Genomic DNA, 144179 nt, shown 5'->3' on the forward strand with positions numbered 1-144179 from the left:
TTAGAAAAGTATCCGACCTTATTATTTTTTTTCAAAACCATATGGATTTGAATCACGTGTGATTTACATCAGACATGCTTTGAACCCTCGTGGGCATGCGAGAGTTTTTTCACGCCTGTCGGTTACGTCATTCGCCTGTGGGCAGTCTTTGAGTGAGGAGTCGCCCACCCTCTTGTCGATTTTTTCATTGTTTAGGAATGGTCAGAGACTGCTGCTTTGTTTGATCAAAATTTTTTCAAAACTGTAAGGCACAACTGACGTGGACACCATTCGATAAATTCAGCTGGTTTTCGGTAAAAATTTTACGGCTGATGAGAGATTTTGGTCTGTAAGTGTCGCCGTAAGGACGGCCCACGGTGCCTGACGGCGATCTGCGCTTCGAGGCGGCAGCGTCTCGCCGTTTCAAGTTGAAAACTTCCACATGTTCAGGCTCTGTTGACCCAGTAAGTCGTCAGAGAACAGAGAACTTTCAGAAGAAGTCGGCATGAGGAGTTTATTCGGACATTCCATTGTTACGGACATTTTGTAATGAAAGAACGTGCGGGCCAGAGTCGCATGTCAGGCTGGACCCGACCGCGGGGGGTCGCGGTAGGAAAAACACCTCCGTTGGAAACCTTAACGGGCAAGTTGGAACATGCCCAAGCTGTTAAACAATTTCTCAGTTACCCACTTGTTGAAAAGCCCATCAAAGCCTCCTGAATTTTACAAATGGTTTTCAACACGGAGGTTTTTCCTGTCGCGGCGCACACAGATTGCAAGTCGTCACGGAAACGACTCTGCGAATTTGCGCGCACGTCTTCATTACAAAATGTCCTTAAACAGTGGAATGTCTGCATAAAGTCCTCATGCTGGCCTCTTCTGAATCTTCTCTGTTCCATCACGACGTCCTGGTGAATTAAGCCTTAAATTAGGATGTTTTCAGGTGGAAACAGGCCGACGACGGCGCCGGAAGCGCTGCACAATGTCCCGCTGCGTGGGAAGTCCTTACAGCGACAGAAACACCCATAATCTCTCATCAGCCATTAAACTTTTCACCGAAAACCAGCTAAATTTCTCGAAAGTTGTCCACTCGGATATTCCTCACAGGTCCAGAAAAAAATTTGATAAAGCAACGCGCGCCGTCTCCAGCAGCGTGTGAAACAAAGGAATTCAGCCGAGAGAACGGGACCACATCTCACTCAAGACCTGCCCACAGGGAAGGAAATGACGTCACCGACAGCGCGTGAAAAAACTCACGCATGCGCACGAGGGTTCAAGCATGATTGGTGTAATCGCACGTCATTCAATCACTATAGTTAAAAAAAAATAAAGGGTCGGTTTCTTATCTAATAGACCTCGTACATGCACCCTGTACCACACATTATGTAATAACTCAACAAAATGTAATACAGTGCCCTCCAACCAGTATTGGAACACTTGGTATTTGTCAGAAAATAAGACTGGATGAATACATGAACATTTCCAAGTCACTGAATATGTCTTGGATTTATTTACATCAATTATGAAAAAATACAAACAATATGGCACTCTATGGTAAATCTGTATGGAGTAGGTAGTTCTCAAAAACTGAGTGACTGTGCAAGAATGAGAATGTTAAATGGTAAATGGACTGCATTTATATAGCGCTTTTCCTTTTTTCGCATCAGACGCTCAAAGCACTTTACAATTATGCCTCACATTCACCCCGAGTCAGGGTGCTGCCATACAAGACGCTCACTACACACCGGGAGCAACTAGGGAATTAAAGGCCTTGCCCATGGGCCCATAGTGATTTTCCAGTCAGGCGTGGATTTGAACCCATGATCTTCTGGACTCAAGCCCAACACACCAGAAGACTGAGGAAAGCCACCAAGACACCCAGAAAGAAGTTACAGGCTTCTGTGGCTGTGACTGGAGAAATTGTGCACAGTGCATGTTTTGCATTTTGTATTCCCAGTTACACAGCTTCATGATGAAGTAATATAGAGAGGGATTTTCTTATAATAACCCGGTTGCGCACGGCCATGTAAACACCCGCAAAAACCCAAATATGCTCATATTCCGGTTTTTAAAAACCCGAATATGACCCTGGGTTACTCCTTTTCTAACCCGAATATCAGGTCATATAAACACGCATCGGGATATCTCCATAGAAAGGAACATTATTTTGTGTTCTGCGCATGTCCTATCCGCAAGGAATCTTGGTTTTTCTGAGGACGGCAACTACTTGTATGCGGCACGCGCAGCCCACTGGACACCACAGAAGCAGAGGTAAACAACTATGGCGAAATCCAGATGTGGCAGCACAGCACTACACTTTCGGAGCGAGGAGGAAACCGAATACTTCATTAGTATCATGAAAGACATGAAATATAATGTTTTTATTGACGGTAGAAAGAGGAAGAAAAAACGGAAATTACCCATATTTGCGTCATGACATTCTCCGTGCGTCTGGATGTTGTCCATGCATCGCTGTTTAGATGGGGATATTCCAAATGATACCAGTGACCATGTATACAGGAGTAACTCTGTCTGCTTAAGCATGTAAACAGGTTATTCCTAATGATTCAGAAACCGGAATATTGACCTTAACCTGAATATTAACGGCATGTAAACGTAGTCAGTGTTGAGGACCTGAGCACATCAAGAAGACCAAGAGACTGTCTGCATTTTACTAAGCTGCAGCAGATGAATACTAAGCATATCTTGATTAATTTCAACTGTATTATGTAGTCTACAGAGGCCACTTTGCAAAACTTGTGTTGCTGTCTAAATACTTATGTACTTCAAAAATTCTGCTTATATGACAGTTCATTGACACTTCATCGGATCAGATCATCAGATTAGAGTGAGAACAGAACTTGGAAAAAAAAAAGCTTGTAAATATGGTGCTCCTTTCACATGGAATAATGTGCAGACTGAACTGAAATGGTCAGAACTGATCTCTCTGGGGAGTTTAAGTTGATTATGAGGGATCAAGAGGAAAACTACTGGTCAATGTGACTGCTTTTAAATGTTTTATGATGGCATTTTAGAAACTGTACCTGCTGTATCCTGTGGTGGCTGGATGTTGTGTTTATTTTATTTATTGGAAGTGTGTGTACGTGTGTACGTATATGTGTATACACACACACACACCACGCACGCACACACACACACACACACACACACACATATATGTATATATATAAAACGCAACAACATGAGCAGCATGTTCACCACTCTTGGCAAAAGGCTTTGCCATGTCAGTAGAATAGAATAGATCCGGGCAGCATTCCTAAAGACCTACCCCACGGTGAGCTGGCAGAGAGTACTCGTTTGGCTGGTTGACCGCGCCTGTTCTTCAAGGATGTCTGCAAGAATGATCTGAAAATATGCAGCATCAATGTCAACACGTGGGAGTGGTGTGCAGAGGACTGTGCAGCCTGGTACCTTGCTGCTAGAACAGGTGCACAGAGGGCTGAGCAGGAGTGGAACCAAGGTGTTGCTGAGCAACAACCTAGGAGAAAGGAGCGACAGCGGCAGCCTCAGCAGGCATCACAGTACATGTGCAACAAATGCAGCAGAGATTGTCACTCGTGCATTGGACTGATAAGTCATTTTGCAGGTGCAGATAGAAACAAAAGACAAAAATTTTGTATATTTGTATTGTCAACTGTGCTGGTAGCATGGCACAAACAGAGGGTCACCCCTTTGAGTCTGGTCTGTTATAGTTTGCACCATGTGTCATGCTGAGTTATCATGTTACAGGGTAACATATGTCACATGTCATAGAATCCAATGGACGTTGACCTTATTTGACCTTTACTTTGGAGACCAAGCATTCAACACAGTCAAAACTATTCCATTTATTAATCCTACTAGCACAACCAATAATTTGCCCCACTTTTTACCAAAATTGGAGCAACTTTAACTTTTGACCCCTGTACAAGCTGAAATTGACCTTTGTCACCATTCTTGCTGTTTTTACCACATAACTCCATAACATTCAGTCACAGATAGTCCAAACTATACCTTTTAGGAATCTTCGTGATCAGACAAATAATGTGGTATAGTTTTCAATGTCATTGGAGCATTTGTAAATTTTGACCCCTGTGTAATTTATTTAGTTGGCCAACGTGCTTTTACAAAAGAGCAATGTCTAAGGAGTATTTGCACCAAATTTGGTGCTTGTTTCATCATTTGAAAGATTCCTCTGTAAATATTCTGTTATCTGTTTCACTATTACAGCCAAGTTCCCAGCTGACACCTTGAACAGATGTACTGGGAAGGAATAACAGACACATGCATCACCTTAATTACTGGTGAGTCTCACAACCATACAGTAAGACAGGAGGCACGGGGACCAGACAGACCTTTCTTCTGTTGTAAAAGGCATCGCCAAACACCTCTGTCCAGTGAAGACCTCGATAAGTCAGATTACATGGATCCTGAGGATGTGTCAGTTGTGATACTATAAAGCCATATCCCACATTTTCCTGAGCATGAACAACTAGTTTTATCAAGCTGCTTCAAACTTAATGCTATGGTGACTGGGGGCACCAAGGGGGAGGTCACTGGGGTCCTTAGGATGAAAGGTTGATAGCACACACGCACAACACACACACCACACACACACACACACACACACACCACACACACACACCACACCACACACACACACACACACACACACACACACACACATAATGAATGAATGAAAAATGAATGAAAACTGTTTATTTTGAACATTTGATACAACAACAAATACAAGATAGATCAGTGAAAACAACAACAAAAAAGTTCCTACTGTGTACCCAACATGTCCGAAAAGGGGTAGGGTGAAGCATCAGCTTATTTATCCCTACCCCTTCTTCCCCACAACCAGTAATACCCTTTGCCACATATACACATAGATTCCTACACACCTAAACCGATATATATATATATATATTATATATATACAAACATAAATATACACCTACACATACCTACTTACATACAAATACTATATATTTACAAGCCGAAGCAAAAAACAAAAACACCCTAACCCTCATTACCCTTCCTCCTCCCTATACCTAGAAAAAAACATATTTTTGTACCACTGTTTGAACTGGTTCATGCTTGGACATTGCTTGAGCCCCACTCCCAATCTGTTCCACATCCTCACCCCACAGACAGAAATACAGAAACCTTTTAATGTTCGTGCCACTGATGCTTTAAATTAAATTTCCCCCTCAGACTGCAATCCCCTGATCTGTTAAAAAACATTTTTAATATTTGCTGGAAGTAAATTGTTTATTGCTTTATACACGATTTGTACTGTTTGAAAATGAACCAAGTCTGTGAATTTTAAGATTTTGGATTGTAAAAATAGTGGATTTGTATGATCTCTATAGCCATTATGAATGATTCTTATAGCTCTTTTCTGCATTACTGATAGTGATTGTGTTGTACCTTTATAAGTATTACCCCATACCTCTGCACAGTACTGTAAATATGGTAAAACCAGTGAGCAGTAAAGAATGCGGAGTGATTGTGGTCCAGAATGTTTCAATATGTTTCATACATACAGTGAGGAAAATAAGTATTTGAACACCCTGCGGTTTTGCAAGTTCTCCCACTTAGAAATCATGGAGGGGTTTGAAATTTTCATCTTAGGTGCATGTCCACTGTGAGAGACATAATCTAAAAAAAAAAAAAAAAAATCCGCAAGTCACAATGTATGATTTTTTTTAAATAATTTATTTGTATGTTACTGCTGCAAATAAGTATTTGAACACCTGTGAAAATCATTGTTAATACATTTTTTATTGATTGCTTTGACACAGTAGTCGACTCAAAATCCACATTTCTCAAAACAGTTAACGCAGAGGCCTAAACAGTGGCACCAATGGTCAAAATGACACATTTTGCTTGCAAAAGGCTCTAACTCTGCTAAAACATTTAAACTATGGACCAAAAGCAAATTTTGCCCTCAAACAACACAACTTGCACACAAGTGCATAAGCGCTTCCAATCAGTCATTAGACAAGGGGCATCAAAATACAAAATGCAGCACTCAATGTGAATCAGTGCTGCATTACTGGTCATTGAGCTACAGTAATGACTGAGCAGCTTACATGTCAGTGCCATTTGTAGTCAAATTTGCCTTCTTGCAAAAAAAGTGATCCAGATATGCTGTGATGAAAACTTTATTGATTGCAGTATCATTCTTGTTTTTCTTATTTAGACCGTGGCTAACAAATGAAATATCCCAACAGAAACCACGTATAGAATATGAAAGAAAAAATAAAATCCGTCACTGTGTAAGACATTAGGAAAATAAAATAATAATTCTGTACAATAAAGAAAAAAAATCTCTACTAGTCTATTCTCTCTTGATGAATAGGCCACATGGCCTCATCTACATCACACTCAATATTTTCCCTTGCGATGCACCTAGGGAAGAATCTTCTAGCATGCCTTAATCCTTGGCATGCCTCTGCATCTATGTCTTGGGCAGCAGCGGTCATTGCATCGAGCAAGGGCATCTGCTCATAGGGGCGGTGGTCGTATACCTTCCATCTCCATGCACTGAAGAATTCCTCTATAGGATTTAAAAATGGAGAGTATGGAGGAAGGAATTGCATCATCATCCTCGGGTGCCCCACAAACCACTCATTCACCACACGAGAGTGGTGGAATGCCACATTGTCCCAGATGATTACAAACAGTGGCATGCCAGGCCTCAACAGCCCTCTTTCCTGAGGCGGGATGAGCCTGTCATGCAGGGTGTCCAAGAATGCAATGAGGCGCTCACTATTGTAGGGGCCAACAGCTGGAATATGGCTGAGGACGATCATTAGAAATAGCAGCACACATAGTAATGTTGGCGCCCCTCTGCCCTGGAACTGTAATAGTGGCCCTATGCCCAATGAGGTTCCTCCCACGCGCCTCACTTTACAGAGGTTGAAGCCGGCTTCATCGACATAGATGAAAATATGATGTGCCCCCTCAGCTTCAAGCTCCATGATACGCTGAAGAAAAAAAAAGCAAAATTACAATTACATACAGTAAAGGTAACTCCAGTTGACAGTAACTGCATGATATGCCAAGGCACAACAGTATAGTACTGTAATGTGTCCTTACCTCCACATATTGGCATCTGGCCTCCTTCACAGCATCAGAGTTCCTCTGGAAGGGAACTCTGTAGAGCTGTTTCATAGCCATGTTGTTCCTACTGAGGACACGGGCAATTGTTGTCTCACTCACAGTATTTACATTTCGAAATACCCCCTGATCTGCAATCACTGCTGCCCTGATTTCACGCAGCCTAATGGCATTATTTGCCAGAACCATGTTCACAATGGCTGCCTCCTGCTCAGCATTCAAAAGTCTGCGTCTACCACCACCGACCGGTAGCCTTTCGATTCTATAAAGAATACATGACATGGAATAAAATTACATGACATACTGTATATCACTACAGATATATCTGTATATACTGTATGAGCAACATTACCTGTTCTCCAGTCGAAAAACTCTGACAATGGATGCAACCGTGTTTCTATTGAGAACAGGTTGGACTCTTTGTCCAGCCTCTCTATGTGAAAGACCATGATTTACCACATGATCAATCACAGTTGCCCGAATTTCATCTGTGACTTGAGCCCTTCCAGCTACACCCCCACCTCGCACACGGACTCCTCTTCCTCGGACTCGTCTTCCCCCGAGCCCTCTACCTCTCACTCTCATGTGCCTTAGACCATCCATGCTTGCAAGTTACAACACACAACGTGGCACCTTTTGAACCTGCAGACTGATTGCAAATTGAAAAGTTGTGTGAAGCAGTGTCAAACAGGTGCTCCAGTGATTTCATGCCGGTCAAGAGGTTTCTAAGAGATGGGAATATATGGTTTCTGTTTGGTTACCACAGCTAAAGCAATGGAGTTTGGACTGCTTGAATGACATCTGCGTTAACTGATTTGCAAAAGGGTGGGGGAATTGTGTCAAACCAATGACAATGGGTTAACTCATTTGCAAGAGGTGTTTTTTGCTCTGCTGAGAGAGTGATGATGAGGACTGAAGGTTACCAGTTTCTTCAAACAGGTTAAAGCAATCAATAAAAACTGTTTGTACAGTAGCCTTTGTTTGGAGTTACAGAGGTCAAACGTTTCCTGTAAGTTTTCACCAGGTTTGCCACACTGCAGCAGGGATTTTGGTCCAGTCCTCGATACAGATCTTCTCCAAATCTTTCAGGTTTGGAGTTTCAGCTCCCTCCAAGATTTTCTATTGGGTTCAGGTCTGGAGACTGGCCAGGCCACTCCAGGACTTTGAAATGCTTCTTACAGAGCCCCTCCTTAGTTGCCCTGGTTGTGTGTTTGGGGTCATTGTCATGCTGGAAGACCCAGCCATGACCCATCTTCAATGCTCTTACTGAGGGAAGGAGGTTGTTTGCCAAAATCTCACAATACATGACCCCATCCATCCTCCCTTCAATACAGTGCAGTTGTCCTGTAAATATACAGTTTAGGCTACCATAGGCTTTCATTTCCCAACATTTTTACACCCCAGATGTAGGTCTCAAAATCCAAAGGGATACTGATTACACTGCTCTTGATCGCTAATGACATGCGGTCCAAAAGATGAGTGTGCACCTGATGGTCTTCTGTTTCAGTCCCATCTTGATATCCATTTTTATAAAACAGATTAATACAAGTGAAGCTGCACAAAGCTCGCGCTTATGGTAGACAAAGGCAGAAACTGGAAATGGCACAAAACAATCCGGAAATAGCACAAAAAAATCTGCCCATAGGGGAAAAGGCCATAAAGTAGACAACACTGTCATAAAAAGCCACAAACCGATGGCAGACGAAGCCACAAATCGGCAATGGCACAAAAAACTCTGCCCATTCGGGGTTTTCACATATCCCATAATCCCTTGCGCTCCAGAGAGTCACTGCAGTCAAAATAACAGAGAATCCACACGATGACAATTGTAAATGAATATTATACTGCAAAAATGTCATTTTTATGCTTTTCATCACCTTAATAAGAGACTGCTGCATGATACCCTGAAAACGTGCTAAAACAATTATAACAAAAAATCCGTGTCTGCTATGTTTAATCTGCATGGAATTTAATAAGCGCAAACCGAATTTCAGACATATTATATATATATATTAGTCTGGAACAAAGAGGTCAAACAGTGTTGTAAATAACAGTAATCGAGACGTTAAAGAGCAAACTTCACTTTCCCCCAGAACGACATGATCAGGACGCGAGCGTCGCTCACAGCAGCTCCCACTGAAAATAACAGAGAGATAGCCTGTGATTCTCACATTTACATAAAACAAACGCAATAACAACGTCTAAAAACTCAAAGAATATATTCACAAGAGTTTTAGGCACAATATAAAATAGTTTTATGTTGCGATGTTAATTGTGTTGTCCGTGTGCAGCGGTTAAAGTGCAGAGTGATCAGAGCGTATCAATGCAGTTCTCAATGTTACTGAGATCTCGCAGCGCAGCGAACTCTCCAAGGTTTTGCGGGATTTGAAACGTGAAAAGCCTCAGTGGTAGACGAAGCCACAAACCGGACAACACTGTCGTAAAAAGCCACAAACCGATAGTAGGTTCTGCAAGTTATTCAATTTTAAATTATTGTTTGATGACATACACACAGACAGTGAAGAGTTTCGCTCATTCATGTCAGCGACATCAAACATACGAGGTCTGTTAGAAAAGTATCCGACCTTATTATTTTTTTCAAAAACCATATGGATTTGAATCACGTGTGATTACATCAGACATGCTTGAACCCTCGTGGGCATGTGAGAGTTTTTTCACGCCTGTCGGTTACGTCATTCGCCTGTGGGCAGTCTTTGAGTGAGGAGTGGCCCACCCTCTCGCGGATTTTTTCATTGTTTAGGAATGGCTCAGAGACTGCTGCTTTGTTTGATAAAAATGTTTTCAAAACTGTAAGGCACAACTGAGTGGACACCATTCGATAAATTCAGATGGTTTTCGGGAAAAATTTTAACGGCTGATGACCAGTGTTGCCACAGTTACTTTGAAAAAGTAATCCAATTACTGATTACTCCTTGAAAAAGTAACTTAGTTACTTTACTGATTACTCAATTGTAAAAGTAACTAAGTTAGATTACTAGTTACTTTTTTAGTTACTTTTCCCAGCTGCCGACAACAACCCTCTGCCACCTCAACATGACAATGATACCTGTTTTGCCAAAACTTACTTTATAGTCACCCTTTCTTGACTTCAATGAAAACAAATACTTGTTTTATAAAAGTAAAATAAAGACCTCTTTCTTGACCTCATATTTAACTGTTGACAGCACTGTAACAGTAAAACTTGCAATTTCAAACCTACATTGTTTATAAATGTAACTATTAAATTCTAACATTTTTCTAACATTTAAATTCTCTAAACATTTACTTGTCGAAATTTATTATTTTAAGCAGTATTAGTAGTTGTAGTACAAAACGGCTTCAAAACTGGACCTTTAATCTAGGGGTGTTGTGGGGGAGGGGGCACATCCTTGCCCCACGCCCCCATTCCATCTGGATTCGCCCGCTTTGGCGTTTGAGCACAAAGAATGGATAACATTTATTATGCAGAAAACAGGACCAGATTTACAGGTAAGAAAGTTTTATTGCGTTTTCACATCATGTGGTCCTCAGAAAGAGAGTTTAGGTGCATTTGAGTGGAAAATAGTGTTAGTTGTTGACGTCGTGGAGGATCAGCTGTTTTTAACGAGACGATACGGAGCAGCTCAGCTCAGAATTCTAAATAAAGGAGGGAAAAAAGTATAAAAATGTCTTTGTAAAGCTCAGTGCAGGTGTGCTGATCACCGCGCTTTAAGAGGTGAGGACGAGTCGAGCAGCTGCAAAAAAACGCGGATGAAAAGCTCACAGCTCGCTTAAAGTGGGACGTTCAGTCGAACCCCGACCTCCTGCCCACAGACCAAGTTTAATGCTGTTATCGACCCACAATGAAAAATAATAGTAACGCACAGTGACTTGGAGAAGTAACTTTAATATGATTACTGATTTGGAAAGATTAACGCGTTAGATTACTCGTTACTAAGAAAAGTGGTCAGATTAGAGTAACGCGTTACCGGCATCACTGCTGATGAGAGATTTTGGTCTGTAAGTGTTGCCGTAAGGATGGCCCACAGCGCCTGACGGCGATCTGAGCTTCGAGGCAGCAGCGTCTCGCCATTTCAAGTTGAAAACTTCCACATTTCAGGCTCTGTTGACCCAGGAAATCATCAGAGAACAGAGAACTTTCAGAAGAAGTCGGCATGAGGAGTTTATTCGGACATTCCATTGTTAACGGACATTTTATAAAGAAAGAACGTGCGGGCAGAGTCGCATGTCGGGCCGGACCCGACCGCGGGGGCTCGCGACAGGAAAAACACCTCCGTTGGAAACCTTAACGGGCAAGTTGAAACATGCCCAAGCTGTTAATTTCTCAGTTACTCACTTGTTGAAAGCCATCAAAAGCCGCCTGAATTTTACAAATGGTTTTCAACACGGAGGTGTTTTTCCTGTCGCGGCGCACACAGATTCGCCGAGTCGTACAAAATGTCCTTAAACAGTGGAATGTCCGTATAAAGTCCTCATGCCGGCCTCTTCTGAATCTTCTTTGTTCTCTCACGACATCCTGGGTGAATTAAGCCTTACATTAGGATGTTTTCAGCTTGAAACAGGCCGACGACGGCGCCTGGAAGCGCTGCGCGACGTCCCGCTCCGTGGGAAGTCCTTACACCGATAGAAACACCCAATAATCTGTCATCAGCTGTTAAACTTTTCACCGAAAACCATCTTAATTTCTCGAATAGTGTCCACTCGGATATTCCTCACAGGTCCAGAAAAAATTTTGATAAAGCAACGCGCGCCGTCTCGAGCAGCGTGTGACACAAAGGAATTCAGCCGAGAGGGCGGGACCACATCTCACTCAAGGCCTGCCCAAAGGGAAATGACGTCACTGACGCGTGAAAAAACTCACGCATGCGCACGAGGGTTCAAGCATGATTGGTGTAATCGCACGTCAATCAAATCCATATAGTTAACAAAAAAAATAAAAGTGTCGGTTTTTTATCCTCCTTTTTTATCCTATGTGTGAAATACTAAGTGCTCCAATACTTTTGGAGAGCACTGTATCCTAACCTTATGAGTGCAAAATGAGTGTGGTATTATTACTGTTTTGCTTAAGAATGTTTCATTTTCACTGTTGCTGCACTTTGTGTGAAATGCTGAAGAGCTTCGCTCGTCATGTCCGCGACATATACATATTATATAATTTAACATATAAACGAGGCTTACCATGACAATGCAGACTAACGACGGCTCAGTCGGCTTCACAACTACACTGGCTAAGTCGAAGACACCAGCAACATGTGGACAACTGAAAAATACAGATAATAACAGACGGACTGTATGTGAAGAACCAAAAAAGCATTAATAAAGCTGTCTTTCTGCAGCTAACTAGCTAACATTGTGGTTTCAGGAGAACATAAACCAACATAAGTTTTAAAGTAAACAAAAGAAACATACTATAATATTTAACCACACAAAGCGACTGAAACACGGTAAATATATGTATAGGTATGAACATATCTGTACAAAATGACAAGTTTACCTCACATACTACAGTTTAACCCAAAATTTAACACCAATTCGTTTTCCTTCTTCTTCTATTAACTTTTGAGGTGGTTGGCAAACCAACGGAAGGAATATTACTGCCACCTACTGGACTGAAAGGCGGATCAGAACATTGAAAAGAAAAAGAAAGAAAGAAAAGAGACTAAAATCAGTGTCCGTCTTGTTCCCAGCAGGCGCTTTGTGTCACACATGGCGATCTCTCGCCACCTCGAGGACATCATCAAAAATACGTCACCGAAAAACCGTTTTCTCCCTTTTTTTTCCTGTAGACCTACTGATAACGAAAAACAAGATATTTTAATAAAAATCTTGTATTATTCGCAATTTTTTATACACGTCGACTGTATAATTAAGACAATTTTTTTTACAGTTTATTTCTTTAATTTGGAAAATGGGACTAGTGGCTTAGTTTAACACTAGTAAAACAACAACAACAACAACAAAATAATAATAATAAATAATAATAAAATGTGAGATTTTTTTTCTATTTTATTGAAGAAAATAATCAATTGTTAAGTCAATAACCTTTTTTAATTTTGTAGGTGTTCTGCTGGTACATGACAACACAAAAACAGACACAGATGATCACTCAATAATAAATTATTAAAAGTAATCTAATTAAATACATCCTTCAACCTTGACCGCCCTGACTTTGACTTTTGAAAAAAAAAATCATTTGACCTCTTTTGACCCTTGGTAAATTTGACTTCTGGGCAATCCCATAACCCACATGCATTGGCTGGATGCGGTGAAGCATGGAATCACTGTTGGGAAAATGTAGTGACACGGACCCACAACAGGGGGTGTAAATGAACGGACAATGAAAGAGTCGAATATGAACACTTTACTGTCGTGAATGAGCACAACCACAATACAGGACGGTGGGAGGCCTGTGACGAAATCCAGGCCGATGTGGGACCAGGGGTGATGAGGCACAGGAAGCAGCTGGAGCAGTCCTTGGGACCTCCTGTGGTCTGCCTTACCCCTGGCATAGGTGGTGCAGGCCTGGATGTACTCCCGGACGTCGGCCTCCATAGACGCCCACCAGAAGCGCTGCCGGACAACCTCCATGGTCCTTCGCACCCCTGGATGACAGGAGAGCTTGGAACCGTGACAGAAGTCTAGGACCGCAGCCCTGGCCTCTGGTGGGATGTACAACTTGTCCTTCGGACCTGTCCCCGGGCTCTGTGTCAGGGCCTCCCGGACGGTCTTCTCCACGTCCAAGGTGAGGGTGGCCACGATAGCGGACTCCGGGATGATAGGTTCCGGTGGATCCGACAGCACAGTTTTGACTTCGTCTTCGTGTACCCGGGACAAGGCATCCGATCTCTGGTTCTTGGTCCCGGGACGGTAGGTGATCCGGAAGTCAAAACGTCCGAAGAACAGTGACCAGCGGGCTTGCCTGGGGTTCAGCCGCTTGGCGGTCCTGATATACTCCAGGTTCCGATGGTCGGTGAAAACCGTGAACGGCACAGACGCTCCCTCCAACAGGTGTCTCCACTCCTCAAGAGCCTCTTTCACCGCAAGGAGTTCTCGATTGCCGACGTCATAGTTCCGTTCGGCCGGGGTCAACCTGCGAGAAAAGTAGGCACACGGGTGAAGAACCTTATCGGTCTCTCCGCTCTGGGATAGCACGGCTCCTATCCCTGAGTCAGAGGCGTCCACTTCAACCACAAACTGGCGGCTAGGGTCGGGCTGCACCAGAACTGGTGCAGTCGAGAACCGTCGTTTCAACTCCTTGAACGCGGCTTCGCACCGATCTGACCAGGTGAAGGGGACTTTTGGAGAGGTCAGGGCTGTCAGCAGGCTAACTACCTGACTGTAGCCCTTAATGAACCTCCTGTAGAAATTTGCAAAGCCGAGGAACTGTTGCAACTTCCTACAGCTTGTTGGTTGGGGCCAATCTCTCACCGCCGCAACCTTGGCTGGATCAGGGGCGATGGAGTTGGAGGAGATGATAAACCTGAGGAAGGACAAAGAAGCGCGGTGGAACTCGCACTTCTCGCCCTTCACAAACAGCCGGTTCTCCAACAACCGCTGCAGGACCTGAGGTACATGCTGGACATGAGTCTCAGGGTCCGGGGAAAAGATGAGTATATCGTCCAGATATACGAAGACAAATCGGTGCAGGAAGTCCTGCAAGACGTCATTTACCAAAGCTTGGAACGTCGCGGGGGCGTTAGTGAGGCCGAACGGCATGACCAGGTACTCGAAGTGACCTAATGGGGTGTTAAATGCCGTCTTCCATTCGTCTCCCTTCCGGACCCGAACCAGGTGATGCACATTCCTAAGATCCAACTTTGTAAAGATTTTGGCTCCATGCAGGGGGGTGAACAGGTAATCTAACAAAGGCAACGGGTATCGGTTGCGAACGGTAATCTCATTCAGCCCCCTGTAATCAATGCATGGACGGAGTCCGCCATCTTTCTTGCCCACAAAAAAGAAACCTGCACCCATTGGGGAGGTGGAATTCCGGATCAGCCCAGCAGCTAATGAGTCCCGGATGTAGGTCTCCATTGATCGCGCTCAGGTCGTGAGAGGTTGTACAGCCTGCTGGACGGAAACTCCACGCCTGGAATCAAATCAATGGCACAATCGTACGGACGGTGCGGGGGAAGGGTGAGTGCCAGATCCTTGCTGAAGACGACAGCAAGATCGTGGTACTCAACCGACACCGCTGTCAGATTGGGAGGGACTTTGACCTCCTCCTTAGCATGTAAACCGGGAGGAACCGAGGATCCTAAACACACCCGATGGCAGGTTTCGCTCCACTGAACCACCACCCCAGACGGCCAATCAATCCGGGGATTGTGCTTCAGCATCCACGGGAAGCCCAAAATCACACGGGAGGTAGAAGGAGTCACAAAAACTTGACCTCCTCCCGATGATTTCCAGACACCACCAGAGTTACTGGTTGTGTCTTGTGCGTGATTAAAGGGAGAAGGGTGCCATCTAGTGCCCGCACCTGCAATGGCGAAGGGAGTGCCACCAGAGGGAGCCCTACCTCCCTAGCCCATCTGCTGTCTAGCAGATTCCCTTCTGACCCCGTGTCCACCAGTGCTGGGGCTTGAAGGGTTAAATCCCCGCTCAGGATTGTAACTGGGAGTCGTGTGGCAATATGTGTGTGTCCCACGTGAATGTTATGACCCCCCTTAGCCCAGTCTCTAAGGGCGAGTGTTGTAGTTTTGGCCGTTTGGGGCAGTTTTTCTGTATGTGCTCTTTTGAGCTGCAGAGAAAACACTCCCTGCGGACCAGCCTCCTCATTCTGTCATCTGTTCTCATTTTGGCCCTGTGCGTTTCCCTAGCAACGTCAGCAGGGGGAGCTGTTGCCCCACGGAGCGCTGCGGTTGTGGAGCGTGGGGAGGGCGGAACCCTTTCGGAACCGGAAGGGAGAGGGACGGCGCGTACCCGGCCACGTCCTTCGTCTCGCTCCCGACGGCGTTCCTCCAACCAATTGTCCAACCATATAACGAGATCAATAAGCCCATCTAAATCCTGTGGTTCTTCCTTCGCTACCAGGTACTCCTTCAGGACCGATGACAGTCCGTTTATGAAGGCGGCGCGGAGCGCAACGTCATTCCAGCCGGACCTCGCAGCCGCGATGCGGAAGTCGACTGCATATTCGGCTGCGCTCCGGCGCCCCTGTCTCATTGACAGCAGCATTGTTGAAGCAGTCTCTCCTCTGTTAGGGTGATCAAAAACTGTTCTGAACTCCCTCACAAACCCAGTATAAGTGGTAAGGAGCCATGAATTTTACTCCCAAAGTGCCGTAGCCCAAGCGCGTGCACCACAAAGCAAGTTAATTACATAAGCCACCTTACTGGCATCAGACGCGTACATTACGGGACGTTGTGCAAAGACGAGCGAACACTGCATAAGAAAGTCCGCGCACATCTCCGCACAACCTCTGTACGGCTCTGGGGGACTTATGTATGCTTCAGGGGATGGTGGGGGGGTTCGTTGAACGACCAGTGGAACGTTTATATCCTGCACCGGGTCAGCAGGAGGAGGAGCCGCAGCAGCGCCCTAAGCGCGCGCTTCCACCTGTGCGGTGAGAGCCTCCATCCTGCGATTAAGGATGACGTTTTGCTCGGTCATCAGATCCAACCAAGCGGTAAAGGCGGTGAGGATTTGCTGCAACTCACCAATCACGCCTCCTGCAGACACCTGTGCACCCTGCTCTTCCATTGGCTGTTCAACAGATGGGTGACGCCCCTCGGGATCCATGACGTTGGCCGAGATATCCTGTTGGGAAAGTGTAGTGACACGGACCCACAACAGGGGGCGTAAATGAACGGACAATGAAAGAGTCGAATATGAACACTTTACTTCCGTGAATGAGCACAACCACAATACAGAGGAATGTAAAATTTTGCAAACAGTCAATCACAAAGGTGACGTGTGGGCAGGCTCGAGGATAGAAGACGTCTGTCCTGAGAAGAACCGGAACCACACGATTTCCTCCGCCACCGAACCTGGAGAATACTGGAGCCACCAAGTCCTGAGTCCCCAGGTGGCCACCGTCCGAATGTGGGATCTGGTACTGCTGGCGAGGAGCAGAGACAATCAGATGTGGGTGTGTGAACACCCAGTAACAACAAATGTGGAGATTCCACCTCCACCTCAAATCCAGAAAACTGGTACGTGTTTGGCGTGGGGAGTGAAGACGTCAGCTCTCCAGTATCACAAACTCAGCTTCCAGCTGCGAGTACTCACAGAACTAACTGCAAACGACACCGAAGCAAACACTGTCTGAAAAGACAAAAAACAACGGCTGAGAAAGTTACCTTCACAGGTCGAAGATATCTCGGCAATGAGGTGGAGATGATGTCCGGGTTTTATGGAGTAGCATGATGAAGTGTTGATGGGTGACAGCTGTCATGAGATGATGAGTGACAGCTGTCACCCCCAGCTGTGTCTGTGGCAGCAGCGCCCTCTCGTGCCTGAAGCCCGCACTCCAGGCAGGGCGCCATCTGGTGGTGGTGGGCCAGCAGTACCTTCTCTTCAGGAGGCCCACACAACAATCACTGCATACTTTTTTTTATGAGTTGCCTAAATAATATTGAAACATATCACCATTTACATTGGATAGTAATGAATGTTTAGCAAACGTGCTGACTCACGTGACCATGTTTCATCACTAGCTTAATTTAGCTGGAAATGGCACACAGATAACTTGTTCAGGAATTAACATGTTTCAGAGAGCTTAGCACACGTTTACAGAGTTTTTTGTCGAGCTACATGATTACAAAGGCTAGTATGACCTGATTCAAGGTGGTTGACAGGTTAGCTGGTGCTTTTTAAAGCTATGACTCATGAAATAAGCACAAATAATATAGCTGTTTTTGACTATGTCTGTCGACCACCAGATGGCACTATTTCACCTTGAATTAAACCATTTCAAATAGCGTTTTTCATTTATCTGGGGAGATATCCAAGTGTTCATTTCATCAACATAAGATGAAAATTTCAGACCCCTCATGATTTCTAAGTGGGAGAACTTGCAAAATCGCAGGGTGTTCAAATACTTATTTTCCTCACTGTATAAATTCCTTCAAAAACATCATGGGTGTCTTGATGGCTTCCCTCACTGGTCATCCAGCTTTATAGAAATGCCTACTCCACACAGATTTACCATACAGTACTTGTTGTAGTTCTTCATGCATAATGTATGTTTGTATGTACAAAACATATTGAGTGACTTGGAAATATTTATGTATCCATCCCTCAGTTGTCTAACGAAAACTGATTATAAAAGTTGTGTTACACTTAAAGGTGTCCTTACTTATATGCACATCATTGTTTTGGCTTTCATATTTTTATTTAAGTCATGCTGGAAGGATTCATTTTCACTGTGAGAAATTCTAAAGGTGTGCTGTTAATTCATTAAAAGAATTTTCTTTGATACCACAAAAATATTATTTATTAGCCTTTCAATTTTTCAATTTCAATTTATTTTCATTTATATAACACCAAATTACAACAAAGTTGCCTCAAGGCACTTCACACATTAAGATCTAACCTTACCAACCCCAACAGCAAACACAGGTGACAGTGGTAAGGAAAAACTCCCTTTGAGGAAGAAACCTCAAGCAGACCAGATTCAAAGGGGTGACCCTCGCTTGGGCCATGCTACTGACACACAAATACAAAAAATTCACAAATAATATACAGGAAATGTAGCCAGTGCGCAGGACAGAGGGTTTCAGAAACAGACACCATACCCATCTCTGGATGGAGCTGCACGATTAAAAAATAGAGAAAAAAAAGAATTAGGCATCAGAAAGACAACAAATACAGTATAATCTGTCAGCATTAAGCAACAAGAAGACAAAATAAATACTAAGGTGATCACTGCCGGTCACTAGCCCTAAGCTTCACTTCTTTTTTTTTTCCCCTGTCTGCATATATAATAATGGTGCCACACTGGCAGAACCATTTATGAACATTAATACGCATATATGCAGTTTATTCTTGCAAGACAGAAGGTATGTAGTGCATGAGTGAATGTGGTGTGTGTGTGACCCCATCCACCCTTCCCGATCAGCCTACAACATCCTACTCAAAGCCAACTGACAGCTTCTATCAGAAAGGGCCGACCACCAAAACAACACAAAGACAGACAAGAACGAGAGACAAGTGGTGAAGACAATAACTGTGACGTGAGACACCGAGGAGACGGGGCCCCAACCATACGACATACCATGACAAACAATCACACATGAACAAACAGTTACAGCAACAGTCTGTTGTCTAATTAGTGAGCATCCATACCCTAATCCAGAACACCGTAGTGTTAATCCTCTTAAGAGCACCCAAAAACCGAATTGTGGTGACGGCCACAAACACGTGACCATCCACACAGAGACCCAGATCACAGCTAAATATCCGATCACTACTGTGGCTGGTGTGTTGGGCCAAGACAAGAGTACAGAACCTTACCATATGACATGGACCACTCCGGCACGTCAGAAGCCACGCGACCGGCCTTGATGACGACGGAAGTGGGTCCAGGACGCAGGGCCCCGGGGGAACCAAGAGAAAAGGGGCAGCGGAAGGGCACAGGAGCCAGGAAAGGCAGACCCCAGAGCCCGGAGGAGTCCCGGAGGCCAGGGAGGAGCAAACCAACAGGGGGGACAGGGGGACAGGGAGCCCCAGATGGACGGGCCACCCCGCCCAGAGGTCCAGAGCACAGCAAACCAACAGGGGAGTGGCCTGACGGCGCCGGAACGCACCCCCGACAACCCCCCCCCCCACGGGGTCACAGGGAGCCGCCCCAAACCCGAGGAAAGCACACAGGGCGCGGGCATGGGCCCACCAATAGGGGGAGCCCCAGAACCACGCCACCCGGGCCACGGCCCCCAAGGGCAGGAGCGAGAGCGGCGGCAAGGACGGTGAGCAAAGGAGCCACCGCAACCAAATCCAAAGCACAAGGTAGGGACCACCGAGCCACACGACGGCGGGGCCCAGCCCCCAGACAAGAGGCGAGGCCCGACCCCGGGGCCAGGAAGATCACAAGGCCCCCCAACAACCAGGCCCCCCAGCGCAGCCAGCAGTGCTCCCCAAGCCCACCCACCCCCTAACCTACCCCCCACCCCGGATCCCACCCCAGCCACCAAAGCCCATGACCAGGAGACCGCCCGATCGAGACCCATCCCGCGGAGACCATGACCCCCATCCCCCAGCAGCTGCCAGCCCCCCAGTGCCAACACCCACCCCCACACACCCACAGCGCACAGCTGCGCCACAGACTGCCCTGCAAACCCATCCCCAACACCCTACAGCAAATCATGTGAACCCTACAATGTGCTATTTAAATCAAATCAAAATCAAATCAATTTTAGATCAGTCACTAATGATTAAATGCAGAGTGGTGCATACAGAGCAAAAAGAGAAAGAAATACTCAGTGCATCATGGGAACCCCCCAGCAGTCTAAGTCTATAGCAGCATAATTAAGGGATGGTTCAGGGTCACCTGATCCAGGCCTAACTATAAGCTTTAGCAAAACGGAAAGTTTTAAGCCTAATCTTAAAAGTAGAGAGGGTGTCTGTCTCCCTGATCCGAATTGGGAGCTGGTTCCAGAGGAGAGGAGCCTGAAAGCTGAAGGCTCTGCCTGAAAGCTGAAGTAAGCCTGCAGTCTGAGAGCGAAGCGCTCTATTGGGGTGATATGGTACTATGAGGTCCCTAAGATAAGATGGGACCTGATTATTCAAAACCTTATAAGTAAGAAGAAGAATTTTAAATTCTATTCTAGAATTAACAAGAAGCCAATGAAGAGAGGCCAATATGGGTGAGATATGCTCTCTCCTTCTAGTCCCTGTCAGTACTCTAGCTGCAGCATTTTGAATTAACTGAAGGCTTTTCAGGAAACTTTTAGGACAACCTTGTTGTGGGGCCGCTGAAGAGGAGGTACTGCTGGCCCACCACCACCAGAGGGCGCCCTGCCTGGAGTGCGGGCTCCAGGCACCAGAGGGCGCTGCCGCCTAACAGGAGCAGCCAGGGTGACAGCTGACGCTCATCATCCTTGACAGCTGTCACCACTCAACAGGATCAGCATTGGTATATCAGCCAGACGACATCTCCACCTCTTTGCCGAGATATCGTTCTACCTTGAAGGTAACGTACCTCAGCTGGTTGTGAGATAATAACCCTTTGTTGCTTGAGCGTTTTTGTGAACTCTTTATTCGACGAGAGGAGGGTGGTTTTCCACCGTACATATTGCTGGGTGCACACGCACCCACTTCTAACTGTGTTTGCTCCTCGCCAGCAGTACCAGATCCGACACGCGGAGGCAGTGGCCACCTGGGAGTTCGGGACTTGGCGGCTCCAGTATTCCCGGGGTTCGGTGGCGGAGGAAATCGTGTGGTTCCGGTTCGACTTCGGACTGATGTCTCCTATCTTCGAGCCTGCCCCCATGACATCTTGTATTTGAACTCACTATTGTAATCTGTTGTTGTTGTTGTGCATTTTCACAACAGTAAAGTGTTGTATTTGGCTTTATCCATTGTCCGTTCATTTGCCGCCCCCTGTTGTGGTCCGTGCTCCTACACTTCCCCCAACAGACCTGATAATAATGAATTACAATAGTCCAGCCTGGAGGAAATAAATGCTATGGAATTAGTTTTTTCAGCATCACTCTGAGACAAGACCTTTCTAATTTTAGAGATATTGCGCAAATGCAAAAAAGCAGTCCTACATATTTGTTTAATATGCGCATTGAATGACATATCCTGATCAAAAATGACTCCAAGATTTCTCACAGTATTACTAGAGGTCAGGGTAATGCCATCCAGAGTAAGGATCTGGTTAGACACCATGTACTAAGATTTGTGGGGCCAAGTACAATAACTTCAGTTTTATCTAAGTTTAAAAGCAGGAAATTAGAGGTCATCCTTGTCTTTATGTCTGTAAGACAATCCTGCAGTTTAGCTAATTGGTGTGTGTCCTCTGGCTTCATGGATACATAAACCTGGGTATCATCTGCGTAACAATGAAAGTTTAAGCAATGCCGTCTAATAATACTGCCTAAGGGAAACATGTAGAAAGTGCATAAAATTGGTCCTAGCACAGAACCTTGTGGAACTCCATAATTAACCTTAGTCTGTGAAGAAGATTCCCCATTTACATGAACAAATTGTAATCTATTAGATAATGTGATTCAAACCACCGCAAGCGCAGTGCCTTTAATACCTATGGCATGCTCTAATCTCTGTAATAAATTTTATGGTCAACAGTATCAAAGCAGCACTGAGGTCTAACAGAACAAGCACAGAGATGAGTCCACTGTCTGAGGCCATAAGAGGATCATTTGTAACCTTCACTAATGCTGTTTCTGTACTATGATGAATTCTAAAACCTGACTGAAACTCTTCAAATAGACCATTCCTCTGCAGATGATCAGTTAGCTGTTTTACAACTACCCTTTCAAGAATTTTTGAGAGAAAAGGAAAGTTGGAGATTGGCCTATAATTATCTAAGATAGCTGGGTCAGTGATGGCTTTGTTAAGTATGGTTTAATTACTAGCCGAAAAGCTTAAAAGCCTGTGGTACAATAGCCAACTAATAAAGATAGATTGATCATATTTAAGATCGAAGCATTAATGAATGGTAGGGCTTCCTTGAGCAGCCTGGTAGGAATGGGGTCTAATAGACATGTTGATGGTTTGGAGGAAGTGACTAATGAAGATAACTCAGACAGAACAATCGGAGAGAAAGAGTCTACCAAATAACCGCATCACTGAAAGCAGCCAAAGATAACGATACGTCTTTGGGATGGTTATGGAGTCATTTTTTCTCTAATAGTTAAATTTTATTAGCAAAGAAAGTCTGAAGTCATTACTAGTTAAAGTTAAAGGAATACTCAGCTCAATAGAGCTCTGACTCTTTGTCAGCCTGCTACAGTGCTGAAAAGAAACCCTGAGGTTGTTCTTATTTTCTTCAATTAGTGATGAGTAGTAAGATGTCCTAGCTTTACGGAGGGCTTTTTTTTTTATAGAGCAACAGACTCTTTTTCCAGGGCTAAGTGAAGATCTTCTAAATTAGTGAGACGCCATTTCCTCTCCACTTACGGGTTATCTGCTTTAAGCTGCAAGTTTGTGAGTTATACCACGGAGTCAGGCACTTCTGATTCAAAGCTCTCTTTTTCAGAGGAGCTACAGCATCCCAAAGTTGTCTTCAATGAGGATGTAAAACTATGACGAGATACTCTATCTCACTTACAGAGTTTAGGTAGCACTCTGCACTGTGTTGGTATATGGCATTAGAGAACATAAAGAGGAAGCATATCCTTAAACCTAGTTACAGCGCTTTCTGAAAGACTTCTAGTGTATGAAACTTATTCCCCTGCTGGTAGTCCAATCGAGTAAATGTAATGTTATTAAGAATGATCAGACAGAAGGGAGTTTTCAGGGAATACTGTTCAGTCTTCTATTTCCAGACCATAAGTCAGAAAAAGTGGTGGTGGTACTCATTTACATTTTGAGCAAAGCCAATTGAGGTCCTAATAATAGATTAAAATGCAGTGTTGAGGCTGTCATTCTCAGCATCTGTGTGGATGTTAAAATCGCCCACTATATTATCTTATCTGAGCTAAGCACTAAGTCAGACAAAAGGTCTGAAAATTCACAGAGAAACTCACAGTAACGACCAGGTGGACGATAGATAAGAACAAATAAAAACTGGTTTTTGGGACTTCCAATTTGGATGGACAAGACTAAGAGTCAAGCTTTCAAAAATTAATTAAAGCTCTGTCTGGGTTTTGGATTAATTAATAAGCTGGAATGGAAGATTGCTGCTAATCCTCCTCCTCGACCCGTGCTTCGAGCTTTCTGACAGTTATTGTGACTCGGGGGTGTTGACTCATTTAAACTAACATATTCATCCTGCTGTAACCAGGTTTCTGTAAGGCAGAATAAATCAATTATTGATCAATTATTATATCATTTACTAACAGGGACTTAGAAGAGAGAGACCTAATGTTTAATAGACCACATTTAACTGTTTTAGTCTGTGGTGCAGTTGAAGGTGCTATATTATTGTTTCTTTTTGAATTTTTATGCTTAAATAGATTTTACTGGTTATTGGTGGTCTGCGAGCAGGCACCGTCTCTACTGGGATGAGGTAATGAGGGGATGGCAGGGGGAGAGAAGCTGCAGAGAGGTGTGTAAGACTACAACTCTGCTTCCTGGTCCCAACCCTGGATAGTCACGGTTTACACAGTTTATATTTACAACCCAATATGATGTGCGTGCAGGTGCTAACCTGGTGAAGTGCATTAAAAGGCTGTGACACGTGAGGCCCAACCCCAAGCAGCAGGCGGAGGGAGACGCACGGCAAGGGGAGGAGGCCACCTACACCGGCCCCACTGGGCCCCCAGTGCAACCCCAGATCCGGCGGAGGTGCCAGGGGAACCATGGGACGGGGGGAGGCGGGAGGAGTAGGAGGCCGGAGGAGTACCGGAGGCCAGGTGAGGAGCAAACCAACAGGGGGGACAGGGGGCCAGGGAGCCCCAGATGGACAGGGCCACCCCACCCAGAGGTCCCTGAACCAGGGAAGGTGCAGGAAGAGACCCCGGAGCGACAGGGGCAAGCCGAGGAGCAAAGGTGAGACAGGCGGGCCCCACAACCCAGAGAGAGAGGCCGGGGCACGGGGGGCCACACACACCCGAGCCCCGGGGAGAGGCACCACCCCCCACTCAGGCACGTGACCCCAACCCATCAACGGTAGAGCAGACAGACCCAACTGAAAAGGAACAATGGCCGCCAAACAATCTCCCACCGACACCTCACACCGACAATAGGACCAGAAGCCCCACGGCACGGCACCACCGGCGGGCTGGCCAGCCGGCCAAACCCCCCCAGGCACAGAGGCGCACCCACACCCCGCAAGGGAGGAGCCGAAAGGAGCACGGGACAGCACCCAACCCAACCCCCCCGGAAGCCCGCGGCGCCAACCGGCTGAACCAGGAAGCAAACTCCCCCAGCCCCACCCCCAACCCCAAATCCCCCATCAAGTCCAGGACCCAACATCCGGACACCAAACCATCCACACACGGCTTCACTAAAAGACCCAGACTTGAGATTAAATTTAGGCCGTGGCCTGCTCTGCTTCCTAATAAAATTAATTTAAAACAGTAAAAAGCACAGCAAAATACTATGCCAGTATGCTAGCCATACGAAAGGGAAAATAACTGTGTCTTAAGTTTGGACTTGAAAGTCTCTACAGAATCTGACTGTTTTATTGATGCAGTGAAATGTCAGGCGTGGCACAAACCGGGTGGACACAAATGCAAACTCTCACAGCGAATGCAGTTACAATTAGTGTTAATAGTATAAACAAGCACAGATTTGGTACACGTGTGGTCCAGCAGCGACATGAACGTACAGACAGGCGAGAGACTGAGGCTAGGTCCAATAAACAGGCTGAGGTCAAAATACATGGCGTGATGGCATTCAGAGGGATAGGCAAAAATGTGGTCGTGGACAGAACAAGGTCAAATACTGGCAGGCTGATCACAAGGTAAAACAAGACAAGGTGTGAGGACTGGAAAGTGAAATACATTCAACAATCTGGTGGGGGACTGTGAGACTGTGGGGGTTTAAATAGTGGCAGGCTAATCAGGGCGTGGAATGAGGAACAGGTGTGCAGAAGGTTCTAGAAGAGGTGTGGCTGGGGCAAGATAAACAAATGACAGAAAAAACCAACAGTGACAAACATGACGTGCTCAAGACAAACAATGATAGATGTGAACAACACAAAGGGAGCAACCAAGGAAATAAAGTGACCAGCCTGAAAAGAAAGATAAGCAAATAAAGACTATGATCCAAAACCAAAGCAGAACAGATTGCTGTGTGGGCCGCTGAAGAGGAGGTACTGCTGGCCCACCACCACCAGAGGGCGCCCTGCCTGGAGTGCGGGCTCCAGGCACCAGAGGGCGCCGCCGCCCCACAGGAGCAGCCTCGGTAACAGCTGTCACCCATCACCTGAGACAGCTGACGGCAATCATCAGTGGGGTATATCAGCAGGACGGCATCTCCACCTCATCGCCGAGATATCGTTTCTACCGGAGAGGTAACATATCGAAGCAAACAGAGTACATATTGTTTGACTGAGCTAGTGTATTGGATTACTGTTCCAACGAGAGGTGGAGGTACCTTTCCTGCCGTTCGGAGTTCTGGGTGCAAACGCGCCCCCATCTAACTGTTCTTTGTTCCTCGCCAGCAGTACCAGGTCCGACACGCGGAGGCAGTGGCCACCTGGGAGTTCGGGACTTGGCGGCTCCAGTATTCCCGGGGTCCTGTGGCGGAGGAAGCCGTGTGGTTCCGGTCTTACCTTGGAGAGGCGTCTCCTATCTTCGAGCCTGCCCACACGACACTTTTGTGAATTGACTGTTGTCCATTTCTGTAATTGGTTGTGTTCGTTGTGCACATTCACAACAGTAAAGCGTTGTTATTTTGGCTTACTCCATTGTCCGTTCATTTGCGCCCCCTGTTGTGGGTCCGTGTTCCTACACTTTCCCAACACAGATACTGACTCAAGTATAAAAGTAAATGCAATAACAGATAATGAGATGGAAAGTAAACTACAAGTCAAACAGAAAATAAATGGCAGAACACAAAACCAGTGACTAAAGAATACGGATGATGTAAATGAAGGACTACACAAAATAAATGATAAACAGAGAATGCAAAAAAAATAACTAAAGAAACATAACCCAATACTAAACACAAAGTAAATGAAGCAAAACCAGAGACTACAAAATCATCAACAGAAAACCAAACCAGAGACAAAAGCATAATACAAGAAATGAGATCAACAGAATCAAAGTAAGACTGAAGTGACTAAGAGACCAAGAGTGAAACATAAAAGGCAACACAATAAATGAAAAGAATATGGTAAAACAGCTACTAAGACAAAACTACACAGAAGACCACAAATAAAAGAAAGATTAACAGAAACAAAAGTGATAACATGAGCATGACAAGACATGAATAAAAAACACTGAAGACTCAGAACACGGACGGCAATGTGAATCCAGACTTAAGACAGATGGCCCAAAAGGGCTGGATCATGACAGGAGATCATTCCACAGAACTGGGGCACAATACGAGAAAGCTCTGTGACCCCCAGACTTTTTATTCATCCTAGTTGGTCCAAGTTGGTTATCAAAGTTGGGTTTTCAACAGGACTAGCCCAAGTCCACCTCCAACCAGCTGGGCCCCACGTGGAGCCCACGTACAAAACTGCATTGGCCCCATTTGGGCCGCTCATGTGGAACCCACACATGGGGCCAATGTGGATGTGTTTGCTGGACTGAATTCTTTTATTAAACTCTGATGTCATAAAAATTTAAAAGCGCACTACAAAAGCTCAAGACCTGTGCTGATCTGGCTGCATCTGCTGTGGTAACCATGAACAAAATAAAAGCTGAAAGGACGACAACAACTGTAACACCTCAAGGGTGTCAAAATCTTTTCATGACAGCTCAAACTAATCAGCTTTTTATCCAACTGTAAAAGTCATTTGCTTTCATTACTGAATTTACTTAATTAGACAACACACCAATTTTTTAAAATATATTTATTTTTGAAAATTAATATTTTCAAAGTTGATCTTTTCATATGCATACAAACAAAGTCTCAAAAACTTTATTTACAGAGAATTTGTAGGATTCTTGGGACTTTTGCAGTGTTCTGTCAAGTTGTTTGTTGCTGTTTCCAGCATAGCTATGTCATGACTGTAAACAGAAACGAGCAAGTCAAGATCATATGACTGATGTTTAGTATGTTCAAAACAAAATAAGGATGACAGGTAGATTCCACAGATCTGGCTGCTCTGATGTGTACATTCAACAGTGTGTGTTCTGCATCACTATACTGTTTACATCAAAGGATGGAACTTTACTTTATAGTTTGTACCAAAGTTAATAGCATGAAGTGGAAATGCATTAAAATCTTACAGTTCCTTGAACAGTAACAGTGATCAAAGAATTCATGAGAATGTGGCTCAGCGTGTATAAATGTCATCCTTACTGAAAGCTATTAGGTTATTTCCTCTTAATCATTTAATGAGAATCACACAGTAACTTCCTCTTAACATGGGGTCACATCTCACTGCAAAACAACAATAGATGTACTGTTACAATCAAGCCACACAGTTCTGAAAGGAAGACTCGTGCTATAAAACATGTTGTGAATGTACCAAAGAGGTTGCTATTCATTTATATATATATATATATATATATATATATATATATTTCCAGTTGATTTGTCTTGGTTGCATTATATTGTTAATAATTTTTAATGTTTGTGTAACTTCATGCACCATTTGTTCAAAAAATAAATTCTAAACGTGCAGTCTTTTTGAACGTGTGCTAATTTTAAATGAACACATGATCAAAAATACGAGGTCTATTAGAAAAGTATCCGACCTTATTATTTTTTTCAAAAACCATATGGATTTGAATCACGTGTGATTACATCAGACATGCTTGAACCCTCGTGGGCATGCGAGAGTTTTTTTCACGCCTGTCGGTTACGTCATTCGCCTGTGGGCAGTCTTTGAGTGAGGAGTCGCCCACCCTCTTGTCGATTTTTTCATTGTTTAGGAATGGCTCAGAGACTGCTGCTTTGTTTGATCAAAATTTTTTCAAAACTGTAAGGCACAACTGAGTGGACACCATTCGATAAATTCAGCTGGTTTTCGGTAAAAATTTTAACGGCTGATGAGAGATTTTGGTCTGTAAGTGTCGCCGTAAGGACGGCCCACGGTGCCTGACGGCGATCTGCGCTTCGAGGCGGCAGCGTCTCGCCGTTTCAAGTTGAAAACTTCCACATTTCAGGCTCTGTTGACCCAGTAAGTCGTCAGAGAACAGAGAACTTTCAGAAGAAGTCGGCATGAGGAGTTTATTCGGACATTCCATTGTTAACGGACATTTTGTAATGAAAGAACGTGCGGGCAGAGTCGCATGTCAGGCTGGACCCGACCGCGGGGGGTCGCGGTAGGAAAAACACCTCCGTTGGAAACCTTAACGGGCAAGTTGGAACATGCCCAAGCTGTTAAACAATTTCTCAGTTACCCACTTGTTGAAAGCCATCAAAAGCCGCCTGAATTTTACAAATGGTTTTCAACACGGAGGTGTTTTTCCTGTCGCGGCGCACACAGATTTGCCAAGTCGTCACGGAAACGACTCTGCGAATTTGCGCGCACGTCTTTCATTACAAAATGTCCTTAAACAGTGGAATGTCTGCATAAAGTCCTCATGCTGGCCTCTTCTGAATCTTCTCTGTTCTCTCACGACGTCCTGGGTGAATTAAGCCTTAAATTAGGATGTTTTCAGGTCGAAACAGGCCGACGACGGCGCCTGGAAGCGCTGCACAATGTCCCGCTGCGTGGGAAGTCCTTACAGCGACAGAAACACCCCATAATCTCTCATCAGCCATTAAACTTTTCACCGAAAACCAGCTAAATTTCTCGAATAGTGTCCACTCGGATATTCCTCACAGGTCCAGAAAAAAATTTGATAAAGCAACGCGCGCCGTCTCCAGCAGCGTGTGAAACAAAGGAATTCAGCCGAGAGAACGGGACCACATCTCACTCAAGACCTGCCCACAGGGAAATGACGTCACCGACACGCGTGAAAAAACTCACGCATGCGCACGAGGGTTCAAGCATGATTGGTGTAATCGCACGTCATTCAAATCCATATAGTTAAAAAAAAATAAAAGGGTCGGTTTCTTATCTAATAGACCTCGTACATGCACCCTGTAACAACACATTATGTAATAACTCAACAAAATGTAATACAGTGCCCTCCAACAGTATTGGAACACTTGGTATTTGTCAGAAAATAAGACTGGATGAATACATGAACATTTCCAAGTCACTGAATATGTCTTGGATTTTATTTACATCAATTATGAAAAAATACAAACAATATGGCACTCTATGGTAAATCTGTATGGAGTAGGTAGTTCTCAAAAACTGAGTGACTGTGCAAGAATGAGAAATGTTAAATGGTAAATGGACTGCATTTATATAGCGCTTTTCCTTTTTGCATCAGACGCTCAAAGCACTTTACAATTATGCCTCACATTCACCCCGATGTCAGGGTGCTGCCATACAAGACGCTCACTACACACCGGGAGCAATAGGGAATTAAAGGCCTTGCCCATGGGCCCATAGTGATTTTCCAGTCAGGCGGGGATTTGAACCCATGATCTTCTGGACTCAAGCCCAACACACCAGAAGACTGAGGAAAGCCACCAAGACACCCAGAAGAAGTTACAGGCTTCTGTGGCTGTGACTGGAGAAATTGTGCACAGTGCATGTTTTGCATTTTGTATTCCCAGTTACACAGCTTCATGATGAAGTAATATAGAGGAGGATTTTCTTATAATAACCCGGTTGCGCACGGCCATGTAAACACCCGCAAAAACCCAAATATGCTCATATTCCGGTTTTTAAAAACCCGAATATGACCCCTGGGTTACTCCTTTTCTAACCCGAATATCAGGTCATATAAACACGCATCGGGATATCTCCATAGAAAGGAACATTATTTTGTGTTCTGCGCATGTCCTATCCGCAAGGAATCTTGGTTTTTCTGAGGACGGCAACTACTTGTATGCGGCACGCGCAGCCCACTGGACACCACAGAAGCAGAGGTAAACAACTATGGCGAAATCCAGATGTGGCAGCACAGCACTACACTTTCGGAGCGAGGAGGAAACCGAATACTTCATTAGTATCATGAAAGACATGAATATAATGTTTTTTATTGACGGTAGAAAGAGGAAGAAAAAACGGAAATTACCCATATTTGCGTCATGACATTCTCCGTGCGTCTGGATGTTGTCCATGCATCGCTGTTTAGATGGGGATATTCCAAATGATACCAGTGACCATGTATACAGGAGTAACTCTGTCTGCTTAAGCATGTAAACAGGTTATTCCTAATGATTCAGAAACCGGAATATTGACCTTAACCTGAATATTAACGGCATGTAAACGTAGTCAGTGTTGAGGACCTGAGCACATCAAGAAGACCAAGAGACTGTCTGCATTTTACTAAGCTGCAGCAGATGAATACTAAGCATATCTTGATTAATTTCAACTGTATTATGTAGTCTACAGAGGCCACTTTGCAAAACTTGTGTTGCTGTCTAAATACTTATGTACTTCAAAATAATTCTGCTTATATGACAGTTCATTGACACTTCATCGGATCAGATCATCAGATTAGAGTGAGAACAGAACTTGGAAAAAAAAAAGCTTGTAAATATGGTGCTCCTTTCACATGGAATAATGTGCAGACTGAACTGAAATGGTCAGAACTGATCTCTCTGGGGGAGTTTAAGTTGATTATGAGGGATCAAGAGGAAAACTCTACTGGTCAATGTGACTGCTTTTAAATGTTTTATGATGGCATTTTAGAAACTGTACCTGCTGTATCCTGTGGTGGCTGGATGTTGTGATTTTATTTTATTTATTGGAATGTGTGTGTACGTGTGTACGTATATGTGTATACACACACACACACACACGCACGCACACACACACACACACACACACACACACATATATATGTATATATATAAAACGCAACAACATGAGCAGCATGTTCACCACTCTTGGCAAAAGGCTTTGCCATGTCAGTAGAATAGAATAGATCCGGGCAGCATTCCTAAAGACCTACCCCACGGTGAGCTGGCAGAGAGTACTCGTTTGGCTGGTTGACCGCGCCTGTTCTTCAAGGATGTCTGCAAGAATGATCTGAAAATATGCAGCATCAATGTCAACACGTGGGAGTGGTGTGCAGAGGACTGTGCAGCCTGGTACCTTGCTGCTAGAACAGGTGCACAGAGGGCTGAGCAGGAGTGGAACCAAGGTGTTGCTGAGCAACAACCTAGGAGAAAGGAGCGACAGCGGCAGCCTCAGCAGGCATCACAGTACATGTGCAACAAATGCAGCAGAGATTGTCACTCGTGCATTGGACTGATAAGTCATTTTTGCAGGTGCAGATAGAAACAAAAGACAAAAATTTCCTGTATATTTGTATTGTCAACTGTGCTGGTAGCATGGCACAAACAGAGGGTCACCCCTTTGAGTCTGGTCTGTTATAGTTTGCACCATGTGTCATGCTGAGTTATCATGTTACAGGGTAACATATGTCACATGTCATAGAATCCAATGGACGTTGACCTTATTTGACCTTTACTTTGGAGACCAAGCATTCAACACAGTCAAAACTATTCCATTTATTAATCCTACTAGCACAACCAATAATTTGCCCCACTTTTTACCAAAATTGGAGCAACTTTAACTTTTGACCCCTGTACAAGCTGAAATTGACCTTTGTCACCATTCTTGCTGTTTTTACCACATAACTCCATAACATTCAGTCACAGATAGTCCAAACTATACCTTTTAGGAATCTTCGTGATCAGACAAATAATGTGGTATAGTTTTCAATGTCATTGGAGCATTTGTAAATTTTGACCCCTGTGTAATTTATTTAGTTGGCCAACGTGCTTTTACAAAAGAGCAATGTCTAAGGAGTATTTGCACCAAATTTGGTGCTTGTTTCATCATTTGAAAGATTCCTCTGTAAATATTCTGTTATCTGTTTCACTATTACAGCCAAGTTCCCAGCTGACACCTTGAACAGATGTACTGGGAAGGAATAACAGACACATGCATCACCTTAATTACTGGTGAGTCTCACAACCATACAGTAAGACAGGAGGCACGGGGACCAGACAGACCTTTCTTCTGTTGTAAAGGCATCGCCAAACACCTCTGTCCAGTGAAGACCTCGATAAGTCAGATTACATGGATCCTGAGGATGTGTCAGTTGTGATACTATAAAGCCATATCCCACATTTTCCTGAGCATGAACAACTAGTTTTATCAAGCTGCTTCAAACTTAATGCTATGGTGACTGGGGGCACCAAGGGGGAGGTCACTGGGGTCCTTAGGATGAAAGGTTGATAGCACACACGCGCGAACACACACACACACACACACACACACACACACACACACACACACACACACACACACACACACACACACACACACACACACACACACACACACATAATGAATGAATGAAAAATGAATGAAAACTGTTTATTTTGAACATTTGATACAACAACAAATACAAGATAGATCAGTGAAAACAACAACAAAAAAGTTCCTACTGTGTACCCAACATGTCCGAAAAGGGGTAGGGTGAAGCATCAGCTTATTTATCCCTACCCCTTCTTCCCCACAACCAGTAATACCCTTTGCCACATATACACATAGATTCCTACACACCTAAACCGATATATATATATATATATATATATATATATATACAAACATAAATATACACCTACACATACCTACTTACATACAAAATACTATATATTTACAAGCCGAAGCAAAAAACAAAAACACCCTAACCCTCATTACCCTTCCTCCTCCCTATACCTAGAAAAAAACATATTTTTGTACCACTGTTTGAACTGGTTCATGCTTGGACATTGCTTGAGCCCCACTCCCAATCTGTTCCACATCCTCACCCCACAGACAGAAATACAGAAACCTTTAATGTTGTTCGTGCCACTGATGCTTTAAATTAAATTTCCCCCTCAGACTGCAATCCCCTGATCTGTTAAAAAACATATTTTTAATATTTGCTGGAAGTAAATTGTTTATTGCTTTATACACGATTTGTACTGTTTGAAAATGAACCAAGTCTGTGAATTTTAAGATTTTGGATTGTAAAAATAGTGGATTTGTATGATCTCTATAGCCAGTATTATGAATGATTCTTATAGCTCTTTTCTGCATTACTGATAGTGATTGTGTTGTACCTTTATAAGTATTACCCCATACCTCTGCACAGTACTGTAAATATGGTAAAACCAGTGAGCAGTAAAGAATGCGGAGTGAATTGTGGTCCAGAATGTTTCAATATGTTTCATACATACAGTGAGGAAAATAAGTATTTGAACACCCTGCGGTTTTGCAAGTTCTCCCACTTAGAAATCATGGAGGGGTTTGAAATTTTCATCTTAGGTGCATGTCCACTGTGAGAGACATAATCTAAAAAAAAAAAAAAAATCCGCAAGTCACAATGTATGATTTTTTTTAAATAATTTATTTGTATGTTACTGCTGCAAATAAGTATTTGAACACCTGTGAAAATCAGTGTTAATACATTTTTTATTGATTGCTTTGACACAGTAGTCGACTCAAAATCCACATTTCTCAAAACAGTTAACGCAGAGGCCTAAACAGTGGCACCAATGGTCAAAATGACACATTTTGCTTGCAAAAGGCTCTAACTCTGCTAAAACATTTAAACTATGGACCAAAAGCAAATTTTGCCCTCAAACAACACAACTTGCACACAAGTGCATAAGCGCTTCCAATCAGTCATTAGACAAGGGGCATCAAAATACAAAATGCAGCACTCAATGTGAATCAGTGCTGCATTACTGGTCATTGAGCTACAGTAATGACTGAGCAGCTTACATGTCAGTGCCATTTGTAGTCAAATTTGCCTTCTTGCAAAAAAAGTGATCCAGATATGCTGTGATGAAAACTTTATTGATTGCAGTATCCATTCATGTTTTTCTTATTTAGACCGTGGCTAACAAATGAAATATCCCAACAGAAACCACGTATAGAATATGAAAGAAAAAATAAAATCCGTCACTGTGTAAGACATTAGGAAAATAAAAATAATAATTCTGTACAATAAAGAAAAAAAAATCTCTACTAGTCTATTCTCTCTTGATGAATAGGCCACATGGCCTCATCTACATCACACTCAATATTTTCCCTTTCGATGCACCTAGGGAAGAATCTTCTAGCATGCCTTATAAATCCTTGGCATGCCTCTGCATCTATGTCTTGGGCAGCAGCGGTCATTGCATCGAGCAAGGGCATCTGCTCATAGGGGCGGTGGTCGTATACCTTCCATCTCCATGCACTGAAGAATTCCTCTATAGGATTTAAAAATGGAGAGTATGGAGGAAGGAATTGCATCATCATCCTCGGGTGCCCCACAAACCACTCATTCACCACACGAGAGTGGTGGAATGCCACATTGTCCGAGATGATTACAAACAGTGGCATGCCAGGCCTCAACAGCCCTCTTTCCTGAGGCGGGATGAGCCTGTCATGCAGGGTGTCCAAGAATGCAATGAGGCGCTCACTATTGTAGGGGCCAACAGCTGGAATATGGCTGAGGACGCCATCATTAGAAATAGCAGCACACATAGTAATGTTGGCGCCCCTCTGCCCTGGAACTGTAATAGTGGCCCTATGCCCAATGAGGTTCCTCCCACAGCGCCTCACTTTATAGAGGTTGAAGCCGGCTTCATCGACATAGATGAAAATATGATGTGCCCCCTCAGCTTCAAGCTCCATGATACGCTGAAGAAAAGAAAAAGCAAAATTACAATTACATACAGTAAAGGTAACTCCAGTTGACAGTAACTGCATGATATGCCAAGGCACAACAGTATAGTACTGTAATGTGTCCTTACCTCCACATATTGGCATCTGGCCTCCTTCACAGCATCAGAGTTCCTCTGGAAGGGAACTCTGTAGAGCTGTTTCATAGCCATGTTGTTCCTAATGAGGACACGGGCAATTGTTGTCTCACTCACAGTATTTACATTTCGAAATACCCCCTGATCTGCAATCACTGCTGCCCTGATTTCACGCAGCCTAATGGCATTATTTGCCAGAACCATGTTCACAATGGCTGCCTCCTGCTCAGCATTCAAAAGTCTGCGTCTACCACCACCGACCGGTAGCCTTTCGATTCTATAAAGAATACATGACATGGAATAAAATTACATGACATACTGTATATCACTACAGATATATCTGTATATACTGTATGAGCAACATTACCTGTTCTCCAGTTGAAAAACTCTGACAATGGATGCAACCGTGTTTCTATTGAGAACAGGTTGGACTCTTTGTCCAGCCTCTCTATGTGAAAGACCATGATTTACCACATGATCAATCACAGTTGCCCGAATTTCATCTGTGACTTGAGCCCTTCCAGCTACACCCCCACCTCGCACACGGACTCCTCTTCCTCGGACTCGTCTTCCCCCGAGCCCTCTACCTCTCACTCTCATGTGCCTTAGACCATCCATGCTTGCAAGTTACAACACACAACGTGGCACCTTTTGAACCTGCAGACTAATTGCAAATTGAAAAGTTGTGTGAAGCAGTGTCAAACAGGTGCTCCAGTGATTTCATGCCGGTCAAGAGGTTTCTAAGAGATGGGAATATATGGTTTCTGTTTGGTTACCACAGCTAAAGCAATGGAGTTTGGACTGCTTGAATGACATCTGCGTTAAATGATTTGCAAAAGGGTGGGGGAATTGTGTCAAACCAATGACAATGGGTTAACTCATTTGCAAGAGGTGTTTTTTGCTCTGCTGAGAGAGTGATGATGAGGACTGAAAGGTTACCAGTTTCTTCAAACAGGTTAAAGCAATCAATAAAAACTGTATTTTGTACAGTAGCCTTTGTTTGGAGTTACAGAGGTCAAACGTTTCCTGTAAGTTTTCACCAGGTTTGCACACACTGCAGCAGGGATTTTGGTCCAGTCCTCGATACAGATCTTCTCCAAATCTTTCAGGTTTGGAGTTTCAGCTCCCTCCAAAGATTTTCTATTGGGTTCAGGTCTGGAGACTGGCCAGGCCACTCCAGGACTTTGAAATGCTTCTTACAGAGCCCCTCCTTAGTTGCCCTGGTTGTGTGTTTGGGGTCATTGTCATGCTGGAAGACCCAGCCATGACCCATCTTCAATGCTCTTACTGAGGGAAGGAGGTTGTTTGCCAAAATCTCACAATACATGACCCCATCCATCCTCCCTTCAATACAGTGCAGTTGTCCTGTCCCCTTTGCAGAAGAGCACCCCCAGAGTATGATGTTTCCACCCCCATGCTTCACGGTTGGGATGGTTTTCTTGGGGTTGTTCTCATCCTATAAACATGGTAAGTGGAGTTGATTCCAAAAAGCTCTATTCTGGTCTCATCTGACCACATGACCTTCTCCCATGCCTCCTCTGGATCATCCAGATGGTCACTGGTGAACTTCAAACGGGCCTGGACATGTGCTGCCTTGAGCAGGGGGACCTTGCTGCCCTGCAGGATTTTAAACCATGACAGCATCATGTGTTACTAACGTAATCTTTGTGACTGTGGTCCCAGCTCTCTTCAGGTCATTGACCAGGTCCTCCTGTGTAGTTCTGAGCTTTCTCAGAATCATCCTTACCCCACAAAGTGAGATGTTGCATGGAATCCAAGACCGAGGGAGATTGACAGTCATCTTGTGTTTCTTCCACTTTCTAATAAATAATCATAACACTTGTTGTCTTCTACCAAGCTGCTTGCCTGTAGTCCTGTAGTCCATCCCAGCCTTGTGCAGGTCCACAGTTTTGTCCCTGGTGTCCTTAGACAGCTCTTTGGTCTTGGCTATGGTGGACAGGTTGGAGTGTGATTGACTGAGTGTGTGAACCGGTGTCTTTTATACAGGTAACAAGTTCAAACAGGTGCAATTAATAGAGGTAAAGAGTGCAGAATAAGAGGGCTTCTTAAAGAAAAATTAACAAGTCTGTGTGAGCCAGAATTCCTGCTGGTTGGTCAAATACTTATTTGCAGCAGTAACATACAAATACATTATTAAAAAAAATAATACATTGTGATTTCCGGATTTTTTTTTTTTTTTTTTTTTAAGATTATGTCTCTCACAGTGGACATGCAGCTAAGATGAAAATTTCAGACCCTTTCATGATTTGTAAGTGGGAGAACTTGCAAAATCGCAGGCTGTTCAAATACTTATTTTCCTCACTGTATATATATATATATATATATATATATATATATATATATATATATACGAGGGCTGTCCGTAAAGTATAGGTCCTTTTTATTTTTTTCAAAAACTATATGGATTTCATTCATATGTTTTTACGTCAGACATGCTTGAACCCTCGTGCGCATGCGTGAGTTTTTCCACGCCTGTCGGTGACGTCATTCGCCTGTGAGCACTCCTTGTGGGAGGAGTCGTCCAGCCCCTCGTCGGAATTCCTTTGTCTGAGAAGTGGCTGAGAGACTGGCGCTTTGTTTGATCAAAATTTTTTCTAAACCTGTGAGACACATCGAAGTGGACATGGTTCGAAAAATTAAGCTGGTTTTCAGTGAAAATTTTAACAGCTGATGAGACATTTGGAGGTGATTCTGTCGCTTTAAGGACTTTTCACGGTGTGAGACGTCGCTCAGCGCTCTCAGGCAGCGTCATCAGCCTGTTTCAAGCTTAAAACCTCCACATTTCAGGCTCTATTGATCCAGGACGTCGTGAGAGAACAGAGACGTTTCAGAAGAAGTCGGTTTCAGCATTTTATCCGGATATTCCACTGTTAAAGGAGATTTTTTTAATGAAAGACGTGCGGACGGGTCCGCGCGTCGGGACGCAGCCGACGCGGCGCGGCGGCACAGGAAAAACACCTCCGTGTTGATAACCATTTGTTAAAATCCAGTTGGCTTTTGATGGCTTTCAGTGGAGTGAGTATATGAGAAATTGTTTATCAGCTGGAGATGTTCCAACTTGTCCTTAAGGCTTCCAACAGAGGTGTTTTTCCTGTGGCGGAGCGTCGCGGCTGCTGTGAGCCGACGCTGCAATCCGCCCGCACGTCTTTCATTAAAAAAATCTCCTTTAACAGTGGAATATCCGGATAAATGCTGAAACCGACTTCTTCTGAAACGTCTCTGTTCTCTCACGACGTCCTGGATCAATAGAGCCTGAAATGTGGAGGTTTTAAGCTTGAAACAGGCTGATGACGCTGCCTGAGAGCGCTGTGCGACGTCTCGCACCGTGGGAAGTCCTTAAAGCGACAGAATCACCTCAAAATCTCTCATCAGCTGTTAAAATTTTCACTGAAAACCAGCTTAATTTTTCGAACCATGTCCACTTCGATGTGTCTCACAGGTTTAGAAAAAATTTTGATCAAACAAAGCGCCAGTCTCTCAGAACTTCTCAGACAAAGGAATTCCGACGAGGGGCTGGACGACTCCTCCCACAAGGAGTGCTCACAGGCGAATGACGTCACCGACAGGCGTGGAAAAACTCACGCATGCGCACGAGGGTTCAAGCATGTCTGACGTAAAAACATATGAATGAAATCCATATAGTTTTTGAAAAATAAAAAGGACCTATACTTTATGGACAGCCCTCGTGTATATATATATATATATATATATATATATATATATATATATATATATATATATATACAGGCATGCCCATTTAGTGGTAGGTGTGGTCTTTACTTCAAACAGTGTGGTACAATGGCATTACATTATTCAAGACTTAGTCATATTTGAAGCCCATTTCCTAGCAGTCTTATGAATTCTGATGAATGCTTTCTTCATGGTGAAAATCCGTTCCAAAGAAGAGTCATAATACGACAATGCAACACCATCTGCACATTTCCTGCAGATAAAATGTTTGGAATTCTGTTCTGTGTGTCTTAGGTTTGTGATCACATCAGTTCAGAATGATGGGGTTAGTCCCCTGTTATGTATGCCTTTCCCTCTTCGTCTTTCTTTCTTTTTTGAAAGAAAGAAAAAAGAAATTATGATTGAAATTATGATGAAAAAGAAATTATTTCAAATTATGACCAATTATCAAAGTCAAACTTTATGACTAAAGGTAATATTTTAAGTGAAGTGAAACAGAATAAATTAAATTGAATTAAAATAACTTCATCTTGTCCTACACTTAGACTACAGTCTTACTTAAGACCCGTTTCATTGCATTTGTGTTTGCTTTGTTTTTTTGATGTAGAATAGCCTCTCTCTCTCTCTCTCACACACACACACACACACACACACACACACACACACACACACACACACACACACACACACACACACACACACACACACACACACACACACACACACACGCACACACACACACACACACACACGGTCAGCCTTATATATTAGATCACAACTCGCTCACTGGAGTCCTTTTTTTTCACAGTTCACATGGTACTCTGGTCAGGTAGCAAGCATCACACTTTACTTACTACGTAGTAGCGGCTGGCTAGGGTGCACTTTAATTATAATCCAAACGGGCCAGCGCATGCTGCGTGCAAGTTAAGCCACGTTTTCTGCCACAGATTGCTGCCTCTCATGTGAATGAGGTTAGTGTACATATGATTACACACAGTGACAGCAGCTTGTGGGAAGTGTATGGAAATTCAGCTTCACACCTCAGTTACCCTAGAGATTACTAGCAGACACTGAACTTCTTCATTGTGGGAATTCCCTGCCACCCTCATGTCTCTTTTACACACGTCATATTATATATATATATATATATATATATATATATATATATATATATATATATATATATATATATATATAGGCCACATATTGACAAAGATGTTCACACACACACCTGTGGTCATTTTAAAGTTCCCAGTCCACCTAACCTGCAGACATTTGGAAGTGGGAGGAAGCCGGAGCACGCAGAGGGAACCCACATAAACATGGGGAGAACACGCAAACTCCACACAGAAAGGCCCCTGTGGGAATTGATCCCATAGACTTCTTAATGCAGAGAACTTTTGTTTCACTTTCGTTTGTTGACTCACTGAGTTTAAAAGGAGAGCTCAGAGTCAGAACTGAAAGTATGAGCACAACATGGATCAGGTTTGGCTGCTCCTGTGGTTTTTGCTGTCTGAAGGTAAGAGGCACTGCTGTGATCACGTCATTTAAAGTTACAGATTAATTTGGTGTTTGTCTCACTTTTTGGGTTACTTCAGGCTGATAAGGTTTATTCCAGGTTCCTGTATCAGCTTTAGTCCAACCTTTAGGACATTGGTATTTTTTGTGAAAATAAACAGAGCTGCGTATCATTTTTGCCTGAAACTTAAAGTGTAAAAACAGTGCTACAGTCACGTAGCCGGAGAGTCTATAATTCGAATGTGCAGTTCTCAGCACTGACATCTGTTTACTGACAGTTTCAGGATCAGAGATCATTGCTCGTGGCGACCAAACAGCTGGTTTTGGTGATGACGTGCATTATATGTGTGTACTGCCAAACCCTACAGGTGTGTGAACACATTATCTACACACTGGAACAGATCAGCAATTTAATGTTTTATTTTGTTGTGCTTTCCATTCTGTTCAATAAGAGTTTAATCGTGAGAAAAATGGGGGGGGGGGGGTTAAACCTGTTTATTTATACCAAGACAGATAGAGAAATAAATAAAATTACAATAGAGGTGTATGTAAAAGTTTGGCACCCCTGATGATTTCCATGACTTTCCTTTATACAATACAACTATTTAAATTAACAAGTGGTAAATTTTTACAAATTTCAAGAAGCACAACTGGCCATTTCTTAAAAACTATGCTTTCCACTGGTATTTAAAACATAAAAAAAAAAAGAATTAAAATGCAATTCAAATGGAAACTGAAATTAGCAGAAGTTGCAGGGTGAAATGAGTTCTTATCTATTTTCAAAACTATGAGATAGTCTACAGTGGCTGCTTTCATTCAGTTTCACATCAACAAAAATGAAACAAAACAGAAACATAACCCTCCCCATGGCAGCATTTAAGACAAATAATGAGGAACTTAGGTGTGGTGACCAAGTGGTTAATGCACTTGGTTTCAGTGCGGTAGGTTCCCGGTTCGAATCCCACCCCTACCACATTTCTTCATGTAATGTGGAGTTGCGTCAGGAAGGGCATCCGGCGTAAAATTTGTGCCAATTCAACATGCAGACCCACCTTGGATTTGCTGTGGCGACCCAGAGTACAAAACAAGGGAGCAGCCGAAGGGACTTACTTTTTATCCTATCCAGAATGGAATTTTTTCCACAAATGTCCTAGTGGGTTGCTGGGTCTGCGTAGGATTAATGGAGTCATTCAGTTAGGCAGTGTGGGTCTACAAAGTTCCCATCAGTAACTCTATAAAAACTTTGACTTATTCAGCTTTGGATAATGATTTTTTTATTTTTTTTTGGTCAAGCAATTTTGCTTATCAAGGATTCTACTGGCCACTAGAGGCCACTGTTGCTTGTATTACATTCTATAAAACTGTGTATATACACCAGCCATTAAAATATCAGCTCCCCCCAACACACACACACACACACACACACACACACACACACACACACACACACACACACACACACACACACACACACACACACACACACACACACACACACACACACACACACACCTTTTCTAGCTCCATCCGTTCATTGCCTCATTAATGTGTTGATGCACAGATCAGCCCATGTGGGCATTAACTTCCATGAACCTTTGGGTGTTATCTTTGCTAGGTGTTCTGCAGGTGACATGGCAGAGACTGTTTAATGACGCCACCATCGAGAACTTAGCAGCCTACAGCACACGGTTTGGACAACAAGTAAACAACCCTTACCAAAATAAAGTGATCTTCACAGAAGCATCATTGAACTCAACATCCATCACTGTGAAGAACGTGACATGGGCAGACGAAAGCTGTTACGTTTGTTCTTTCAACGTATATCCTGATGGCTCGAAAAAGAAGCACATTTGTCTCCAGGTGCAAGGTGATTCACAGAAAATTCGGATTTATGGATTTAAATGATTGTTATCAACAGTACCAGGGAGCACTGGTGGGCACAGTTAACCACAACGTTATCTTTGATAACCACTCATCGGCTAACTGAAAAGTTAAATGTAATAGCAACTATTAACCGTTGTGTTGAGGAGTAGATCCATCATACATGTCATAAAATATATTGCAATATGAGGATGATGTGAGCAAGTGGCGCTATGTTTAGATCCGTTAGCATAACATACAGCCAATATTCACAATTAAACGGAATAAAGAGTTTAACAATGAGAAACTTGTCTGCGGTATTCTAATAAACCTGTCAGACCACAATGGTCCACGTGATTTGCTATCAACTTGAAATGCGATTTAAAATAGCATAGATGTTTATTGTCATTGCAGTACCGCAATGAAATTCTGGTGCCACTTTCCAAACAGTTATACATAAAAAAAAATAACAACACAACAGGAACTTTAGAAAACAACGAACAGCTTTACAGGATGGCAAGAGATTTATAGAATACCCCCCCCCCCCCCCACACACACACAAAAATGCTGAATAAATTATTAAGGTGCTTAATGCTTAGTGAGGTAGGATAGTTTTAGATATGTAAACAGACTGTATTATTCCTTGCACATGTTGATATCCGTTACTGAATGTTTGTGTTTGTGGGCGGGGGATGGGGTGGGGTGATGGTGGCTACAGCTCTGGGGAAAAAGCTGTTCCTTAACCTATTAGTCTGTCTCCTTAGTGGTACCTCTTCCTTGATGGCAGAGGGGCAAACAGGGAATGTCCCGGGTGGCTGTTATCCTTGCAGATGGCCTGTGCTTTCCTCTGCAAGTGCTCAACATACACAGAGTCTAAGTCCGGGAGCTCAGCACCTACAGTCCTCTGTGCTGTCTTCACCACCTGGGACAGATCTTGTCTGTCTTCTGCCGTGCAGCTGCTGTACCACACTGTGAAGCCCTGGCAGAGAATGCTCTTGATGGTGCTTCTCCTCCTGTATATACAACCCCAATTCCAATGAAGTTGGGACATTGTGTAAAATGTAAATAAAAACAGAATACAATGATTTGCAAATCCTCTTCAACCTATATCTTTTGAATACACCACAAAGACAAGATATCTAATGTTCAAACTGATAAACTTTATTGTTTTTGTGCAAATATTTGCTCATTTTGAAATGGATGCCTGCAACACATTTCAAAAAAGCTGGGACAGTGGTATGTTTACCACTGTGTTACATCACCTTTCCTTCTAACAACACTCAATAAGCGTTTGGGAACTGAGGACACTAATTATTGAAGCTTTGTAGGTGGAATTCTGGCCAAGTGGTTAATGCGCTTGGTTTCAGTTCGGAAGGTTCTGGGTTCAAATCCCACCCCTGCCACATTTCTCCATGTAATGTGGAGTTGCGTCAGGAAGGGCATCCGGCGTAAAACCTGTGCCAAATCAACATGCAGATCCACCTTGGATTTGCTGTGGCGACCCAGAGTGCAAACAAGGGAGCAGCCGAAGGGACTTACTGTAGGTGGAATTCTTTCCCATTCTTGCGTGACTGTAGCGAGCCAAGCTATTTCCTCTTTCTTTTTTCTTCTTCTTTTTTTTTTGGTTCTGTTTATTTAATGGTAGTTTTTCACCAACAAAACAGCATGAAAAGAGGGGAAATGAAAATGTAAGAATCAACTTCTACACTAAATTTTTATTTCAGTTTTTGTATGCACAAAATAAAATCAAATAGTACAACATTTTCCAACTTATTTTACCATCAAAACAAAAATGTCACTGTTTTAAATTTAGTGATTGTTTATTTCTTGTTGAGAGTCCCACGTTTATTTTTCTGATTTCAAACCATACACACAGTATGCTGACCATCGAGTACACAGACATTTTAATTCTAGGTTCCACATTGTTCTGATTCCTCGATGTTGGTTGTGAAGGAAACAGACCATTTTTATTCACTCCTGAATTATGGATGATGCGAAAGTAAAAGTATTTTGTATTTTATGAGCAGAGTGAACTCGCTCAGCTGATTTCAATACAGTGCAATGACTTCATTGCGCAATGCTGGGGCGCTATAGGACCAAATGTCTGGTGTCATTACAGTTCTATGATGTCAAAGTTAATCACAGAATTGTGATTAAAAAGTCACACTTGTCAGTCAAATGCCATCTTTCACTTTTCCACAAAGGTATATCCAGCATAAAAACAGATGTGCAGAAGGTTCTCGGCTCTAGAAATGAAGACGGTGTGAAAGCTGTGTTGAGCTGCTCTGCTTCAGGCAAACCGGCCCCAACTATTAAGTGGAACTTTCCACCTCACACCTCTTCAGACGGACTGCAGACCATCACAGTACAGAACAAAGACCATGTGTTTACCAGCACCAGTAATGTCACTGTGCATGTGTCCTCAAACTGGTACGGACATGTCGAGTGTCTCATCAACAGCGGAATGAGGGGACAGAAACAGCAGCGGCTCATCCTGCCCTGGCATGAAGATAACAACAAAGAGGGTATGTACGGCGGATGTGTTTACCATCAAAACACATAATTAGGCTCACCTCAGGTTCCTCCAGTGAGTTGAAGTCTTTTTTAAAAAAGGCTTCCAATAGGTGGCGCATGATGTCATTGTTGGACAACCAATCTTCTGGCTTCAATTCCACCCCGGTCAACTTTATTGTTCCACATTGATTGCAGATTCATGTGGTTCTACTCTCCAAGAACACACCACAGATGATTCCAGAAAAGTACTTCTATGTGGCACTGATAAAGCAGTGTGCGGCAGGAAATAAAATGGATGTTCCGTTGTTTTCAAAGAAAGGCACACTGCGAGAGCAGCACCTGCACACTGGGACAGTAAATGGACTGCATTCATATAATGCTTTCATGGTCAAGGCACCTCATATTCACCCATTCACTCACCACCAATGTGCTGCAATGCAAGGGGCTCAACTACACACCGGGAGCAACCTCTTGGACCTTGCCCAAGAACCCTTAGTGATTTTTCCAGTCTGATGGGGATTTAAACCACAGATACTCTTTTTACAGGCCCACCGCTTTAACCACTTGACCGTTAAAAATATTAAGCTTTTTCCATTTGCCACAACAAATCAAATTATTGACTTACCAGTATGTTGTTGATGGATGCCAGATTCAACAATGTCAATTGGATGATACCTTTCCATACAGGTGGTTATAGTCACTCCATTCCTGCAGTGAGTGAGGGACAAGCAGTGGGTCACTACCAAGAGACTGTATATATATATATATATATATATATAACAGACAAACCCTCTGCGACATTACCCATAGAATTTCTGAAAAGAAGTTTGAGGATGGGTGCCTCGAGATGTCGCCAGCTTGACAGTGTCTGACTCTTCCTAACTTTTGGCCAACTCATAAACACTTAAAGGAGTAGCAAGACTGACTTGACCTGGGTGGAATGAATGAAGCCTGAAGATCACCACCTATCTCTAAGTTACCAAGGTAAGGCCAACAAGCTAGGAAACTGAGGTATCCTGGCTTGTTGGCCTTGCCTTGGTAACCTAGAGATAGGTGGTAATCTTCAAGTTTGGGTTTGGGTGATTGATTACATATATTTTTGAGTACTGAGCAGTGGCTCTAATAGCAGGTGGTATTAAAAAGTATGATTGGCATATTGCCTTAATAATCATGACACCATCGATTCAGCTAACCTTTACCTGGCTCTCAATAGTGGTACATACCAATTAAATAATACTAAAATTTAATTCACAATATATATATATATATATATATATATATATATATATATATATATATATATATATATATATATATATATATATATATATATATATATAATATTTGACCCCCTGTCAGTTTTGCAGGTTTTCCCACCTACAAAGAATGGAGAGGTCTGTAATTTTTATTGTAGGTACACTTCAACTGTGAGAGACAGAATCTTAAAAAAAAAACAAATCCAGAGAATCACATTGTATGATTTTTATAATAATTAATTTGCATTTTATTGCATAAAATAAGTATTTGACCCCCTACGGACCAGCAAGAATTCTGTCTCACACAGACCTGTTAATTTTTCTTTAAGAAGCCCTCTTATTCTGAACTCTTTACCTGTATTAATTGCACCTGTTTGAACTTGTTACCTGTATAAAAGACACCTGTCCACCATAGCCAAGACCAAAGAGCTGTCTAAGGACACCAGGGACAAAACTGTAGACCTGCACAAGGCTGCGATGGACTACAGGACAACAGGCAAGCAGCTTGGTAGAAGACAACAACTGTTATGATTATTTATTAGAAAGTGGAAGAAACACAAGATGACTGTCAATCTCCCTCGGTCTGGGATTCCATGCAACATCTCACTTTGTGGGGTAAGGATGATTCTGAGAAAGCTCAGAACTACACAGGAGGACCTGGTCAATGACCTGAAGAGAGCTGGGACCACAGTCACAAAGATTACATTAGTAACACATGATGCTGTCAGGGATTAAAATCCTGCAGGGCAGCAAGGTCCCCCTGCTCAAGGCAGCACATGTCCAGGCCCGTTTGAAGTTCACCAGTGACCATCTGGATGATCTAGAGGAAGCATGGGACTTACGCATAGCCAGGGGTGGGCCTGGATGGGCTGGGCCCGCCCACTTGTCAGCCAGGTCCGGTCCATCCAATGAGAAGGCTGAGTCGACACTCGACAGTCACCTGTTGTTGCCTAATGAGGCAACAACAGTACGGTATTGCATTAGCACTGAGCGACAATTAATAAATTTTGTCAAAATAATCTGGTTCATCTTCTGTGATTTTTATTAATTCATTTTCAGAGTATCAATTTTGGGTGGCATAATGCTTACGCTACATCTTGAAACGCCAATCAGATTGTAATTGCGTGACAATGTGCCCCTCCCCTTCTTCAACATCTCTCAAAGCGTCGGACATTTTGTGGTACACCATGTAGGCTAGTGTTAGCGGAAAGTCAAGAAATATGTCTAAGCAGTGTAAGCAAAGAAGTTTGTTGAATTTTGTTGTTCGTGGGCGTCAGCATGAATTGGAGAATGACCCATCTTGTTCTTCTCAATCGGAGGTGGCAAACTGTGATACCGACAACGTTTCGGAATCGTCCTCACCCTCAGCAGCGCTCCAGTCTACAGCAATACCACCTTAGCAATAGCGGGCCCTCATCATGCCAATAACAACATGCACTGTTGAACGGCTGTTTTCTACTGTTAATCGGATAAAAACGTCCACCAGAACATCCATGTTGACTCACAGACTGAATGCACTCTCCCTGCTTTCCCTTGAAAGAGAACTGACCGAATCGTTGGACTATGATGACGTGATAAGAGAGTTCAACAAAAAAAACCCCGTCGTCTCCTGCTGTAGCATTAAAAGGATTCATCAAATGTAAGTGTGAGACCATTAATTACTTTTTTCTTCTAAATAGGCCTAATTGTTAATATTATATTGCAACTGCCACGAATCATGTTGGTGTCCATTCTGATGGTTTTTAATTTGGCCGTTGAGCCATGGTTTCCATTGTTTATCAATTTCATAATTTGGCCGCCGAGCCAACCTGTTTTCATGTTGCGGATATATTTTGAATTTTTATTTTAAAGGACTTTACATGACTAAGCGTTGTGTTGCTGCTTGCACTGCCCATGGGGTGCTTGTGTCTGACACTTTGCGTCTGTGTAACTGTGCACACAGCATTTGTGCAGTTGGCTGAAATGTGTGCATCATTAAACTTGGAATTCATTTTTGAAACAATGCCTTATTTAAATACCTATTGACGTTTTGGGTTTAGGCCGAGCAACGTAGGGTACCAGACTTGCACTGAATGTGTGTGTGTGTGTGTGTGCGTGTGTGTGTGCATGTGTGTGTGTGTGTGTGGCGCTGCACTGCAGCTTGCATTATCCATGAAGAGTACTTGTGTCTGACATGTCGTGTCTGTGTGCTCACTTTGACAGTGCTGTAGGCTAAGTGATAACGTTGCTTGCGGCATACTTTTTCAAACGGTGTATTATAATACCTACACCTTACCTACAACCCCAAAGGTTGGGCCTGTCTGATTTTTTTCTGGGCCCACCCGTTTTATGATTTCTGCCTACGCCCCTGGCATGGGAGAAGGTCATGTGGTCAGATGAGACCAAAATAGAGCTTTTTGGAATCAACTCCACTTACCATGTTTAAAGGATGAGAACAACCCCAAGAAAACCATCCCAACCGTGAAGCATGGGGGTGGAAACATCATACTCTGGGGGTGCTCTTCTGCAAATGGGACAGGACGACTGCACCATATTGAAGGGAGAATGGATGGGGTCTTGTATTGCGAGATTTTGGCAAACAACCTCCTTCCCTCAGTAAGAGCATTGAAGATGGGTCATGGCTGGGTCTTCCAGCATGATAGTGACCCCAAACACACAGCCAGGGCAACTAAGGAGGGGCTCCGTAAGAAGCATTTCAAGGTCCTGGAGTGGCCTGGCCAGTCTCCAGACCTGAACTCAATAGAAAATCTTTGGAGGGAGCTGAAACTCCAAACCTGAAAGATTTGGAGAAGATCTGTATGGAGGAGTGGACCAAAATCCCTGCTGCAGTGTGTGAAAACTTGGTCAAGGACTACAGGAAACATCTGACCTCTGACAAATGTTTCTGTACTAGTTGTTAAGCTCTGTTTTTCTAGGATGTCAAATACTTATTTTATGCAATAAAATGCAAATTAATTATTTCAAAATGATACAGTGTGATTCTTCTGGATTTTTTTTTTTTTCAGACCTCTCCATTCTTTGTAGGTGGGAAAACCTGCAAAACTGACAGGGGGTCAAATACTTATTTTCCCCACTGTGTGTGTGTGTGTGTATATATATATATATATATATATATATATATATATATATATATATATATATATATATATATATATAATGAGGCAACAACAGTACGGTATTGCATTAGCACTGAGCGACAATTAATAAATTTTGTCAAAATAATCTGGTTCATCTTCTGTGATTTTTATTAATTCATTTTCAGAGTATCAATTTTGGGTGGCATAATGCTTACGCTACATCTTGAAACGCCAATCAGATTGTAATTGCGTGACAATGTGCCCCTCCCCTTCTTCAACGTCTCTCAAAGCGTCGGACATTTTGTGGTACACCATGTAGGCTAGTGTTAGCGGAAAGTCAAGAAATATGTCTAAGCAGTGTAAGCAAAGAAGTTTGTTGAATTTTGTTGTTCGTGGGCGTCAGCATGAATTGGAGAATGACCCATCTTGTTCTTCTCAATCGGAGGTGGCAAACTGTGATACCGACAACGTTTCGGAATCGTCCTCACCCTCAGCAGCGCTCCAGTCTACAGCAATACCACCTTAGCAATAGCGGGCCCTCATCATGCCAATAACAACATGCACTGTTGAACGGCTGTTTTCTACTGTTAATCGGATAAAAACGTCCACCAGAACATCCATGTTGACTCACAGACTGAATGCACTCTCCCTGCTTTCCCTTGAAAGAGAACTGACCGAATCGTTGGACTATGATGACGTGATAAGAGAGTTCAACAAAAAAAACACACACACACAAACAGTACTGTGCAAATATTTTGGCATGAAAGCATAAAAAATTATGGAAACCTGATAAATATTCATAAATGAATGAAATGTGTGATGAATTTCAACTTTAATAATGTTCAAAATCAAAACTGGGTTCTATATATGTAAGTTTTAAAACTATTTTGAGAAAAAAAATGCAACTTAAAGTATGAGTAATTGTGTTTTACAATTATTTTAATAATGCATGATCATTTGCAACTGTGTTTGTGTGTTCATTCTAGTGGCCAGTACACTTATAAAGAAATAATAATAATAATAATAATAATAATAATAATAATTATTATTATTATTATTATTATTATTATTATTATTATGAGATAGATAGATAGATAGATTGATTGACTGATTCCATAATAATAATAATGTCCCTCAGAGATCATTCAGGCCATCAGACTGTAGTTTTGAAATGGGTACAGGAGCAGGAGACTTCCTCGTCTTTGTATTAGTACTGGAATTGTTTCTGCTGACTCAGTTTTCAGGAACAGACTCACGGAGGAAGTAAGTTTCATGTTGAGCAAAGAAGAAACCCTGAGCTTTGTCGAGAAGTTATGTCATCATTCAGCAATTTGAAAATGTTATTCACTTTATTTTTTTTTGTTTTGTTTTTACAGGAACAATACCTTCTGCACTTGTGTTCACAGTTATTGCTGTTGGGATTATATGCATTATCATCATTACTGCTGTTCTTGTGAGGAAAAAATGGTGAGATCTTATTTTGTTCACAATTTGAGATCATACTAAAAATAAACGTAACTAGAGTGTTGCCCGTGGGGAGCCACAGACTCTAGATTGATTAGTGTTTATAAAATAGATAGCTGACGTATTTGTGGTAAGGCTGGTAATAAATTAAGCAAAGCTTGTATAATGAGTTGCAATGGTGTGTGAGTCCAGAATGTTTTGACAACTTCAGACCTCAATAAGCTTTAGACGAAGAACTCAGCCCTTTTTTTTTCCTGTTAATTATGTAATTTTTAATGCTAGTTCATTGTCTTAATGTATTTATAAATTGTTTAGGTTAATGTTGTAATATACACACTATTATTATTATTATTATTATTTTACGAGCATTTCTACTTCTATTTTGTCATTTGATTTTTTAAATGGACCACAATGGAAATATGTATTTTCAATTTTTGTGTTATCCATGAATTTTCAACTTATTTACAATTATATTATGACCTTACACTGAACTAAAAATCACTCGCCACACTCAGGCTTTTAATATAAAGATGACTTCCTGCTGGAATGACGTGAGTCCAGAAAGTAGTTGGCAACATCCATTTTTCCATTTTCGCAGCATTCATCCTTGACCCAAAATGCATAGGCATACCAAATGACAAATGTCAGCTCTCCCCGGTTTCTCTGTGATTGAAGTTGCGCACATGCACTCACGGACGTGCTTTTAATTTGACAAACAAAGGCAGTGGCAGACATTAAAAACACTGCATATTTCATGCAGGGTCCCAACATGAAGCTTATAAGTCACTCATGGTAACAGCAACATGAGACTTAACTAAACTGAGTAATCCAACTGAGCTACAAAAACACAATAAATCAATAACACTAACAACACTGTTAACATTGTTGGGAAAGTGAATGCACGGACCCATGTTGGGGGGCGTAAATGAGCGGTCAATAGGAATTCCAATAAATAATTTATCATGCAAAAGTGCAAACAGAAGACGAATATGCTGAGTCCAATTAATAACAAAATGGTGACACGTGGGCAGGCCCGAGGGTAGGAGACGCCTATCCAGAGAAGAGCCGGAACCCACGAAGGTCCGCCGCCAGCCAGAGGCCTGCAATTCACCAGAGCCGCCAAGTCCTGGTCCCCCTGGTGGCCACCGCTCGAGGCTGTCAGACTGGTACTGCTGGCAGGAGCAAAAACAGGTTAAGGTGGGTGTGTGTACACCCAGCAAACAGTCAGCAACTCACAGTTATCCTCTTGGAGGAATAAATCCAGATACTCCCAGAGTGCAGAGGAAAAACTGGAGGATGTGCAGTGTCAAAGGTTATACTCAGTAAGTCAGAAGTGAGGAGTGGAGACGCCAACTCCTCCAATTTTCACAAACTTGGCTACAATCTGCAAGTATAAGTCACAACTGCAAAGACTTCAGTAACAATGAATGTGCGTACAGCACAAAACGGCTGAGTAGGTTTACCTGTGTGGTAAGCTGATAACTCGGCAGAGTTATGGTGTCCTTCCCAGGCTTTTATGGTGAAGATGATGATGATGGAAAACAGCTGACAGCCTAACGCACCTGGTAAAATCAAAAAGCCAGTGCGCCCTCCAGAGCCCAAAAGATGCCAGCATGGCAGGGTGCCATCTGGTGGTGGGCCAGCAGTACCTCCTCTTCAGCGGCCCACATAACAAACATAACCACAATAACAATTAAAACCTCAAAACCCCAAACTCCCATGGTGCACTGAAGCACAATATCCATTGTTTACTGGTTAGCAAAAATTGCTAATTTCTCCAAAAATATCTGTCCTATCATTTTTCCATATTTGCAGCTTTCAACTTTGACCCAAAATACATAAGCATACAAAAAGGCAAATGTCAGCTCTCACTGGTTTTTGTGTGATCGAAGCCATAGGGCCCCTTCACACATGGTGCGAAGTTTGGATGAAGTGCACATGACGCAGGAATTGTGTGCAAACCGTGTACTTTCATCCCTGTCGCCAACGCCTCGTACACCTGTTGCTACAACTATTTGCGCACACAAGCACTTGAAAGACAAAGTTTGCACTGTGCGAACCCATCGCACCCTCTCACAGCAGATGTCGGCCAAAATCCAGGTGACACGCAGGAACACCTAACACTGCTCGCATGGCACTTAGAAAACGTGTGGCCGGTCGCACTATTGGCAAGACAACAGACTACAGACGACCACTGTCGAACTGGGAGTAAAATTTGTCTAAGTTCCACACGAGATGTGGCGTGCCATCAGTTCCCAAACAACACGTGTGTGTGTGTGTGTCCCGCTCCCCCCAACACGTGCATGCATGTGGTTCGCTCACCCCCCCTCCCCTGCAGGTGAGGCGCATCTCATCTGATCACAGAGGGAGACCTTGGTCTGTGCGCTGAACGGATGGGGGCGTGGCAATTATTGACATCACTGGACCTGGACATTAGAGCTGCAGAACATGCACCGTGTGTTGACAGACACGCACGTGTGTGTGTGTGCTTGCTGTACTCACATCGGAAACATAAAAGCATATATTGCTTGTGACAGGCTGGAGAGCGCGCACACTGGCAGGTCCAGCTGGACTGGAGCATCAGTTTATGTCGCATCTGTCTGACAGGACAGTGAGCGGGGCACCGCAGGACCACATGACAGGCCAACAGTACGACACCTACGCCACTTTCAGTCACATATCAGCAGAAATACACCATAGCAAATGTTGTTTGGTCAGTTATCACAGCGCTTTTTTTCTTTTTTTGAGAAAATATATTTCTTTGCTTGTTCATTAGAGACATTTCACACCCCTTTTACAAGACAGTGATTGTGGTGCAGTGGTAGAGTTGACTTCTGGTAATTAGGGTGTGTGGGTTTAAATCCCGTTAATGTTGTGTTGTTTTTTTTTTTTATATCAGGGTTATTTAACCACAAAGTTCTGTATTGTGCCCCCCTTTACCTATTATTTATGGCCGACCCTGTTCGCACGGCGGCTGTGTCCATAACTCTCATTTCACTATTCGTACGGCAAGATGCTGGTGGCAAAACGTGGAACTACTCGTATAAACAAGCATACTGCATTCTTTAATATTTGTCCGATTTTGATGATTTTTTTTTAATTTTGAAGCTGAAGATGTCTTCTGTACAGTACACTAATCGATTTCATCATACATACAACAAAAAGAGCGTGGCGCAGTGTCAAAGCAGAAATGTCTCACACTTCTTGCCGGGCGAATACTAGAATGAGCGTTATGGACACGGCCGCCGAAAAATGGCGCAAATTTGCTGTGTCAGCGCCTTCATAGTTCCCGACTTCGCCACCAGAGTCTTGCCGTGCGAATAGTGACATGAGAGTTATGGACACGTCCGCCGTGTGAATAGCCAGTTCCATTATTTATATCAACCCAGTGATATTCAGTAATTATACATCTGGGTTTTATTTCATTTTCCTCCAAATCAGCACCGCGATGTGGTGCAGCTCATCCCATGGAACACAATGCGAGCAGCTGCAGCAGTGTGAGCTGCTGTTCCTGCTCGACAGACACCGTCGCATGCATGAAACGTCTGAGCGATGTTTCGTGGTGCGCTAATTTCGAACTGTTTCATGCTGTTTCGCCATTTTCATCCACGTCATCCACACTGCACACTATGTGTGAAGGGGCCAATACGCATGCACACACACACGCACACAGAGGTCACTTAGCTATTATAATATAGATTGATGATTGACTGATTGATTACCTCAAATTTATGTTAATCTGTAACATCCATTATTTTGAGTACAGCCAATGTTTTCATTTTTATAGTGTAGATGTACAATTGTACTTATTGGTGACAGCAGTGTTTCTCTGTACCGCAGTAACAATAAACAATGTTTCCTTTTTTGCAGGTTTCAGAAAAACAGATCAGTTGTTTGACGCTTCTGAGCAGCGCTCTGACATCCACGTTTAACCATACCCACGGTGGCTGTATGTTTTTATGACTTGTATCTTTATACCAGTGAGTTAAGCTAAAAGGATCCTGTGCAAAAATCTTATGCAACTGTAGCAAGGTGAAGTCCAGACTGAGAATATGTTCCTGCTAACTTGCCTAGCAGGAACATATTTTCAGTCTGGACAAAGATAGGTCCTTCGGTCACAAACGCTTGTGACCGGAGGACCTATCATTGTGGCCAGGGTGGCGGTGGGATTTTTGTGACCAGGTGACTTATGTTTGTGGCCCAGATGACGATTGGATTCGAACACCAGACTCCTTGAACTGAAGACCAAAACTCTACCAAGTCAGCCAAAGCGGAATTCCCTGCTAGCCAAACTAGCAGGAAGATATTTTCAATCTGGACTTAACCTTGCTACACAACATTTTAGATAAAGCAAAAATGCTGCTAGAAAATGTAGATCTTCTGAATATAAATTAATTTAGAGTGCTGAGAATTAAAGACTAAGCTCATCACATTTGTCTGTCTGTATGTGGCCCTGCGATAGACTGGCGTCCTGTCCAGGGTGTACCCCGCCTCTCACCCTATGACTGCTGGAATAGGCTCCAGCCCCACCCCCCGTGTCCCTTGAGTGGAGTAAGTGGGTATAGAAAATGAATGCATGAACAGCGCTGTTAATTTGTGTAATATTTCAGTTTAATATAACAGATATAAATCTTTGTAACATTCTACTTTTCCTAAAAGTAATGTTTGTAATTTTCCTTTTTGACCTTTCATTGATACCCCAAAAGACTTTTGCACAGTACTCAGACTTGTCCTTTGAGATTTCATTTGGATAGTATTTTTTTTTAGCACTTTATGCTTCTTCTATAGTTTTAAATATTGTTGCACATAAAGAAATATATATAGGAAATATGAAATGCATGAATAATATTATTTGTGGTTTTATCAAGGTATAATGAACAGCTGGTTGCATAAATCAGCAGGTTATTATGTAGTGTTCTTTTAGTTTGTGCTTGTGCAAAGAATTGATATTTTAATGGATACACACCGATAAAAAGAGAATTGTGAGACCATTTTAAAAAATGTGTCAGCTGTTTATTTGTACAAACTTGTTGAAAGGGAACTCTGACCCTCCTATTTTTAGATGTTTCAGGGTTAAATTTTTTTCATTTGGGACTAAAAATTTAACTGGTTCCATATTGATTTAGAATGCAAGCACCATCTTAGGCAAACCAGCTCCACAATGTTAGTGTATGGGGCAAGCTAAAAACACTCAGAGTAAACTGGTCTGGTCATCATGAACAGGTGAACATGTCATTCGAAGTGTCTGGGAGCAGGGAGAGGATCTCTATGGAGATAAACATGCACGGCCGAGTATATAGTTAGCTGCTTACCTTAGCCTCCAGTTAATTCAGCAACAGTGTTCCCAACAGAGTTATTGCAAGTCATTTGCCAGTGAGAGGCTAAGGTAAGCGGCTAACTGTATAATCAATCAGTCATTTTCAAAAGTTATTTATTTATTTATATTAATGAAGTAAACATGTACATCTGTATGATCCTCTCTGTGCTACCAGACATGTCTAATGACACTCTGTGACAAGAAACAATCTTTACTCTGAGTGTTTTTAGCTTGCCCATACAAACCACCAGAGGCATCATCAGATGCAGGAGCAAGGCTGCCAGCATCATGACAGACCCCTCCCACCCAGCACATGGACTGTTGGCTCTCTCCCCTCAGGTATCAGGCTGTGCAGTATCAGAACTAGGACCACCAGGCTGAAGAACAGCTTCTTCCCTGATGCTTTTCGGCTCATAAACTTTGACAGGATACCTGCTCACTGCAATATCTGTCCTGTCTCTCAAGACCTGTGCACTTGACACTTTATATCTTACTGCACCTTATGTGTGCATGTGTGCAATTTCATCTTTTTGCTGCTATCAGGTTTAAATGTCAGTATGCGTATGTGTGGAGGGGCGGATACAGGGTTCATGAAAAGGTGTGGGTGTATGGGGGATGCATGCGCCCTGGGTTTTTTGGTCTATGAAAAGGGGGTGTGCACCCCCCCATGCCCCACCTCCCCTTTCCAGCTCTTGATTGCCTTAGAATATCTGATAGAGTTAATTGTCTGGGACTGGAACAGGGAGAGTTAGAAAACATGCAGAGCAGGTCATCTCCAGGAACAAGGGTTGGTGACCCCTGCAGCAAGGTTAGCAAGGTTGTTCACCTTTTTTAGCCCAAGCCAGTTCAAATGTTTTCTGTTTCTGTTCCATGACATCCTTGTCATAGCATCACATTCAAGATTATATGAGTTCAAATGAATAAAAAAACAGGTTATCTTTTCTTCGTGACTGCATTTTGTTTAGTTTTTTAAGCAGGGACGAGTGGATGTGTCTGCATGCTTTTTTTTTTTTTCTTTTCCTTTTGGGACCTCAGTACTTTTGTTCCTTCTCGTGTATCACATGTTTTTGGAATGACAATTAAAATCCTTGAACAACATTATGTTGCTGGTTACCCTGACAGTGGTAGCATTCTAAATTAATATTGCATGGATTAAATTCATTTTTGTTCAAAGTGAAAAGACGACTCTCCCACCTCAAAACATTGAAATAAAGAACTTAATTTGAAAAATAGTGGAGTTTCCCTTAAACTTAATTTCGACAAACAATTTGTGTTACCAATTCAAGCAGCTTCTTTAGGTTGTTTTTTTTTTGGGGGGGGGGGGCAGCAGCAGAAGGAGAGATTTCTTTTTCTTGCTCTTGGATGGAACTCAAAAATGTGAGCGGAGGTGTTGATGAAGCATAGAGACTTGGAGCTCCTTGAAAATGTCAAATTGAGCAGTAGGAGGAGCACGCTTCAGCGTAATGATGGCCACATGAGGCCTCATGAAGTATTTGCTGTGTTTTTTTAAGGGTTCAAAGCAATTTGCACTTCAGTTTGCTTTACTTTAAAACATACTGCCATGTAGTGGGCTCAGATAAAAACAGTGAATGTTCATGAGGCCCACAGGTCTAGAAAGGAGATCATAAGAAGAGCCAATGTGAAAGCACCATCAGTTCTGATAATGAATGTTATATGTAGTCTACACTGTTCAGTGTTACAGAAATGTGCATGATCCATGACATGTTCACTGGTGACTTGTCCAGGCTGTAACCCACCTTTCACCCAGTGAACCCTAACAGAATCAGATGACCACTTTATCCCAATATGGGGCTATCTGCATACAAAGATCATAGATAAGTATATCTTTGATTTTGCACTTTTACAGTATATATATTTTTTTGTTTGTTTGTTTGTTTTTTTGCATTTTTGCACATTACTGTTTGTCTGTGCTTAATCACTATTGTGCTATGCTTTATCTTTAATTTATAAATGTAAATTATTTATCATAAAGTGAAAGCTGTATTTTCGTTTCATGATACAGATGCTAAATTAAAGTTCAAACTACACCTTATAACGCGTGTTTTTGTTTTCCCTTCATTTGTGCTTGTCTGCACATATTCATTGTATTGAAATGCTGGTATATTTGTGTGTTGTGCAAAATAACTCCTGTAACCTCTGTAATAAAATGAACTGCAATAAAAACTGTTAAAATAAAACAATGTTATCCAGCAGATGAGACATGCATTGTTAAAATCATTACATAACTGTGATACGCTTTACAAATAGGCTAAAAAATATTAGTAAAATGTTTTTCAATTGATTCATCAAGATTTAAACAAACAAACAAAAAACTTAATTCTAGAATTTCAGTTTGCCAGAAGGCACATGGGAGATCTGGACTTGATCGGTTTTCGTGTCCCACTCCAACATGATGTGGTATAACTCCTGATGCACGCTACAGAAGTTACAAAATGCACATTTTTCCTTAATCTTAAAATAACTACAGTTTGAAATCAAGTCAACATTATAGTTGACGTGGTGTAATACGCATATTGTTTGACAAATGGACGAAGTGCATTAAGGGAAAAAAAAATTAACCATGGTGTATGTACATTTATGGAAACTGTATGGATCAGATGATGGTGGTGAGGGCTTATTTTAGGGCGCAGGCTTTAAAACCTCTGAAATAAACGTTACAGATTTTCAAAGATCAACAGCGCCACCCTGAGGGAGGCTACTGCATACAGTACTCCCGTTTTCTTTTATTTTCTTTCCTTTCTTTCTTTTTTTTTTTTTTTTTTTTTGCTGTTGTGCTTCAATTTAGCTTAATTCTGCTTTATTTTTCACATCCTAACTGTACAATACTGACCGCTGTTGCTCATTTTGATCCAAACCATATTTATTATAAATAAAACTATGTGCTTTATGCATGTCACGTTGCCTAAAACACTCATATTGCAATTCAAGTGAAATTATTCTTTTCTTACAGCTGTAAGAAAAGAATAATGTATATCAATATAATAATATATGTATTATGTAATGTATATTAATATAATAATAATGTATATTATTTGCCTTCAGTGACAGTGGCTGTCACGCTTTTTGCACAGCAAATGTTTTTCTCAAACAAACAAAAAAACACAACACTTGGGCTAAAAATGTATTTAAATTTATTTATAAATATAATTTTACAATCATGGACAAAAAATGAGCACAGTTGCAAATTAAACAATTCCTCCAAAGGAGGAGGAGGGAAACAGCGAATCAGAAGCACTCAGTGCAAAGAGCTCTCCAGCCAATGAAATGGAGTAACTCAATGTTGATTACTGTCCTCCTTTTCCAGCCTTGGAGGCGGGAACCAGGCAGGGTGATGGGATAGTGGAGAACCCGTAATTAAGACCTTTGCCCCCCCCATGGTCTGGTGCATTGCTCAGACCAAAGGATACTGTAACATAGTTCATGCAGGAACCGAACTGTCTTCCTTAAGCCCCTTTACAAAGGACGGCGGCAGTTCTGTGTCTGTTGCGTGGTTTTAAAATGCAGAGATGATGCAAAACTGCTTCAGTGGCCCTTGTGTGCGTTGGTGTCTCGCGTGCCGTTTGTGTGCTACAGATGATGTCATATTTCCACAGAAATCTGCCACATCTTTGACATATAGATCTGTTACGGTTCGGACGAGTGTGGAGGATGAACCCAAAAGCAGGGAGCAGAAATGGACGTTAGAAAATGGATTTATTTTACAATGAATAATATACAGCAGAGGAATGATATGCAGGGGCATAGTCTAGCCGGGTGGAGATGGGCTTGCGCGGCGGTGGAACCAGGGGATCTGCAGTTCCGTCAACTTCAGTTCAGATGTGGAGGATTCGGAGCCAGGTGGCCGTCACAAGCTGTCGACAAGGCTGTGGAAGAGACACAGATGGGTGAGTGCTGAGCCAGTCACTTCAAGAAGTGGTTCACACAGTCAATCAGTGATAACTTATCACAGCTGGTCCAGATAAGCAGGCAGACAGAATGATTCAGTTCAGTTTCTTCTAGTAGTTCTTTATCAGGAAACATTCACAGTTCAGTTTGTCTGATATTCCAAGCAGAGTTCAGTGTGCAGAAGCACATATGAGCAAAAGGAGAGCAAACACTTAACTTGGCAGATGTGGAGGGTGGCGGAACAACACCGCAACAGGCGGCAGATGAGTCTTGGTAGCAACAGGTTGCGTCAGAGATAAGCTGCGGCTCCTTCAGGCTAGTGTGTGGAAACACCGAGAAAGAAAAATATACAAGCATGAGCAAAATAACCAGTCTTACCATGGAAGGTTTGCAGAGTTTCTGGCGACGATGGAATGAGGAGCCGGGGTTCATATGCTGATGCTGATAAGATTTGAATCAGGTGTGTCGATCAGCCTGCGGTGCAGGAGGGGGAGAGAGGAGCAGCAGCAGGACATAGATCCTTGTCATTTGATATTATGTAAATTTATAAACAATGGAAAAGGGACTTGTAGTCTGTGATGTCGAGCAGTGATTTGTGTACTTCCAAAAAAAAAAAGACTTTGTGTATTTCCTCACTCCAGTGAAAAATTACATCAGAAATTTGTCCAGCTTTTTATACTAACTTCATCCTCTTCATCCTAACAGCTCTTCATGCCTCCAGAGGGCTTATAGTCGGGTGTCAGAGGTCCAAAAATGGACCTGCGTGGTAACCGGCTGGAATAGGTTGATTCTGATACAGAATTTCCTCAGCTTTTCAGTAATGATATTTTTGTTGTTCTATCTGGAGGCTATCTTTGTGAAACAAATCATTACCTTGGCAACCAAAATGCCGAAATAAAACAAATTTGTGAAATATAGTAATTTCAATATCTCCGTGCCTCCTCCTCTCCTAACTGTGTCATCGCTTGGATGAATGTAGTCTTTACCGTTAGCTTTTCAAATGATGTCTTCTTGCCCTTTCCCACAAATCCTTCAACCTGGTCACAACCTGTGAAGGTATGATAGCAGATGAGGGCTCGGCAGACTGGCCTACCTGCTTTCTCCACCACTTCTTTCACATTGATGTATCTTAGTTTGGAGGGCTGCCTAGTTTAAAGAAGAAACCAAGCATTTATTTCTTCAGCATCAGCTAGGCACAACACAAATACGTCTGTGTCTCTGGATCACACAGTGACAGCAGATGAGGTGTTGGCAGCATGTCTAGTATGCAGCAGGAGCTTCATGTCTGCTTCTTCCTGGGGAGAACACAGTTCTGGGATGACCTCAGTAGCAATGACTCCACTTTCCACAGATATCTTTGCACAGGTGCTCTTGTGGCTTAGGTAGATCTCCATCTTGGCAAGTCTTCCCTCAAACTCTGGACTTGTCCAGTGAAAGAACAAGAAATTAAAAATTTCCCTCTTGTTCCTTCCATCAGTTACGATGCTTGACCATTGGTTCTTCAGTAAATTCTGTGACGGATGACTTACGCTTACCCTTAATGAGCCATTTTGTGCCCTGCTTGACCTGATGTCACTCGTGATTGACTTTCTGGGATAAGTATCACAAACAAAATCAATATGGCAGTTGGAAGGAGTGCCAGCTGTTATGATATTGAACAGCATACGACTCAGATCTCCATAGGTGTCTGGAATTGTAGCGATTGAATGCAGAATGGCAGATCCATCATGTAACTGGGCAGCATTGTGCACTGGATCAACATCTTGCTCAAGCAATGGGTACAGCTGACTCTTGTCAATATGAACAAGGCTTCCATCACTTCATGTGAAACCTCTTGGTAAGGCACCAAGTTCGTATCTCATGATCTCTTCAAGGTCAAGTTTGCGGTTCATGCCGATAACTAGCAGAGGAGACAGAATAGACAGATCAGATGTCAAAGGCAGTTTCTCTTGGCTGATCTTGACCTGGACACTTCCCTGTTTCCATGGTCATTTTTTTGCAATTCAGTGGCATCCACGTCACAATTTTGTTCTCATTTTTTGGGGGAAGGTTGCCATGATAAACTGCCATTTGTATTTTATGATAATATCCATGACTGACAAAGTAACACAAGAGACATCACCCACCTTCTTGATCCGAAAGGTCAATTTTGTGACAAAACGTTCCATATGCAAATGAAGTTGACCTCTGACCTCAACCCACATAGTTCCATTGTGACGGCCACACTTGGTAACATATATTTCAAAGCAAAAATCATGCCCATCGGATCAATAGGCACAGACATATTGAAATTACCATATTTCACAAATTTGTTTTATTTCGGCATTTTGGTTGACAAGGTAATGATTTTTTTTTCACCGAGATAGCCTCCAGATAGAACAACAAAAATATCATTACTGAAAAGCTGAGGAAATTCTATATCAGAATCAATCTAGTCCAGCCGGTTACCACTCAGGTCCATTTTTGGACCTCTGACACCCGACTATTATGGCATTGTGGATTTTGTGTGTGTATATGTGTGTGTGTGTGTGTGTGTGTGTGTGTGTGTTAAGCCTTAGTCCCACCGAATAAGAAGCCATGAATAATGAGCCACGCATGGGTGTGTCAGAAATTATTTGAAGAATGATCCACGTTTTAATCTATCACCCATCCGCTCTTGTTGTGTGTTTCCGGACAGCTCTGCGCTCCTTCTCGTGGCTTCACTGGTGTTATTTGTTCCACGGCTTTAAACACACAGCCACTTTGACACCGTGAGCCAACTTTTAACTTTGTGTTTGTCCGTTATCGATTGCAAAATCACTCTTTTGTGAGCTGGTGTTTTGCGTAAATGCTTGTCTTGGGTGCCAGTCAGTGCACCTCATCGGATCCATTAACAAGATGTTAAATCTATCATAAACATACTTTTACAGCTGCTTATAAAAAGGAATGAACATGCAACTGTTTTACCAGGCTATTAAAACATTACAAATAGTTAAGATGTTCCAAAATATGTTCCTCATGGAGTAGGAGAGGGGGGAAAAAGGGTGCAGATGAAACAGTCTTCTGTGATTCCAGAAGCAATTATAGGTGTTTTCAACATCCAAACTGACAGAAAATGATTAATCCGCTACAAAATAATTATTTTATATACAGCATCCGGTGCAGAAAACAGGTGGAACTGTGCATGCAAGAGGGCTGAGCCCTTCCAAAAATAGCCTCTCAAGTCCTGTAGCTGCCAGGAGCTCAGATAAATGGGCTTTGAGCAGCCTCGTGCTCACCACAAAAATGCCTCTAAAATCCTCGTTTGTCCTCGTAGTACCTTGTACACAAACTGTGCCACGTTGTTGTTGCTAAATTTTGAACATCTTGAAATTAGTGACACGCTCAGAGATGAGCCTTGTTAACTGAATAGTCTGCCTCTCAAAGCCACTTTTCTTGTTGGGAAAGTGTAGGAACACGGACCCACAACAGGGGGCGCAAATGAACGGACAATGGAGGAAGTCAAATAACAACACTTTACTGTTGTGAATAAGTCAATTCACAAAATGTGTCACGTGGGCAGGCTCGAAGATAAGAGACGTCTGTCCAAAGCAGAACCGGAACCACACGATTTCCTCCGCCACCGAACCCCGGGAATACTGGAGCCGCCAAGTCCCGAACTCCCAGGTGGCCACTGCCTCCGCGTGTCGGATCTGGTACTGCTGGCGAGGAACAAAAACAGTTAAATGTGGGTGCGTTTGCACCCAGCAACCCGTATGCCGGGAAAACCACCTCCACCTCTCGTCGGAAGAATGTCTGCTATTTAACGCACAAAAGTAACAAAGTGTTAATGTCAAAAAGACAACACAGTCGGCTGAGCACTTTACCTCCTAGGTAGAGCGATATCTCGGCAAAGAGGTGGAGATGTCGTCTTGCTGATATACCACTGCTGATCAGATGATTGGTGACAGCTGTCGTAGGCGATAAGTGACAGCTGTCACCCCGGCTGCTCCTGTGAGGCGGCAGCGCCCTCTGGTGCCTGGAGCCCGCACTCCAGACAGGGCGCCCTCTGGTGGTGGTGGGCCAGCAGTACCTCCTCTTCAGCGGCCCACACAACATTTTTCCCACGATTGCTGAATACCTCCACTCGTAGCAAAAAAAACCCCCAAAAACAAAACAAAATAACAAAAAAACATGCTGCGTGGCTCATTATTCTTCCTTCATCATATGGTGGGACCAGGGCTTTAGAAGAATTAGCATTGTCAATTAGCTCGTTCAAATTGTCATCTGTCAGCGAAACAAATGTTGCATATTTAGCTAAATGCCGCCCCCACTAGTGCGGCCGAGGTTCGCAGAGTACAATGGTACAAAACATATGGAACCAAATTGCACGATAAATGTAACCAAATTTGCACACTAAATGCAATGCAACACAAATGGGATAAATAATCCCTGTCAGGTGACCTACAAAGCACCAATCAAATGACAAGGATCCACTCAGCCGTTATATAATGTTACATGTCCAAGGGTCTTAGGCACGTGTCAGTTAATTAGCAATATCATTCTCAACCTTTTGACACTGACCCTACAGATACATGTAAACAGCCTGCCTTTTGGTGTCTCCCAGTGTCTTCTGGCGTATAGTCATACCCCTCCGGTGTATGAATTCTTAATATGCATGCCATAGAGACTTGAAATTTACTTTAAATGCACATTTGCAATATTTACTACCAGTTTTGTTGCTCCATCACTAACAATGCCACCAAAAAAACAAAAAAAAAACAAAAAAAACACACCTGTGATGGTGCTAAAGAATGAAAGCAGGTGATGGAAGTTGTAATGTGGGGTAACGACCGCAACTGAAATAGATATTTGTTTGGTGAATCAAATAACTCTTTTGGAAATTGTAATAATTTGCACACATACAAAACAAATTATATTTTTCTCTCTTCAAAATTCCAAAACACTAGAACCCCCCCCCCCCCCCCCCCCCCAAAAAAAAACCTCACTGGATGAATTCACTGGAATTTTCAGCAGCTGTACTATTCCAGTACTATTCCAAACTATTTTATGAAATAATGAAATTATATTTTATGGTTGACTTTGTTTGACTTTGGACTGTGTATATTTTTTATATCCTCCCAATATTCCACTGACTTTAGTTTATTCATTGAGCTTTTTTTGTGAATGTGTGGCCCTGAGAAAACAGCCTGGCAGCTCAGCTGCTGGTACTTTTGAATAAACAGCCGGGTTTACCACAGAAAATTTGTTTTAAGATGATTTCAATGTTTTGTAGCCACATCAACCTGAAGATTTGTTGTCTTGACACTGTAAGTATGAGAACAGCCACAGTCCAACATGACCACAGGAGGGCGCTCTCTCTCTCTCTCTCTCTCTCTCTCTCTCTCTCTCTCTCTCTCTCTCTCTCTCTCTCTCTCTCTCTCTCTCTCTGTCAGATCAGTCCAGACAGCACACTGATCTGATGTGTGAGCTGTGGATTACTCTGCTCCTGGTTGTTTTCATATTTAACACAGGCTGACTGACCTCTCATACTGGGAGCACACTACTTTTACTGGACACTAAACAGGTAAGTTAGGTGTCTTTTGTCATTCTAAAAAAACTTAAATTAGACACAAGATGTGAGTTAAACTGATTAACTTAAAATGTTTGCTACATGCAGAGTTTTGATAACTTCTCCAAACATTAAGGCCCTTCAGCTGCTCCGTTGTTGTATTCACTCAGAGACCCCACAGCAGATCCAAGGTGGATCTGCATGTTGATTTGGCACAAGTTTTACACCGGATGGCCTTCCAGACACAACTCCACATTACATGGAGAAATGTGGCAGGGATGGGGTTTGAACCAGCAACCTTCTGCACTGTAACCAAGCACACTAACCACTTTCTCCCCACCTCCGCGTCCTCACAACTTCTTTATACCAAACTATTTTTTTTTTCAATTTAATAAAAAAAAGCATGACAGTTGTAAAGACCAAAATGTCATATTCTTAAATAAATAAGTAAATAAAACACAAAAAAGAAGAAACCGGTTTCTGCAGGTTTACTGCTCAGTTCATAACAAAATAAATGTTAATGATCAGTCTGTAACTGAATAATTGTTTAAAAAGTGATTAAATAAAGTCCATTTCTTTAATTGCATGAAACAGCCACATGAAAAGAATATATTTTTATCAAGTAAAAGCACTGAGTACACTTGTTTGGAATGACAATTTTTTTTTTTTTCATGTAAATAATGAGTGTACAGGGAAAATGATTAAATTCATCTAATTACTGGATAATTAATTACTCAGTTTTTGTATTTCACTTGCTCTTTACAGCACCATTTTTTAAATTCAAATGCATTCTAATCTCCCCATTTGTAACATGTATTTTTGTTACTTTCATCTCTCATATGGTATAAGTTCTAACATAGTACTGTGCATAATTCAACCAACTGTGATGGTACATTTTGTAGTGTGCTCCTGATAATAATAATAATAATAATAATAATAATAATATTTCACATATTAAAAAAAAGTTAACATACTCATTTAGGTAAAAAAAAAAATCTGCAACTTTACACCATTTTACTTGTCACACCCACCGAGTAAACCTTTAATGTATATTGAATTATTGGGAAAGTAAACATGATTTACACAGATTTCATTCAGAGTCCATCTATCTATTTATATATTCCTTTTAATTTGAATCAATTGTGACCTCAGTCTCATCTGGGTTACAAGATCAAAGCAATCAGTGATCAGGATCTAAGCTCAGGAATTAGGATCAGAAGTCAGGATCAAAGATGAATTCAGGACCAAAGATTAGTGTTAAAGTTTAGTATTAAGGGGCCAGTCATCAGGATCAAAGAGGTTCCATAAGTAACAAAGATCAGAATCACATGATAACAATTAGAATCAATAGTGAGTGTCAAGGATCCCATGGTTGTTTATCCATATGTGTACTTTGATCCATATTCAGGTCATATTCTGATCTCGTGGACAAAACTGTATTTTTGGATAGGAGGGGTTCACGAGAGTGGACTAAAGATTGGAATTTGGCTTGGGGCTTTACATTAACTCTCATCTTGGCAGAGATATGAAGTCTCTGAATGCCCATTTAGTTTAGATATGTAAACTGTATCAGTATCGAGCAGGTCAGAGTAAAAAAAAAAAAATCCTGTGTGACCATCCCTGAAGGAGACTCATGAGGAAAATCACCAAGACACCATTACAACTGTGAAGGAGTTATAAATATAATGGAATATAAGTCAATCATAGAAAAAATTGTTTCAAAAGAAATCTCCATTATTTCTTATCAAATCAAATCAAATCAATTTCATTTATATAGCGCCAAATCACAACAAACAGTTGCCCCAAGGCGCTTCATATTGCAAGGCAAAGCCATACAATAATTACAGAAAAACCCCAACTGTAAAAACGACCCCCTGTGAGCAAGCACTTGGCGACAGTGGGAAGGAAAAACTCCCTTTTAACAGGAAGAAACCTCCAGCAGAACCAGGCTCAGGGAGGGGCAGTCTTCTGCTGGGACTGGTTGGGGCTGAGGGAGAGAACCAGGAAAAAGACATGTTGTGGAGGGGAGCAGAGATCAATCACTAATGATTAAATGCAGAGTGGTGCATACAGAGCAAAAAGAGAAAGAAACACTCAGTGCATCATGGGAACTTCCCAGCAGTCTAAGTCTATAGCGACATAACTAAGGGATGGTTCAGGGTCACATGATCCAGCCCTAACTATAAGCTTTAGCAAAAAGGAAAGTTTTAAGCCTAATCTTAAAAGTAGAGAGGGTGTCTGTCTCCCTGATCCGAATTGGGAGCTGGTTCCACAGGAGAGGAGCCTGAAAGCTGAAGGCTCTGCCTCCCATTCTACTCTTACAAACCCTAGGAACTACAAGTAAGCCTGCAGTCTGAGAGTGAAGCGCTCTATTGGGGTGATATGGTACTATGAGGTCCCTAAGATAAGATGGGACCTGATTATTCAAAACCTTATAAGTAAGAAGAAGAATTTTAAATTCTATTCTAGAATTAACAGGAAGCCAATGAAGAGAGGCCAATATGGGTGAGATATGCTCTCTCCTTCTAGTCCCTGTCAGTATTCTAGCTGCAGCATTTGAATTAACTGAAGGCTTTTCAGGGAACTTTTAGGACAACCTGATAATAATGAATTACAATAGTCCAGCCTAGAGGAAATAAATGCATGAATTAGTTTTTCAGCATCACTCTAAGACAAGACCTTTCTAATTTTAGAGATATTGCGCAAATGCAAAAAAGCAGTCCTACATATTTGTTTAATATGCGCACTGAATGACATATCCTGATCAAAAATGACTCCAAGATTTCTCACAGTATTACTAGAGATCAGGATAATGCCATCCAGAGTAAGGATCTGGTTAGACACCATGTTTCTAAGATTTGTGGGGCCAAGTACAATAACTTCAGTTTTATCTGAGTTTAAAAGCAGGAAATTAGAGGTCATCCATGTCTTTATGTCTGTAAGACAATCCTGCAGTTTAGCTAATTGGTGTGTGTCCTCTGGCTTCATGGATAGATAAAGCTGAGTATCATCTGCGTAACAATGAAAATCTAAGCAATGCTGTCTAATAATACTGCCTAAGGGAAGCATGTATAAAGTGAATAAAATTGGTCCTAGCACAGAACCTTGTGGAACTCCATAATTAACCTTAGTCTGTGAAGAAGATTCCCCATTTACATGAACAAATTGTAATCTATTAGATAAATATGATTCAAACCACCGCAGCGCAGTGCCTTTAATACCTATGGCATGCTCTAATCTCTGTAATAAAATTTTATGGTCAACAGTATCAAAAGCAGCACTGAGGTCTAACAGAACAAGCACAGAGATGAGTCCACTGTCTGAGGCCATAAGAAGATCATTTGTAACCTTAACTAATGCTGTTTCTGTACTATGATGAATTCTAAACCCTGACTGAAACTCTTCAAATAGACCATTCCTCTGCAGATGATCAGTTAGCTGTTTTACAACTACCCTTTCAAGAATTTTTGAGCAAAAAGGAAGGTTGGAGATTGGCCTATAATTAGCTAAGATAGCTGGGTCAAGTGATGGCTTTTTAAGTAATGGTTTAATTACTGCCACCTTAAAAGCCTGTGGTACATAGCCAACTAATAAAGACAGATTGATCATATTTAAGATCGAAGCATTAATTAATGGTAGGGCTTCCTTGAGCAGCCTGGTAGGAATGGGGTCTAATAGACATGTTGATGGTTTGGAGGAAGTAACTAATGAAAATAACTCAGACAGAACAATCGGAGAGAAAGAGTCTAACCAAATACCGGCATCACTGAAAGCAGCCAAAGAGAACGATATGTCTTTGGGGTGGTTATGAGTAATTTTTTCTCTAATAGTTAAAATTTTATTAGCAAAGAAAGTCATGAAGTCATTACTAGTTAAAGTTAAAGGAATACTCGGCTCAATAGAGCTCTGACTCTTTGTCAGCCTGGCTACAGTGCTGAAAAGAAACCTGGGGTTGTTCTTATTTTCTTCAATTAGTGATGAGTAGTAAGATGTCCTAGCTTTACGGAGGGCTTTTTTATAGAGCAACAGACTCTTTTTCCAGGCTAAGTGAAGATCTAAATTAGTGAGACGCCATTTCCTCTCCAACTTACGGGTTATCTGCTTTAAGCTGCGAGTTTGTGAGTTATACCACGGAGTCAGGCACTTCTGATTTAAGGCTCTCTTTTTCAGAGGAGCTACAGCATCCAAAGTTGTCCTCAATGAGGATATAAAACTATTGATGAGATAATCTATCTCACTCACAGAGTTTAGGTAGCTACTCTGCACTGTGTTGTTATATGGCATTGGAGAACATAAAGAAGGAATCAAATCCTTAAACCTAGTTACAGCGCTTTCTGAAAGACTTCTACTGTAATGAAACTTATTCCCCACTACTGGGTAGTCCATCAGAGTAAATGTAAATGTTATTAAGAAATGATCAGACAGAAGGGGGTTTTCAGGGAATACTGTTAAGTCTTCAATTTCCATACCATAAGTCAGAACAAGATCTAAGGTATGATTAAAGTGGTGGGTGGACTCATTTACATTTTGAGCAAAGCCAATCGAGTCTAACAATAGATTAAATGCAGTGTTGAGGCTGTCATTCTCAGCATCTGTGTGGATGTTAAAATTGCCCACTATAATTATCTTATCTGAGCTAAGCACTAAGTCAGACAAAAGGTCCAAAAATTCACAGAGAAACTCACAGTAACGACCAGGAGGACGATAGATAACAACAAATAAAACTGGTTTTTGGTACTTCCAATTTGGATGGACAAGACTAAGAGACAAGCTTTCAAATGAATTAAAGCTCTGTCTGGGTTTTTGATTAATTAATAAGCTGGAGTGGAAGATTGCTGCTAATCCTCCGCCTCAGCCCATGCTACGAGCATTCTGGCAGTTAGTGTGACTCGGGAGTGTTGACTCATTTAAACTAACATATTCATCCTGCTGTAACCAGGTTTCTGTAAGGCAGAATAAATCAATATGTTGATCCATTATTATATCATTTACTAACAAAGACTTAGAAGAGAGAGATCTAATGTTTAATAGACCACATTTAACTGTTTTAGTCTGTGGTGCAGTTGAAGGTGCTATATTATTTTTTCTTTTTGAATTTTTATGCTTAAATAGATTTTTACTGGTTGTTGGTGGTCTGAGAGCAGGCACCGTCTCTACGGGGATGGGGTAATGAGGGGATGGCAGGGGGAGAGAAGCTGCAGAGAGGTGTGTAAGACTACAACTCTGCTTCCTGGTCCCAACCCTGGATAGTCACGGTTTGGAGGATTTAAGAAAATTGGCCAGATTTCTAGAAATGAGAGCTGCTCCATCCAAAGTGGGATGGATGCCGTCTCTCCTAACAAGACCAGGTTTTCCCCAGAAGCTTTGCCAATTATCTATGAAGCCCACGTCATTTTTTGGACACCACTCAGACAGCCAGCAATTCAAGGAGAACATGCGGCTAAACATGTCACTCCCGGTTCGATTGGGGATGGGCCCAGAGAAAACTACAGAGTCCGACATTGTTTTTGCAAAGTTACACACCGATTCAATATTAATTTTAGTGACCTCCGATTGGCGTAACCGGGTGTCATTACTGCCGACGTGAATTACAATCTTACCAAATTTACGCTTAACCTTAGCCAGCAGTTTCAAATTTCCTTCAATGTCGCCTGCTCTGGCCCCCGGAAGACAATTAACTATGGTTGCTGGTGTCGCTAACTTCACATTTCTCAAAACAGAGTCGCCAATAACCAGTTTGATCCTCGGCGGGTGTGTCGCCGAGTGGGGAAAAACGGTTAGAGATGTGAACGGGTTGGCGGTGTACACGGGGCTTCTGTTTAGGACTACGCTTCCTCCTCACAGTCACCCAGTCGGCCTGCTTTCCCGGCTGCTCGGGATCTGCCGGGAGGGAACTAACGGCGGCTAAGCTACCTTGGTCCGCACCGACTACAGGGGCCTGGCTAGCTGTAGGATTTTCCAAGGTGCGGAGCCGAGTCTCCAATTCGCCCAGCCTGGCCTCCAAAGCTACGAATAAGCTACACTTATTACAAGTACCATTACTGCTAAAGGAGGCCGAGGAATAACTAAACATTTCACACCCAGAGCAGAAGAGTGCGGGAGAGACAGGAGAAGCCGCCATGCTAAACCGGCTAAGAGCTAGTAGCTGCGCTAAGCTAGCGGATTCCTAAAAACACGCAGTGAATAATGTGTAAATAATTTAGAGGTGATTCAGCAGAGGGAGTGCTTTAGTTAAGGTACGTGAAGATTACACTGTGAAACAAATCGTTATCTAGTTAACTAGATCAATCTAACTGCGCAGATTAAACAGCTAACAGATACAGCAAAACACCGCTGTGCTCCGGAACAGGAAGTGATACAATACCGCAGTGAGAGCCAACCACCAGCCAACCACTTATAATTTTTATTATTGATTTCGAACATATTATCGAGCCACCCAGTAATGTTATGTTGGCCAGAGAGTATTTTTTTCTCATCTTATTATAAAATTACCCTTATAGAAATATGAGATGTCACCAGATTGACACTGGTCTTTTTAATATAAACATCTCTGTGTTTACCTTTGAGCATTACTTGATAAAGAAGTTATGGTCTGCACACAGTGAGCGCATGTGGTTCGACATCAGCAGCTTTTTTTTGTAGTACAGAAGTTGCCCAACAGGAGCAAGGCAGCATGTTTGGATCCAGATGGTTGGCATTGTAAAAAAGCAAATAAGAGCCATGAAGGTGTGAGGTCTGGAGCTGGTGGGTCTGCTGGCTGATGGTTCCTCTTTCTCAGTATGACCACTTGACTCACTCTCTTCAAATCACTATTTATGTTTGATCCCTGCTGTTTGCACCTTTTATATTCAGGATATGAAAAACAGATTACAGAGGCATCAATCTGCTGCTTTCCTTCAGGTAGTACAGTGGCCAAGCACTTTGGGCACTTGTTTCCAAAGCTGAAGGTTCCTGATTCAAAGCCACTAGTCCCATTGAACATGTAAAGTTGAGTTGTAAGAAGGGATCCAGTGTTAAACTTCCAAATCCGATCTGGATTGTGGTGAATCTCTATATTAAAAGCGAAGTCAAGTCTGTGTACGTGTATTCATGCGTGCTGCGTGATTGGATTTAGTAAGTTCAGTGTAAGTACATATATAACTGTAAATACATTAAAAATACATGGATGACACAAGTAAGTGAAAACACTTATTTCTACTGTGGTTCATTTAAAAAATCAAATGACAAAATAGTAGTAAAAAGAAAATGAAATGATAATCATACTGATAATACTACTAGTACTAATAATAATAATAGTGTGTATATGATAATAAGAAGCTAAACAATTTATAAATACATGAAGAGAGTAAAATGACAATGAAATGAAAATTTTGTAATTAACAGGAAATAAAAGGGTTTAGTTCTTCCTCTAAAAACTGTTGTGTTCTAAGTTTCTTTCTTTTTTTTGTGCTCTAACTTTCTAAAAATATTCTAGACTCACATGGCATTCCAACTCATTATAGAAACTTTGCATAATTTATTACCACCCTTGAAAAATGTCAGCTACCTATGATATAAACATTACCCAATCTAGAGCCTGTGGATCCACACGGGCAATGTGTTAGTTCAATTTAAAATTTTGTTTTGGGTACATTAAAAAAAAATTCAGTGTCACTCCATAACTCTTTATTTATTTTGCTGTGACCTCTTTACATACTTTAAGTAAAACAGATGTAACTTTTAAATGGTACTTTATATATGATTGCACACTTGATGTAAAGTTCATGAAACCCATTCTTAAAGTGATAATAATGTGCAATAAGAGTGTGCGCTGCTCCTCACATGCATTTTAAACATCTCATTATGTCTTGCGTCACCGTGTGGCTGCTCTTTGAGGTTAAGTTTGGGAGGAACTGATTCTGAAATCTCTGGCTTGATGCTGTCTAGACAACACAGTGGCTCACACTGTTGCCACATGATTACAGGTTTATGAGGACAGCGGGCGTGCTCAAGATTATCACGTAAACCCACACAAGACCTCAGGTGATGGTTCTGGAATAAGTCAGCAGCAGCTGTTGTGTTGCCTTACTGTGGTAAAAATAAAGGATTCTGCCTCTGATCCCTCGTGCATTTAAAAGCAAAGGCATCAGATCACATTTTCTGAAGTCCTGAAGTTCTGAAGAAAGATTTTTAATCTCTGAATGATTTTAAAATGCTAAACCAATAACGTCATTGCTCACAGCATCTAAATGCGCTGAGGACAAGTCAATACAGTAAACACGCACAACACAAACATTTGAATCATAGAGTTGTGATCAGATGTTTACATACACTTCTCACATACATGAATGTCACAGCAATATCTGTCTGACTGGCAGTGATTTCTTTGATCTGTTCTTTTTCTGAAGTAGAAATAGACCGTACAACATAGATCTGTGACAGAAAACACACCCAAGAATTTGGTTCCCAGTTTGAACTTACTACTACTAGGTAAAAGTACCTGTGGGTATGAAAACAGTAAGAGCTGTGGAAATCTGACCTTTGACCCTAATGACCTTTACTCCAATTGTTGACATTTGGCAAATGTGATGTCACCTGGGCCATTTCACAACCCACCTTCATATGTGTGTCATGTTTGGTGCACTTCAGAGTTAAAAACCATAATCTGACCTTTCACATGCCATTGTTTTTTAATGGCAGCTTTTCTGGCACCAGGAGTGTAGTATGTGGTGTGCCACAAGGGACTTGCCTCGGTCCGCTAATATTTACAATTTTCACAAATGATTTACCATATATCTTTGATAAAGTTTGTGTAGTAATGTATGCAGATGATTCAACCATTTATACATCAGCATGCTCACACAGTGACTTGGAAGCTGTTTTAAATATGGAATTGCACAAGGTAGTTGACTGGGTAATGTCCAATAAGCTAGTGTTAAACACAGTAAAGACTAACTGCATGATTATTGTTCCAGTCGTGTTATTTTGAAAAATCCCGTATTAAACATTAAAAATAATAATATGAGAATAAATCAAGTACATGAGACTAAGCTGCTGGGTGTAATGGTAGACTCAAAATTATCATGGAAAAACATATAAATGATATTTCTGTAAAAATGGGCAGGGATTTATTGATTATGAGGGCATGCGAAGTGTTTAAGTTGTTCAACTTTGAATTATGCTATTAACCCCTTAACGCCTATTGTCGCATATATGCTACAATATTTGACTCAAATATGCAACATACCAAATTGACCAGTATGCCTGTTGTCGCATATTTGCAACATACTAGTATTATTATTATAACATTATAACATAAATTATTACCAAAATACCAAAATTACGACTTATTTTTTGTGCAAAAGTGAAATTAATAATCTCAACATTATTTACCATCTACTTAAAGGCAAACACACACAAAACATTTTTTTATATATACAGCTATATAAATTCAGGCGTTAAGGGGTTAAAGCATTATTATTAGTATACCGGGATTATTGCACAACTGTTTGGTCAAATGCCTCTGGGGAGATGATAAATAAATTACAGATTATTCAAAATAAGTCTGCTCGTATAGCACTCGACTGCAGTTATAGGACAAGTATTATTACAATGCATAAAAATTTAAACTGGATATTAGTTAAAGATAGACTTTTATACTCACTGATAACTTTTACCAGAAAGATTATTATCACTAAGTTACCATGTATTTTGTTTATGAATTTCTCTTTCAGTTCAGAAAATCATGCATACATAACCAGACATGCTGTGGCGGGAAACGTTACACCACCTGCAGCCAGGACTAATGCCATAAAGAACACTGTCATATTTAGGGGTATGAAGGAATGGAATTCATTACCGCAATGCATCAAACTCATTTCAAATGAATGTTCTTTTAAGGTACTTCTAAAATGACATTTGTGGACATAATAAGCAATCTGGGTTTAATTTTTCATCATTTATAAATAAGTTTTTTTGTATATATGAATTGAGGAGATGTGAAGATTAATTTGATGGGAAGTTGATTGTTTTGGTTTTATTTTTTCCCCCTTTTTTTTAAATTATTTCTCATTTTATATATTTTTGAATGTATTTTTGATTTCTGTATATTGTGTTTGTTGATTTGTGTGGATCCCAGGAAGAATAGCTGCAGCTCAGCTGTAGATAATGGGGAGCCAAATAAATAAACAATAAACCTTGAACACATTAATTGAGCATGTATGTTTAATGTTGAGTATATTATTAAAAAAAAAAAATCTATATACATAAAGGGCTACGTCTGTGTGTCTGTCTGTCTGTCTGTCTGGGATAAACTCCCAAACTATAATATGTAGCCCTAAAAACTATATAAATTCTGAATCCTCATGACATGGGGAACAAACTGGCACCATTTTTTAAAAAGTTCTGGGCAACCAATAATTTAATGCTTTAATCTATTCTCTTTATCAATTTATCTTTTATGGTTATTTGATGTCATTGTCAGGAACTCAAGGTGATGTGGCACAGAAGGTTGTGGGACCCAAATGCAAAAAACTCACAGACAATGGAGTTGAAATTGAAAGGCTTTATCGGTCAAAACGAGCTTGGATTCGGTACACAGTTAGACAGTCAATGATGCAGAGGCAAAGATAGTCGGCAGGCAAAGGCGTCATCAAAAAGGCAGGCTCAGATCTTTTACACAGGCAAAGTACGTGGTCAGAAGCAAGACAAGGTCTAAAAAACAGAGCTGGGTCAGTACACGGCAAGACTAGGCAGAGCTATGAAAAAGGCTGGTACGAGGACTGTGAAAATCAACGAACTGGCGGGGCTTAAGTGAAAACAGAGGGTTTAAATAATCAAGGAGAAAATGAGAAAAGTGAGAGCATGTGTGTAGGAAGAATCAGGAAGGGGGCGTGGCAAACAGAAGAAACAGAAAAGTTCAGGTGGGCGTGACTAAGTGCAAAAATACTTAATAGCAAAAACCAAAAGGTAATCCTGATGAAGAAAAACAGAAATGACAAAATACAGAGACAAGTGCAAAGAGACAGAGACAAAAGAAAACAGAGAAAAAAACAACTAAACATCATAAGATGCCAACGGAAAGAAATGACCCCAAAACTAGTAAATGTTAAAGTGAACAGACAGCCAGAAAATAGAAGACTAAGACAAAACTAGAATGGAACTGACTGTGGATAAAGTATAAAAACTAACAAGAACAAAATGGCAAAACAACCTACAGACTACAGAATAACAGATAATGCCTAAAATGACTAAACAGAAAACTAAGTGATAAACTGAAAACAAAATCAGAGACAAAACTAAAAGTCACAGAAAAGGTCAGACTAAAGCATAACACAAGAAATGAAATAAACAGAACCAAACTAAGACTGAAGTGACTAAGGTAACTATTAATGAAAATATGGCAAAACAGCTACTAAGACAAAACTACACAATACATGAATGATGAACAGAAAACCAAACCAATGAAAACATGAACATGGCAGGAATACAAATACAGATGTACAGAACAAGAAAGCCAAGATCAATGAAAAATTCATGACAGGAAGCCCATCAAGGGCAGGATCGCGACAGTCATCACGAAAGCCTGAGTACAAAAATTATAAACCGGTCAGAATTCTAATTCCAGCACCTGCTTTAATCATTATTGCTAGAAATCTTAGACAAAAAGAACTTTCACTTTAATTAATTCTGCTTTAATCATTATTGCTAGAAATCTTAGACAAAAAGAACTTTCACTTTAATTCTTTATGGTTACTGGGCAACCAATAATTTAATGCTTTAATCTATTCTCTTTATCTATTTATCTTTTATGATTACTGGCCAACCTGACACTCTGGATGAGCAGGTCAAGCTGCCCTTTGGTCACACTGTTCATGACATATGTGAGTTGGTGGTCAAAGTCTTTCCAAACCTCCACCTTAACTACCAGAACCACAACTGGCTGAGCGAGCGTGCTATCCTTGCTCCAAAGAACTTGGCAGTGGATGACATCAATGCTAAGCTTCTGGCCCAGCTTCCAGGACAGGCTTCCAGCTACATGTCAATTGACACAGTGCCCGATCCAGATGAGGTGGTTAACTACCCAGTTGAATTCCTTAACAGCCTGGCACCAGCAGACCTCCCACCACACAGCTTGGTGCTCAAAGTTAGTAATGATAGGCAAGGCCAAGGGAGAAGATGTCTTTATACCAAGGATACCACTTATCCCATCAGACATTTCATTTGAGTTCAGGTGTCTGTAGTTCCCAGTCAAAGCCAGCTGTGCAATGTCCATCAACAAGGCTCAGGGACAGTCCCTTAAGGTGGTTGGACGGAATCTGGCAGAGCCTGTGTTCTCCCACGGCCAGTTGTATGTCAGCTGCTCCAGGGTTGGTAACCCAGAAGAGCTGTACATCCACTCGCCAGGTGGCATGACAAGGAACATTGTCTATCAAGAGGCTCTTCAAAACTAATGGTCAGAAAACACTAAGTGAATTTCATGAAGAAATATTTCTCCATTCTAATATTTACATTTGCTGTTTAAAGCCATTTTATGTTTGTAAAATTGCAATGTAAAAACACTGAAATACACCACTACCTCAATTTTGATTCACTGATATTTACATTTACTGTTACCTATCTTTTGTGTGTAATTTTGTTATGAATTTGATTGCAAAACAGTCTGCATGAAGGACTTCAAATGTGTTTGTCTTTTAACCAAGTATTTCCACTTAGTTTGGGGAGTCCACCTCTTATAGTTCTGCTGGACAAGCTTTAGTCCATTAAATATTACATTTGTAAGACATCAGCATTACAAAAACAAATGTTGTGCAATTGTTTTGATTAAAATGATTGGCATTTGGCCTATGTCTAAAACAGGTTAACTCGGGCAGTGCCGGGTACCCCAGCTAGTCTTAAATAAATTAAAACTTGTGCACATTTTTTTTCTACAACCCCTGGCAAAAATTATGGAATCACTGGCCTCGGAGGATGTTCATTCAGTTTTTTTAATTTTGTAGAAAAAAGCAGATCACAGACATGACACAAAACTAAAGTCATTTCAAATGGCAACTTTCTGGCTTTAAGAAACACTATAAGAAATCAAGAAAAAAAAGATTGTGCCAGTCAGTAATGGTTACTTTTTTAGACCAAGCAGAGGAAAAAAATATGGAATCACTCAATTCTGAGGAAAAAATTATGGAATCACCCTGTAAATTTTCATCCCCAAAACTAACACCTGCATCATATCAGATCTGCTCGTTAGTCTGCATCTAAAAAGGAGCACACCTTGGAGAGCTGTTGCACCAAGTGGACTGACATGAATCATGGCTCCAACACGAGAGATGTCAATTGAAACAAAGGAGAGGATTATCAAACTCTTAAAAGAGAGTAAATCATCACGCAATGTTGCAAAAGATGTTGGTTGTTCACAGTCAGCTGTGTCTAAACTGAAGACCAAATACAAACAACATGGGAAGGTTGTTAAAGGCAAACATACTGGTAGACCAAGGAAGACATCAAAGCGTCAAGACAGAAAACTTAAAGCAATATGTCTCAAAAATCGAAAAATGTACAACAAAACAAATGAGGAACGAATGGGAGGAAACTGGAGTCAACGTCTGTGACCGAACTGTAAGAAACCGCCTAAAGGAAATGGGATTTACATACAGAAAAGCTAAATGAAAGGCATCATTAACACCTAAACAGAAAAAAACAAGGTTACAATGGGCTAAAGAAAAGCAATTGTGGACTGTGGATGACTGGATGAAAGTCATATTCAGTGATGAATCTCGAATCTGCATTGGGCTGTTGGGAAAGTGTAGGAACACGGACCCACAACAGGGGGCGCAAATGAACGGACAATGGAGTAAGTCAAAATAACAAGCTTTACTGTTGTGAATGTGCACAACGAATACAACCAATCACAGCAATGGACTACAGTCAATTCACAAAAGTGTCGTGTGGGCAGGCTCGAAGATAGGAGACGCCTCTCCAAGGTAAGACCGGAACCACACGGCTTCCTCCGCCACAGGACCCCGGGAATACCGGAGCCGCCAAGTCCCGAACTCCCAGGTGGCCACTGCCTCCGCGTGTCGGACCTGGTACTGCTGGCGAGGAACAAAGGACAGTTAGATGGGGCGCGTTTGCACCCAGGACTCCGAACAGCAGGGAAGTTACCTCCACCTCTCGTTGGAACAGTAATCCACAAACTAAGCACAAATCCAAAAAGATACACTCCGTAGCTTTGATACGTTACCTCTCTGGTAGAAAAGATATCTCGGCGATGAGGTGGAGATGCCGTCCTGCTGATATACCCCAGTGATAATTGCCGTCAGCTGTCTCAGGTGATGGGTGACAGCTGTTACCGAGGCTGCTCCTGTGGGGCGGCGGCGCCCTCTGGTGCCTGGAGCCCGCACTCCAGGCAGGGCGCCCTCTGGTGGTGGTGGGCCAGCAGTACCTCCTCTTCAGCGGCCCACACAACATGGGCAAGGTGATGATGCTGGAACTTTTGTTTGGTGCCTTTCCAATGACATTTATAAAGATGACTGCCTGAAGAGAACATGTAAATTTCCACAGTCATTGATGATATGGGGCTGCATGTCAGGTAAAGGCACTGGGGAGATGGCTGTCATTACATCATCAATAAATGCACAAGTTTATGTTGATATTTTGGACAATTGAAAGGATGTTTGGGGATGATGAAATCATTTTTCAAGATGATAATGCATCTTGCCATAGAGCAAAAACTGCAAAAACATTCCTTGCAAAAAGACACATAGTGTCAATGTCATGGCATAGGGTCATTGTCAATGAGCAGATCTGATTTGATGCAGGTGTTAATTTGGGGGATGAAAATTTACAGGGTGATTCCATAATTTTTTCCTCAGAATTGAGTGATTCCATATTTTTTTCCTTTGCTTGGTCTAAAAAAGTAACCGTTACTGACTGCCACAATCTTTTTTTTCTTGATTTCTTATGGTGTTTCTTAAAGCCAGAAAGTTGCCATTTGAAATGACTTTAGTTTTGTGTCATGTCTGTGATCTGCTTTTTTTCTACAAAATTAAACAACTGAATGAACATCCTCCTAGGCCGGTGATTCCATAATTTTTGCCAGGGGTTGTAAATGATAAATAAATGGACACCATTTATATAGCACTTTTTCATCTGTATCAGACGCTCAAAGCACTTTATAATTATGCCTCACATTTACCCATTCACACAAACACACTCACATACCGATGTCAGGGTACAGCCATTCAAGGTTCTCACTACACACTGGGAGCAACTAGGGGATTAAGGACCTTGCCCAAGGGCACATAATGATTTTCTTTTCTGTTTCTGACTGTGTTTCCAGACTAGATGTGATTGTGGGTTGCTGTGGGAGTTGGTCACCATGCTTCAGTGGGTGAAATGTGGATCTGCCCTGCAACTGTGTCTGCTGCTCTGGATAACAGGAACCATAATCCCCACAACACAAGGTACCATTAGCACCTTCTGTTGCCTCCACTGATGTGAAGCCACTGGTGTTTTATCTCAAAACAAGCAAGCACTAGAGTTACTTTGACGGTCATTGTGTTCAAAATAGAAGTACATTGTACAGTTGTATGTAAAAGTTTGGACACCCCTGATGATTTCCATGATTTTCCTTTATAAATCATTGGTTGTTTGGATCAGCAATTTCAGTTAAATATATCATATAGCAGACAAACACAGTGATATTTGAGAAGTGAAATGAAGTTTCTAGGATTTACAGAAAGTGTGTAATAGTTCTTTAAACAAAATTAGGCAGGTGCATAAATTTGGGCAGCCCAGCAGAAAAAATAGATCGATATTTAGTAGATCCTCCTTTTGCAGAAATAACAGCCTCTAAATGCTTCCTATAGCTTCCAATGAGGGTCTGGATTCTGGGTGAAGGTATTTTGGACCATTCTTCTTTACAAGACATCTCCAGTTCAGTCAGGTTTGTTGATTTCCGAGCATGGACAGCCCGCTTAGAATCACACCACAGATTTTCAATAATATTCAGGTCTGGGGACTGAGATGGCCATTCCAGAACGTTGTACTTGTTCTGCATGAATGCCTTAGCACATTTTGAGCAGTATCTAGGGTCTTTGTCAAGTTGAAAGATCCAGCTCAGCGCAACTTCAATTTGTCACTGATTCTTGAACATTGTTCTCAAGAATCTGCTGATATTGACTGGAATCCATATAACCCTCAACTTTAACAAGATTCCCAGTACCTGCACTGGCCACACAGCCCCACAGCATGATGGAACCACCTCCAAATTTTACTGTATGTTGTGTGGGCCGCTGAAGAGGAGGTACTGCTGGCCCACCATCACCAGAGGGCGCCCTGCCTGGAGTGCAGGCTCCAGGCACCAGAGGGCGCCGCCGCCTCACGGGAGCAGCCTCGGTGACAGCTGTCACCCATCACCTGAGACAGCTGACGGCAATCATCAGTGGGGTATATCAGCAGGACGGCATCTCCACCTCATTGCCGAGATATCGTTTCTACCAGAGAGGTAACATATCAAAGCCTACTGAGTACACAGTTTTGACTGAGCTAGTTATTGGTTTACTGTTCCAACGAGAGGTGGAGGTACCTTTCCTGCCGTTCGGAGTTCTGGGTGCAAACGCGCCCCCATCTAACTGTTCTTTTTCCCTCGCCAGCAGTACCAGGTCCGACACGCGGAGGCAGTGGCCACCTGGGAGTTCGGGACTTGGCGGCTCCAGTATTCCCGGGGTCCTGTGGCGGAGGAAGCCGTGTGGTTCCGGTCTTACCTTGGAGAGGCATCTCCTATCTTCGAGCCTGCCCACATGACACCTTTGTGTATTGACTTTTGTCCATTTCTGTAATTGGTTGTATTCGTTGTGCACATTCACAACAGTAAAGCGTTGTTATTTTGACTTACTCCATTGTCCGTTCATTTGCGCCCCCTGTTGTGGGTCCGTGTTCCTACACTTTCCCAACACTGTAGGTAGCAAGTGTTTATCTTGGAATGCTGTATTTATTTTCTGCCATTCATACCGACCCTTGTTATGTCCCAATAACTCAATTTATTTTCATCAGTCCACAGCACCTTATTCCAAAATGAAGCTGGCTTGTCCAAATATGCTTTAGCATACCTTAAGCAACTCTGTTTATGGCATGTACGCTGAAAAGGCTTCCTCTGCATTACAGCATCATACAGCATTTCCTTGTGAAAAATGCGCTGTATAGTTGAATGATGCACAGAGACACTGTCTGCAGCAAGATCATATTGTAGGTCTTTGGAGCTGGTCTGTGGGTTGACCAAGACTGTTCCCACCATCCTTCGCTTCAGCCTATCTGAGATTTTTCTTGGCCTGCCACTTCGGGCCTTAACTAGTACTGTGCCTGTGGTCTTCCATTTCCTCACTATGTTCCTCGCAGTGGAAAGTGACAGCTGAAATCTCTGAGATAGCTTTTGTATCCTTCCCCTAAACCATGATGTTGAACAATCTTCAGGTCATTTGAGAGTTGTTTAGAGGCTCCCATGTTGCCACTCATTAGAAGAGATGCAAAGAGGGTAACATTTGCAAATAGCCACTTTAAATACCCTTTCTCATGATTGGATTCACTTGTGTAAGGAGGTCAAGGGTCAATGAGCTTACCAAACCAATTTTGTTTTCCAATAATTAGTGCTAAATGTATTCAAATCAATAAAATGACAAGTGTGCCCAAATTTATGCACCTGCCCAATTTTGTTTGCACACTTTCTGTAAATACTAGAAACTTCATTTCACTTCTCAAATATGAGTGTGTTTGTGTGCTATATGATATACTTAACTGAAATTTCTGATCCAGACAACTAATGATTTATAAAGGAATATCATGAAAATTATCAGGGGTGCCCAAATTTCTGCATACAACTGTAAGTGGAAAGGGGTTAGTCTTTGAAGTCTGTAAAAATGGATTTTCTGATGTAAAAGTCTTCATAAAGAATTAGGGGTATAGCCAAGAGATAATTTTTGAAGGGGAGAATCCTTGCTGTTCATTAAATACACCATAGTCAGTGAGTTCCATTACATTTAGAGCTGAGTGTCAAAGTGTCACTGAGGCTGGGGGGACCAGAGTCACCCCACATTAACATGGAAAAAACATGGAAAGTGCTTATAGAATATTGTTGTGTGACATCAGATCATCAAATCTTTCAAATCTCGGTTGTCGTCCTGCATCTTTGTTTGTCTGTGTGATTATTGTTTTTCTGTGCTGAGGGTTTTTTTTTTTCCCTCATTGCTGCTGTGTAACGCAGCGGCTATGAGGGTTTTTTTCTCTTCCTTACCTCGTGCGTGCTTTTTATATGTGTTTATGTACCGGGCCAGCTTATGTTGTGTGTTATGTGTGTGTCGTTTGTTATGGGTCGGCCTTGGTTTGCTCAGCCCTGCTGTTGACCAAGGCAGGGATGTACATCTGGAGCTGGTCCCCAGGCGCCTAATGGCGACTTCTGCTCCTAACTGGCAATTAGGATGGGTTAAATGCAGTAGACACATTTCATTGTGCAGGGAACATGTTCCTTTGTGCATGTGACAATAAAATTCTTTTGAATCCTTGAATCAAGGTTCTGTGATCTGTCTGTGGCCGTGAACACACAAGCAATGGAATTATTTTAATTATCATTTCAAAACATATTTCAAAAACCTTAATGAAAGCTAAATGAAGCATCAACTTAAGAAACATTTCGAAACATTGTATCCATTTCTGAAACAGTTATTTCATTGAGTGTTTTAAAATATTGCATTCTTTAGAAAGCAACTGCTCCATCTAGGTTTTTGATACGCAGCCCTTGTTTCATACAGGGCATCGAAATTTTATCCCCGACTGAATCATTTTGTGTTTCAAAATATTTTATAATTTTCTGAAGCAATTCTTTCATTCACTGTTGAAACAGTGCATTCTTTATGAAGCGACTGTTTCATCTGGGTTTTTGAAATTGTATCTGCATCATGTTTTGAAGCAGCTATTTTGTTTAGAGTTTTATCATTTGTATCCTTTCTTTCACTATATAGAAGAAAAGATGCAAAACACTTTATGCTTGAGTGAAGCATTTAGTGTTTCAAAACATTAAAAAAAATTTGCTGAAGGAATTCTATCATTTATTCTTTTGAAATATTGCATTCTTTCTAAAGCAGGTATTTCATTTAGATTTTTCAATCATTACATCTTCTTCTGAAGCAGCTGTTTCATTTTGGTTTTTGAATTATGTACCCCTTGTTTCATTGGATGATTCAAAATGTTATCCTGAACAAAACCGTTTATTCTTTCAAAACATTTTATCCTTGACTGAAGTATTTAGTATTTCAGTCATTCTTTCAGTCATTGTTATGACACATTTTATCCTTTCTGAAGTAAATATTTCATGTAGGTTTTTGAAATTTTGTATCCTTTTTGAAGCAGCTATTGTTTTTCATACCCACATTTCAAAGTATCAGTCATGTACAGAAAATGATATAAGGGCTTTTAAACTGTCAAGTTCAGAACAATAAAAGATTGTAAGACATTACAAAACATTTGCCATTTCCCTAAACATGGTCCCATTCACTCAGCTCTTCCGAGTGTGTTGCACATGTTCAAAACACTCTTGGTGCCATCAAGATGCACATCTGGCGGCGGTCTATGTGCAGTTTTTGCATCATCTAATCGCAGTCTACATATTCTGACGGCATCAAAACAGCATCTGAAATGATCTGATTGTGGTTGATTGAGCTCTGAGATCGATCAGTCACAGCAAAGCCTGTTGACATGTTGTGCCACTGATGTCCACCTCCACTGGACCCCAGCCTGGGAGAATAAAGGAAATGTTGATATGTAATAACATGTATGTGGCACACATTCATCATGTTCAGTGGGTGTGAACAGCGCGCAATCAAACCGAAAGTACTATGTGACGCTGCACCTCTCCATGGTCTCATGCGCATTAATACATCATAGTGCACGTCAGGAGCGGAGCTGAATGGATCTTACTGCTGTAATGTGCATATTATTACCTGATCACCATCTGAACTCTGTAGGAGGTGTGACATGGAATTGTATCATTATGGTGTACAGAGTTGTGTTGTGTTCCTGAAGTGAGCAAAAAAGAAAAAAGAAATTGTTTGCTGGAAAGGCTGCATCTGACGCATGGTGGGACTGCTGCAAACTATCACCAAAGGTGTCCAGTGGTGCATGTGCACGCTGTACACACGCACGGGGCTGGAAGGATCACTTGGCTGTGTGCAGGTGTGTGTTCATAACGGTCCCAGCTCTCTTCAGGTCATTGACCAGGTCCTTCTGTATAGTTCTGAGCTTTCTCAGAATCATCCTTACCCCACAAAGTGAGATCTTGCATGGAATCCCAGACCGAGGGAGATTGACAGTCATCTTGTGTTTCTTCCACTTTTTAATAAATAATCAGAACAGTTGTCTTCTACCAAGCTGCTTGCCTGTTGTCCTGTTGAAAGCACTGAAATACAGGTTGGGGCTAATATGCTGAAGAACATATTGTACCTTGGAGGAGGTCAGTGTTTATTTAAAAATTAGTTTTAACACACCACTTCTTGCCATTGGTCTCAGAAGGTGTTTGTTTTATCTGAATTTTTAAATGTTCAGTCTGTCAAAACATCAGTGGCAGTGTTGTTTCGGTCATGGTTCCTACCATTCTGAGTGCTGGGCAGCGGGGGGTCCCCCCCTTCACACTTGGCACTAACATCACAATAAAAAACATGCAGGTTTGGTGGTTCAGTAAGCACAGCCATGTTCTGCTGGCACATGAACCAGGCATGTTGGTCCATGCCAACAAATGGCAGCATGATGTAGAGCTCACTGCCTCCCAAAATAACACCGCTACATCACCATCAAGAGGGTGCAGGCTGATGAAGAGGGCACACAGAACTCAGAGTGCAGACCTGCAGCTCAGCACAAGACTTATAGAAACTAGAAGAGAAATCAGAAGGCACACAGACTGGCTGCAGCAGAGTCTGTCTGCAGGTCCTCATCTGCGTCCTCACCTCCTCTCTGCCCCCCTGCTGCGTACACCTGACGCAGACATTCCTGCATTGTCATGACGCCGCATGAAGCAACTCGAAGCGGACCTGGTGTGAAAGGGGTTTTATTGCTGCATCTTTGATGTGTTTCCGAGCAGGGTGGAGGAAGACACCACCTGCATCACTCAGAGCTCTCAAGTCTCACTCATTCGGAGTGAGACTCACACTTTAAAATGGCCCTCTCAAGTCTCACGCCGAGCTGTCACGCTGTCATGCTAATGCATAGCATTCCACTGGAATGACCTGCAAGACAAGATTTGGTGGAAAATAACTACTTGAGCATATCTCAACTTGAGAGCTCTGATCACCAACAGCAGTGAGAGTCCAGATTTTAAGATGCAGTACCAACTTGTACCCATAAAGGGTTTCAGTTTGGTTTAAAAATCTCCAAACATGATCCTATATCACTGATGTAAGCCCTTTAACGGTAGTGTTCAGAATAATAGTAGTGCTATGTGACTAAAAAGATTAATCCAGGTTTTGAGTATATTTCTTATTGTTACATGGGAAACAAAGTACCAGTAGATTCAGTAGATTGTCACAAATCCGACAAGACCAAGCATTCATGATATGCACACTCTTAAAGCTATGAAATTGGGCTATTAGTAAAAAAGTAGAAAAGGGGGTGTTCACAATAATAGTAGCATCTGCTGTTGATGCTCCAAACTCAAAACTATTATGTTCAAACTGCTTTTTTAGCAATCCTGTGAATCACTAAACTAGTATTTAGTTGTATAACCACAGTTTTCATGATTTCTTCACATCTGCGAGGCATTAATTTTGTTGGTTTGGAACCAAGATTTTGCTCGTTTACTAGTGTGCTTGGGGTCATTGTCTTGTTGAAACACCCATTTCAAGGGCATGTCCTCTTCAGCATAAGGCAACATGACCTCTTCAAGTATTTTGACATATACAAACTGATCCATGATACCTGGTATGCAATATATAGGCCCAACACCATAGTAGGAGAAACATGCCCATATCATGATGATTGCACCACCATGCTTCACTGTCTTCACTGTGAACTGTGGCTTGAATTCAGAGTTTGGGGGTCGTCTCACAAACTGTCTGTGGCCCTTGACCCAAAAAGAACAATTTTACTCTCATCAGTCCACAAAATATTCCTCCATTTCTCTTTAGGCCAGTTGATGTGTTTTTTTTGGCAAATTGTAACCTCTTCTGCACGTCTTTTATTTAACAGAGGGACTTTGCAGGGGATTCTTGCAAATAAATTAGCTTCACACAGGTGTCTTCTAACTGTCACAGCACTTACAGGTAACTCCAGAGTGTCTTTGATCATCCTGGAGCTGATCAGTGGGTAAGCCTTTGCCATTCTGGTTATTCTTCTATCCATTTTGATGGTTGTTTTCCGTTTTCTTCCACACATCTCTGGATTTTTTTTGTCCATTTTAAAGCATTGGAGATCATTGTAGATGAACAGCCTATAATTTTTTGCACCTGCATATAAGTTTTCCCCTCTCCAATCAACTTTTTAATCACACTACGCTGTTCTTCTGAACAATGTCTTGAACGTCCCATTTTCCTCAGGCTTTCAAAGAGAAAAACATGTTCAACAGGTGCTGGCTTCATCCTTAAATAGGGGACACCTGATTCACACCTGTTTGTTCCACAAAATTGACGAACTCACTGACTGAATGCCACACTACTATTATTGTGAACACCCCCTTTTCTACTTTTTTACTAATAGCCCAATTTCATAGCCTTAAGAGTGTGCATATCATGAATGCTTGGTCTTGTTGGATTTGTGAGAACCTACTGAATCTACTGGTACCTTGTTTCCCATGTAACAATAAGAAATATACTCAAAACCTGGATTAATCTTTTTAGTCACATAGCACTACTATTATTCTGAACACTACTGTAGGTCCTGAGGACCACTGGTGTCAGTGTTTATCTTCAGATTCTGTAGTATGAAGTGGGTGAGAGTCTATGTCTCCCCCTGGACTGGAGGCCAAGCAGTTAAGGGTTAATTATGCTCATTAAGTTAATGACCAGAAATGAATTTATAGCTCACAAACATCTAACATCCACTCAGATGGTTATTCAAATACTAAAGAGATTCACCCAAAGACCAGTATGTTTATAATTAGGGAATAACCCTGTTGTGTCTAATGATTTGCGGACGTTCATGCTGGATTATGGTCGCCGGTAAAACAGCTATTTGCAACCATAAAATCCAGCATGAACGTCCGCAAATCATTAAACACAACAGGGTTATTCCCATTCTAATCCAATTCCATCATTTGCACAGTTTATTTTTCTGTAAGTAATTCGGTCGGCGAATCGTTCTGAAAGGGTGCGGTCGGCTCATCAAAGCTTACTGTCACAACAGCGTCTTCATGCCAAACTGGAAATTCTATGAGCAGACCCACAGATTTCTCCATCTTGTCAGCTGCATTGAGTTAAATCCACGGTAAATCCATCAATCAATCCAGTTAAATCCATTACCTCCACACATTTCAAGATTGTTGTCGCTGCACTAGTTTCTGTTGATCTCAGGTGACAACATCATTGTTGACACCTGCGCAGCAACACAGTCGGGGGGCGGAGGAACATGTGAATTGTGAAACAGTTTTAATATTTTGCCACTGTCCATGCGATATTTTATGGTCTGAAATCTCACAAGATTAACCAATCAAATTCGTGGAAAAAATTTAATTGGATTAGAATACACATTTAGTCAGTATTCTGGAATATGTTTAAAGCATTTTACCCTTTTTATTTCTTCCAGGAAATTAATTTTTGGATGAGTTTGATAATCATTTAAGAAATACTGGGAAAATGATTTGAAAAATCAGCCTGCTTCTGGGTCAGGGGAGAGTTATTGCCCCAAGTGGAGGAGTTTCCATACCTCCACTTTTTCACAAGTGGTGGTAAGTTGTAGTGTGAGATCAGTGGAGTAATCTCATGTTTTACTTATGCTGTACTGGATCATTGTGGTGAAGTAAGAGGTGAGCTAGAAGACGAGGCTCTCAATTTACCAGTCAATTTATGCTCCTGTTCTCACCTATGGTCAGGAATGTTGGTTAATGATTGAAAGAATAAGGTTGCGAATACAAGTGGCAGAAATTAGATTCCTCCGTTGTGTATCTGGGCATACACTCTGGGACAGAGTGAGATGTTCAATTTTCTGGAGCATCAAAAGGAGCCAGTTGAGGTGGTTCGGGAATCTAGCGAGGATGCCCTCTGGTCGGCTCCCAAAGGCGGTCTTCAAGGCACATCCAACTGGGAGTTGTCGACAGGGAAGACCCATGACATGCTGGTGGAATCATATTTCTCAGCTGGCTTGGGAATGCCTCTGGATCACCTGTGAAGCATTAGAGGAACTTGGCCAAGGATAGGGAAGTGTGGGATGAGCTGCTTGGTTTACTGCAACTGCGACCTGGACCCAAATAAGTGGCAGAGAATGAATGAACCTGCTTATGTGCCTCTTTCTTTACATGGAGTGTCAACGGGTATTGACCAATATTTCTAGCAAGTTTTGTAACACTCTTCTCTGTTTGTCTCAGGTAAAGTGAACCTGGAAGGCAACAAAACAGCAGTGAGCGGGAACCCTGCAACGCTGTCGTGCCAGTACAGTCTTCCAGATAGGGTGGTTCAGGTACTGTGGAGGAAAAGGGCTGAGCAGGGCGACACTGTCACTGTAGCCTCCTATGCCAAGAATGCACACCCAATCATAGAGGATCCCTTCCGGGAACGGGTGAGACTGAGTCAAACCTTGGGCGACACCCAGCTGACCATCCAACAAGTCAGGACAAAGGATGAGGCCTGCTACACCTGTGAGTTCCACACCTACCCTGATGGCACCAGAAGTGCTGCTGCCTGCCTCTCTGTGTATGGTGAGTCTGGTGACAGGGAGTACTGGTTGTACTTCAGGTCATCTGTGCTGGACAAATACCATCAAGGGGGTATTGCAAATGTAGCGCTTTTTTATTAATTAATTATGATTTTAAAAAGACAAAACTGGTTGTTGTAAATACAGCGGCAAAATCACATGGCAGCTTTAGTCCATGTTACAATGTACTTACCATTGACTTTCACCTTGACCTGTTGCATAAAAGAAGAAGAAAGTTCTGTATAGACCTCAAGGCCCATTAGCACTGGTGTCACCAATTCTGCAGCGTGAAACTCATGTGAATCTATGACTCCCCTTGGCGTGCACACCAGTCCATCACAGGTTACTTGCCCAGCCATTCCACCCATTTACAGCTGGGTGGAGTTGGACAATGCAGATGAAGTCTCTTGTCCAAGAAAGTATACAGGGAGTGTGACTGAGAAACAAAGCCAGGTCAACATATTGGTAGCCTACTTAGCTACCTGCTGTGTTCCTTAATCTGACCTGTCCTTCTAGTAGTAGTAAGTCTTATATAGGCCCTGAGGCTCATGGGTGCTGGTGCTTAGTTATGGATTCCAGATGAGATTCTATGGCTTCGTCAAGATGGGACAATATCCTGACACAGGTTACTTCCCAGTCCAATGTGGCATGATTTACAGCTGGATGAACTGGGGCAATGAAGATGAAGTGTCTTATCCAAGGACACGGACAGGTATCTAACTCAGGTCCACATAATGGTAGCCTGAGCTACCTGCTATGTATCTTAACCTGTCCTGATCTTGACATGTACAAACTCCATGGCACATGCAGTTTGAAACGTAATTCAAAAGGTTCCTGGTCTCACTTAGAAAATATCACAGTGGAAAGCTTGTTCTTGCATTATTTTTCAACACAGTCTCTTTTGCCTTCTGACTTGGTCCATTGTTGTTCAACCTTCACTATCAATTCACCAAAGAAGGTCACATCTTTAGCCTCCGGGTATTCTTCTTCAGCACAGCGAGGCCGAGAATGTTTTGAAGTATGGTCATAGACCTGACTATGTGTACATACCTTGAACAGGGTAATATTGCATTACATTATTTTATGATCTATGTTTAAACATTCGCAAAGTCCCACAACTCTGTAACTGCGCATGTAGGAACTCCCCTGGTTTAGGCCCAGTATACACTTTGCGATTTTCAGCTGTCTTCATCTGAATGGAGAACCATCATCTACCTAAGATCATTCTGTACGCCAAACTGGACACCGCAACAGAGGGGCACCAAAGAAGAGATACAAGGACTCCTTGAAAAAGTTCCTTGGTGACTGTCACATCAATTACCGCCTTTGGTCAACCCTTGCTGCAAACTGCAAAGTCTGGCATCATACTATCCACCAGGATGTCTCCTCCTTTGAAGACTCTTGCAGGGCCAGTTTAAAGAACAAGAGGCAGAGGAGAAAGAACTGCAAATCTTCAGCAACAAACCCAAACCAGATCTTCTGCTGCAGCTGCTGCGACTGGACCTGCCTGTCCCGCATTGGCCTTCATGCATGCCTACGGTCGACGTAGACCACACACTCAATAGATCTTCATTCGTGAAGCAAAGCCATGATGATGATGATGGGAGAAAAGCACAGGCAAGGTATGGCAACACTTCATCCGTCTTTTCATTTTATAGATGAAACATATAGTCTATTCAGTCTGCTGTCATCAATCTACGTTATTCTCTCTATTGTTTTGTGTCACATCGGCATATACAAGCTTCTTCTTCCAAACCAGCCACAGATTTACATCGTGTGTGTACGATGGCATAGTCCTCACTGAACTTTTGGAACAAGGCAACACTGCCAACTCCGATTGATATGTGCACACTTGGAAAAGCTATGTGTATGTTAGAAGGGTGTTTGTCCTGGAAAAGACGTTATTCTTCAGCATGACAATGTTGAAGTCGGCAAACACAAGCTGCATTGCAGAGGCTCAGATCTTACCACACCCATTGTACACTCCAGATCTCATACACTCCACAGTTTCCTTTATCCCAAGTTGAAAGAACAGCTGAAGGGACGCTGTCACATTGATGCATCACTGGTGCAGAGAGAAGACACGCAATTTCTTCAACTATGGGATTGAAAAACTTGTCCGGATTTGGCGTTAGAGGTGGGTGGATTGACCCTAATATCGATAATATCAATACCAATGCTGGTATTGATATTAAATAATCGTCATGTAAAAAGATCGATACTCAAGGTTTTTTCTCTCCCACACGCACTGACTGCTGCGCACGCAGATTCATCAAAGTCTACTCTCTGTCTGTAAGAGCAGCGCTGCGCTGTGTCACACAACACGGAGCAGCACACCCTTGTATTGTGGTTTGTCAGCCCTCTACCTCAGGAGATTTTGTTTTAAGTTGCATTGAGTGATATTTTTTAAACAAAAATGTTGATTGTGATAATAAAGGATTTTGTTGTCATGTACAGTGTTTGGCGAAATTCTATCCTAGGTCTTTTGGATCCTTTGGATCTATGAAGCTTAAATATGAAAAAGTATCAGTATCGGTATCGATATCGGCAATACTGGGTCTCTATTTACTTGGTATCGGATCAATACCAAAATTCCCGGTATCGCCCACATCTAGTTGGCGTAAGTCTGTGAAAAGGAAAGGCAACTATGTGGAAACATAACATCACTGCCAGATGAAGAACATTCCAAGCCTTAAGCAGATACGTATGTGATTCATGTGTGTCTTGCTTGTTATTGAAATAATCACATAGGTGGGAGCCGAGCCTGTTGGGTCATATCACATGAACATCCCACATCACATTACAAAAACTGTTTTTATGTCATACACCTTATCAATGATGTCCCAGATGATACTGAGAGTGACTGGTGATATACTGAGTCCTGATGGGAAATGTGCACGCGTTTATGCTCTTGTCTTATTATAGTACAGGAAAGGAAAACGCCGTGTGCAAACAAACCACAGGAAGTACTGGAGTCGGACAACAGGTCATTAGATTCATGATGGTGCTTCTTGTTCACTGTCTTTCTTGTTCACAGTCACTGCTGTGCCAAAGAGGTGTGAAACCAGAATGCTGAGTACATTCCAGACATGTGTGTGGCTGTTGATCTTGCTGAGAGCTGTATGTGGACAGAGGGATGGTGTCACTGAGGGGAAAAGGCCAATTCATTTGGGTGACAGCCCAGAGGGATGAGCGGATCACTGTTCCTCCAGACACAAGGCCTCTGTGGATATGTGCGGGGGTGTGCATAACTTTATTACCCTCACCGCAAAGCGGAAAAGGGCTATTGTACTGACCATGTCGGTCTGTCTGTCTGTAGTGATGTCTTTAAAACAAAGTTCAATTTCAGTCAAACTTGGGGGATAAACTCAGTGGCTCATTCTTTCATAACACACAGGTCATATAAAGTAGAGGCTGACCCACATGGATTTTTTTAGGGGCTGATATGACACTGATAATAGGGAGTCCAAAATTTACAATACAGACTGCTCCTTCCCAAGTGCAGGACCAACAGACTGAAAAACTCCTTTGTCCCTCAGACCATCAGATTGTACAACTCCTCACTCAGGGGGAGGAGGAGTAACAGGAAGACAGAGGACAGGTATGAGAGGAAGAGTAGTAGCCTGTAAACCAGTATTGATCAGTATGTATGGTATTTTTCTTTGTGTATTTATATTTATATTTGCAAACTGTTTTTTTTTTTTTAAACTTTCACTTTTGATACTCTGTGTGCTTCTTACACTGTGTGCTGCTATACAATGCTGTTGGAACCTCAGTTTCCCTGAGGGAGTCTTCCCAAGGGATAAATAAATTTCTATCTAATCTAACCTAATCTAATACTGATCATAGGACAGGTAGCTCAGTGGATAAGGAGCTAGTCTGATAATATGTAGACTTGGGTTTGAATCCGGCTTGTGCTACCTGTGTGTGTCCTTGGACATGACAATCTACACTATTTCAGTCCACCCACCTGTAAATGGGTACTAGCCTTGGGTGGGGAAGTAACCTGTGTCAGACTGGTGTCCCATCCAGGGGGAGTTTTAGACTCTCATCTGCTTGACACTGTAGAATCCAGAGATAAGCACCGGCACCAATGGGCCTCAGGGCCTATATAGGATGTATTTTCTGATATATACATAAAAAATGGCCAGTATTCCTTATATTTCATTATCAAGCCGTTATGACACGCAACTGTAATTGAGGGTTGTAGTTTTACAGTTTAAATATGAACTTTATTATAAATAACTGCAACTATAACAACAACCAAGCAACATACGTCATCCTCCCTTCACGCAGATCGGCAGTTGCTGTGTTACAATGCTCTGCATTCGCATGAAATAGACTTTGTATGTTTTGTCCCCGCCTAGCTGGCAGCATCCACCACTTGTCTCTTGTCAATGTAAAAAGGCAACACTAATTGAAAATGCATAGCAGCTGGTTGCTTTGCCTCTGTCTCTTGTAGCCATGGTTGAGAGAATTGCAAACAATCCATTTGATTGCCCTCTGCTGGACAAACTATGCAATGACATGATTTTCAACAGCCATAGTGTTTTTTCTGTGTTGTTAATTTGGGAAAGTAAAAGATTTTTGTTTATATCTTTCTCCTCTAGTTTTACCCAACCCGGAGGTGACCCATGTGACCTTATCTTCAGGGGTTGTCGAGGCCAACTGCACCACTCAGTCCCGACCAGCTGCAGAGGTCACATGGAATGTTGGTGGTGACAACAAAACACTTGGACCACCCATTTCCTCAGCATATGAACAAGGCGATGGCACAACAGTTGTGACGAGCACGCTGTTCTTTCAGTCAAGACTACTCAGTGACGCATCCATAGAGTGCATCGTGCACCATAAGGGTTTAGAGAAATCCATTTCAGTGACACTCAATGCAAATGGTGCGCATAAATAATGGTTTCTATTATGAACAATATTAAAACTCCACTCAAACAATTTTATGATGCATACTTGCCTTTTGTGACATACAGTTGTATGTAAAAATTTGGGCATCTCTGATGATTTCCATGATTTTCCTGAATAAATCATTGGTTGTTTGAATCAGCAGTTTCAGTTAAATACCATAGAGCAGACAAACGCAGTGATATTTGAGAAGTGAAATGGTGTTTCTAGCATTTACAGAAAGTGTGCAATAATTCTTTCAACAAAATTAGGCAGGTGCATAAATTTGGGCACCCCAGCAGAAAAAAAATACATCAGTATTTAGTAGATCCTCCTTTTTCAGAAATAACAGCCTCTAAATGCTTGATATAGCTTCCAATGACACTCTGGATTCTGGTTGAAGGTATTTTGGACCATTCTTCTTTACAAAACATCTCAGGTTTGTTGGTTTCCGAGCATGGACAGCCCAGTTAAAATCACACCACAGATTTTCAATAATATTCAGGTCTGGGGACTGAGATGGCCATTCCAGAACATTGTACTTGGTCCTCTACATGAATGCCTTAGTAGATTTTGAGCAGTGTTTAGGGTCGTTGTCTTGTTGAAAGATCCTGCCCCGGCACAACTTCAACTTTGTCACTGATTCTCAAACATTGTGTTCATGAATCTGCTGATATTAACTGGAATCCATGTGACCCTCAACTTTAACAAGCTTCCCAGTACCTGCACTGGCCACACAGCCACACAGCATGATGGAAGCACCTCCAAATTTTGCTGTAGGTAGCCAGTGTTTTTCTTTGGAATAATGTGTTCTTTTTCAGCCATGCATACCACCCCTTATTATGTCCAAATAACTCAATTTTAGTTTCATCACTCCACAGCACCTTATTCCAAAATGAAGCTGGCTTGTACAAACGTGCTTTAGCATACCTCAAGCGACTCTGTTTGTGGTGTGTATGCCGAAAAGGCTTCCTCTGCATTACAGCATTTCCTTGTGCAAAGTGGGATGCATAGCTGAACGATGCACGGAGACACTATCTGCAGCAAGATCATGTTGTAGGTCTTTGGAGCAGGTCTGTGGGTTGACTATAACTGTTCTCACCATCCTTTGCTTCAGCTTATCTGAGATTTTTCTTGGTCTGCCACTTCAGGCCTTAAGTAGTACTGTGCCTGCGGTCTTCCATTTCCTCACTATGTTTCTCACAGTGTAAACTGTCAGCTGAAATCTCTGAGATAGTTTTTGTGTCCTTCCATTAAACCATGATGTTGAACAATCTTCAGGTCATTTGAGAGTTGTTTAGAGGCTTCCATGTTGCCACTCATTAGAAGAGATGTAAAGAGGGGAAACATTTGCAAATGGCCACCTTCAATACCCTGTCTCATGATTGGATTCACCTGTGTAAGGAGGTCAATGATCAATGAGCTTACCAAACCAATTTTGTGTTCCAATAATTAGTGCTAAATGTATTCAAATCAGCAAAATGACAAGGGTGGCCAAATTTATGCACCTGCTCAATTTTGCTGAAATAATTATTGCACACTTTCTGTAAATCCTAGAAACTTAATTTTACTTCTCAAATATCACTGTTTGTCTGGTATATGATGTATTTAACTGAAATTGCTGATCCAAACAACCAATGATTTATAAAGGAAAATCATAAGAAATCATCAGGGGTGCCCAAACATTTGCATACAACTGTATTTCTCAAATCTCTTTGACCAACTGAACCTCTGATTATCAGTACAGTACTGTAGTACTATCAAGCAGTACTGTTTTGCACCTGATCACATTACTTCTTAGTAAGTAAAACTCATTTTCATTGCTGAAATAAGACTAAATTTCTCACACCAAATGACCAAACTGTTCTAGTTTTAGGCTTCTGACTCATTGAAGATATTTGCTTATAGACTGTAACTAAATAAATTTTAAAATATGGCACACCCCATTTACTCACACCGCAATATAGAAGCTGGTATGAACCCAATATAGGCATTCAAAACCGAGTGTGTGTGAGCACAAGGAAAACATGTCGCTCACTACCAACAGATAATGTTACTTGATGTAATTAGGCTCACTTTAAATGTTAAAAGTCACGTGAATTCGCACTATGCAAATTCACAAGCTGTGTCGCACATTCTGCCAAACTAATTTTAGCATGTATTTTTGAAATTATGTTCAGCTTTATAGTTGTTGAGTAGTATTCAGTCTGAAAAGTTGTGTTTACAATTATGTCACAAGAATGAAAAAAATCTCTTCATATTCATAAAATCTTGAGGTTGCAGCTTTTGGAATTGTATTCTCACAAATAAAACATGGAAATTTTAAGAATCCCCCCAAATTTTACATATTTCCTATAATTTTATGTAAAACAATAAAACACAGCCCATCAGTCAAAACACACAGTATAATAATATGTAAGGTTCGGTTTTAAATGTTTTGTTATCTTAGAATTCTGATAACAATTTAGAATTTGAAGTGTTTTGATTTTTTTTAACAAAAAAAACAAAAAACAAATGTGAGTTTTTTCCCTCTATTTTACAAAAGAATATAATGAATAATTAAGTTGCCAGTTAAATATTATGTGTATAAAAAAGTGATTCATCTTGTGCTATGTCAGCTGAAGAACGATATTGAGTGTCGATGTTGTGAGTTTCAGACTTGTTGGTTTTGAGTTTGGTGGTTTGTGGGGTGTTGCAGTGGGACCCTCCATGGTGATGGTGATCTCGGTGTGCTGTGTGGTTGCAGTCCTGCTCCTGTGCCTCTGTGCTTGTCTCTGCAAGTGTTTAATCTGTACCAATGGTGAGTAACAACTCCTATCTCCCACTATCCATAACAACATTACCTTGGGCCCAGAAAAATAGGGTTCATGTGACAACTTCTCCAAGAGTATTACTACACTTTGCCTGGATTATTCATTTATTCAGATGGAAAACATGAATAAACCTTTTTAATATAAATTACAATTAAGCATCGAACATTTTAGAAATCTCACGGTATATATCGTTTTTGGTAATGTTTCATGCTGCAGTATGCATTTGGAGGAATTAAGAAAACTAGTATTTTTGTGTTTACACTTACTGTATTTTCTGGACTTTAAGCTGCACCACAGTATGAGTCACCTCTATCCAAAAATGCTTTATGAAGACAGAAAAATATAATTGACATATACACTGGTCACACCTGTCTATAAGTCATAGTTATTTTTTAAAAATTGTGTTACCACCTCATGCAATAAGATGTAAAATTAAAGCAATCGATATTATTATATATTATATTATAAGTTACTCGAGCGCTCTGCAAAATTCTATTTTATCTGCATTATTTATGTTGTACCTGCATTAATGGTAAATCTCCACCAGGTGGCGATATTGATCAATTTCAAGAACCTTAGGAAACAGCGACAACCAACCTGTTGCTTATAGGAATATATAATGCAAACTGCATTAGTGAATAGAAGCTAATGAGCTAATTAATATTATTGTATGAACCACAAACAATTTGAGTAAAGTGTCCTGTCAGGCAATTAAAACATTAATCGAATGAATTACAAGCTTTGTGATTTATTAAATTATTGTCATTTCATCGCATGTACAATTTTGTTTTTTTAAATATCGCTTCTCAAATCGCAAGGCACATACGGCACACAAATATTAGACTCAGGAACAACAGAACAAATAAAACAACACATGTTAAACACATTTTAAATATATTTGTTTGTTTTTAAGGAACTGTCTATGCATTTACACATTTTACAGCCTTTGTAAACATTTTAGACATGCTTTTAATGAATTTTCTCTTCTTCTATTTTTACCTTTTGTCATATTTTAAACATCGTTTTTTAAACATTTAAACATTTCTGTGTGTTTTTAAACACCTTTGACATAACTAACACATTTTAACATAAATAATATTAATTCAACTTTTAGACATACAGTAATGTTCAGAATAATAGTAGTACTATGTGACTGAAAAGATTAATCCAGGTTTTGAGTATATTTCTTATTGTTACATGGGAAACAAGGTACCAGTAGATTCAGTAGATCCTCACAAATCCAACAAGACCAAGCATTCATGATATGCACACTCTTAAGGCTATGAAACTGGGCTATTAGAAAAAAAAAAATAGAAAAGGGAGTGTTCACAGTAATAGTAGTGTGGCATTCAGTCAGTGAGTTCATCAGTTTTGTGGAACAAACAGGTGTGAATCAGGTGTCCCCTATTTAAGGATGAAGCCAGCACCTGTTGAACATGCTTTTCTCTTTGAAAGCCTGAGGACAATGGGACGTTCAAGACATTGTTCAGAAGAACAGCGTAGTTTGATTAAAAAGTTGATTGGAGAGGGGAAAACTTATACACAGGTGCAAAAAATTATAGGCTGTTCATCTACAATGATCTCCAATGCTTTAAAATGGACAAAAAAAAAAAAAAAAAAAAACCAGAGACGCGTGGAAGAAAATGGAAAACAACGATCAAAATGGATAGAAGAATAGCCAGAATGGCAAAGGCTCACCCATTGATCAGCTCCAGGATGATCAAAGACAGTCTGGAGTTACCTGTAAGTGCTGTGACAGTTAGAAGACGCCTGTGTGAAGCTAATTTATTTGCAAGAATCCCCTGCAAAATCCTTCCATTAAATAAAAGACATGTGCAGAAGAGGTTACAATTTGCCAAAAAACACATCAACTGGCCTAAAGAGAAATGGAGGAATATTTTGTGGACTGATGAGAGTAAAATTGTTCTTTTTGGGTCCAAGGGCCACAGACAGTTTGTGAGACAACCCCCAAACTCTGAATTCAAGCCACAGTTCACAGTGAAGACAATGAAGCATGGTGGTGTAAGGATCATGATATGGGCATGTTTCTCCTACTATGGTGTTGGGCCTATATATCGCATACCAGGTATCATGGATCAGTTTGTATATGTCAAAATACTTGAAGAGGTCATGTTGCCTTATGCTGAAGAGGACATGCCCTTGAAATGGGTGTTTCAACAAGACAATGACCCCAAGCACACTAGTAAACGAGCAAAATCTTGGTTCCAAACCAACAAAATTAATGCCTTGCAGATGTGAAGAAATCATGAAAAACTGCGGTTATACAACTAAATACTAGTTTAGTGATTCACAGGATTGCTAAAAAAGCAATTTGAACATAATAGTTTTGAGTTTGTGGCATCAACAGCAGATGCTACTATTATTGTAAACACCCCCTTTTCTACTTTTTTTTTTTTTTACTAATAGCCCAATTTCATAGCCTTAAGAGTGTGCATATCATGAATGCTTGGTCTTGTTGGATTTGTGAGAATCTACTGGTACTTTGTTTCCCATGTAACAATAAGAAATATACTCAAAATCTGGATTAATCTTTTTAGTCACATAGCACTACTATTATTCTGAACACTACTGTATGTAGTCTAAAAGTTGAAACTAGATGAGATCATCTAGTCTTGTTTTGTTCCACACTTGTTTAGTGTGAGCAATGAGTCTGGGTCTTTGACGCACACAGGCGGCTGATGCGGGGATGCACTGTGGAGAGGAACAAACAAAGATCATCCTCTACTTTCTTCTTTTTTTGGTTGCCCAAACTCTGTCTTCTCACTGGTAGATTTACACACTAAAAAATTATCCATTTTGCTCCTGGCATGTTAGCTACCAATGTTTTCTTTTCCTTTTTTCCCCTTCTTTTGTTGGTTAACAGTGTTTACAGTTTGTTTGTTTTTTTTGCCCCCCCACCCCATAGGACTCTGGCACCAGGTGGCTCACAGTTTGAAAACCACTGTTATAGAATATTTGAATGTATAAAATAAACTATACAATCTATAAATTCTGCAAATATGGTGCATCATGAACATATTGAGCATCATTTATTGTTTCACTGCAAAGTTTATTTTATTTTTTTATTGTCTCAATTTAGGTGCATATTAGGTTTTTCTGATTGTGGAATACAGCTGTAGTCCTGGACAATTGCAAACGTGTGTGTGGGAGGTGGGGTTATTAATAATCTGAGGTAAAATTAGAACACCTTTGTGGGTTGGGGGGGGGGGGGGGGGGGTGTTCTTTTACATATGTCACAGAGGTGTTAAGTAAGCTGTGTCCGTCATTGAATTTCAATGAAATAAACTTTATTTGTGTGGCACCAAATCATAACAGTGTTGCCTTGAGGCGCTTCATGAGAGTAAGATATAACCTTATCAAACCTTATTGAGTCCTTAATTGAAACTAAAAAACAGTCAATCTTGGGTCTTTCATCCACATGTGTCCATATTCACCACTGGTAGTTCCTATGACTTCCTATGACTCATTAGTAAAACAGGCAAAGCATCCTGATGTCAGTCAGGCACCCTGGGGTGCAGGGCCAGGATCTGTCAAAGTTTTCATCAGTGCTTCGGACAGAGAGAAAAAGAGCAGAATCAGTCGGGTGGAAATGCCTGTACCTGAGACATTAGTTCACCAGCAGTAAATCAACAGGGAAGCAGAGCGCTTACTAAGGTGGTCATCAGCAGCTAGCCCTGTGCTTCGCTAACAAACCCAGAATTTAGATGTAGTGAGGCCAGACCTGTTCTATTGCTAATAATATGAATTAAAGTGATAGGAAGCATGGTTCTATACAGTGCCAGTTTGCTTGTCATAGGAGCAGGAGAATAGATGTGTTCCATAACAAATTCCACAACACAGGTGCATGATAAGAGAAAGCTCCGTGGCCTGCCAATTTTTTTTGTTTTAATTCTTAGGGACACAAAGTAGTCCTGCATCCTGAGAACGCAGAGCCTGGGTCGGTACATATGGTGTAATTAGGTCAGCTAAGTAGGGAGATGCTAATCAATGAATAATTTTACAAGTTGGTAACAGAACCTTAAAATCAGACCTCACAGAGACAGGAAGTCAATAAAGGCAGGCCAAAGTCAGTGTAATGTGGCCAAACTTTCTGTTTGTCAAAATTCTGACAGCAACATTTTGAAACAATTAGAGTCATAAATTCTGATTAAATCACAAGAATATTTGTGAAAATACTCAGAATGTGAGACTTTTGAGATTTTGAGCATTAACCACCAAACACATACAACCCCTGGCAAAAATTATGGAATCACCGGCCTCGGAGGATCTTCATTCAGTTGTTTAATTTTGTAGAAAAAAAGCAGATCACATACATGACACAAAACTAAAGTCATTTCAAATGGCAACTTTCTGGCTTTAAGAAACACTATAAGAAATCAGGAAAAAAAAAATTGTGGCAGTCAGTAACGGTTACTTTTTTAGACCAAGCAGAGGGAAAAAATATGGACTCACTCAGTTCTGAGGAAAAAATTATGGAATCATGAAAAACAAAAGAACACTCCAACACATCACTAGTATTTTGTTGCACCACCTCTGGCTTTTATAACAGCTTGCAGTCTCTGAGGCATGGACTTAATGAGTGACAAACAGTACTCTTCATCAATCTGGCTCCAACTTTCTCTGATTACTGTTGCCAGATCAGCTGTGCAGGTTGGAGCCTTGTCATGGACCATTTTCTTCAACTTCCACCAAAGATTTTCAATTGGATTAAGATCCGGACTATTTGCAGGCCATGATATTGACCCTATGTGTCTTTTTGCAAGGAATGTTTTCACAGTTTTTGCTCTATGGCAAGATGCATTATCATCTTGAAAAATGATTTCATCATCCCCAAACATCCTTTCAATTGATGGGATAAGAAAAGTGTCCAAAATATCAACATAAACTTGTGCATTTATTGATGATGTAATGACAGCCATCTCCCCAGTGCCTTTACCTCACATGCAGCCCCATATCATCAATGACTGTGGAAATTTACATGTTCTCTTCAGGCAGGCATCTTTATAAATCTCATTGGAACGGCACCAAACAAAAGTTCCAGCATCATCACCGTGCCCAATGCAGATTCGAGATTCATCACTGAATATGACTTTCATCCAGTCATCCACAGTCCACGATTGCTTTTCCTTAGCCCATTGTAACCTTGTTATTATTTCTTTAGGTGTTAATGATGGCTTTCGTTTAGCTTTTCTGTATGTAAATCCCATTTCCTTTAGGCGGTTTCTTACAGTTCTGTCACAGATGTTGACTCCAGTTTCCTCCCATTCCTTCCTCATTTGTTTTGTTGTGCATTTTCAATTTTTGAGACATATTGCTTTAAGTTTTCTGTCTTGACGCTTTGATGTCTTCCTTGGTCTACCAGTATGTTTGCCTTTAACAACCTTCCCATGTTGTTTGTATTTGGTCCAGAGTTTAGACACAGCTGACTGTGAACAACCAACATCTTTTGTAACATTGCGTGATGATTTACCCTCTTTTATGAGTTTGATAATCCTCTCCTTTGTTTCAATTGACATCTCTCGTGTTGGAGCCATGATTCATGTCAGTCCACTTGGTGCAACAGCTCTCCAAGCAAGGTGTGATCACTCCTTTTTAGATACAAACTAATGAGCAGATCTGATTTGATGCAGGTGTTAGTTTTGGGGATGAAAATTTACAGGGTGATTCCATAATTTATTCCTCAGAATTGAGTGAGTCCATATTTTTTCCCTCTGCTTGGTCTAAAAAAGTAACCCTTACTGACTGCCACAATTATTTTTCCTGATTTCTTATAGTGTTTCTTAAAGCCAGAAAGTTGCCATTTGAAATGACTTTACTTTTGTGTCATGTCTGTGATCTGCTTTTTTTCTACAAAATTAAACAACTGAATGAACATCCTCTGAGGCCGGTGATTCCATAATTATTTCCAGGGTTGTAGAAAAGGTAGATAGGAAAGTGATTTGCACAATATGACCCTTTCAATATTTTTCTTATTGGATCAAGATGATTTCATTTTCAAATCTGCTCATTGAACATTAAAATAATGGAAACCCCCACATTTATATTGTTGACAGATACTAAAGCAAGTTACTTTGTAAGAAAAGTATTTAACAGGTATTTCACTTGCATGTGGAGCTGAGCAGCAGGAAACATTAATGAGACTGTTTTCACATCAGAGAACAATGTAAAGATGATCCATGCACTATGGACGTGCTGATAGTGTTATTTTTTCCTTGGCATTATTTAAAAAAATACTTCTTAAATGTACTTGCTTCCAGAACAGAAGGTTCGAGGCCATGGGCCAGCATGGTCCCGCGTGTGTTGTGTGGGCCGCCAGAAGAGGAGGTACTGCTGGCCCACCACCAGAGGGCGCCCTGCCTGAAGTGCGGGCTTCAGGCACGAGGGGGCGCTGCCGCCTTACAGGAACAGCCGAGGTGACAGCTGTCACTCATCAACTATGACAGCTGTCACCGATCATCTGCACTTCACCCCGGATAAAAGCAGGATGACACCTCCACCACGTCGCCGAGATATCGTACTTCTTGGAGGTAACTTTCTCTGCCTGCGTATTGTACTAATTGATTTCAAGAGCTACTTTGTTGCAGCTGTCTACCCAGAGGACCGGCGTGGGCCGCGACTGTTTCGTTCTACGTCCCACTAGATAAGTGGTACTCAGACGCTGCACGAGTGTGTGTTAGAGGTGGAGGTGGAATTCCCACCGTTGTTGTTACGGGGTGTACACACACCCACACTTGACTGTCTTTGCTCTTCGCCAGCAGTACCAGATCCGACACGCTGAGACGGTGGCCACCTGGGGAATTCGGGACCTGGCGGCTCCAGTATTCTTCGGGTTCGGTGGCGGTGGAAATCATGTGGTTCCGGTTCATCTCCAGACGGACGTCTCCTATCGTCGAGCCTGCCCACACGACACCTTTATCCATTGACTTGTATTTATTCTATAATCTGCTGTGTGTGGTTGTGACATTCACAACAGTAAAGTGTTCAAATTTAACTCCCTCTATTGTCCGTTCATTTGCGCCCCCTGTTGTGGGTCCGTGTCACTACACTTTCCCAACAGCGTGCACTACAACTCTTTAAATTTAGTATCATTAGAAAGCTTAGGATGCCTAGATTACAAAAATAAGCGGTAACAATAAAATTATTGGGACTCATTATGACATATGACAACACTGTATTACTACCCTGTCATTAACCACCCTATTATGGAATACAAAAATGTCAAAGACTGTCTGCAAGTAACAGAAGAGGTCACACATGAAGTAAGCAAAGAGTAAAGAGTATGTCCTTACAACCTTTGACATGGCGGTTTGTATGAAGGCATACCCTCTGATCTGAACAAGAAAGTTGTGCACATAATTCAAAATGTAGACAATTCTATATAAAGACAACTTTCATTTATTGTCTTATATGTCCCATTTGCTTAAAAGATGATGATTTGTTAACTCTTTATGTTGTGAAGAAAAAATATCAGATTACTTAAACGTACATTTTCTTTTGGCTAGGGTAGGTCAATAAAAGTACTCAGATGTCATAGTGAGCTCCAGTATTTTTACTGTTAGCAGTTATTTTTGTAATCTGGACACCCTAAGCTTTCTAATGACACCACATTTATAGGGTTGGGGGTGGCTACACGCTGTCCCATGACCTATTCCTGGTTCAAGGCTACCCCTGCCTATTCTGAGCGAAAGGAAAAAAAAAAACAAGGAAAGGGAGAAGCCAGTGGGACTTACTGTACCTCTGATCTGATGCCATTGTTTAAGAGTGCAAAAAAGTGTCCAAAGGCACACACATCGAAACCAGTCACTGGTTCCAGAAACACGCCCTTATTCACCGACTAAGTCAGTGACATCAAAACAAAATGGGTCAAAGCACATAAATTTAGGGAAAAAATTGTTAAAGGCACTGTAATTAATTAATCTAAATGAACGTATTTTGACAGCTATTGTAAACATATATAATTAAATTTTGAAATCTCTTTTGTAAAACATTTGCAAAAGAAAACAGCCTTACCTTACCAGCCTAGCTGCTGTTGTTATTCTTTTTGTCTCAAACAACAAGAACTATAATATAAAGGTTTTATTACCTCTTTTTATTCCAGAGTGTGGTCTTTCAGTTTGAGATCATGATTTCTTAAATTTACTTGTTCTCTAAGAGAAAGAAAGGCTCTCTAATTCAGAGCTTCTTCTTCTTGTTTTACAGCAGTTGCCATCAAGCTTAATAATAATAATAATAATAATAATACATTTTATTTGTATTGCACCTTACATTTCAAAGAAATCTCAAAGTGCTACAGCAAGGATTTAAAAACAGAATTAAAACAGAAACAGATTTTGTAGAAACCATTTCAAACGATAAGATATCTAAAAGGCCTTTTGAAATAACAATGTCTTTAGGCCTTTTTTAAAGGCCTCCACACTTTGTGGGGCCCTCAGGGTCTCTGGGAGGGAGTTCCAGAGCCGAGGAGCCACTGCCTGGAAGGCCCTGTCTCCCATGGTGGAGAGTCTGGTCCTGGGTTGGTGAAGGCAGTGTGAGGAGGTGGTGGAGCGGAGAGATCTTGAGGTGGTGTGTGGGGTGAGGAGTTCACTGAGGTAGGCAGGGGCAGTTCCGTGCATGCACTGATAAGTCAGGAGGCAGAGTTTGTACTCTATTCTGTATTTGATGGGCAGCCAGTGGAGGGATCTGAGGACAGGGGTGATGTGGTCAAACTTACGCCTCCTCGTCAGGACCCGGGCAGCACAGTTCTGGATGTGCTGCAGCTTTTGCAGGTTTTTACCAGGGGTCCCGACGAGGAGGGCATTGCAATAGTTCAGTAGTCCAATAGTGAGTTAATGCCACCTTCTGCTCCAGAGTGTGAATCACAGCAGATCCTTCAAGTATAAAGGAGTTTTTCATGTGTATATATGGTGCCATCCTGTGGCTGAAGATGATAATGCAATATCTTTTCATATGGAAGTCACAGGATCTCCCAGAGTAGTTTAAGAAAGATTGTTATAGTCCAGAAAATCCAGTAGAATGTAGAGAGTGTTATATCAAACACTGTGTTTAATCAATTTAGGTTCACTATTATTCTGTAAATAATTTATTTACAGAATAATTTATTTATTTCATTAAAATCATTTCCTCATGAATAACAAACCTTAAAGAGGCTCAGGCGGGAGTTATATGAATTTATAAAACATAAAACTTTTAATTTTATTATGACATATGCATTAATCCAGTGATACTTCAGCCCTTAGGCAGGAGCCAAAAATATTGCAGGAGTGCGCTGTGCCTTTCCGACCAGCTCCAGTTATGATGGAGACAATAGTTCACATTATTTATCCCCTATACACCCACCACCTGAGCTCAGTGGGGTTTTGCATAATATTTTGTAACACCCACTATTGCATGTTCATATTTAAACCAATATCTGCATGTTGTACCGCTTTAGAATCAGAGAGGGGTATTAGTCTGCTGGGATAACATTTGATCCCAGTCTAAATAGAGTTAAATATACTCTACCACGGGGCTAAAGCAACTCATCATAGTGTAAAATCAACTCTTATTGGAGTAGGACCACTTGCATTGACTATACGGTGTTGCTGACTGAACGGTCCCCCCTAAAAATCAGTCTGCCCAGCCTTTACTGCGCATGTGTCATCAGCCGTGGTTCTCTGATTATGACCTTGTTTCTGCTTAAAACTGCACTTTGAAGCTTTTGTACAACAATCATTTCCACATAAATTCAGCATTATTTCATCAGAAAAGATGGAGGAAGTGATCAGAGTGCCGTAGCTACATGGGCTGCTAGCTGTTGCGGTCACTGCCCGTCCGTCATTTCAAAGCGTCACGGATTAAAGCCTCGTTCTTGCTTAAAGTGGCGTTGTTTCTGCTTAGAACTGACTTTAGAATGATTTAAGAGGTTTTACCTTGTCATCTGATGGTTAATAATCCCATTAATCCATTTAATCACTTTGGATGAAGACAGTCCCTCCACAGGAGGTGCTGAGCTCCGAAATGACACCTGCGCAGTGGAGGCGGGTCAGGCCAATTTTTAGGGGTGGACCTTTCAGTCGGCGACAACGGTAGGTTGACTTCACTCTACAATAGAGTGTTTTTTACTCTATTTGGACTGGGATCAAATGTTATCCCAGCAGACTAAATTTTACTCAGCAAATTTTACTGTGTACTTGCCACGAGGGACAACAATTGTTATTGTTACAGGTTCGGGACATTAAAGTGAACTGTGTCTGTAACTATTTTGTGTTTAATTACACTTGGTTCTGTGGAGGTAGCATTGATTGTTTGGTGCTTAGTATACCCAGTGGTGTACCGCAAGAGAAACAAAAGAATATGTCACATGTTGTATTGAAGTTCAATGTTTCAGAGTGCACCGGGTTTGTAGAACTCTGCTAGCAGCCAATGTCAGTATTGCTACATAGCTGTTGTCCTGAAATTTCTGTATCTTTTTTGGGTTTCCTGCTTCACTAAAACTAACATAATGGTCCTGGAAAGCCACTATCATTAAGCTGGTTATCAGCCACCTCTGTTTGCACTGGATGTTCCAGCTATGAGTCAAAGAAGAGGGTTGTTGGACTAACACATCAGCTTCATCTCTTCTTCCACACTACCCATCCATAATTTCAATAGTTTGATTTTTGCACAAATTCTGTGACTGTGAGTATGAAACTGAGATAAAATGTTACTTACTGAATGCACGAGTGTCCAAAACTAAACGCATTCTGAAGCTCAGATTTCCTACTTTATCTATGGACCTGAAAATACACACCCTCATATAAAAGTCAGACTAAACAAGTAAAAGTGTAACTTGTGTGTCACCCGGTGTAGGAACTTTGAGAGCTTCACAGATTTGTTTATTTTCATTCTGCACTCAGGCGTACACCTGCTGATAAAACTTTAAATTTATTCCTGAACTTCATTTCACAAAATCAACCAGGACAGTTCTGAAAGTGCTCCTGCTCAACTGTGGAAGCAAATCGGTACCATAATAATTGGAATTATTTCAACAGCTGCAAACCATGTTTTCAAATTTTGTTGTCTTAAAAATGTCTTAATTCATTTAACTAAAATGTTTTATAAACAGCTTTCTGAGTTTATCTGGTCTACCAATACCAATTCTGTATATTCTTATTTTTGTGTTCTCAATACTCTGCACCTTGGTGAAGCAGCGATAGCAGGGAATTGTTTTCACTGGCTTGCGTGCGTGTGTGCATGTGTGTGTGAGAAAGATGGGGACAAGATAACTCAAAAAATGCCTTAATGGCTTTCTTTCAAACTTAGTTTGAATATTGCTTTGAGTTGATTGGATTTTGGAAAAGTTTGGTCAAAGGTCAAGGAACACTTGGTCAGAAAAACACCTTTTTTTTCTGACCTTAACAACCAAGGAGCCTAGATGGGTCAATCATGGTGGGAATATTGTTGGATAGCCATCTGGCGGTAATTACATTTCGGCGCAGTTTGGTCAACAGTCAAAGGTCAAAATCAAGGAAAACATGATCAGAAAAACACCTTTTTTTGTAAAGCTCGACAACCAAGAAGCCTAGATGGATCTATCATGGTGGGAATATTAGTCAAAAGGGCTGGCTCTGTCTGGGAAGGTACTTTGGACCCCATAGAGGTGGTAGGTGAGAGGAGGATGTTAGCTAAATTGACATTAATTATGGACAAACTCTCTCACCCCCTTACATGAGACCGTGGGAGCCTTAAGCAGCTCCTTCATTAATCGATTGCTCGGTGCAAAACAGAACGCCTCTGCAGGATCAGGCTGACACAGAGCAGACCAGCTGCAGATGCTCTACAGTATATAGTGATCAAAATATTTGTGATTGATTGCTGTGAATGAATGCATAATGAAGTCACACAGAAGTCATATATAGTCAAAAACACCATTACAGACAGACATATGTATGGATTTGGGAAGAAAGGGGAACACTTGTACATGTGCATAGTGTACAGAATGCACAGGATATGCATCAGCCTTTGATGTTCACAAGAGTATCAGAGAATATAAATGTTCTGTGTGCGTTTTGGCAGCTTCACGTCATCTATACAACACACTTAAAAGGACGAGTGAGATGGAACGGGGGGAGTGTTCCACATGGAGGGGCCATATATCATCAACGCTGCCCTGTCTCCTGGTCACGCCTGTCCCACAATCCTTTCTGAGTGCCATGGAAACAGTCCTGGTGGCAGCATAATGGGGCGTGTGGAACACTGCCCACTTCCCCTTTAAAATAAATTCTCTTTGTTTGTACTGCACCATGGGGAAACAGGGGAAACAGCAAATTCCTCACAACAGCAGCAGACGTTTTGGCTGATATGGGGATTTGCAGTGTGCCCACAAAGGTAGAAAAACAAAAAATGGTGTTGATGTGTCAAGGTCTGGGCCGTTCCAAGGACACGCTGGTTTACAGCTCAGCGGGAGTTGTATCAGCCACCCAAAGTGAAGAAAAGTGCTAATCCCAGACAACACACCTTCTATTTGATAACTTGGTGTTTGTCTCTGATAATCTACTAAATGTGCCCAAACAAAGCTCAAGCCGTATTTTTTTTTCTGAGTATATTGTGACTCAGAAGCGCAGCCCTAAGGATTTATCAGTTTCCTCTTTCCACTTTCTCCTCCTCATCCTTGTTCTGTTAGCTGATGAAAAATACGTCAGAATGTACGCCCGTTTTCCTGCTGTGACGCATCATGAATCTGATTTCCCTCGTTGCAGCTTTGTGTTTCTGTGCATTCCTTTTAAACATTACTCACGGGACCTTCAGCGACACTTGAGTACTGTCAGTGATGGATGGCATCCTTTTGGACCACGTGCCACAGTGTAGCGTGGGACAGCCTGAATACGGGTCACTGCAAATGGCAGTAAATGAAAGACGAAAATAGATTCTATGAGGGAAATTAGCTTCCTTTTTGGACGGGTTGGGGGTGGTGTAGGAGGGACCGGCAAAGAAATTACCAAGTGTGAAATTTCCTGGCTTTTCCAGCTCAGTGGATCCTGAGCAGAATAACAAGCGGTAGCACCAACTGTTTAGAGTTAACACCCAGAAGAAAAGGGCTGTCTCCATGTCTGATATCTCTCTGTCTCTCTCATAAGTGGTGACCGTACCGACCATCACAGACTATTTCTCATCTTTGTCTTCAATGTGGACAGTTCCTTAAAGAAGAGCAGGCTTTTACTGTGATTTGCTTCAGACTGTGATTCAGTGGAACAGACGGCTCAGCCAAAGAATCGGATCCATTGTCCTTATTTGGTGCTTTCGGGATTTCGAAATTTGACATCTGCTTTAGTATATTCTAGCAATTCTAGAAGGAGGATGAATTTGGGACGAAAAGGCAACACAGATCCTAATCTGGAGTAATGTTAAAACTTGTCTATGTTCTTATAGTGTACAGTACCAAGTTTCAGCGCGATCCATGTAGTCCTTATGGTGTTATTACATACGCGGTTGCTGATATCAGTTATCTCAAGTCATCAACCAAAACAAATATAAACTGAGAAAAGTCACTAAAACTATTTCCAAGTTCTAATAAGTTGCCACCCAAGTTCAGGCAACATATGAAGAGTTCAGATGCAAAACCCAGTGAGTATTTTTTTAAATAGAGAAAAATGCAGTTGAAAATGAAGATTTAAAGGAAACCATATATGGAAATGCACAGACTTTCATCAATAAAAGGAAAACAGTTTGTTTAAATTCTTTCATATTTTGCACACTGATGGTCCCCTTGACAGCCAAGTACATGTTGGCCTCAACTAAAAATGTATGGTTTTGGAGATACTGAGTTTTGCATCTGAACTCTTCATATGTACTCATGCATGTGCACACCCCACGATGACTGTAGCCTTGTGTGGCTTGTTGGGGGATTGCTTGGAAGTGGTGGTGAGTGAGATGCCCTGAGGGGTGGTTGGAGTGGGTCAGTGTGCTACACGTGTTGCCCTTCTTGTGGCTCTGGCGCTGGGGCGTCAGCCTCAACTGTGCAGTGTGCAGTGATGTTTCCGGCTCTTGCCCTGTTAATCGTCACGGTTTCAAGATCAATGTCCAGGATCAAAGTTCAGCAATCAGGATCTGCGTTCAGCATTTAGGATCAAAGATGAGTGACCAAACACAAATATCAGGATCAGGATTAAAAGTCAGTAATCAGAAAAAAGTGAGTGTTCAGGATCAAAGGTGAGAACTCAGGATTCCACAGGTACACTTTAGTCCAGATCCAGAAAAGTGCCAAGATCGACTGGACAAACATGCATATTTTATTTATTTATTTATTTTGACAGGGATGATGAGTTACTCTAATCTGACCACTTTTTTCAGTATCGAGTAATCTAACGCGTTAATCTTTCCAAATCAGTAATCAGATTAAAGTTACTTCTCCAAGTCACTGTGCGTTACTATTATTTTTGTGTTTTTATACTGTATAAATCCCGACCGGTCGATCGCAGCATTAAAACTGGCTCGTGGGCAGAGCAGCTCTGAGTTGAAAAAACAGTTGTCATCTCTCAAAGCGCGGTGACGGCAGCACACCTGCACTGAGCTTTACTTAACGCTTTTTTTTTCTTTAAAACTCTGTGCCGTTCTGTGAGTGTCCTCGCTAAAAACATCTGAAGTCCTGCGATACATCAACAAATATTAACACTCTTTTCCCACCCAAATGCACCTAAAGTCTCTTTCTGAGGACAACATGACGTAAAAAACACAGATAAAACTTTCTTACCTGTCAATCTGGGCATGCTTTCTTCACAAATGCATGTTATCCATTCTTCCTGCTCAGACGGCAAACCAAGGGAGAATCAAGGTGGAAAGGGGGCATGGGGAGGAATGCAGGCCCCCACAACACCCCTAGATTAAAGGTCTATTTTCGAAGACATTTTTTCATACTACTACTGCTACTTATAATAATAATAATAATAATAATTTCAACAACTAAAATGTTTAGAAATAATTTAAATGTTACATATTACATTTATAAACAATGTAGAACATAAATTGTAAGATTTACCATTACTGTCAACAATTAAATATGAGGTCAAGAAAGATTGTCTTTATTTTATTTTTTATAAAACAAGTATTTTTATTCATTGAAGTTAAGAAAGACTGACTTTATTTAATTTTTTATAAAACAAGTATTTTTATTCATTGGAGTTAAGAAGACTGACTTTATTGTTTTGTTTTTTGTTTTTTTGTTTTTTTTGAAGAAGTACTTAAATTTAGAAGACGCGTTGTGCTGTATAATACTGATTAAAAACATGGATCTCTGTGGCTTATGATGTTTCATATATATATATATATATATATATATATATATATATATATATATATATATATATATATATATATATATATATATATATATTTCTCCACTTTTTGAATTCTGAGAAAACAGTATCCATCCATCCATCCATCCATTTTCTGTACCCGCTTACTCCAGTTAAGGGTTGGGTTGGGGGGGTTGCTGGAGCCTATCCCAGCAGTAGAAATCAACATTTCTCCAGAATTCCTGAAGTTTTGACTCACTGGGTGCAATGTCGAGAAATGTTGGTTTCTCGGAATGCAAAAGATGGAGAACCACACCCTACTTTCATGCTTCAGGCTCAAAACTTACATACACACATATATAAACTTCCATTTATAGTTGTGGTGCGATTTCAAGGCCTGAGCAGACAAATGTAGCCCAGGGGCCCAGTGCTATTTTAGCCCAAAGTGTGAACGTAGTCAGGTGTCGTGCTACTTTTTCATCATCCAAATAAGTGCTTCCATCTTTTTTCAAAAGCTGAAAAAAACTGGCAAAACATATCTGTGTATACCATTGTATGAAAGAAAGTAGTTGTGGGTGATCTGAAGCCCTGTGAAATCTGTGGCTGCAGCTGGACCACATGAGAGCCACAAGTTGGCTTTTGTGGTTTGTTTTGAAGCAGTGCCTTCACCCTGCGCTCTAAGAAAGAGGGTCACCACATGAGGTTGTTCCAGTAAAAATGCCGCTGGTCTATTTGTGTCTCGTCTGCATTTGTGTCACTTGTGGTGTGGACGGGTGGAGACGTATAGGCTCTATGGTAAAGTGGCACAGCTATGTGACACACTGGCAGGAAGCTGACCACAGTAATAAATGTTTTGGGTTTTTTTTTTTTTTTTTTTGCTTGCTATTCTGTGGTGCCTTCAAATCTGTGTCACCACCGGAAGCACGAGGGAGTGACCACATCCGGCCCAGCACAAAACACGTTCTGCCCTTCATCGCAAAGGCAGAGCAAGAGGAAACCGGACTGTTGCCAAACATTACAGCAAAAAGGGGTTTTGAAAAAAAGCATACAGTATGATTAGAATATTCATCCTGAATTAAAAAAAAAAAACTTATTTAAAGTTGAAAACTAACCTGTTAACATGAATGATTAACTGTTGTGTGGGCTGCCAGAAGAGGAGGTACTGCTGGCCCACCACCAGAGGGCGCCCTGCCTGAAGTGTGCAGGCTTCAGGCACGAGAGGGCGCTGCCGCCACGGACACAACCGGGAGTGACAGCTGTCACACATCAACTCATGACAGCTGTCACCCATCATTTCATCACTCCATAAAAGCCCACATCTCACTGTTTGTGCTCCTCGCCAGCAGTACCAGACAGTCGGGGACGGTGATCACCTGGGAATTCGGGACTTGGCGGCTCCAGTATTCTCCGGGTTCTGTGGCGGTGGAAATCGTGTGGTTCCGGCTCTTATCAGGACAGACGTCTTCTATCCTCGAGCCTGCCCACACGTCACCTTGGTGTATTGACTGCTGTCAGATTCTGTGATTGTCTGTATCATCGTTGTGCACATTCACAACATTAAATTGTTACCTTTTGGCTCATCTATTGACCATTCATTTGCGCCCCCTGTTGTGGGTCCGTGTCACTACACTTTCCCCAACATTAACCACATTGTGGATTGTACCAACTGGTTACCACCAAGTATAATAACCATGGTTATTGTAAAATTCTTATTTCTTATTGGTTGGAAAGAATGAAAATGCCTGAGGTGCTTTCAAAGCATTCAAGAAAATAAGAGCCCTTTATAAACGTGTGCAAATAGCTAAAATACTTTCCATTTGTAGCAAGCAGAGTGTGAATTATGCTATACAGTTGAGGTCAGATGTTTACATACACCTATCATGGCAATGAATGTCATGGTAATTTTGTGCTTTTAGTGATGTCTTTGAACTGTTCTTTTGTCAGGGTGTAATGACTGTACAGGATACATTATTAATAACGATAAATAAACAAACAAGAATTGGGTGCACAAGTTTGAATTCATTTTGGAGCTTCATTCATCCACACAGGGTCAAAATTGTACATACAGGCTCAAATATATATATACACCCCTACTAATATTTGGCCCTTAGCAAGCTGCACTTTGACCAGACACTTTTGGCAGCCGTCAACAAGATTCTGGCATATTTCTGTCTGGATATTTGACCACTCTACTGGCAGAATTGGTAGAATTCATGTAAAGTGGTTGGTTGATTCTTTTCGGTTGGGTTGATTGAGGGAAACACAAAGCTCAGCACTGGAAAATACGATTTGGTGTTTCTGAAAGAACGGGAGAGAAAATGAACTTTATCAGGAGCAGTTTGATGTCTCTGAAAATGTTAACATTTATTAATCACGAGTAATTAAATCAGGAAAATACACATCTTTTTTTATCACTTTCAAACTCTTGATGGGTGAACCCAGTGCCAAAAAACACAATCTACCCCTGTCACGTCTCCTTTCCGAGGGAACGTGGCGTCGCTGTCTGACGGAACCTGCAGAAATCTTTGTTATTTGTCCACAACAGGATTTGTAATGCTGTGGAAAGTTTCTGGTGTTTCTGTTGGTCCAGGGACAAAACACACAGGCTGACCGGATATCTGTTGCTCCCTTTTCCAGACTAGCTGATGAGAATTCCGGTGTGATGGAGCTGCTCAGAACCACACCCACTGGCCAAGTGTGAACAGAAACAGATCAGAGCCGACACCGCCGGCCCTCCTTCAGTGACTCGGGAAGATGCTGCTCGTATGGATGCACTTATAGGTGACCACTTTGCACTCAAGCCTAGATGTTACACTTAGAGTGGATTTGTCCTCCTGACAGCTTTTTGGAGCCGCCTCAAAAACAATGGACTAAGTGGGATTAGAACAGCCAAATGTGTTCAAAGCCACTGAAGCTTTTGCCTGATTTGAAGTCATCACAGGTGTCTTGGTGGCTTCCATCACTAGTTTAACTGAACTCCAAGCAATGTGTAACTTTTGAACTCAGTTGCTGATCTTTTATCTGCTGACTTGTCAATCAAACAGTAAAACTGTATAACATATACCTGGCCATGAAACAAAGAATTGTCCTTTTAAGAATGCCAATCCCCAAACAACCCTCCCCCCCCCAACAAAAAAAAAAACAAAAAACAAAAAAACAAACACTCTAACAACTCTATCGTTGCTCGAGTCTCTCAGCTATGACAAAAGTCTAGGCACCTACCTTAGTGTAGCAGATAACAGAATATTTGCAGAGGAATTGTTCAAATCTGGCTACAAGTACCAAAATTTGACTGTGTATACCTTTTGGCATATATTTTAGACAAATAATGTTAGCCATTTGAATTTTCAATCGGGGGACAAATAGGGGTCAATGAAGAATTTCACAGGGGTCAAAATAAAAAAAAATGTTCCAATCATATTGAAAGCTATACCACATTATGTGTCTGATCATAACTATTCCAAAAAGGTATAGTTTGGACTATCTATGACTGAATGTTCTGGAGTTATGGGGTAAAAACAGCAAGAATGGTGACAAAGATCAATTTCAGTTTGTACAGGAGTCAGAAGTTAAAGTTGGTCCAATTATTGTAAAACATGATGCAAATTATTGGTTGAGTTAATAGGGTTTTTAAAAAGGAATAGTTTGCACCATGTGTCATGCTTAGCTGTCATGTTACAGGGTAACATATGTCACGTCATAGAATCCAGTGGACGTCGACATTGTTTGAACTATACCTTACAGACCAAGCATTCAACACAGTCAAAACTATTCAATTTGTTAATCCTATCCATAACATCATCCTGTCCCTGGATGTGGTCAAATCCTGCTACATCATTTAGGGGTTCAAACGAGACTGCGCTGTCCTATTGTATTGTGCCACCTCATTGTTTTGCTAATGTAAGATAACATAGACCTGTCTGCCATCTGCTGGACGTGTGGGCTTGCTGCAGTGAATGATCTTATGATCACATGTATGATGAAAATTAAAAGTGGGTGTGGTTGAAGTTACACGTATCTTGAAATTTTCCAAAGCTTGGATGTGCTTGTGCCTGATTTACACACTAAGTATTGTATTTCAATATTCAAGAACCATTTCTGGGAGTGTGCAGAGTGAAATGTGATTCACAAACAGGAAACTTTGCGCATTTTTAGAATGAATCTCATGCACAGCTGAATAAACCAGTGGTGTCCAAACTATTCCAGAAAGGGCCGAGAGGGTGCAGGTTTTCCTTGCAGCCACTGACTCCAGCAGGTGATTTCACTGATTAACATCACTTTGAGCAGGTGGGATGAGCTCATCAGTGAAATCACCTGCTGGAGTCAGTGGCTGCAAGGAAAACCTGCACCCTCTCGGCCCTTTCTGGAATAGTTTGGACACCACTGGAATAAACTAATCCTCACTGAGATAATTTAGCCTTGTTTTGTAACTTTACACTCACATATGATACGTCATAAGAATTAGTGTCATTTGCTCTATCGGGGTGCACAAGAAAGCAAACTAATGCTGGGAGAAAAATGATTGAATTAAAATAAATTCACACACAAAGTCAATCACTTATCATCATACAAATAATCATTTTTCATTAAGAAAAATGGCCTTAAAGTTTCAGGTCACTTTTTTTTTTTTTACAACCATACTCAGATTAAAACTTCAATCACGTCTCTGAATGCTCGACTCACTTTTGATGGCTGCTTTGTTTGTGAGAAAATGGTTATTGAAAAACTAGTTTAGGAAGGAATGAATAAAATGAACTGGACAGCAATAATGGGAGTGACAGAAAGCCACAGTCTGGTCAAAATAGCAATAAATAAATAAATAATATGATGTAATTATCATGTTAGTAGTACAGTGACTGTGAAATAATATGGCTCAATTTATTTCTAAAATTCTGATTTATGGTCTTCAGTGCTGCTCATGCTGTCCTGCATGGACAGAACCTTTCCAAGTCCCTTTTTCATCCATCCATTTTCTATACTTTCTTACTCCAGTTAAGGACCACGGGGAGGGGGAGATGGACCCTATCCCAGCAGTCGTAGGGTGTGAGGCGGGGTTCAGCCTGGACAGGACACCAGTCTGTCACAGGGCCACGTATAGACAAACAAACACATTCACACCCACACACACACCTACAGACAATTTAAAGATTCCAATTCACCTAACCTGCATGTCTTTGGATGTGGTAGGAAGCCAGAAAACCGGGAGGGAAACCAGGCAAACATGAGGAGAACATGCAAACTCCACACAGAAAGGCCACGGGTGGAAATCAAATCCACAACTTTCTTGCTGTGAGGCAACAGTGCTAACCACTAAGCCAGAGGTCTCAAACCAGTTCCAGAAAGGGCTGAGAGGGTGCAGGCTTTCTGTGCAACCACCCACTCCAGCAGGTGATTTCACCGATTAACTGATTTCACCTGCTCAAAGTGATGAAATCACCTGGAGCTGGAGTGGATGGTTGCACAACCCTCTCGGCCCTTTCTGGAACTGGTTTGAGGCCTCAGGTTTGAGACCAGCAAAACATTAACAATTTGTGGAAAAAAAATAATGTGATACAAACACCAAAAGGGAGCAGAGCGTTCAGAAGCCTCACTGAAAACAATGTCTTGCTGTTATTCATGTTGTAAGAAATAGGAACTTGTATTTTAAATGAATCTTTAAATTCATTGTAATATAGTTAAACATTTCGAATGCATTAAAATGCATGAAACTGATCAGAATGATTAAACATTTTAATATACAACTTTATACTTATTTAAATTTATTTAATACAATGCTTATGTATTTTGCTGAAAACAAGTTTCAAAAGATGAATTCCTTGACTGATTCATTCATTTTCTGCACCCTCTTACTCCAATCAAAGGTCACGGGGGTACTCAAGCCCATCTCAGCAGTCATAGGATGTGAGGCGGGGTTCACCCTGGAGAGGGCGCCAGTTTATCTAAGGACCATATGTAGACCAACAAAGTGAGCCCCTTGAATTTTACTGGAGGCAGGGGTGGTGGCCAAGTGGTTAATGTGCTAGGTTTCAGTGCAGAAGGTTCCGGGTTCAAATCCCACCCCTGCCACATTTTCTCCATGTAATGTGGAGTTGCGTCAGGAAGGGCATCTAGCGTAAAACCTGTGCCAATTCAACATGCAGATCCACCTTGGATTTGCTGTGGTGACCCCGAGTGCAAAACAAGGGAGCAGCCGAAGGGACTTACTTACAGTTTGACTCAAAATGTTTGAGGTAGATTAAATTCTGAAGTAGTCCAGTGCTGAGAATTTGGCATTGGGGCCGTGCTGTTTCGTTGGAACAGTTGTGAAAGAGCCCTTTTAAGAAGTGGGTGAATCTGTGTTTTAGTGTGGGAGGGAGTGCATCCTCTCGATGTGAACTGATCTTCAAAACTTTATGGTTTCCACTGCTGAGCTGCAGGGGGCAGCTATTTGCAGACTGGGAAAATGTTAATTTCAAACGTCTGCTGTGGCCTGAAATGTTGATTTTGTCAAAAACTGTATTGATTTATACATAGCTATTGGATTGTTAAAGTTAAACATCATATATATTTCCAGTTGTTAATCTGTATATTAGAGTGATATTTTATATCTTTCAGCAAGTGACATATTACAGCTTGTGGTTAAAAATACACCACTGATACTGAGGTGATGAATCTTGAAATTAGCTGTTACACAGTTGTAGGCCTGTTTTTGTGATTGTGTTTTCCCTAGCAAGAGTACAGAAATGGTTTTCCATGAGATGGCAGCGAACCCCTCATGGAGGCTGCCATGTTGATACAGTAGCCAAAAAGGGGCATGCACCCTCTTTTGAATTGCTTAGGTGGCTGAATGATGAAGAAAAAGACAACAGGAATCAGTTCCTCACCTACACATTGTTTATTGTTTGCTTATGCAGGCTAACAATTTTGAGAATAATTATTTTTGTGAAATGGAGGATCATACATATCGCTTGTTACATGAGAAGGCAGTGAGCATGAATCCCTGATACTAAAGAAGAAAAACATAAAGGGGAATAAACTCATGACTGACGACGACATAATGCAGTCTGAAAACTCACCACTAGGTGACACTAAGTCCTTCACACTGTAGCTTTAGTGTTCAAATAGTGACTGCTCTTTTTAAAACCCGAGTTTAAAAGAAACATCTTCTATTAAGACAGACAACCTGAGATAACAACAAGCAAACAGCAAACTAACAAGACTTGTTTGTTTGCTTTCTTTTTTCTTTCTTTCTTTCTTTTAGTTGAACTCATTTTAGATCTTTGACATGCGTGAGTGTGTGCACAGGTGTGTGTTTTCAGAACCTTTTTACTTATAGTTTTCAGAAAGCTCACAAAGACTGGAAGTGGAAAGTACAAAAATTCCTTTGTTTCTTTCCTGACCTGAATGCTGTTTGACAGAATTATGGGTTTCTCTTATTAATCCTGGCAATAATGTTAAAAAAAGCAAATAATGATATTATTAAAACATCTGGGCTTATCAAGAGGAACCATCTGTTAACCTTCAGTTGGCATCACAATAAAGTCTGTGGGCAATAAAGTGTGTGGGCTTCAGGTATAAAAACAGTACTGCCTAAGAGCTCACTTGAAATGTAAAAACAATATGAGTTGCGTACTCAAACTTCGCTACGCTTACATTTAAAATGTACTTACAAATATACAGTTATAAACTAAAATGTGGGCCAATTTAGTCCCAAACACACTTACAAGTATACTGTAAAGTGTACCTTAGAAGTAAAGTTAAGGTTTAATAAAGTTTATTCCATGCATTAGCATGTTAGTGTAATCTCTTGTAAGACATTAATGTTTTATAAGAGCTTTGAGGACATATTAACATGTTATAGCAGCTTACACAAATACACTAGCATGTTGAAACAGTTTACATAAATATGTGAGCATGTTGTAACAGCTTACACAAACATGCGTATGGAGCTAAATCAAGGCCAAAGTTTTGTAATCTGAAAATAAAAAAGATTGAAAAAAGAAATTTTGAAACTGAAAATTAGTTTTGGAATTTGAAAATAAAAAAGATTGAAAAAATAAATTTTGAAACTGAAAATTCAATGTTTGTTCTTGAATTTTATAATCATTTAAAAAGTAACTTGGTGCCCATTTTTTAATTATGTACAGCACTTTGGTCGACTACTGTACATGCATTAGAAATAAAGGTTGAGTTGAGTTGTGTAAACTGTTACAACATGCTAGCGTATTTGTTTTTTAGCTGTTAGAACCTGCTAGCATATTTGTGTAAACTGTTACAACATGCTAGCATATTTGTTTTTTAGCTGTTAGAACTTGCTAGCATATTTGTGTAAACTGTTACAATATGCTTGCATGTATGGAGCTAAATCAAGGCCAAAAGTTTTGTAATCTGAAAATAAAAAAAGATTGAAAAAAAAAATAAATTTTGAAACTGAAAATTCAATGTTTGTTCTTGAATTTTATAATCATTTAAAAAGTATTATCAAAATAAAAATAAGTGTAAGATATATAATTTTCAGTTTAAATAAATTTTTGATTCAGCTCTGTATTTTTTTTTTGATCAAATAATTTTTTTTCATTCATATTTCTTTTTTTTTTCACTTTCAGATCTTTTTTTTCACTTTCAGATTTTATTTTACAGTTTCAAACTTTTGGCCCCATTCTGGCGTGGGAGGGTGTGGCTTCGATTGAGAGGGGCGTGGAATTGTGAGTGACAGGAGAGCAATCAGTCCTCACATGATGTTGCTTTCAGGAAACATGGGTACTTTGATAGATAATGACTTAACACTTTTTCTCCACTGTATTGTCTTGATACCTGTAAATAAAGTGATGCTAAAGAAGCCTATTACAAGTAATTCTAGACCACTCTTGGTCATTTTTGATGTTTAAAAACAGGAAAACATCCAAAATTGTAAAGTTTAACACCTATACCTAAAAAACCGACGTGTCCCAAATCCACACAAGACCATGAACACAGCGCAGCATCGCCGCATGAAAATGAGGCAGGTCGCTCATTTTACAGGCTGCAGTAGAGTGTTACGAACTTTCTAAGTGACACACAGAGAGACCTGGATCAGCGGATCTGAAGGAAGCTTTAATATGGACACAACCAAACAGACCACTGGTAAATCCAAATCCAAAGCTGACCAGAAGAGCGCTCCCGCTACCGGCGGTGTGAAGAAGCCTTGTCGTTAGAGAACACCGGCACTGAGGCGCTGAGAGAGATCCACCGCTACCAGAAATCCACCGAGCTGCTGATCCACAAGCTGCCCTTCCAGCATCTGGTGAGAGAAATCACTCAGGACTTCAAGACCGACCTCCGCTTTCAGAGCTCCGCTGTGATGCGCTGCAGGAGGCCGGTGAGGCTGACCTGGATGGCAGCTTGTGGATCAGCAGCTCAGTGGATTTCTGGTAGCGGTGGATCTCTCAGCGCCTCAGTGCTGGGCCTGTAACGGTGGAGCTTCTTCACACCACCGGTAGCCAGAGTGCTCTTCCGGGCGGCTTTGGATTTGGATTTATGGGCGGTCAACTTTGTTACATCGTCATTAAATTCACTATCTGGTACAACATATGGATCCACTGAACCAACTGCTACACATCAATCACAATAAACAGCTTTATCTCGAGGGTTTAAAGCCTCGGAATAAGCTTTCATTCTCTCTATTTTCTTTCACACACCAGCCGCGTAGTAAATAAACGACGGAGATGGGAGCAGAGTCATTATCTATCAAAGTACCCATGTTTCCTGAAAGCAACATCATGTGAGGACTGATTGCTCTCCTGTCACTCACAATTCCACGCCCCTCTCAATTGAAGCCACGCCCTCCCACGCCAGAACGGGGCCAAAAGTTTGAACTGAAAAAAAATAAGATGTGAAAGTGAAAAAAAGATCTGAAGGTGAAAAAAAGAAATATGAATGAAAAAAAAAGAATTTGATAAAAAAAAACAAAAAAAAACAGAGCTGAATCAAAAATTTATTTAAACTGAAAAATATATATCTTACACTTATTTTTATTTTTATCATACTTTTTAAATGATTATAAAATTCAAGAACAAACATTGACGTTTCAGTTTCAAAATTTATTTTTTCAATCTTTTTTTATTTTCAGATTACAAAACTTTTGGCCTTGATTTAGCTCCATACATGCGAGCATATTGTAACAGTTTACACTAATATGCTAGCTGACAGGACTGAGCGGAGGTGAGACACAGACAGAGGCTGGACACAAATGCTGGCTCACAACAGGACGTATGCGTAAAGGATGGTTTTATTCAGGCCTGGGTTCAATAACAAGAAGGCAGTTCACGGAGCAAAAGTACCGGGCAGGGACAAGACATAGGACGTAGTCAAAAACAAGCAGGGTCAGTACACGAGCAAACAGAGTTGTCAGGGCTGAGGCAAAAGGCAGGATTCGGTACACAGAGCTGAGTCAAAAACATGGCTTGGCAAAACAGCACGAGACAAAGTGCTGGTAAGTGAGTGAATCAACAAATGAGCAGGGAGGAAGTGAACTGAAGCAGTTTAAATAAGAACAGGTGTTAATAAGATAATGAGGTGCACGTGGAGGAGGAAGGACCTGGAAGGGGGCGTGGTCAGGTGACAACGAAGAGGCAAAAGAGATGCAGAAAGGCGGTGACAAATGTGCAAGTAAATGACAGATGAATGGGGCGTGGCCAACAGTGATGACAAAGTGCAGGTGCGGGCAGGGGCCATCCTGGAGGCGGGCCGACCGGGCAGCCGCCCGGGGCGGCATCGCAGGGGGGGCAGCACGACCGTGCGGAAAAAAAAAAAATGGTCAAAAAAAAAAACGGGGTGGGGGGGTTGTCCTGACAGGGGGGGTTCGTGGTTACGTTACGTTACGGCAGAGCGGCGCCCCCACCTTCCTGTCCCATGGCGGCTTTCCTCTCACTCATTTCCGCAGCTTCACAGTGCTATAAACAGTAGCGAAGCAAAGACTGCAGCTAAACGAGACGAGTCATTGAATAAATGCTGGGCTTTGTCCCGCCCATCGGACGCTCAGCATGTCTGGGGGTCTATGGGGCAGTGGGCTGGCCTCAGCTGGCCCGGACGCTCAGCTTCTGCATGATGATTGGATGATCTGTCTGAGGCTGAATCCCTTTTTGATTGACAGCGAAATGAGCGAATCAGTGATCTTTTGGTGTAAACATCTGTGGGAGCATTTTTTAATTTTCATTCTTTTCTGAGTTGAACCAGAGACTTTCCTAATCCTCTTAGCGGCATTTTCTTTGTTAAAAATGACTAGCGACAAATCGAGCTTCTATTTCTGCTGTGTTTTTTGTAGCTGCTTGTGTTTGGAGACTGACTTGTATCACTCTTTCTGACTTCTATCGCAGTTTCTGTCCCTACGGAGCAGCGGGTGCTGCTGAGCTCCTTCACCGTCACAAAGCACTCACAGGCGGACACAGTTCACACTAGCCTCGCGCCAGTCCCAGCTAGTGAGCTAGCTAGGTAGCAAGCTGCACATAATGGCAGACAATTTGAATGTTGTGGACCGGATTTTGGCGAAGCCATTTGATAGTCTTCCTTACGAAGAAGCCATGGCTGCTGTCATGGCTTCAGCTCTCAATGGTTTGCAGGCCAAAGTTAAAGCAATAGCCCCCAGTGCAATGTTTGTGTATTGCTATGCACACAGACTGAATCTGGTTCTGTCTCAGGGGGCTAAATGCTTATCTGAGTGCACAATATTTTTTGCATCACTACTCGATGGAATTTCACATCACGGATAGTGAGCACTGTGGCAAACAATTATGATGCCCTCCTGCAAACTTTTGAGAAGATCATTGCAGATAAGTCCATGGATGATGACACATTAGACTGTGCCAGTTTCTTTTTGTTTGTTATTGCAGTAGTGATTAAAACCGGAAATTTGTTCTTGAAAATAGCTGTTGTGAGATAATTTGTGGGATTGTGGGTGTTCTGGACGAAGTTAGTGTTTTCATGGGTGGTGGGGCGGAGGTGGTGGCCATGTTAGTGTGCACGGGGGGGGGGGGGGGGGGGGCGCACGCAGGGGGTTTCGCCCGGGGAGTAAATCACTCTAGGACCGCCACTGGGTGCAGGACATGAGAGCGCAGTGATCAGAAAGAGACTGTGATAACAATGAAACTGGACATGACAACTTAGAGACCTGAGAGAAGTGCAGACAAAGAATGACAGGCAGGTGCAAGTGAGCGGTGACGAGATTACAGACAAGTCAACTAGAGATCATACAAAGAAAACATGAACACAAATCTAAACTTGATCAGGACTGAAAAGCATACCAGAACATGATAAACAGAATCATGGGAAATAACACACTGTGACAAAACCAAGTGGAACAGACAGACAAAACAATAAGAAAAACAGAAACTAAGTGATAACAAAACCTGGCATAACAGTACTACATAACAGAAATGAGAACAGTAAAAACAATAAGCAAACAATAACCAAATGATAAACCATGAAAACACAGACTGATAGAACAACACTAGAATGGAACTGGAACATGGCTGAAGTATAAAAGTAACAAAGAAGAACGTGCCAAAGCAAAAATAGAACATAGAATAAACACATGATGAAAAAGGCAATTAATAAAACAAGGCTGGGGCAAAAGGAACAGAACCAAATAAAGAGGGAAAATAAGGGCTGAAGCCTGCAACTGGGCAGGGCATGACACTAGCAGGTTCTAACAGCTAAAAAACAAATACGCTAGGATGTTGTAACAGTTTACACAACTCAACTCAACCTTTATTTCTAATGCACGTTTAAAACAACAGCAGTCGACCAAAGTGCTGTACATAATTAAAAAATGGGCACCAAGTTACCCCAAATCATAAATAAATGAATTAAAAATAACAGTAAAACTACAACAGGCAATAAAACAGATAAAAGACAAAGTAAAATGAAGAGTAAAAAGTAGTAGGAAATAATTCAATTTGATTTAATTAAATTTAATTTTATTTACATAGCGCCAAATCACAACAACCCTGCCACAGGTGAAATGCATAAGTAAGGTCTAACCTTACCAACCCCTAGACCAAGCACACAGGCAACAGTGGTAAGGAAAAATTCCCTCCAAAGATATTGAGGAAGAAACCTCAAGCAGACCAGACTCAAAGGGGTGACACTCTGCTTGTGCCATGCAACCAAATGACTACAAATAAGGTAAAATTTGTCATCATTATGCAACAGGAAAAACAGAAGGTGAAAACAGAGATGCAGTCGTTCATTTAGGAAACACCAGAGAAAAAAATAGGTTTTTAAAGAGGCTTTAAAAGTCTCTAGGGACAGGGATGATCTAATATTAAAGGGACTCTTCCAGAGCCTTAAAAGAAGTTTAAAATCAACCCGGTAACAGACTGGAAGCCAGTGAAGAGTAGCCAAGACCAGTGTAATGTGGTTGGACTTTTTCTTTCCCGAAAGAAGATGAGCAGCAGCGTTCTGAATAAGCTGCAGGTGGTTTAGAGAGGTCTGATCCAAGCCAATGTACAGAGAGTTACAATCACCTAGTCTTCTTATGACAAAGGTGTGGATAACCTTCTCAAGGTCAACCCGAGAGAAATATGGCTGGGACTTGGCTAGGAGACAGAGTTGGAAGAAACTTGTTCTTACAACAGCACTGATCTGCTTATCAGATTTAAAATGGCTGTCAAAAATCACCCCAAGGTTCTTTACACAGGAGTAAATGTTGGAACCCAGGGGATCCAGGACATCAGCAGAGCAGGCTGTCAAAACTACTCTATTTATTAATCCTGTTGCCACAATCAATAATTTATACTGCTTTTTATCAAAATTTGAGCAACCTTAAGGGCCCCTTCACACATAACACGAAAGATGCAGAAACCGGATGAAAGTCTGAGAACCAAACACCAAATGGGGAACCACAAAACTTTTCACCTGCTGTCATGAGGGAGGAACAGTTGAACAGGCGTGCACAACACACCTGAGATGCTTTCGTGCACGCTTATGCTCTGGTCTAAAGCCCAATACTTAACCACCACACGATCACCTTCCCAAATTTTCTTTTTAAAGTTCATCTTGGACTGACTGAACCTTTTCACCTCAAAGGACCAATGATGCCCACCAAAATGTAAGTCCCTTTTCTCTTATTTATAAATTAATAAAATATCAAATGGCAAGGATCTATTTGTGGCATTATATAAAAAATATTCAATGTTTTTTTTTTTTTCATTTGTGCAATGGAAAAAAATATTTCATTCAGTGAAAGATGAAATGTTCCATCTTTTACCTCATGAAATATTCTTACCATTGCACCCATAAACATTCATTATTTGTATAATAAACTTTGCCCAAATTCTATTCTGGGTTTTAACTAAAGGCCCCTTCACACATGACATGACTGAAGCAGAATGGCGCAGGAAGGAGGAGTCAAATACCACTCTTGAAAAATCGGAGCCACCTCAAACACCTCGTACAGCTGTCGCTACAACCATTCGTGCACACCAGCAGCCGAAAGACAGCGGGTGGGCTGCGAGTGCCCATTCAACCCAACTCTTGGCAAGTGTTGGCCAAACTCCAGGTGCCCCACACGAACATCCAACACTGCTGTCTGGACACTTAGAAAAGGTGGAGCAATTTGCGCTCCTGGCACAATAGTAAAGAGCTGGCAACCATATTCAAGCTGTTTGTGAAAATTGTGTAAGTGCCCCACGAGTGTGCGTTACCAGGCAACACATAGGTGTGGCTGTGCCGAACTCCCCCAACACATGATGTGCCAGTATGTTGGCTCCCTCCTGTCAACACATGGGCCGTGCAGCTGCTCGCACTGTGTTTGTACATGTGCACAAGCGTGCACAAAACCATTGCCGCTGTATTGTGCACAGCTGTACCACCATGTGTCCCTCCCCAACAGCAGGGGGAATGTTATGCGGGTCCCCATTTTGTTTTTTGTTTGCAGATTTTCTTCAGGTTTCTTCTTCTTTCACCCAATGTTGTGTTATGTGTAAAGGGGCCCTAAGTAATAATCCAAAAGAAAAAAAAACATCACAAAAACACTTAAATATCATGAGAACTCATTCAGATTTTGTTATTTGATGATGCACCCACCTTAATTATTGAAAAAGTATAGGTTTTGGTGATACTGGCCCTGCATTTATTTGGTATCGGATTGATACCAAGTCTTGCAGTATCACACACCACTATTAAAATGGCATAAGAACACAGAGAATGTGCTTAAAATCATGAATTAAGCTTTAATATGAGGTAACACATTCTCCACAACACCAGGGAGCAGCAACAACACCTTAATGCTACAGGGATTTTCAAATTTCACAAAACAGAAAATTCAGTTTCTACCGAAATCATCCAAGCATTATAATGTAGGTTCATTTTTGGAAAATGTTGCAAAATTACAACTCATTTCAGGGGTTGAAATAGTACGTGCATGTGCTAGTTTGTGCATGTATTATTCGAGCGGTGCACATCATTTTATATTGCACAAGCACTGGTGCAAGTAACTTTATCCAAGTTTTTATCAACTATAAGCACCAGTAGAATGAACCAATAAAGGAATAAATAAGGGAAAAAAAAAACAATTTCCAGTGTGTTGTCTTCATCCTCCCTGTGTTTATGACTCTCACACATGGAGCGAGTTGATGTGCTCTATTTGTTGTGTTTGCACGTGCACATGTAAACAAAGAAAAAAAACTGCCTGCCGCTGCGGTTCCTCTCTCTCTCTGCCCTTTTTTCTGTCATAATTGTGTTATAAACCAGTCACCATTTGTTTTATTATACATCTGTGTAGTTAATAAATACAATAATCTTCATGGATGATTCGTTCGCAAGTGCACGTGAAAAAAAAAAAAAACTCTGCCGCTGCTGCTCTTCCCTCAAACTCTCCCCAGAGAGGAAGAGTCTGACACATCGGAGGAGGAGTTTTAAGGTTGATATAAGACTGACTTTTGGTTGTGCAAGTAACTTCTTTGGTGCAAGTAATTTTTTTGTTACTAGCACCAGTGCAAGTAGGTTAAAAATGTATTTCAACCCCTGCATTTTAATGAAGAGGACATATTTACGAGGTCTGTCAATAAAGTAACGGTCCTTTTTATTTTTTCAAAAACTATATGGATTTCATTCATATGTTTTTACGTCAGACATGCTTGAACCCTCGTGCACATGCGGGAGTTTTTGGCTTTCGATGAAAATTTTACAGGCTTCACAGAGAATAAAGTCTGTTACTACAGCTTCAAGGACCCCTTTAAGGATGCTTGGCACGCCGCGCTCCGAGCTGCGATGACGCGGCACAAGCCACCGGACCATTTCTAAACGGATGGCTCTGTGGATACGAGACCGTCGTGTATAATTTCTCTGGTTATCACAAGAGCTGGACATCAGCCATTTTCCGGCAGATTTCACTTTTAACAAGAGATTTTGTCATGGAAAGCCGCACGGAGGCTTTGCGCGTAAAGACCGATTCGTTTTGGAAGCGAGACAAAGGAACACCTCCGTTTCGGCGTGTCAGAGGACAAGCTTGGACATGTCTATCTTGGCTTTCAATGCTTACCAGTCCAGTAAGTATCAGAGAAATTGTGGAGAGCTGGACATGTCCAAACTTGTCCTCTGACACGCCGAAATGGAGGTGTTCCTTTGTCTTGCTTCCAAAGCGAATCGGTCTTTACGCGCGAAGCCTTCGCGCGGCTTTCCATGACAAAATCTCTTGTTAAAAGTGAAATCTGCCAGAAAATGGCTGATGTCCAGCTCTTGTGATAACCAGAGAACGAGCACACGATGGTCTCGTATCCACAGAGCCATCCATTTAGAAATGGTCCGGTGGCTTGTGCCGCGTCATCGCAGCTCGGAGCGCAGCGTGCCGAGCGTCCTTAAAGGGGTCCTTAAAGCTGTAGTAACAGACCTTATTCTCTGTGAAGCTCGTAAAATTTTCACCGAAAGCCAGATAAATTTTTCGAATGGTTTCCAGGTGCCAGTCTCTAACAGCTTCTGAAAAAATTCTGATGGAAAAAAAGTCCTTTTCATTCCGCCATTTCCAGACAATGAAAATCCGATGGGGGGCGGGACCACTCCTTCCCAAGGCGTGCTCACAGGCGAATGACGTCACCGACAGGCGTGGAAAAACTCACGCATGCGCACGAGGGTTCAAGCATGTCTGACATAAAAACATATGAATGAAATCCATATAGTTTTTAAAAAAAATAAAAAGGACCGTTACTTTACTGACAGACCTCGTATCTTAAGGGGAAATTCCACAAATATTGTTTTTTCCTTCATCGCCGTCATACAGACTAACTACAGGAGGAAGCGCGTGTGCGCATGTGTGATGTTTTGAGATTACCTGTGACCAATCTTACATTAACATCCAGAAGATTTCTTGGAAATCACTTGTAAATCTACAAAATGTTGGTCATAGCATCTGATTCCTTAAATTTCTCCCCCTCAGAGGTTCAAATTCTAAATTGTTTCCAGACAGCATGAATTTTGACCATATCACCAATATCGTATTATGAATTCCTTATCTAAATACTAAGGAATAAAATTATAGTGGTGCCAAAGAAAATTCTTTTCATGACTTAAATCTTAAGAAAACCACAGTGGCACGATACCTTTAAGCAATATCAGTGATGTTGTTGTTGGTTTTTCTCTGGTGCAAAGGAGATTCTGTAAGATGTAGTTTCCACTCATGGTAACTGAGCACAGCAGAGTGATCTGTGATACAACACTGGTATAGTAGATTGTTCGGTCTAAGATGTGAGTCAAGATCTACAAAACACTATGTGTTGCTGGTTACGTTTCATTTTGTCTAATATCCTGACAGAGACACTCAACGTCTGTAAAACATAAGAGGGCATATTGTCAAAAAGAGGGGATATTTTGATGAGTCTTTTGTTATGTGATGAACATCTGAATAGTTTTTTATAAAAGACCACAAAGACATCAGTTTTCTTGTGTCATTTTTGACTATGGTGTTGATCACCAAATCTCTATAAGATTTACTTGCACATGCACGTTAGCAACCTAAACATGTTCAGCTAGAAACCATAGAAAAGCACAATAAACTCTAATAATAAAAGAATAAATGGCAATAATAAAAGTACACAACACCAATGCACAAAAATCCAAAATTAAAGAGCTGATTAGACAGAAAAAAGGTGCAACTTATATACAGGTTTTTCCTCTTCAAGAGATGTTTTTTAACAGGTGTGACTTATACTTGTACATGTCAGATCCAAGACAATGGGCATCATGTGAAAAGAACTTGTACTAACAAATGTAACATAAAACGCCATGTATGAGAAATTTTCCGATTTTCTGGTATTGAGCTTTCACTTCAGGACATACTACACAATGTGCAAATAGTCTGCTGTCATCCAAACCTGTTCTGAGTAATTGTTTGTGTATTTTATTGCTTTGAAGCAGTTTTACTTGCAAAATCATACTTAAAATACATGGCATAGTTTGACATTTCATTTCCTGCCCTATTTAACTGGACAATATCAATTGTAGTATGATTCCAAAGTAATTCACATAGCAAGATATCATTAAATTGTCATTAAGATATTTTATTAATCTCAAGCAGCAGGGAATTGCAAACCAGACAGTATGTTGAGTTGAGACATCCCTGCACCTTCAAGAAGTGTGAGATGGTGAACAGATTGTAGTCTGATGTGTCCTGTTGAAGGTGAGCGCTGGCGACCTGAGCGAACACGTGGTTTTGCATTGTCTTGTTTGAAAATGCATGGATGGCCCTGGAAAAGATGTTGACTTCAAGGCAGCATATGTTGTTCTGTTTACCGTTAGCAGGACAACTTAAAAAGTAAGGAACAGATTTACATACAGTTTAATGAGCAGATCAATAATGTTAAGGGAAATAAATTATTCAGTTTTGAAGGTCATCGGGAATACATTCTAGAATTGAGAACAAGAAGACTGTTTCGTACATGGCAACATTTATAGCAGATGGATGATGGTCTTTATTTTGCATATCATCCTGGACACATTTTGGATCCATGATCCAAAAACACATTTTAAGCATTCAGAAACACATGGCGTTGACGGAGGTATGCACTCTCTGAGGACCTTCCAGCTGTTATAGATTCCTCAGCCTCTCTGCAGGGCAAGACATGATGGGAAGTGTGAGTCTGTCCTCAGAGAGGATGGAGGCTCAGAGCTGCACCGTTCCTCGGTTCTCCTGCATGAGGGACATCTCACATCATTATCAGGTCAGTTAGTGTTTTCATAGCAAGTCAAATGTTTTAGTAGTGTGTTGCCCGTGGGGATCCATGGGCTCTAGATTGGGTAGTGTTTCTTAAATAGGTAGCTGACATTTTTCACAGGTGGTAATAAACTGTGCAAAGTTTCTATAATGAGTTGGAATGGTATGTGAGTCCAGAATGTTTTTAGAACCTTAGACCTCAACAGTTTTTAAAAGAAGACCTCAACCCTTTTTTTCTTGTTAATTATGTAATTTTTAATGTATTTATAAATTGTTTATATTCTTGTTATCACATACACACTATTATTATTATTATTATTATTATTACTATTATTATTATTATTATTATTATTATTATTATTATTATTATTATTACTATTATTATTATTATTATTATTATTATTATTATATTTTTAGTTTTTTTTTTGTCACTTGATTTTTAAATGAACAACAATGGAAATAAGTGTTTTCACTTTCTTGTGTTATCCATGTATTTTTAACATATTTACAATTATATTATGTACTTAGATTGAACTTACTAAATAAAATCATGCACCCACACCCTCACACTTTTAATATAAATATGATTTACTGCCCCCTGTTCGAATGGTGTGTTAGTCCAGACTGTAATTAGCAATGTTAGCTATTATCCGTAGTTTTCTAAAAATATTAGTCCTAGCTATGTTATGTTTTGGCAGCGTTCATCCTTGACTCAAAATACATAAACATACCAAACGGCAAGTGTCAGCTGTCCTCAGTTTATCTGTGATTGAAGTTATACACATGCATGCACGCACTGAGAGGATTTTGTCTTTTCAGCATTCTTCTGCATGCAGGTGCTTATATTTTTAGACACAAACAGTGACACAGCACAATACATCAAACGCAATACAAATTTCACTCATGGTACCAGCAACATAAAACTTAACTCACTCATGGTAACGGCAAAATGACACTTAACTAAACTGACTGAACCAACTGAATGACAAAACACAATAAATCAAGAACACTAAGAACACTGTTAAAGTAAAAATTAATCACAATAACATTTATTTTCCTAAAAACCCCAAATGTCCATGGTACATTGCAGCACAACGTCCATTGTTTACTGGTTAGCTAAAGTCACTAATTTCTCAAAAACCTTTGTCCTATCAACTTTCTGTTTTCACAGTGTTCATCCTTGACCCAAAACACATAAGCACACCAAACGGCAAATGTCAGCTCTCCCCAGTTTTTTCGTGATTGAAGCCATCCACATGCACGCACACACGCAAGGACGCACACAGAGGCCACTTGGCTATTTGGCTGTTAGCAGGATAACTCAAAGTAATGAATGGCCTTCAATGAATTTTGGAGCACAGATATATTAGGTTCCTGGAAATAAGTGATTCAGTTTTGGAGGTGATCTGAAGTATATTATTGAACTCTGAAACAAAAACATGTTTGCCACATAGCAACGTTTAACTCAAAAAGTTGTAAGGATTTTGATGGAATCTGGACAGCAGAGGATAATGTCCTAGAAAATGAGGGCTTTTACTTTGAATTTGATTCATATTTTTTTAGAACAAATGTGGCCTTGGAGGAGGTACCAGCTCTCTAAGTACCTTCTAGTAATGCACATATTTTACAGGTAAAATTGTAATGTTTAAACTCAATGTCCCACCTTTGCCACCACTTTGATGTGATGCACATTGTTAGTATTATCAGTACAAACACCGCGACTGCAGTGAGACGATATACATATGGCCACAAAATGTCCTGAACTGGTGTCAGTTCTGTCAGGGAAAAATGATATTTGACTCAATTTAGATGAAGTATTAATACATTTCATCATTAGAAAGTCATGATTGTCTGCAACACATCCCATAAACTTACCGGTATTTGCACCATTGTTAGATAGTATACAACGTTTTACCTGTTGAAGTGTTCCATATGGCTGTGGAGGCACCACCTGAAAATATTAAAGACAAAATAAGGTTGTGGTCTTTTATCCATTTGGCAACTGAACAGATCGGTAAGTCACGACTGTCTGCAACACGTCCCATAAACTTACTGGTATTTGCACCATTGTTAGATAGTATATAAAGTTTTACCTGTTGAAGTGTTTCATATGGCTGTTGAGGCACCATCTGAAAATATTAAAGACAAAATAAGGTTGTGGTCTTTTATCCATCTAGGAACTGAACAGGTCAGTAGGTAGGTAAGTAGACAGACAGACAGACAGACAGACAGATAGACAGATAGATAGATAGATAGATAGATAGATAGATAGATAGATAGATAGATAGATAGATAGATAGATAGATAGATAGATAGATAGATAGATAGATAGATAGATAGATAGATAGATAGATAGATAGATAGATAGATAGATAGATAGATAGATAGATAGATAGATAGATAGATAGATAGATAGATAGATGACATTAGGCAAGTTACAAAACACACCCTATGGAACCTTGTCTAAATCATGCCTCAGAAAGTTACACTTTTCTCTCAAACAAGTCAGATTTGATCAAACTGTTTAATTTCATACTCACCATGCACATAGATTATGAATGCACAGATCAGTTGCTCTCCGTTGTTACACTTATAAAAGCCCTCGTCGCTCTGCACAATGTTTTGAAAGATCAAATATGATGTACCTTCAGACTGTCCAGACATTTTCCAGACTGTCCTGACACGATGGTCTTCAGTGTCAGGAGGATACTCTGTTGGTATTTGTCTACAAAGGATGTCTGGTGATGAACTGTTGCACAAACTAAATGTGCAGTTGATCGTCAGGTTTCCACCAACTACAGCCTGGACCATGTTAAAGATACTTTGTTTTGTTACTTCACACTCAGCAGCTCTACCTGCAACACAGAGATGAAAAAAATCATCACAGTATATAAGAAATGATAATTCATCCTCCCTGCCAGTGGTGGGAACAGCGAAGAAAAAGTTATATTTGATATCTACTAATCCATGAATTGAACAGTTAAAAAATTTGGCTGAAACTGTGTGTGTGTGTGTGTGTGTGTGTGTGTGTGTGTGTGTGTGTGTGTGTGTGTGTGTGTGTGTGTGTGTGTGTGTGTGTGTTGGACTGTCACAATCATCGACTTCTATTTAATCCGCTAGATGGCGGATGCAGCCTGTGAGCTGTTGCCAGAGCGTCGCCATCTTGCTTAGCGTTATTATACGTCGTCAGGCATTAGATTCAATAGAAATCGATAATTTGCTGAAGTTGGGTTAAAGTGATCTGATAATGCTGATTTGTGCAGCGTCGGGTGCAGCAACAAGTTGACAAAGGATTGTGGATTGAGCTTTCATAAGTGTGTATATGTCATATAAATGATGTGGGGAAAATTACTAAAATGGCTGAAAAAAGGTTAGAAAATTATTTATTTTTTGTGTCTATCTGTAAAGAAGTGACTTCAGTTTTGCTGCCTGAATGCTTTGTCGTGATAAATATCGCACCATTCGTTTAGCAATTCAATTAGACTTCTCACTTACATAAGTCTCAATTTATCCCTTTTTAATTAGCCTCTGTTTTTTTCTTCACACCAGGTTTTCCATCCTGAGATATTCTGTAAGCGGAAATTCATAGAATGGAAATGTATTTTGTCTCAATTTGTTGGGTGACAGGACAGTTGCTTTGACGTATATTCTACAAATATACAGTAGTGTTCAGAATAATAGTAGTGCTATGTGACTAAAAAGATTAATCCAAGTTTTGAGTATATTTCTTATTGTTACATGGGAAACAAGGTACCAGTAGATTCAGTAGATTCTCACAAATCCAGCAAGAAAGCATTCATGATATGCACACTCTTAAGGCTATGAAATTGGGCTATTAGTAAAAAAATGTAGAAAGGGGGTGTTCACAGTAACAGTAGAATCTGCTGTTGACGCTACAAGCTCAAAACTATTATGTTCAAACTGCTTTTTTAGCAATCCTGTGAATCACTAAACTAGTATTTAGTTGTATAACCACAGTTTTTCATGATTTCTTCACATCTGCGAAGCATTAATTTTGTTGGTTTGGAACCAAGATTTTGCTCCTTTACTAGTGTGCTTGGGGTCATTGTCTTGCTGAAACACCCATTTCAAGGGCATGTCCCCTTCAGCATAAGGCAACATGACCTCTTTAAGTATTTTGACATATCCAAACTGATCCATGATACCTGGTATGCGATATATAGGCCCAACACCATAGTAGGAGAAACATGCCCATATCATGATGCTTGCACCACCATGCTTCACTGTCTTCACTGTGAACTGTGGCTTGACTGCCTCTACTGGTGGTTGGCTCTCACTGCGGTATTGTATCACTTCCTGTTCCGGAGCACAGCAGTGTTTTGCTGTATCTGTTAGCTGTTTAATCTGCGCAGTTAGCTTGATCTAGTTAACTAGATAATGATTTGTTTCACAGTGTAATCTTCACGTGCCTTAACTAAAGCACTCCCTCTGCTTAATCACCTTTAAATTATTTACACATTATTCACTTTGTGTGTTTTTAGGAATCCGCTAGCTTAGCGCAGCTATTAGCTCTTAGCCAGTTTAGCATGGCAGCTTCTCCTGTCTCTCCCGCACTTTTCTGCTCTGGGTGTGAAATGTTTAGTTATTCCTCGGCCTCCTTTAGCAGTAATGGTACTTGTAATAAGTGTAGCTTATTCGTAGCTTTGGAGGCCAGGCTGGGCGAATTGGAGACTCGACTCCGCACCTTGGAAAATCCTACAGCTAGCCAGGCCCCTGTAGTCGGTGCGGACCAAGGTAGCTTAGCTGCCGTTAGTTCCCCTCCAGCGGATCCCGAGCAGCCGGGAAAGCAGGCCGACTGGGTGACTGTGAGGAGGAAGCGTAGTCCTAAACAGAAGCCCCGTGTACACCGCCAACCCGTTCACATTTCTAACCGTTTTTTTTCCACACTCGGCGACACACCCGCTGAGGAACAAACTCTGGTTATTGGCGACTCTGTTTTGAGAAATGTGAAGTTAACGACACCAGCAACCATAGTCAATTGTCTTATGGGGGCCAGAGCAGGTGACATTGAAAGAAATTTGAAACTGCTGGCTAAGGCTAAGCGTAAATTTGGTAAGATTGTAATTCACGTCGGCAGTAATGACACCCGGTTACGCCAATCGGAGGTCACTAAAATTAACATTGAATTGGTGTGTAACTTTGCAAAAACAATGTCGGACTCTGTAGTTTTCTCTGGGCCCCTCCCCAATCGGACCGGGAGTGACATGTTTAGCCGCATGTTCTCCCTGAACTGCTGGCTGTCTGAGTGGTGTCCAAAAAATGAGGTGGGCTTCATAGATAATTGGCAAAGCTTCTGGGGAAAACTTGGTCTTCTTAGGAGAGACGGCATCCATCCCACTTTGGATGGAGCAGCTCTCATTTCTAGAAATCTGGCCAAATTTATTAAATCCTCCAAACCGTGACTATCCAGGGTTGGGACCAGGAAGCAGAGTTGTAGTCTTACACACCTCTCTGCAGCTTCTCTCCCCCTGCCATCCCCTCATTACCCCATCCCCGTAGAGACGGTGCCTGCTCCCAGACCACCAATAACCAGCAAAACTCTATTTAAGCATAAAAATTCAAAAAGAAAAAATAATATAGCACCTTCAACTGCACCACAGACTAAAACAGTTAAATGTGGTCTATTAAACATTAGATCTCTCTCTTCTAAGTCCCTGTTAGTAAATGATATAATAATTGATCAACATATTGATTTATTCTGCCTGGTTACAGCAGGATGAATATGTTAGTTTAAATGAGTCAACACCCCCGAGTCACACTAACTGCCAGAACGTTCATAGCATGGGCCGAGGTGGAGGATTAGCAGCAATCTTCCACTCCAGCTTAGTAATTAATCAAAAACCCAGACAGAGCTTTAATTCATTTGAAAGCTTGACTCTTAGTCTTATCCATCCAAATTGGAAGTCCCAAAAACCAGTTTTATTTGTTGTTATCTATCGTCCTCCTGGTCGTTACTGTGAGTTTCTCTGTGAATTTTCGGACCTTTTGTCTGACTGAGTGCTTAGCTCAGATAAGATAATTATAGTGGGCGATTTTAACATCCACACAGATGCTGAGAATGATAGTCTCAACACTGCATTTAACCTATTGTTAGACTCGATTGGCTTTGCTCAAAATGTAAATGAGTCCACCCACCAATTTAATCATACCTTAGATCTTGTTCTGACTTATGGTATGGAAATTGAAGACTTAACAGTATTCCCTGAAAAAACCCTTCTGTCTGATCATTTCTTAATAACATTTACATTTACTCTGATGGACTACCCAGCAGTAGGGAATAAGTCTCATTACAGTGGAAGTCTTTCAGAAAGCGCTGTAACTAGGTTTAAGGATATGATTCCTTCTTTATGTTCTCCAATGCCATATACAAACACAGGGCAGAGTAGCTACCTAAACTCTGTGAGTGAGATAGATTATCTCGTCAATAGTTTTATATCCTCATTGAGGACAACTTTGGATGCTGTAGCTCCTCTGAAAAAGAGAGCCTTAAATCAGAAGTGCCTGACTCTGTGGTATAACTCACAAACTCGCAGCTTAAAGCAGATAACCCGTAAGTTGGAGAGGAAATGGCGTCTCACTAATTTAGAAGATCTTCACTTAGCCTGGAAAAAGAGTCTGTTGCTCTATAAAAAAAGCCCTCCGTAAAGCTAGGACATCTTACTACTCATCACTAATTGAAGAAAATAAGAACAACCCCAGGTTTCTTTTCAGCACTGTAGCCAGGCTGACAAAGAGTCAGATCTCTATTGAGCCGAGTATTCCTTTTTTAACTAGTAATGACTTCATGACTTTCTTTGCTAATAACATTTTAACTATTAGAGAAAAAATTACTCATAACCATCCCAAAGACATATCGTTCTCTTTGGCTGCTTTCAGTGATGCCGGTATTTGGTTAGACTCTTTCTCTCCGATTGTTCTGTCTGAGTTATTTTCATTAGTTACTTCCTCCAAACCATCAACATGTCTATTAGACCCCATTCCTACCAGGCTGCTCAAGGAAGCCCTACCATTAATTAATGCTTCGATCTTAAATATGATCAATCTATCTTTATTAGTTGGCTATGTACCACAGGCTTTTAAGGTGGCAGTAGTTAAACCATTACTTAAAAAGCCATCACTTGACCCAGCTATCTTAGCTAATTATAGGCCAATCTCCAACCTTCCTTTTCTCTCAAAAATTCTTGAAAGGGTAGTTGTAAAACAGCTAACTGATCATCTGCAGAGGAATGGTTTATTTGAAGAGTTTCAGTCAGGGTTTAGAATTCATCATAGTACAGAAACAGCATCAGTGAAGGTTACAAATGATCTTCTTATGGCCTCAGACAGTGGACTCATCTCTGTGCTTGTTCTGTTAGACCTCAGTGCTGCTTTTGATACTGTTGACCATAAAATTTTATTACAGAGATTAGAGCATGCCGTAGGTATTAAAGGCTCTGCACTGCGGTGGTTTGAATCATATTTATTTAATAGATTACAATTTGTTCATGTAAATGGGGAACCTGCTTCACAGACTAAGGTTAATTATGGAGTTCCACAAGGTTCTGTGCTAGGACCAATTTTATTCACTTAATACATGCTTCCCTTAGGCAGTATTATTAGACAGCATTGCTTAAATATCCATTGTTACGCAGATGATACCCAGCTTTATCTATCCATGAAGCCAGAGGACACACACCAATTAGCTAAACTGCAGGATTGTCTTACAGACATAAAGACATGGATGACATCTAATTTCCTGCTTTTAAACTCAGATAAAACTGAAGTTATTGTACTTGGCCCCACAAATCTTAGAAACATGGTGTCTAACCAGATCCTTACTCTGGATGGCATTACCCTGACCTCTAGTAATACTGTGAGAAATCTTGGAGTCATTTTTGATCAGGATATGTCATTCAATGCGCATACTAAACAAATATGTAGCACTGCTTTTTTGCATTTGCGCAATATCTCTAAAATTAGAAAGGTCTTGTCTCAGAGTGATGCTGAAAAACTAATTCATGCATTTATTTCATCTAGGCTGGACTATTGTAATTCATTATTATCAGGTTGTCCTAAAAGTTCCCTGAAAAGCCTTCAGTTAATTCAAAATGCTGCAGCTAGAGTACTGACAGGGACTAGAAGGAGAGAGCATATCTCACCCATATTGGCTTCTCTTCATTGGCTTCCTGTTAATTCTAGAATAGAATTTAAAATTCTTCTTCTTACTTATAAGGTTTTGAATAATCAGGTCCCATCTTATCTTAGGGACCTCATATTACCATATCACCCCAATAGAGCGCTTCACTCTCAGACTGCAGGCTTACTTGTAGTTGCTAGGGTTTGTAAGAGTAGAATGGGAGGCAGAGCCTTCAGCTTTCAGGCTCCTCTCCTCTGGAACCAGCTCCCAATTCGGATCAGGGAGACAGACACCCTTTCTACTTTTAAGATTAGGCTTAAAACTTTCCTTTTTGCTAAAGCTTAAGTTAGGGCTGGATCAGGTGACCCTGAACCATCCCTTAGTTATGCTGCTATAGACTTAGACTGCTGGGGGATTCCCATGATGCACTGTTTCTTTCTCTTTTTGCTCTGTATGCACCACTCTGCATTTAATCATTAGTGATTGATCTCTGCTCCCCTCCACAGCATGTGTTTTTCCTGGTTCTCTCCCTCAGCCCCAACCAGTCCCAGCAGAAGACTGCCCCTCACTGAGCCTGGTTCTGCTGGAGGTTTCTTCCTGTTAAAAGGGAGTTTTTCCTTCCCACTGTCGCCAAGTGCTTGCTCACAGGGGGTCGTTTTGACCGTTGGGGTTTTTCCGTAATTATTGTATGGCTTTGCCTTACAATATAAAGCCCCTTGGGGCAACTGTTTGTTGTGATTTGGTGCTATATAAATAAAATTGATTTGATTTGATTTGATTTGAATTCAGAGTTTGGGGGTCGTCAAACTACTAAATCAAACTACGCTGTTCTTCTGAGCAATGTTTTGAACGTTCCATTTTCCTCAGGCTTTCAAAGAGAAAAGCATGTTCAACAGGTGCTGGCTTCATCCTTAAATAGGGGACACCTGATTCACACCTGTTTGTTCCACAAAATTGACGAACTCACTGACTGAATGCCACACTACTATTATTGTGAACACCCCCTTTTCTACTTTTTTACTAATAACCCAATTTCATAGCCTTAAGAGTGTGTATATCATAAATGCTTGGTCTTGGATTTGTGAGAATCTACTGAATCTGCTAGTACTTTGTTTCCCATGTAACAATAAGAAATATATTCAAAACCTGGATTAATCTTTTTAGTCACATAGCACTACTATTATTCTGAACACTACTGTAAGAATATACATATAAATGAGACTAATTTCTCTGTGATAAATTCATTCCAATGAAGCTTTTTCAGATTTCTTTCAACTTGGTTCAGAAATTATTGAACAATCTTGCTTTCATCCTGGCTGGTGTGGCTGTTTCGTTTTGTGTTTTGTTTTTTTGTTTTTTCCACAGAGAAGCGCTCCGTGAATGTGGCGCTGCAGGTGGGTTAAGGGCAGTATTCAAGTCTTAAATATGTTGCGAGTGTGAGAAGCTCTTAATTTCACCCCTGATTATTTCCCATCGTTAACTTCATAATGAATTTAATTAAGGATCAGATGAGTATCTCGTGTCGTGGTAGACATAGTGTGTTTAAATATGTTTGTGTTTGACAAAGTGATGGTATTATTTTCTATCTTGATAAAGATAATGACTTCAGTGGTCAGGACAGTATAAACAAAATTCATAACTCCAGGTGAATTTTTCACATCTGGACTTGGACAAACAAATTCCTTCAAGTCTAATATATAAATAGTCTGATCCTCTCCTGTATTTTTTTTTTTTTTTTTTTTTGACAAATAGTGGCTGTACAAATGTGGGACTGAGTTTGAATAAATGTAACAGCACAGTAACAGCACGGAAAATGCAGCTTTATCCTGAAACTCTCTTAAAAACATTGATCATGCCCATATTGATTTCTATTTCTGTCTGGTTGTTAAACGCTAACCAAGATGGCAACGCTCTAGCAACAGCCAGTAATATAGAAATAGAAACCGATGGTCACAGTGCATTTATTTGTATGTATTTGTATTGAACTGTACAGTACACATGCAACGGTTCAGCGCACAGAAGTGTGCACAATATGATTATACATGCTTGTGTATTTGATACCTCCACCAGTGAAGTTGGAGGAGGTTATGTTTTTGCCCGTTTGTTTGTCTGTTTGTGAACAAACTGGAGCCCACAATTTTTTCATATATTGTTATGAAATTTTTGCTGAAGAGTCATATCCTTATACAACTGATTAAATTTTCAAGGTCAATCTCAGGAATAATCCCTATCTTTAGCACTGAACAAATTAAAAAAAAATTCATAACTCAAATAGATCAAATGTCTTTCATATTTAACATCCTTATATAGGTTGGTATCCTTTATCGACTGACAAAGTTTGATCTGGATTACAGATTTTGTGGAACTTAAATTTAACATTGAAGCCCCATTTAATGTTTATTTTACATTACACCTCAATCAAATGTGCCCCAATCACACTCATATTTGAAAATGAGGTGCAGACTGGCACTCACTATCACCTGACAAAGTTGTAGATTTTGTGGACATTTTAATTTAACATTCTAAAGGCCATTTGGTGTACATTTTGCATTATATCTCAATTCAAAATGCCTCAGTCACTCTAATTTTTCTGTTATGGATTTACCTACACCACCAGAATTGGACGGAGGCTCCAATTTTATCCTTGTTTGTCTGTCTTCCAGTTCAGTCAGTTCAGTTCAGTCAGAAACCAAGTGGCAAAAAGTGACAGATTGTACATAGCAGAGATAACCAATATTCTGTGAAAAACATCTGAAAAAGAATTCAGAAACTGAAAAAGTTAAAAAAAAAAAAAAAAAAAAAACCTGACAACACCAGAAAAGAAATGTAATTCAAGTGCATGAACTAAACATATACTCCTGACATTTGATCAATAATTACAAAAAAGGTTTTATGAGATGCTGTCATTTGCTCACAACACAAACAAACTTAAAAATTGACAAAATTTTGATGGCAGCCTGGCATGACACATCACAAAAAACAGAACACTTCACAAGCAACACAGTAAGCTCACCTCAGTGTGAATGACAAGAGATGAAATGTAATTCATCAGCTTTTAATGAAAAAGTTTACATTTACACTTTGTCTCACAGCGCTAAAGTCTCTGACAGACAAGAAGAATGTTCTTAAATTAAATTAAAAACGTTTTTCTTTGTTCTGTTTCTATCATGATCAGATATCCACATCAGATATTGGACCTGACTGCAGACTTTACC

At 41.2% G+C, this 144179-nt stretch overlaps 2 protein-coding genes across 3 annotated transcripts; both read left to right on the forward strand.

Annotated features, from left to right (window-relative positions):
- The first annotated feature begins 40827 nt into the window (after positions 1–40827).
- On the forward strand, positions 40828–57973 carry LOC117514547 (OX-2 membrane glycoprotein-like). Its single transcript, XM_034175064.1, has 6 exons — positions 40828–40909; positions 41187–41276; positions 42524–42775; positions 44973–45293; positions 50992–51082; positions 54950–57973. The coding sequence occupies exons 1-6, from the start codon at positions 40867–40869 to the stop codon at positions 54975–54977; spliced, it is 825 nt and encodes a 274-aa protein (XP_034030955.1). The 5' UTR covers positions 40828–40866; the 3' UTR covers positions 54978–57973.
- A 7755-nt stretch (positions 57974–65728) lies between these two features.
- Positions 65729–116770, forward strand: LOC117514553 (OX-2 membrane glycoprotein-like). Of its 2 annotated transcripts, none has more exons than XM_034175074.1 (6): positions 65729–65847; positions 81146–81269; positions 90362–90691; positions 95298–95582; positions 98282–98383; positions 116303–116770. In XM_034175074.1, exons 2-6 carry the CDS (start codon positions 81185–81187, stop codon positions 116305–116307), a joined length of 807 nt encoding a protein of 268 aa, XP_034030965.1. In that variant the 5' UTR covers positions 65729–65847; positions 81146–81184; the 3' UTR covers positions 116308–116770. The 2 variants fall into 2 exon arrangements, with proteins under 2 accessions (XP_034030965.1, XP_034030972.1); XM_034175081.1 differs by having other exon boundaries at positions 65729–65843; positions 81143–81269.
- Positions 116771–144179: the final 27409 nt, after the last annotated feature.

The sequence above is a fragment of the Thalassophryne amazonica genome, chromosome 1 (genome assembly GCF_902500255.1).
Source record: "Thalassophryne amazonica chromosome 1, fThaAma1.1, whole genome shotgun sequence".
Classification (NCBI taxonomy): Eukaryota; Metazoa; Chordata; class Actinopteri; order Batrachoidiformes; family Batrachoididae; genus Thalassophryne; species Thalassophryne amazonica.

Excerpts from the sequence above, each read along its gene's own strand:
- LOC117514547 (XM_034175064.1), top strand. The coding sequence starts at position 40,867 with ATGGATCAGGTTTGGCTGCTCCTGTGGTTTTTGCTGTCTGAAG. Across the intron at positions 45,294-50,991 it reads TGAAGATAACAACAAAGAGG|GAACAATACCTTCTGCACTT; the intron begins GTATGTACGGCG and ends TTGTTTTTACAG. Across the intron at positions 51,083-54,949 it reads GTTCTTGTGAGGAAAAAATG|GTTTCAGAAAAACAGATCAG; the intron begins GTGAGATCTTAT and ends CCTTTTTTGCAG.
- LOC117514553 (XM_034175074.1), top strand. The coding sequence starts at position 81,185 with ATGCTTCAGTGGGTGAAATGTGGATCTGCCCTGCAACTGTGTCTGCTG. Across the intron at positions 81,270-90,361 it reads CATAATCCCCACAACACAAG|GTAAAGTGAACCTGGAAGGC; the intron begins GTACCATTAGCA and ends TGTTTGTCTCAG. Across the intron at positions 95,583-98,281 it reads AGTGACACTCAATGCAAATG|TGGGACCCTCCATGGTGATG; the intron begins GTGCGCATAAAT and ends GGGGTGTTGCAG.